General features: G+C 44.7%; 20 protein-coding genes across 30 annotated transcripts; 12 read left to right on the top strand and 8 right to left on the bottom strand.

The window, feature by feature from the left end:
- Positions 1-6,386: 6,386 nt before the first annotated feature.
- On the top strand, positions 6,387-14,330 carry il11a (interleukin 11a). Its single transcript, XM_085917884.1, has 5 exons — positions 6,387-6,558; positions 7,237-7,394; positions 11,811-11,906; positions 12,060-12,221; positions 12,979-14,330. The coding sequence occupies exons 1-5, from the start codon at positions 6,552-6,554 to the stop codon at positions 13,177-13,179; spliced, it is 624 nt and encodes a 207-aa protein (XP_085774010.1). The 5' UTR covers positions 6,387-6,551; the 3' UTR covers positions 13,180-14,330.
- Positions 14,331-14,776: 446 nt separating this feature from the next.
- Positions 14,777-21,328, top strand: znf628 (zinc finger protein 628). Its single transcript, XM_085917839.1, has 9 exons — positions 14,777-14,995; positions 15,445-15,989; positions 16,311-16,383; positions 16,518-17,450; positions 17,539-17,709; positions 17,826-18,150; positions 18,409-18,563; positions 18,634-18,876; positions 18,965-21,328. The coding sequence occupies exons 2-9, from the start codon at positions 15,592-15,594 to the stop codon at positions 20,735-20,737; spliced, it is 4,071 nt and encodes a 1,356-aa protein (XP_085773965.1). The 5' UTR covers positions 14,777-14,995; positions 15,445-15,591; the 3' UTR covers positions 20,738-21,328.
- Positions 21,329-21,484: 156 nt separating this feature from the next.
- On the top strand, positions 21,485-23,625 carry nat14 (N-acetyltransferase 14 (GCN5-related, putative)). Its single transcript, XM_085918854.1, has 4 exons — positions 21,485-21,639; positions 21,997-22,127; positions 22,265-22,570; positions 22,654-23,625. Exons 2-4 carry the CDS (start codon positions 22,047-22,049, stop codon positions 23,086-23,088), a joined length of 822 nt encoding a protein of 273 aa, XP_085774980.1. The 5' UTR covers positions 21,485-21,639; positions 21,997-22,046; the 3' UTR covers positions 23,089-23,625.
- Positions 23,626-26,468: 2,843 nt separating this feature from the next.
- On the top strand, positions 26,469-30,484 carry necap1 (NECAP endocytosis associated 1). The gene is made up of 7 exons (XM_085919156.1): positions 26,469-26,618; positions 27,274-27,374; positions 27,537-27,641; positions 27,838-27,919; positions 28,016-28,124; positions 28,228-28,375; positions 29,173-30,484. Exons 1-7 carry the CDS (start codon positions 26,518-26,520, stop codon positions 29,277-29,279), a joined length of 753 nt encoding a protein of 250 aa, XP_085775282.1. The 5' UTR covers positions 26,469-26,517; the 3' UTR covers positions 29,280-30,484.
- On the bottom strand, positions 30,317-33,266 carry mfap5 (microfibril associated protein 5). Of its 2 annotated transcripts, none has more exons than XM_085919157.1 (7): positions 33,145-33,266; positions 31,997-32,061; positions 31,827-31,859; positions 31,704-31,742; positions 31,151-31,238; positions 31,002-31,075; positions 30,317-30,933 (listed from the first exon to the last, which is right to left on the bottom strand). In XM_085919157.1, exons 2-7 carry the CDS (start codon positions 32,037-32,039, stop codon positions 30,821-30,823), a joined length of 390 nt encoding a protein of 129 aa, XP_085775283.1. In that variant the 5' UTR covers positions 32,040-32,061; positions 33,145-33,266; the 3' UTR covers positions 30,317-30,820. The 2 variants fall into 2 exon arrangements, with proteins under 2 accessions (XP_085775283.1, XP_085775284.1); XM_085919158.1 differs by lacking the exon at positions 33,145-33,266 and adding an exon at positions 32,644-33,137.
- A 2,696-nt stretch (positions 33,267-35,962) lies between these two features.
- sbk3 (SH3 domain binding kinase family, member 3) lies at positions 35,963-40,955 on the bottom strand. Its single transcript, XM_085918764.1, has 4 exons — positions 40,830-40,955; positions 39,074-39,224; positions 38,177-38,379; positions 35,963-37,771 (listed from the first exon to the last, which is right to left on the bottom strand). The coding sequence occupies exons 1-4, from the start codon at positions 40,833-40,835 to the stop codon at positions 37,016-37,018; spliced, it is 1,116 nt and encodes a 371-aa protein (XP_085774890.1). The 5' UTR covers positions 40,836-40,955; the 3' UTR covers positions 35,963-37,015.
- Positions 40,956-43,613: 2,658 nt separating this feature from the next.
- On the top strand, positions 43,614-52,229 carry epn1a (epsin 1a). 3 transcript variants are annotated; one of them, XM_085917827.1, is made up of 13 exons: positions 43,614-43,869; positions 45,452-45,607; positions 45,802-45,903; positions 46,178-46,336; positions 46,573-46,701; positions 46,939-47,059; positions 47,124-47,281; positions 47,424-47,495; positions 48,571-48,654; positions 48,884-49,172; positions 49,813-49,977; positions 50,147-50,389; positions 50,531-52,229. In XM_085917827.1, exons 3-13 carry the CDS (start codon positions 45,835-45,837, stop codon positions 50,971-50,973), a joined length of 1,932 nt encoding a protein of 643 aa, XP_085773953.1. In that variant the 5' UTR covers positions 43,614-43,869; positions 45,452-45,607; positions 45,802-45,834; the 3' UTR covers positions 50,974-52,229. The 3 variants fall into 3 exon arrangements, with proteins under 3 accessions (XP_085773953.1, XP_085773952.1, XP_085773954.1); XM_085917826.1 differs by having other exon boundaries at positions 43,614-43,896; XM_085917828.1 differs by lacking the exon at positions 47,424-47,495 and having other exon boundaries at positions 43,614-43,896.
- foxj2 (forkhead box J2) lies at positions 51,853-55,225 on the bottom strand. 2 transcript variants are annotated; one of them, XM_085917830.1, is made up of 9 exons: positions 54,560-55,225; positions 54,331-54,405; positions 54,159-54,251; positions 53,895-54,014; positions 53,425-53,758; positions 53,165-53,296; positions 52,975-53,073; positions 52,588-52,899; positions 51,853-52,437 (listed from the first exon to the last, which is right to left on the bottom strand). In XM_085917830.1, the coding sequence occupies exons 1-9, from the start codon at positions 54,863-54,865 to the stop codon at positions 52,331-52,333; spliced, it is 1,578 nt and encodes a 525-aa protein (XP_085773956.1). In that variant the 5' UTR covers positions 54,866-55,225; the 3' UTR covers positions 51,853-52,330. The 2 variants fall into 2 exon arrangements, with proteins under 2 accessions (XP_085773956.1, XP_085773955.1); XM_085917829.1 differs by having other exon boundaries at positions 51,855-52,437; positions 52,975-53,076.
- A 375-nt stretch (positions 55,226-55,600) lies between these two features.
- On the bottom strand, positions 55,601-57,133 carry isoc2 (isochorismatase domain containing 2). The gene is made up of 7 exons (XM_085917832.1): positions 57,015-57,133; positions 56,818-56,889; positions 56,528-56,652; positions 56,235-56,447; positions 56,091-56,161; positions 55,902-56,019; positions 55,601-55,769 (listed from the first exon to the last, which is right to left on the bottom strand). Coding segments are annotated over exons 2-7 (594 nt in total). The 5' UTR covers positions 56,819-56,889; positions 57,015-57,133; the 3' UTR covers positions 55,601-55,703.
- A 10-nt stretch (positions 57,134-57,143) lies between these two features.
- On the top strand, positions 57,144-58,678 carry atg12 (ATG12 autophagy related 12 homolog (S. cerevisiae)). The gene is made up of 4 exons (XM_085917833.1): positions 57,144-57,309; positions 57,818-57,954; positions 58,042-58,104; positions 58,383-58,678. The coding sequence occupies exons 1-4, from the start codon at positions 57,216-57,218 to the stop codon at positions 58,440-58,442; spliced, it is 354 nt and encodes a 117-aa protein (XP_085773959.1). The 5' UTR covers positions 57,144-57,215; the 3' UTR covers positions 58,443-58,678.
- Positions 58,679-59,928: 1,250 nt separating this feature from the next.
- On the top strand, positions 59,929-62,503 carry LOC147052404 (germ cell-specific gene 1-like protein). Its single transcript, XM_085917831.1, has 6 exons — positions 59,929-60,124; positions 61,089-61,271; positions 61,426-61,473; positions 61,548-61,700; positions 61,826-61,937; positions 62,039-62,503. The coding sequence occupies exons 1-6, from the start codon at positions 59,929-59,931 to the stop codon at positions 62,421-62,423; spliced, it is 1,077 nt and encodes a 358-aa protein (XP_085773957.1). The 3' UTR covers positions 62,424-62,503.
- Positions 62,504-63,437: 934 nt separating this feature from the next.
- On the bottom strand, positions 63,438-66,618 carry rcvrn2 (recoverin 2). The gene is made up of 3 exons (XM_085918187.1): positions 66,238-66,618; positions 64,967-65,078; positions 63,438-64,341 (listed from the first exon to the last, which is right to left on the bottom strand). The coding sequence occupies exons 1-3, from the start codon at positions 66,616-66,618 to the stop codon at positions 64,253-64,255; spliced, it is 582 nt and encodes a 193-aa protein (XP_085774313.1). The 3' UTR covers positions 63,438-64,252.
- A 1,960-nt stretch (positions 66,619-68,578) lies between these two features.
- On the top strand, positions 68,579-69,749 carry LOC147052402 (uncharacterized). Its single transcript, XM_085919087.1, has 2 exons — positions 68,579-68,715; positions 69,282-69,749. The coding sequence occupies exon 2, from the start codon at positions 69,326-69,328 to the stop codon at positions 69,737-69,739; it is 414 nt and encodes a 137-aa protein (XP_085775213.1). The 5' UTR covers positions 68,579-68,715; positions 69,282-69,325; the 3' UTR covers positions 69,740-69,749.
- Positions 69,750-70,304: 555 nt separating this feature from the next.
- On the top strand, positions 70,305-78,137 carry LOC147052401 (C-Jun-amino-terminal kinase-interacting protein 4). The gene is made up of 28 exons (XM_085918837.1): positions 70,305-70,451; positions 71,212-71,453; positions 71,532-71,726; positions 71,803-71,923; positions 72,347-72,417; positions 72,536-72,600; positions 72,760-72,826; positions 72,887-73,047; positions 73,133-73,365; positions 73,568-73,625; positions 73,706-73,858; positions 73,933-73,975; positions 74,483-74,610; positions 74,697-74,750; positions 74,870-74,995; positions 75,073-75,205; positions 75,267-75,353; positions 75,417-75,464; positions 75,532-75,673; positions 75,825-75,867; positions 76,018-76,098; positions 76,171-76,238; positions 76,305-76,453; positions 76,547-76,718; positions 76,804-76,917; positions 77,003-77,101; positions 77,237-77,323; positions 77,405-78,137. The coding sequence occupies exons 2-28, from the start codon at positions 71,325-71,327 to the stop codon at positions 77,521-77,523; spliced, it is 2,946 nt and encodes a 981-aa protein (XP_085774963.1). The 5' UTR covers positions 70,305-70,451; positions 71,212-71,324; the 3' UTR covers positions 77,524-78,137.
- Positions 78,055-79,375, bottom strand: tmem238a (transmembrane protein 238a). 3 transcript variants are annotated; one of them, XM_085918841.1, is made up of 3 exons: positions 79,135-79,375; positions 79,050-79,070; positions 78,055-78,623 (listed from the first exon to the last, which is right to left on the bottom strand). In XM_085918841.1, the coding sequence occupies exon 3, from the start codon at positions 78,619-78,621 to the stop codon at positions 78,292-78,294; it is 330 nt and encodes a 109-aa protein (XP_085774967.1). In that variant the 5' UTR covers positions 78,622-78,623; positions 79,050-79,070; positions 79,135-79,375; the 3' UTR covers positions 78,055-78,291. The 3 variants fall into 3 exon arrangements, with proteins under 3 accessions (XP_085774967.1, XP_085774966.1, XP_085774965.1); XM_085918840.1 differs by having other exon boundaries at positions 78,057-78,623; positions 79,021-79,070; positions 79,135-79,370; XM_085918839.1 differs by lacking the exon at positions 79,050-79,070 and having other exon boundaries at positions 78,081-78,623; positions 79,135-79,339.
- A 26-nt stretch (positions 79,376-79,401) lies between these two features.
- LOC147052399 (coiled-coil domain-containing protein 106-like) lies at positions 79,402-82,652 on the top strand. The gene is made up of 8 exons (XM_085918838.1): positions 79,402-79,656; positions 80,262-80,340; positions 80,425-80,526; positions 80,632-80,832; positions 80,990-81,046; positions 81,135-81,407; positions 81,474-81,641; positions 81,766-82,652. Exons 2-8 carry the CDS (start codon positions 80,271-80,273, stop codon positions 82,080-82,082), a joined length of 1,188 nt encoding a protein of 395 aa, XP_085774964.1. The 5' UTR covers positions 79,402-79,656; positions 80,262-80,270; the 3' UTR covers positions 82,083-82,652.
- A 226-nt stretch (positions 82,653-82,878) lies between these two features.
- On the top strand, positions 82,879-88,189 carry u2af2a (U2 small nuclear RNA auxiliary factor 2a). 4 transcript variants are annotated; one of them, XM_085918677.1, is made up of 12 exons: positions 82,879-83,451; positions 84,472-84,613; positions 85,383-85,418; positions 85,642-85,748; positions 85,819-85,970; positions 86,061-86,177; positions 86,252-86,390; positions 86,516-86,595; positions 87,298-87,420; positions 87,504-87,590; positions 87,689-87,937; positions 88,027-88,189. In XM_085918677.1, the coding sequence occupies exons 1-12, from the start codon at positions 83,403-83,405 to the stop codon at positions 88,159-88,161; spliced, it is 1,416 nt and encodes a 471-aa protein (XP_085774803.1). In that variant the 5' UTR covers positions 82,879-83,402; the 3' UTR covers positions 88,162-88,189. The 4 variants fall into 4 exon arrangements, with proteins under 4 accessions (XP_085774803.1, XP_085774802.1, XP_085774801.1 ...); XM_085918676.1 differs by having other exon boundaries at positions 86,498-86,595; XM_085918675.1 differs by having other exon boundaries at positions 86,252-86,408.
- Positions 88,190-92,462: 4,273 nt separating this feature from the next.
- Positions 92,463-96,062, top strand: cacng6b (calcium channel, voltage-dependent, gamma subunit 6b). The gene is made up of 4 exons (XM_085919066.1): positions 92,463-92,829; positions 94,377-94,451; positions 95,437-95,574; positions 95,636-96,062. The coding sequence occupies exons 1-4, from the start codon at positions 92,463-92,465 to the stop codon at positions 95,851-95,853; spliced, it is 798 nt and encodes a 265-aa protein (XP_085775192.1). The 3' UTR covers positions 95,854-96,062.
- A 2,822-nt stretch (positions 96,063-98,884) lies between these two features.
- cacng8b (calcium channel, voltage-dependent, gamma subunit 8b) lies at positions 98,885-104,918 on the bottom strand. The gene is made up of 5 exons (XM_085918215.1): positions 104,783-104,918; positions 103,775-103,999; positions 102,360-102,443; positions 101,677-101,817; positions 98,885-101,347 (listed from the first exon to the last, which is right to left on the bottom strand). Exons 2-5 carry the CDS (start codon positions 103,995-103,997, stop codon positions 100,554-100,556), a joined length of 1,242 nt encoding a protein of 413 aa, XP_085774341.1. The 5' UTR covers positions 103,998-103,999; positions 104,783-104,918; the 3' UTR covers positions 98,885-100,553.
- An 8,500-nt stretch (positions 104,919-113,418) lies between these two features.
- cacng7b (calcium channel, voltage-dependent, gamma subunit 7b) lies at positions 113,419-116,536 on the bottom strand. Of its 2 annotated transcripts, XM_085918843.1 has the most exons (6): positions 116,341-116,536; positions 116,076-116,162; positions 115,722-115,862; positions 114,562-114,707; positions 113,643-113,871; positions 113,419-113,477 (listed from the first exon to the last, which is right to left on the bottom strand). In XM_085918843.1, exons 1-6 carry the CDS (start codon positions 116,534-116,536, stop codon positions 113,419-113,421), a joined length of 858 nt encoding a protein of 285 aa, XP_085774969.1. The 2 variants fall into 2 exon arrangements, with proteins under 2 accessions (XP_085774969.1, XP_085774968.1); XM_085918842.1 differs by having other exon boundaries at positions 113,419-113,871.
- Positions 116,537-121,896: the final 5,360 nt, after the last annotated feature.

The following is a 121,896-nucleotide window of genomic DNA, read 5'->3' as shown; positions in this document are numbered from 1 at the left end:
CGCTTGCCAAAAAAACAACCCCGGGCATGTCACGTTAAAGACGGCACTGGGTTATAAATTACCGGCGTGAACGTAAGCATATTTGCGGCGTCCTGACTTGTATACGTCTGAGGAGACCCCTCGTGACAGGGGTCACGTTGATAACGACATTGAGGGACGTAGTAACAACGCAACCGTCACTTCTTCCTTTTGTTTTCCTTTTTCTCACACACACCCCGTGAGTCCAGCTTCCGTAGAAAAACATGGCAACCGGCCCATTGTGCGAGTGACGTAAGCCGTGCCGGTAAATGGCGCTCGGCTCCGATATGGCGCACGTGCCGCAAAGTACACGTATGGAGTAATTCACTTCAGTTGACCAAGCGTCGCCGGGGGCAACGTCTCTGCCGACTTGGGTATGCGCCTGTAAAGGTTTCATGACTCTTAGCTTAGCTCTTAGCTAACATATTGTAGCCATCTGATAAAATGATCCACAGTTTGATAACATCTGCTAGCTTGTTCTGTTTTCATCGATTCCACGACCGTGTTAGAAGAACCTGTGGGAGAGAGAGTGAGAGAGAGAGAGAGCACTTTAGAGAGAGGAAGAGTTGAGGGATGCAGCAGACAGACTGGACGCGCAGTGACAGGAAAGGAAAGAATGTTTAGGGCGACTGAGAACGGCGGCGGAGGAGGAAGCGGGAGCTCCGACACAAGGCCCGGCTGCTCTCGGGCCGATTAAAAGCAGGCTGAGACACCAGGCGGAAGATGGAAAGAGTGTTTGTTTTAGTAAAAAGTTCCCTTTTGCTTGGTTTCGCCCCCTTCGATCGACAAAACACCGCCACAGCATCTTTTTGTTTGGTCTCGTCAATGGGAAGTGAGGCAACAACACGTTCCACTTTAGCACAAGTCGGGCTGCGCGTAGCAAAACAGTAATGACGACGGGGCAGTCGTAAAAAAAAAAAAAAAAAAAAGGTTGCACAAACCAGACAGGTGACTCAAGTCTTTTGGGCCGAAGCTTGAGCGAGTCCAAAGTCATCGGCTGAAGCCTGTTTCCTGCGAAGCCCAACTGGAAGCTACGATGGGACACACCTGAAGAAAAACAAAAAAAAAAGGAAGCAGACTAGTAGGAATTGAGGAGCTGATGATTCATTGCAAAAATGAGACACGGGTAAAAATGACAAGAGAAAGTATTTTCACTGGAAAACAGAATGTAATTTCCTGAATCACCAAGGTCAGACAAGGTTTACAATTGATCATTTTTTTGAATTGATCATTTTTTAATTTAAATCTACTTTTCAAAATCAATGAAATTACAACCAGATGAAGGTTTTGTTGGCTAATGTTGGCATTTTTTGAGCATCATAGCTGCCTTGATTGGCGATATCATAACGAATCATATCAGGGGAAAGTTTAGCCTTTGGAAACCTGGTGATTCACTTTTGGACCGCCCTCGTAAAAACATAAGAATGAACTTTTCTTTCTCATCACAGAAAAAAATGCCACTTTTGTGGACACTCTCATGAGTCCAGTTACACTTTTGACAGCATTTGGATATGAAATTCTCCAATGTGGCTATATTTAGAAGACCCCCTGTGGCATTTGAAGACCAAAGTGTCCTTCAAAGTGTGAATGGATGCGAGTGGTGAACTTGTGAGTCACTCATCTTAGCAACTGTTTCTTGAGTGGCGTCGCTACACATTATGTCTGTCTGGGACTGGGGTGGGGGGGTACAAAAGCGAGAGTGGCATAGTTAGATGACTGGAGAAGGACGACCCTTATCACTGACAACAACAAAAGGCCACCGACGTCACTTTGCTGCCCTTTGAACGCACACCATATCCCCCCCCCCCTTTTTTTTTTACAAACTATTAACAGACTCACTTTCTCTCTGACGTAGGTACAACGGGGTATGAAGGGGTAGCGAGTTGGGCTTGGGTTACCATGGCGATTCCCCCGGACAGGATGCCTCGTCGGAATCACTCACGTGGGAGCGAGCCGGAGAGAATGAATGAGAGCCCGAATGACGACGGAGGGAGGGGGGGGGACAAGGTCGCGGGGAAACTTAAAAGTGTCCTGTTATGGGAGAGTAAATATTATTATTAAAAGGTTGGATGCTTTGGTTTTGCCTTTGAACGTAATCGCTGGGTTTGTTTACTCAAGACCCTGCTGGAATTCCCTGAGGAAATGAGCGTGGTACATAAAAAAAAAAAAAGAAAAGAAAATAATGAATTTATTACCATTTCTTCCGATGGCCGTTGCGTCACGGCCAACGTTTCCCCTGTTTACAAATGACGCTCTTGGGGATTCGGACCTGACCCTAAAAACCACACAAGTCGCTTTATCATCCACCTGGCTGGATGTGGAAATACTCAGAGCCATAAAAAAAAAGGATGGGGAAAACCAGCCATATCGCAATGGACACACAGTCACAGCGTGAAGAGTAACTCGCCATAAAATGTCATCACAATGTTTGGCCAGTGATGCGGTTGACGGCAAATGTAAAGGAAGAAAACGAGAACTTGGAAAAATGCTTACGTGACAACGAAAAGTAGAGCAACCGATCAGCTTAATACTAAATGCCAAAGACAGGCTAACAAACAGAAACACAAGTAGACCATATAACATTGTTTATCCTCAACAAAAACGAAGAGGAATTGAGGGAAACACTTCTTCGATATCATAACTAGCATGATCAACATTTTGTGCTGCCCTCCTTGCACTAAAGTGAACATCAACAGGAGCAAGATGGTCATAATGGTATAAATAGAGCATCTACAATACATTTGATGCTAGTATGTGGGTGGTTCTCAGAAAGTGTGGTCCAAAAGAAACTTGTTCAAAAGAAGGTCAAAATGGATTCTAGTCTGTAAATCAAAGCTTCCTGGATTGTGCGCTGACTAAATAAAGATAGGTCCACTCCATTGTGTACCTGTGCATCAACCACATAATTAAAAAAAATATTAATTATGCTTACATTTGAGGAGCTCGCTGAGCTTCTAGCAAATATATTTGACTTTACATGATGAAATGGTGATCAATGCAAAAAAAAATGCTTTCATCCCTAATGGCCCCCGTCCTAATTTGTCGCACTAAAGTAAGTTGCGAACAACAACACGAGCATGTTAGCCTAGTAGGAGAATACGGCCATAATCACGTTTAAATTGGCGTGTTAAAGAGGCTTCGGCAAACAGCGTCATGAATCAGGCAACTGTGCGGGCGCAAACCGCCAAAGGTGAGCGAAGAGTGGCGGGCATTGAAATGATGCGAAGCCTGCGTAATAATGTGTGAACGCACGGCCCGGCGGCGTACAGGAAGCCCAGTGTTGCGCGGCTGAGAGAAGCTTGTGTGAGTAAAGTTTGTCTGGCGGCGAGGCCGTGTCACAGGTTCCCCTTCCTCCCCGATGCCTTTGAGGTCGCTAAGTGTCTCACTCTGTTTCTCCTCCCGTGGCGCTTTAACGCACATCGGTGATGTCATGGGTAGCGCGTGAAGGCCACACACACGTAGATGCACAAACACACACAAACGCCGATGCCCGGCACGCTGCACAGGCACCGCATTTATACGGCCACATGCCCATAATTACAGTCCGCACGCCCATTTACACAAAAGCCTGGAGTCCCCCTTTTTCAGCAGGCGTGCGCCAGTGTGCTGTTGGAAACACTGCCAAATATATCCAACGAGGTTTTGAAATGGTGAAAAATTGTGGGCGTATCCGCTCGACACGCTGAGACCGCGACCCACTTGGCTGTCAAGTGTCAATCAAAAGTGACCCATTTAACCTCCGACATGTTTGAGTCGTGGCAACCAATGTTTGGCTGTCACTTTTTTGTAACGTGCACACACACACATGGACAACGATGAGGCGCTCTAAAGCGGCCACTTTAGCAGACGAGGCGGCATCCAAATAAAACTGTTAAAAAGGATTGCGTAAAATCATTAAGGTGATCAGTGACTAACATAAGTGGGTATCATTAGATCCTATTTGTTGGTGACCTTTGACCTAGAATCACATGTGCCTATAATGTCTTACTACACGTGCTGTGGCTGTGGGGCCATACAGCACAATTTCATAATAAAAGTGTTTGAAAAGTCTTGTATTGTCTAAAAGCCTTTAATTATCGCAACCATAAAGTCTTACGGGCATCTGTGTGTCTGAGTGTGTGTTGTTGATCCTGCGAACCACCCAGGAGACCCCCATCATGAGCGCAAAGCAGAGAGAGTGACTAACTTCACTCTTTCTTTTCTTCTCCACCCCAGCTGTGTCTTCAAACGGCCTTTTGATGTGGCAAATGAGAAATAAGGACCCCGTGTGTCAATATCATCTCCCCTGGCTTTTCTTCCAGGTCGCCCACCTGAGAAATGAGCTCGCCAGTGTTTTCGGTCTTTCGCTTGGTGACCGTGATTGCCGGCGGTGGCCGTTCCGCTCCCGCACAAAAATGTCCCGCTTGCCAAATATTACCTGACCGCATCACGAGTTTATGTTTCCTTCTTCCTTCTTAGTTTTCTCTCAGTTTCTTTCCTTGTGGGTGCTTTAACTTGAAAGTAGTGTATACACACTGATGCATGATCCCTCTGGCATGACTGGAAAGTCATTTTTGCCCTTTTGCAACAGTGGGTCACGCTTTACTGCACCTGACGGAATCTTTCCAGTCAGTCCTACTCAGCTCAATATGCAGTGTGCATGTGTGGCGTGTTTGAGGGGGGAAATGCATGAAACAGAACACGAGTAAAAAAAAAAAAAATCATCCCTCCATTTTTGGTGTTATTACCGTTGCTGGTGAGATTCACGAAATTAAAATCTATCGGTCGTAACATTTACATTAAGGAACATTTCTAAATGATTAAATGCAAAAGTGTTGCACCGTATGTAAAGTTAAATAATATACACCACAAATCAACTGCAGTGAAAAAGTTGCAGCCACTATGACAAAAAGTTTGAACATTTAATTCAGAAAATTCCGTCATGTACCACAGGAGGGCGCCTCAGCGCTCTTTGATAGTTATTGAATTATATATATATATATATATATACAGTAAAACTGTCTTAAAAGTGGCGGATATTTAGTTTTTAGAGTAATCGCTTAATTTTTGGAAAAACAAATTGTGTTATGACTGATCCTCAGAAAGGTTTCCCCTCAAGTGAGTGAGGGAGGGGCCACAATCAATTAATTAGCCACCCGTGTACTTTTTCAGTTTGCTTTGCCCATCTAAACATTTCCATTCATCCTTGGAACGATAGTGTGAGGAGGAATCTTGTTTGTGCCTCGACGAGTCGTGTGTGTTCGTTATATATGCATGTTGTCATGCTGTCTGTCCTTCGTGACCTCGCTGAGTGGGCACCCCACCCACAATATGCAAGCGTGCGCTCATGCCCCTGAAAAAAAAAAAAAAAAAATGCATGGATGTGCATGTGTTCTCACTGTTTCTATGCAACGAGTCTCGGAGGCCCCTTCTGGTCCAGTCCTGGACAACACTTCTCTCTCCTATCCGTCGCTCACTCCTCACTCTTTCCTTCACCCTGGGGAGGGAGGAAGGGAGGGAGAAAGAAAAAATGGGAGGTGGATAGTATGTGTGTGTGTGTGTGTGTGTGTGTGTTTGTGGTGGGTGGCGGGGCAGTGGAAATAACAGGCTGCTGTCTCAAGAGGGGCAGAAAAAGAGCCAGGGGTGAGAAAAAGAGGGAGAGAAAGGTGTTTGCAGGGCACGAGGGAGCTTTCATCTAAATATTTGTGGGGGGAAATAAAATGACCTCCAGGCATGTGCGAGTTATGAAAGGCACGCGAGCGATGAGCTGGGCTGATAACACGTAAAGACAATGGGCAAAGGAGGAAGCGATTTGGATTGGGAGATTGCCAGATATGAAGAGATGGGGACATGATTGGCGCGCTGATGCGGCCGCAGGAAGTAGCGCAAGATAGGAGACGGCAGGGATGGGAGGGGAGAAAGTGATAGAGGAAAGAAAACAAGAAAGAAAGAAAAAAAAACACAACGGAATCTTTAGAGAAAAAAAAAAGTTTTGCAAAGAGAGAGAGAGCGCGAGAGAGAGAGGGAGGAGAGTAGAGGGGCAAAAGGGAGGGGAGAGAAAAAGAGAGAGAGTGCGTGTGTCTGTGTGTGTGTGTTTTTATGAATGAAGTGAGTCACTGGCGATGTGTCATAGGCCCGACGTCTTTATAAAGGAAGTTTTAAACAAGCCTAAACACTTCACTTGCGCGCAAAAATTGGACTTACCACACATCGCATCCTTCTCTCTCTGCATTTCTCTCTTTTTCTCTACTCTGCCCAAGTGCCTCTCTACCTTCCAAAAACATCTCAAACTTTGCTCCAAACTTAGAAAAAACAAAAAGTTGGACGAGATTTTCTTTATTATCCCCCACAATTCACCTTGTCTCTAGCGCGCTCCATCAGAGGTGTAAGGACGCACTTTGCTCCTCATTTGGACTGAAAAGGCGCCAAAGGAGAAGCCGGAGCACGTGACACATCTTGCCGGAGCGCCCGTTGATTTATTGTTCTTTTTTTTTTTTTTTACCATTTATTTATTTGTCTACCTGCTGTTTCCATTCTTTTGGATTCGAACCAATATGAAATGTAAGTGAAAGTGTGAATGGATAGATGTGAATTGAAAAATAAATCCAATGTAGTTAGATTGGAATTTGAACAATAATGCATGAAAGTCAAAACTGTGGGCACAGTGTCCAAAAAATTGAACAGTTCATTTGGATATACAGAATTTCAGCGCATGTTTTAAAAGTCCTGTTTTAACTATCCTGAAACTGATTCTTGTTTGGAGGACGCGTATGTTATTTTGTCTTGCGGTTCACCTGTAATTATCAAGCCTCCAGTGTGGCTTCAGCACCACAGTGGTGCCCTCCTTTTTTTTTTTTTTTTTGAAATGCTTGTATTTGAACTTGAAAGGCAAAAAGAATGAATGAGCTTACTGTTTGCCGCGCCTGACTTGGCCCCCGGTCTATATAATTTATAGCGGCAACACACGCGCCTATCCAGTTGCAGGTGTGACAATCAGCTGCATTCATTGCGTAGCTTTATCCAGGCCAGGAGTGATGCTGATGTTAATGATTTGCTTGTGAAAACATGAATCTGTCACCGAGGCTCAACGCGGGGGCGCCCCCGTGCCAAGTCTGGAGCTATTGTTTATATTATGGTGCAATATCTTCCCCTGAAGTTGACAGCAACGGCCCCTGAGGTCATGATCACTAGTGCAGCTCTTGGTTAATTGCTTCCGTTTTTCTCGTCCTTCTTTTGCAGTGCTGCTCGACTCCTCGTCGTCTCTGCTCTTCTCACTGCTATTGGCCCAGCTGCCCGTCTTCACGTCCGCCTCCCCGGTGCCTCAGCGGCGGCCCAGTGAGATGGACAAGCTGTCCAACCAGACCAAAAATCTCATGAAGCTCACGCAAGAACTGCTGGTGAGTGCATGGAGGGAGGTCAAACTCAAGGCCAGTGGGCAAGCCATTAGCTGCTTGCTAAGCTTTGAAAAGTGCTAATTATGGGGCAATCATTACCAAGGAAAGCAACAGCTAGCTATACGTCTAATCCATAAAAAAAACGGTGTGGCTGTAAAACAACATACAAAGCATCATTTCCCATTGAAATGAATGGAAATGTAATCAATTTGTTCCCGCCTCCCAAAATGGGTGTCTTTTCTCAAATAAAATTTGCGCTACAGATAACATGCCAAAACAAAAAAAAATTTTGCACTTTGTCACATAGCTCTAATTTATATCTCGAGATAAAAAAAAGAAGCTGAGTGACGTCATGTATTGATAAATCGTTTTCGGTCTCGTGCTTGTGACAGCGCTTGCTAACTATTGCACCAGAACTTAATTAGCTAATAGCATTAATTAAAGCGCTAATGTTATCTACAGATTTACCCTGCTGCCTTTTTTGCATACTTTGTGAGCTCAGTCATTACGTAGGACTCTGGTCAGACTTAAGCTGCTTTACCCTACTGGCCAGAGTCTTAGACCAGAGCAAAGATTTGACTGAGTGATCTCACTCTCGGGTTTTTTTTTTTTTTCATCCAAACGGGCCCACGGAAAGCTGACTCAGCAACCTTATGTCACCCGACTCACGACAAGGGAATAAAGAAAAATAACATGACAAGAAGAGTCAAGCTAGTGGTTTAAAAAAAAAAAAAAAAATCCATGCCAAGACATTTCTCGCCTCCAGCTCAACCGAACATACCAATCATGAAACAGCAACAAACAATACTGTATGAGAAGTTTGCATGAAATCATGTTTGGGTTCTGCGGCAAGACTCTTAAAGTGTGATTGGAGAGGCGGAAGCTTGAATTTTTCCTACCGCTAAATCGTATTGTACAAACACGTCTGGCTGGAAAATCAGATGCCGACAATGTAGCCAAGACTTGTCTCCAGCTGGCGTTTTATAACAGGTGAAAATACATGCGGATCATATCTCGGCATCTTTGGTTTCGCACGGCTGAGCCACATTCTATTTTTGCATTATGCAAACCTTAAAACTCTTTGTGTTGAGGAGATAAAGCCAAAAATAGCCTCATACTCTCTCTAGTCTTGATCGCTTGGTGTGTAGAAGAAGTGTGTGTTGTGCGTGTGTGTGTTTTGAGGCTATCGCTGTCGCCATCGTCTAACCTGTGGTTCAGTTCCCCAAAACACACACGCACACATCAAGGAGCATTGGGGACAGTATTTGACAGTGTTCAGTAACATGGAAGATGTCTTTTTTTTCTTATTGTGTGGAATTTTTGCTAAAAAGAGGACGTCGTTCGGAAAGATAAATAGAATAGGAATCCGTGGAAAGTCCCAGCTTGAGCGGCAATGAAAGTGATGCTTTTAAAAGAGGAGCTAGAGCGTATACGTTTATATAAGTTTCTAGCGACAAAAACACCTAAACGTGGCCAAGTGTGTCCGTCCGGGGGTAAAGATACACGTGCGCATTTTTGCGGTTCCACGCTGCGTATTGAGGTTTTCTGTAAATAGTCACGGTTGTGTAGGTGTGGTGTAGAGTTGTTTGACTTTTGGTCGCCACAGCAAAGTGACTTGATAAAAATCGAGCAAGATTTATCACATTGCTGTATTTGCATTCAGGAAGACTAAGGGAGGCTGGATGCTAAGTTTTGTCGGGTGAGGTCATGAGCCGCAATGGAGGGAGCAAGAAAAGGGAGGATAAGCGGGTGAATTAAAAGGCTGAGAAAGATGGAGCGAAAAACCACCAGAGATGAAGAGATCGGGCAGCCAGAGTGGCGTGCGTGCATGTGTGTGTGCGTGTGTGTGTGTACCTGGCATGACCGATGGATGGAAGAAGACAAAAGCTGCAGAGACAAAACAGAAGACAACAAAATAAAAGCTCGTCTTTAGAGACACAATGCGGCGCATTCACGCCGAAAAGATATCAACACAAAAAACAAAAACACTGCGAAACGAGTACACGAAACATCAGGTCCAGACAACATGTTTCCACAAAACAGCTCTGAACGCTAATCATCTTAATGTTGTTGTGTTCCTCTCCGTGGAATGACGCATGGCGCATCGCTCATTTATGTTCATTAGCAGGCGTAATGGCTCTCGCTATGCTTTCTACTACCGTGTCACAATGACTTACAAGTGTCCCAAAGAAAACATTCGCAATTAGCCACGGCTGACGCCCAGAACAGACTCCAGCTAATGATCTCAACAGGCCACGCCCCCTCCAGCCTCAACACTCAATACTACACTTATTACATTTCTGAAAACCCAAAAAGATGGACGGTAGTTCGGGAAAATTTTATTGCTATGCGAGTAAAAACATTGCAGTCGCGCTATTTTGCTGGTTTTTATGTTGTTGTTAACGCTTGGTTCGATGAGGTGTAATTCAAATGCAGACCACTAGATGGCGGCACACTTATTTAGTCTGCGAAATTTGAAGATCATAACAGGAAGTACTGTATTCCTGCACCGCCTATATAAATTATTGAACGTAACATGCTGCAATACTTCTTTTTACGGCTAGTTTATTTTATAATGTATACATTTTGGACCATGTTTATTGGTTTATATTTTTTGTTGATAAGTGACATTTGCTAGTTTGGAAAAAAACATGCCTTGTTACAGTACATTGTTACGCTGTTTGTAGAACATTTTTATAATGGTTACCTGTTGCTTTTACTCTTTTTTACTCTAGTAACTGGATTTAAAAATGTAATTAGAGACTTCAAAAGAAAGAAGTGCTTTAAAAACATGCAGATAGAGTCTTTAAGTAGGGTATTACTTTGCCGCGGATTTCACTTACTGCAGGGGTGGTCTGTTACGTAACGCCCGCGATGAAGTGGGGGGGGATTACTATCAAATTACCACTGCTTTATTCACCTGCATGCATATTGTTTACCCCCCTCTGGCGGCCCGGATGGGAACTACAGCAGCGTGAGAGCAGACGTAGCTGGGCAGTGGGCAATACTGCGTCATCGCATCTTTTTATAGTGTCCTGGAGTTTCCCTTCAGCTGTGTGCTGTCGCTGCTCGCTGCCTTCTTGGTCACGACGTGCGTTGTTGAGTGCACAAAACATCCTGTGGGTTCAGGTCACTTATTCACATTGTTGACACGTAGGGAAATGTACTTGGGTCGAGATATAAAAAAAAAAAAATGTATGGTAAAAGTTGAAGTTCTCCTTTAACTGCTTAAGACCCCATAACATGAATTCAAAGATTTGTGTCTAAATGGGACTGAGACGACGTAGTACTGAATTGTGGATGTTGTGATACTTTCAGTATTTCGTTTTTTCTTTTTTTTTTTGCCTGTTAGCTTAAAGCTAGCTTGTGGTTAGCGCCGCTCATCCCCACCCAGCGGGATATATTCCTGCCACTGAAGGCTTTAAAAAGGAAGTGACATAACAAATTCTTTACAGCAATATTTTCTATGTGCCCCCACTCGCCTAAATACCGTACAGATGAATATTGTGTTTGTAGAATATAAATTAAGAAGCAAAATTAACTTGTTTTTATCCATCTCAGGGAGTGGCCATTTTGCCATTTGCAGCCGACTGAAAATGACGTCACAGTGCCTAAGGGCTTTTTTCTGGGTTAGGTCATGTGACATTCACGAGCGGGTATATATTCACAGCCTAATTAAACATTAAGGGATGCGTCATACGGGAAAGATGCTAAACAAAGTAGTTATCCATTTTGCAGGTCATAGGGAAGGTATTTGATTGACAATGGAGAGCTGGGTGATGTCAGGACATTCAGTCGCCACAGGATTTGAGAGCGGCGGCAACTGCTTGATTTTTTTTTTTTCTTTTGAAGACAGATTTTATCAACTTGGATCATTTTCAATCATTTAAATTTGGTGGGGTTATTAACAGCACTCTTTCTACGATGTGAAATTGAAGATCAGAGTAAACAAAAGTACAATATCTGTTTTGATAAATTGACACAAGCGGGGGGGGGGGCTGTTTTAATAACTTGCAACCCCCAAAAATACAGAATTAGCCAATGATACCTTTTTTTTAACATCACCAACCTATTCTGTCAACGTAAGGAGTAAAAATTATGTATCTGTTTTCAAATTAGTCAAGTTAAGTAGAAATATCTGAAAAATCTACTCAAGTACAGTAACCAAGTACTTGTTATTTCCCACCACTGACATTTGGGGAGGTTGAGTTCGAGTGAACTCGCAGCGACCCCGCTCGACCGCACGTCCCTCGGCGAGCGCTACTGTCTGAAAGCGCAGGAAACAAAGCGTCTGCCGGCTAACGCTGTCACAGCGCTAATACTTTCCTCATGCTGCCGTGACTTGTCTGAGGGATGAGCGAGCGCGAGTGTGCTGATGCAAGATAGTGACGAGCGGCTGTGTGTTGTTTTCTCCTTCAGAGGGAGCATGCCTTCGACTCTGACGTGGAGCCCCACAGGTTCAGGTCCCTGCCAGAAATGAGCAACAGATCAGCCAATGATCTCAACAACCTTGAGGTAATGCCCCCGATAATGTGTTTCTTCTGTGTGTGCGTGTTTCTGGGAGAAGAGCTTGGCCTGTTTTCTTCGTCTTCCTCGCGCAGTTACAGCACATCTTGCCACACCCATGCTCAGTCTCTCAACTTTTTTTTTTTTCTTCTTCTCCCTCAGCTGAAGCCCACACTCTCTCAGCTGCACGCTGACCTGAAGCTGTATGAGCACCACTTTGAGTGGCTCAACAGGGTGTCCAAGAAGCACCACCACCCGGCGCTGCCCAAGCTGGCCGAGGTGATCAAGGAGATGAAGTCGCTCATCAATCTTTTGCACCGTCAGGTGAGGAACTGAACTTCAACTTTACTTTGAGTGTGTTGAAGCAGTTAAAAGCCATGCATCCATTTTTTTTTCTTTCATAACGTGGGTGGGCGTAATGAGCCTATCCCAGCTGACTTATGGCCCTTTTCCGCTGCAAGGTCCCTCAGCTTGCTCTAGTTTTGAAACTTTTCCATTCCACAGAAGTCATCCCGAGAGAATAAACCCTGTCACAACTAGCAGAAAGCTGCAAGTAGCAGAAAGCTGCCCCGCCCCCCAAGTATTTAGCTTTGCCCATAGATGCCCCCCCCCGACAGAAAAAATGGCTCCAAAGCACTACATTTGTACTAGTCCAGCGTCTTTTCTTGTATAATACTGTAAAGGTTACTTGAAAACAACACGCTCAAGATGGCGCCAAAGCCTTTTCTAGTATCAAAGTAGTGCTTTGGTGCCAGTCGAGAATCTCCTGTACATGGTAGAACAAGCAACCTCCATTAGTTGCACTTTGTAATTTGACCATTTTTCATTTGATTGAACTCACCTCAAAACCCTGCCTCATATAAAAGTAGTGCTTTGGTGGCATCTTGTGGCATCTTTGGAGTTTTTCTGTGAACACAAGGAAATAGATTTGGGGAACACTCAAGTCCAGCCGTGAGTAAGAATCTGGTTCGAAATCAACATAAGGTGCCACAAGACGGCGGCAAAGCACTGCCGATAGCCAAAATGTAACACATTTCTAGAAGGTTGAGTAAACTAATCTATGGTTCATCTTTGCCAACAGATGCAGAGGGTGGATGCGCCGAAGCTGACCCCAGCCACCCCTTCCCTCCCACCGCACCTCCCTTACCAGTTTGACGTGCTCCAGTCCAGCCAGGAGCTCCTCCACCACTTCAAGCTTTTCTGCGATTGGGCATACAGAGCGTTCATTAGCCTCAAGCCAAAGATCTCAAAATCACAGCTCAATGAGAATTCATCCAAGTGAGAACGGGGGGAACGGGTTGTTGTCGGTGTGCAATGTTGTCAACGGCATCCCAAAAGTCCGCGATAACAACTAACGAACGGCATGTGCGGAGAATCCGATTTCTTTCCACCAGAGCCAAACGCGATGCGCTATAATGCCACGACAATAACAATCCCCCAGCGCAAGTAACTATGGTGATCATTATTTCCTGCTTTTTCCTAGTTTATGACCATGTTATTTATGTATTTATTTATTTATTGACTGTTAGTCATTTATTTAATGTTATTTATTTGAAGTTGTTGCGCGTCACCTGGCATCTTCATTTCTCTATTGACGTGCATTTATTTGACCACATACTTTGTGTTTTTTTTGTGTCTCACTGATCTCCGTAGCACTTCCTGAACGTCTGATAATTGTCTCTCTTTCTAATTACTTGGTATTTGTGCATTTATTCATTTGACTTTTCTCCAGTAAATGTGGCATACATCTGTGATTGTCACAATTTTGTCCACACAGTAGTGCCCTTAAAATAATAGCTTAAAAAAAAATCCTACGTGCCAGTTACATCACGTCAAAGCCAGATTGGAGGGCGAAGACAAGTGAATGCTTTTTAGTGCCAGAGTCAAAGTTTCTATTTTTGTAACGCCTGTTTCTCACACTTTGCATGAGGAAACATCTCTAATGTGGTAAGGTTGTTTGAGTGGGCCCTGTTGTTAAGCACTGATGGACCTGATTAGATTCTTTGCACAAACTTGTAGGATTAGCTTCTTGGATGAGTGAGGGGGCTGATTTTGAAACAATGCTTTGGGATTTTAAAAGATTTGTTTTAAGTTAAACTCTAAAAGTCTTAAAATACTATGTATTGTGACACTCTTAAAGGTGTACATAATTGTACATGAATGTAAATTGTTGTACAGTGCTATCTGTGTTATGATATTTTCTACAATATAATTTAGATTACCAATTTTCTCACTATCATTTTCGTTCCTTCCTTTTATAGTATTTGTTACAGTATTGGCTATTTATTTAAGTAATTTGGTGGAATTATTTATTTTTTGTGCTGCAAAGGAGCAAGTCTCCTCTCCTTATTTTTTTTTTATACTTTTATACAGTTTGTATTCTAGTACACTTAAATTACGATATGTTAAATTATTGTAACATCGAGATGCCTCTTCCAGACACTGATTGGCCTCAATGTGAAATATGTGCCTTGGTGAAATAAAAACTACAGAATGTGCAAATGGGATGTATGTATTATTCTTATTATTTTATTCTTATAATTAATTGTTATTTTATTTTCATGGCGCAAACGACTCGGGCTATGTTCGGGATGACTCCAGATCCACCAAACACTTTTTTTTCCCAATATTTATCAGCTCAACCAGCTTTAAATGGCACGCCCTGTAAAAGTTGGAAAACTATTTTCCTTTGACTTTGAACAATAATGCCCACAATATAAAATTCTCTAGAGCGTGACTGGAACGTGTGAATTATTTCTAACACGGCTTACGAATGAGCACTACATTTCCCAGAGAGCTTTGCGCCAAAGCCAAACGATTCAGACTCGACGTTTTAGTGACAGAAGAAAAAATGAACTTTTATTTCATTGTTTGCAAACTAGATCAATAGGTTTGCTCGCTATATTAAAACTAGGGAAAATACATGGGGAAGAAAAATTGAGCACAAATGCGCTTTTGTAGGAAGTAGCAAGCCAATTGGAAAAGCTCGTCAATTGTCTCAAACGGCCAATCGCTATGGTTGTTCTTGGAGGGCGGCTTCGGGTGGAGAACGTTAGTCTGTGCTGTTTATTGTTAAGGTTGTGTGGATTAGCACTGCGGTATGCATCTCATTCTCATTTTATCAAAAATATCGTTTACGAAGGACAAGATATGCGACGAGTTTCGCCCTCTTGCCGATCTTCATGCATGTAAATATCGAGCATTATATAGACGTGGCTCTGCTTAGACGAGAGTCAAATGCGGGCCAATAAGTAACGCTTACTGTTTTGTTGACACTGTAAAGAAAAAAAAAATTGTGAGTTTTGTGTTTATGTTTTGCTATCAGATCTCACTTTAGGGTCACGCGAGGACATTTTGTGTGATGCTAATTTGTGTTTGTGGCTAGCAAGCAATAATATGCTGGGAAATAACAGCGAGTAAATATAGTGGAGAGTTAAAACTCGCAAGGGAGAAATGAGGCGGACTAGGGGGGGGGGGGGGGGGCATTGTTATTTTACCACGTGTGAAGAGTTGACACCGGATTATTATATTTTTTTCCCCACGTTAGCTTTCTGTGGAGTTGGACTGGCAGCTGCTGCTTCCGGTGGTGGGACGGGATTCCAACTCTACAGCAACAACAAATAAGGATGGAGTGGATAATGTGTAAGACTATGTTCCAAAACTGATTTGCATCCAAGGAACACCCTCACCTGTTATGGCGAACTCTGTGGCCACTCTGGTGGTCCAAGCAGAACTCTTGGCTCCACAATCCTCCGCCTCCCTCTCTCCTTTCCCCTCCCTCCTCGGCTCAGGCGAGGAGGGTGAGGATGACCGGGAGAGAGATGACCTGGTGGAGGGCAACAAGGGCATGGTGGGCAGCGTGGAGGTGGTTCTGGACATGGAGACCTCGTCGGTGTCGACCCAGCAGGCCGAGCAGTCCGAACAGTCCGAGCAGTCCGAGCATCCCTTCCAGTGTCTGGATTGCGGCAAGAGTTTCAGGTGGTCGTCCCGGCTCACTCACCACCAGCGGAGCCACAACAATGAGAGACCTTACCGCTGCAACCTTTGTCCCAAGGCCTTTAAGGGCTCCTCCGCGTTACTCTATCATCAAAGGTACTCATATACTTGGCCTGATATATTTTTTAGTTTGGTCAGCACTCCTTTTTAGGCCTTCACCTCATGCCAAAAGTTAGGCCAAGAGGTTTCGGCCCACTCATGACCTTTATGGGAACAAGTCCAATTGAAAATGGATCCATGAGTGGTTTATCGCACTGCCAACTGATTGCCTTTGGTTGCACTCTAGTACAGCTCTCAGGACACATACTGTATTACACAAGGACGTGAAAATAGCACAGTGCATCAGTGCAAACAAAGTATGGGAAGGTGTGTGTGTGTGTGTGTCATGTTTTTTTTTTTTTTTCCCCGTTTGTTCAGGTCTCACTCAGGAGAGAAGCCTTACAAATGTCAAGATTGTGGCAAAGCCTTCAAGCGCTCCTCACTTCTCCAGGTGACGACCTTTACGTGAATGTTTGTTATGATGCTGGTGCTCGGAGACCAATTATTAATGTTTCACAAATATACGTGAAATTGTTTGGGGTCAAAAAAATATCTAACGTGGCTCAATTTGATCTCCACCTGAAGGTGCATCAGAGTGTCCACACAGGAGTGAGAACATTCTTGTGTCCGTATTGCCCCCTGACTTTTAAATGGAGTTCCCATTACCAGTACCACCTGCGCCAGCACACCGGCGAGTGCCCGTACCCGTGCGACACGTGCCCCAAGGCCTTCAAGAACTCCAGCAGTCTACGGCGACACAAGAACGTCCATCTGGGTCTCAAACCTTACACCTGCAACGTGTGCAACAAATCCTTCACTCAGTCCACCAACCTGAGGCAGCACATGAGGATCCACACGGGCGAGAGGCCCTACGTGTGCGGCGAGTGCGGACGCAGCTTCACGCACTCGTCTAACCTGGCGCTGCACAAGAACTCTCACTCCAGCCCGGCCGCGGGCGGCAAGGAAGGCAAGGGTGGGGAGGGCGGAGGGCGGGGCCGCGACATGGTGGAGGTGGTGGTGGTCAGCTCGCAGGAAGAAGCCACATCCATGTTGACGACTATGGTGGGCTACGTCAACCAGGAAGGGGGCGATGGAGTCGGGGTGAGAATGGAGGAAGTCTTCTTGTCCACTTCCACATCTGCCCAGGATGCAAACCTACTCCCCGAGCTCAGCTCGGTTCCGTCGGGGGAGAACGCGGCCGCATCCCGGGCCATCGGGACGGAGGTCCACCTGAGCACGGACACGGGCGCCAGCCTGCTGCTCTACACCTGCGGCAGCTGCAGTCACACTTTTGCTACACGGACCGACTTGGAGGAGCACCAGTCCATTCACGTGGCTTCGGGGGAACACGGCTCCGGTGGGGAAGCGGCACCGGCGGAGGTAGGGGACGGATTGGTCGGGACCGGTCACCTGCTTGCTGACTTTGAGGAGGTGGTTGAAACGACCGCAGCGGCTGAAGGTGCGCACACAGCAGAGGTACTCCTCGGACTTGCTGACCCAGCTGATGAAAGTAATTCAGTAAGTGATGGAAACCGAGCCAAAACCGTCATAAACTTGAAAATGTCCGAATTTTTACAGAATGTCTTTCTGTGGTTACTCCTTTTAGAGTGTGGGCGCCACCCAGGCCCAGTTTGATCTTCTGCAGAGCTTCAACAAGGTGATTCAGAGCCCCAAGGCTGTCGAGCCAGAAGCTCCAACCGCATGGGCAGGGCTGTCGTGTGGCTACTGCAATAAATCTTTCAAGACCAGCGGAGGCCTCAATCGACACGTGTCACTGGTGAGGATGTTCCTCAGAACGCGTCTGCTACTAACGACGCTCTGCAAGACGTTGTCTATTGACTACCAGCAGCCGTTTAATTCTCTTGAAATAACCCGCTTGCGTTCTCCATCCAGATGCACTCCCTCTCGTCCCAGTCCCGCTCCCAGTTCAGCTGCTCGGCCTGCGACCGCTCCTTCCCTCTGCTGTCCTCGCTTCTCACGCACCAGCACTCCCACACCCCCGAGCAACGTCTCCTGGCCGAGGCCGAAGCGGAGATCGTGTGCCCGCCTTCCCTTTCCTTGTCTCTTCCGCTGCCCTCCTCTCCTGACAAGCAGCAGGAGGAAACGAGGGACATTCAAGCCGGCGTCACAGCCGTCAGCAAGGAGCAGGAGGAACTGCCCGCCAAACTAGCGAAAAACTCCAAAAAGGCCAGCGGGTGCAAAAACACCAGCGCAGGAGGTAATACAAATAGAATTACACACAGACGATCCAATTGTGTCAAAAATGACGACCTAGGACGAAAAGACCTTAATCTTGAATATATTGTGTCATAATACTAACCCTGAAACACGTCCATCAAAAAATAGCAGCAACTCCAAATTGACATTCCAACTCGGACGTAGCGAATGTCAAAGCCGGCGAGTGTGTAGCGAGAATGAGTCAATGCGTTCCAGCACGGGTGGAAATTCCCACTTCGCTTTCTTTCCTTTGGTACAGAGCGGCCGTATCGCTGCTCAGAGTGCGGGAAAGCCTTCAAAGGTTCGTCGGGGCTCAAGTACCACATGAGGGATCACACCGGGGAGAGACCCTACCGCTGCACAGAGTGTGGAAAGAGTTTCAAGAGGTCCTCGCTGCTCTCCATCCACCAACGGGTGAGCAAACTCAAAAATATTTGGCTGAGTTTTTTTTTTTTTTTTATATGGTCCTCATCTTCTCGCCTAGGTGCACACAGGTGTGCGGGCGTTCCAGTGCCCCCACTGTGCTCTGACGTTCAAGTGGAGTTCGCACTATCAGTACCACCTGCGGCAGCACACGGGCGAGAGACCCTACGTATGCAAGGAGTGCGGCAAGTCCTTCAAGAACACCAGCTGCCTGCGAAGGCACAGCCAGATGCACTCGGGACTGCGGCCGCACGTCTGCAGCATTTGCTCCAAGTCCTTCTCGCAGACATCAAACCTTAAACAGGTCAGCGCCGCGTTCCCCTCGACCCAGTTTGATTCATTGTTCGGCTCTTCATTTCCCCCCCCCCCCCCTTTTGAACTCGTCTCCTCAGCATGAACGCACCCACTCGGGCGAGAGACCCTTCCGGTGCGGCCACTGCAACAAGTGCTTCACGCACTCCTCCAACCTCCAGCTGCACCTTCGCACGCATTCCTCGCAGAAGGACTTCAAATGCCCGTACTGCTCCAAAGAGTTCGTCATGCACTCGTACTTGCAGAGGCACATCCGGACGCACGGCGGCACCCTCCCGCTGCCGTCCGGCGAAGGTGCCGGTCGGGACGGCGTGTCGGTGAAGGCCAGCATGGGAGGGGTCACCACCACCACCACGCTCCTCAACCCCATCACCTTGGAATCGTCGGGAAACAACGGAAGCCTGATCGTGTCTCAGCCGGCTCTCAACATCCCTGTCAACACCTCGCAGAACTATTTCATGATTCAGACGGCCAGCGGCTTGCAGCTCATCCCTTTATCAGGTCCGGCCCCTCCGCCGGCCCCACCTCCGCCGCCCCCGCCGCCATCCCAGCCCCAAAATTTCTACCTGCTCCAGTGCCCCTCGACCAACGGCTCCCAACCGAGTTTCATTCTGGTGCCCACGGCCAACCGGCCTCCGGCAGCCCCGGAGCCCGCCGGCGTCCCCGTCTTTCAGACTCTGCAAGCATTCAACAACCAAACGCTTGCCCAGTTTGCAGCCGTATCGCTACAACACCAGCAGCCCCGCGTCATTCTCACCAACGATAATAAGAACACAAACACGCCCGTCGCCTCTCTCCCGCCTAACTCTTTACTCCGCAGGCCCATTTTAGGGAAGAGCAACCGGACAGCAAGGGGCAGAAGGGGCCGCAAACCAAAATCAGTTCTTCAGAAAATGGCCGAGACGCCGAGCGCAGATGCAACTGACGGTAACGCGGGCGGCGTGACCCAGCCCGACGGTGCCGCCGCCTATTCCAGCTCATCGCCGTCCATAGCATCAAACTGTGCACTTTCTCCGTCTTCCACCGCTGTCGCATCCACTTTGGGATCTCCACAAGGCAGCGTTTCAACATTACTTCCTTCAACCCCCAACAACAACAACGCCCAGACGGAACTGACCGAAATCAATTCGGCGAGGACCTTGACCGAGAATCAGTTTGTGTTCTGTTTCGACAACGAAGGCCGAGCGAAGGAGGGGCTGAGTGTTGACGAGGGAGGCGAGTCGTTTGTGTTGCAGTTTGAGGCAAATGCGCAAGGGGATGCTGACAAAGAGGGAGATAAAGGCGGGATGATGTCGCTTCTCCAGGAGTGGGGTGGGGAGAAGGTGGGCCAGAGTCAATCAGGAGAAGAGTGCGGCCAGGGGGGCTCTTTCGTCTTCCACTTTCACGCCGAGGAACCGGAGAGCGATCGGTCCCAAGCGGGCTTCAGCCAGGAGCACGAGAACGGCTTGGTGCCACTCCACAGTCAGGGTGTGGTGTTTGGAGTCGGCGATGAAGGCAAGATGGAGCAAGAAGCCGGGGAGGGTATGCAGATGATAGCCTTGATAGAACGGGAGGGCCCGATGATGGGAGAGGACGGCGCCGACTGCAGCGCAGCGGCTGGTACCGGGGGAATCTTCCAACTGGAAGGAGGGGATGAGATTGTCATCATTGAGGTGAGCACCAGTAACTTAATTGAGGAACGGATGGAGGCGGTCGTCGATGCGGACGTTTCGCAGAGCAGCGATGGGAAATCGGAGGGCGGAAATGAAGACGCGAAGGAAAAGTCTTCCAAAGAAAACTGTGCGGATGATACAGAAGGCGCTGCAGTCGGAGATGGACTTCTGCCTAAGAGATGCACCACTCTTACCAATTGAGATGCAAAGCTCGCATAATGTTGGGCCAATTCAGTTGAAATGTCAGAATCCACCTAAAATGCACTATAACCTTTTCAGGTGAACGTAGGAAAGGCAAGACCTGTTGTGAGCAGCAAGTTGTGCAAAAAGTACCAAAAAACCTGCAGAATTCATAAATTGAGAGAAGGTCAAAGTAAGTTAGGTTTTTTGTTTGTTTTGTTTTTAATAAATCATGACTGCACTCACATTTTAGGTTCATCCTGAAATTTCCCCTGAAAAACCCCAAGGGAGTAGTGTAGAAATAGTAACCGTGTAGGTGAACGAATGGACAGGTGCCTCACTTTACTAGCACTTTACTTTCAATCTCCTGGAACTGATAGCATGCAGTTAGGGCAGCAAAATGTGACGTCATGCCACAGTGCCACACGTTAGAAATGTTATACATTCAAATAGGCTGGGCATGAACGTATCTATTGTCCTTAATATATTAGTTGAAATGACACCATCAAAGCCACTCAATGTATTGTTGAGCTAAGTTTTTGTGAATATATATATATATATAAATTGTCAATTTGTTCACAATCTTCATAGTAGCTTATTAATAAACGTCTTCATGAATAAGATGGGTTTCTTTTATTTGTTTTAAATAAACCGCATCAAACTCAACGGGAGTTAGATTTTGCGTTGCGTTGCCATTCACGTAAAAATCCTCGCAGTGCGGAAAGTACGTACGCAAATGACGTAAGCTTCCATGTTGGAAATGCAACTGCTAAATTAAGACGCAGAAGTGTGTATCCAGAATAGCACAACTGAGAATAATTCACTCCGGTCATTCAAATAAACGAAGCAACACTCCACGGACTTGATAATATCAAAATACGCATTTTTCCTCCGAACATATTTTTGGGACGTGCGTGAAGAAGGTAAGTTGGACTGGCGGCAATTGGGGTTTTGAAAAGGGACCGTAAAATCACGTCGACTGCCGACTTCGCCTTAAATGGTCAGTCTTGATCGCAAAGCAAACAAGAAGCACACGATTTTATATTTCAGTAAGTAGAGTAAAAGATGGTTTATTAATTTGTACCGTAGTGGTCATGTCAGTAATAAATGTGCAGCATATCAATGTTGTGCAGGTGATGAGGTACATTGAACGCGTCTTCTCGAATGCTTTTCAATCGGCCGACTAAAGATGCTATCCACAGTGCATTCTGCATTGTAAACACGAAAAAATAATAATCTTGTGTGTCACTTTAACCTGAATGTTGTTTTTTTTATTGTAGGAGGGTGCTTTTTTTAGGGACTAGCGGATGTTGTCCAACTCCAAGTAACCATGGTGAGGTTGGACCTGGATCAAGTGGTGCTGAGGAGGATGAAGGAGGATGACGTTGACATAGTCAAATCTCTCATAAAGGTCTGTTTAAACGATAAATAAAATCAATCTTACTGACAATATTTTTTTGTCCTACAGCCCCGCTGAGATGTAAAATGTTAGAAAAGTGCTTAACATTGTGGCTGCTGTGTCAAAATGTTTATGTGAATTTATTGCAGGAGGGTTGCCAGGGCATGGAAAACCGTCTCATCCTGCACATCCTCACTCGTCCGCTCTGCCTTTTCATCCTGGCAGTGTTCTCATCCGCCCTGCGCTGCCTCATTCACTCCTTCATCCTGGCCCTGGCCATTCCTGTCTTCCTGCTCATTATCTACCTCAAAATCACCATCCCGCGCTCCACGGGGGTTCTAGGCTGCAGCCGCCCCTCCTGGGACTACGTGGGCAGCAGTTTCAGAGGGACGGACGATGAGATCCTGCAGAATCCTTACTCGAGGATCAGTGGCAAGAAAGTCACAACAAAGAAGGTTGGTTGAATAGGTGACCAAATGATTGTAACATTTACTACAGCAAATCTATAGTAGTGTTTTTTTCCTCCCATCTTTTTTAGCCAAGACGCAGAACTGGAGCCAATGAAAAAGACAAGGAAGCGTCAAAGGAGCCAATCACGCCGGAGAGGGAGCAAGCGGCGGGTCTGGTGTGGGTGGCAGAGAGCGAGGGCGAAATCTTAGGCTGCCTCTTCCGAGAGAGCGAGAAACGAGCCGGCGTCAGAAGGTTCTGTCGGCTGGTGACGGGCAGTTGGTACCGCAGGGAGGGCCTGGCGCGCAATTTTGTCCACAGCCTGGAGCACAAGGAGAGGGAAGCGGGGGCCTTCCGGGTCTACGCGCACGTGCCCTTCCCGTCCAAGGTGGGCGAGGTCTTTTTCAGGAAAATGGGTTACCTGCAGCTCGGGGAGGAGGCTGAAGACGAGGACGGACAGCTGGAGAATCCGGAGAGAGGCTTTCTGGGATTTCCACTCACCAAAGTCTTTTACAAAGACTTGTAACGCGCGAGTGACTCAAAGGGACGCAAACTGGACGTTTCATCTACAACTCACGGAAGGATATTGAAGTCAGCTAAGTATTATTTATACACATTTTATTTATTATCTCCCCCTAAGAATGTTATGCTGTCACACGTGCAAGTTTGTCTGTTGTCTCTCTTCCGTTCCATTTTTTTTTTGTCGTTTAAAATGTTTTTTTTTTAAATATTTGTTGCTTTTGCAATCAGATTAATGTGCAGGACATTTTCCTATGACAAAACAAAAGGCAGTTCATTTGACAGGTAAGTTTTACATTTTAATTCATAGAGACGCAAATGGCTGATAACACCTGTGAGCTTTCTCTAAATAACACAAGGGATATAAATAAAAAGAAAAATTCGTTTCCTCCCCAAATTTGCATGACGGCCACGTTATGAACACAAAAAAATTGAAACATTGTCTCCTGCATTCATTTTACTTTGTAAATCGCTATTGTTATTTATTTACAAACTCACTGATAAGAATCCTTTTCGCTCTGCCCTACAATTTTCGGAGTTCCCTCCTCGGCCCATGCCCGGCTCCTAAATCAAGTGGTTCCCTGACAGATGGATAAACAAACCGACCAGCGTTGACTCGCACGCTCTAGCTAAATACCGCACGACTAGACGAACCTCAGATGGTGTGAGTGAGCGTTGCATCAATCAGCCACCACTTTCCGACCGCAGCACCGACGGGATGTTTGTACCATGCTAATGTGAGGGAAAGCAGGTTTACCTCCCATACATACTCCTCAAACGCTCGTCCACGCATTTTTTTTTTTCTCACTTGTACACGGGTGAAACACTTACATACACCGGTAGCAGTACTATGCTAGCCATACACATTTTTTCTCCTGAAACCCTTCCATACACACAACTAGGAATGGGCAAGTACAAAGAACGGGCCAATACCTGCCTTTATTTCAAAGTATTAGGTTCTCATGAAAGATGCCGATACCAGGCACCGATACTGAAAACAAAAAATGAATAATAATTCGACATTAAGTCTTCCTAGCCAATAGTTGGCGCTACCCTGTGGTCGTTTGATTCACCAGTGAAACGTCATCAGCGTCAGCAAGACAAAAAAGTCCTTGTTTGGAATCATCCGTCATTGTGTTCATTGAAATTGTATGCATTGTATCATAATGGTATCAGTACTTGGTATCGGTGCATACTTAAAAGTGAATACCAGACATCCCAACTAGTGAGATGTAGCCCCTCATAATCTCACCTGATGTGAGCTCGAACACGCAGAACAACACACACCCTGCAAACTCGGTATCGTGCAAGCTGCACTTGGAAGCCGTCGTCCTTTAATTATCTTTAATGAAAAAGCTTCGACACCCGGTAACACCGCACAGTTGTTACAAAATGCTTGGTCAGACTTTTTTTTTTTTTGGGTGGGGGTGCGTCAAAGCTGTTGTTTGTACTTTTTCGGCCTCTTTTCTTCTCTATGCCAGAAAGCAAACACCTGTTAGCGGGGCCCCCGTGCCCGCCCGATCTGGGACTATTACTGTTGTCAGGAAACAGATGTGAGTTCACACACTGGAAAGAAAGTGTGTTTGTGACTGCGGTCATGTGTGTCTGCACGGTATGGCTGTGTGCGAGCGCACCGGGCCGGGCGTGGGCGTACTCGGAAAGTGTGACTCTGCATTTCTTACACTCGGGCCCTGGCGAGGGGTTAAATGCGCTGCTATGTCTGGCCGGGAGAATCTTCTGCATGCATCTACATACAAGAAGATGTGACAAAAGTACTCACACGCTATACTTGTGTAGAAATACAAATACTCCCATCAAAAAAAGACTTTTGAAAGTAGAAGTACTGATTCAACTACTATAAAAAGTCTACACCCCCCCCATTCAAATGCCATTTTCTCTGATAAATAAGAAGAAAAAAAACGTCACCATAACTACAACCTACACATACAACTCAATTTTTGAGGCAATGTAAAAATAAACATCTGAAAGTATGTGGTTGCAAAAGTGTGCACACCCTAAATGCCATGTGGCTGTGTTGACATTTATTTGTAAGATAAAATGACCTCGGTCGAGTGCGGTCAACTTGGGAAGTGGTTCCAAAGAGTTTAGTTTGGCATTCGATCAGCAGAAAGAACACGGGTCGGGCGCGTAAGATCAAACGAGCAGAGAAGTCGGGCTCGGTGCACTTGTCTAGTAATGCGGTATGAAGTGAGGCCGCACACATGAATCAGACTCGAATTAGGCCGCCGCACAATAATAGGATCAATTAGATAAATTTGTTCCAGATGATGCACAGCACGTCGTCTGTGTGAACGGCATGGCCATGCAGAGGGCCGCTAACATCACACACACAATTTAGCTCTGAAAAAACATCCACCCTGGGAAAGGGTGAATTCCCCTGACCGCAGAGCGCACGAGAGTGTGAGAGGAGTCGTGGGCTGGGCCCGAGCTAAAACAGACAGACGGAGCAGAGGGGAAAAGACCGACACTGATGAGAACGCGAGGAGCGACCGTGCCTCTGGGGCTGCGGCCGGAACGTCCGGTCTCGCAGACGTGCCGGGCGCGAGTTGACAGTTTGGGAAAACCCTGATGGCAAGGGCGAGGCAGTACATGCCAGTCCTCTGAGGTCTGGGCATGCTTATGGTTTCACCATACTGTGGTAGCGTGTGGCACTGGAGAAAAAAAACAACAACGACGTAATCAAAACTGCCAAGCATAACAGCCAACTAGATTTGAAGTCAGTTAAAAAAAAAAAAAAGATCCCATTACCTACACCATGTGTCCTCATTTGGGTCTCTAAATACTCAGGGCCTAGATTTCACAAAAATTGTGTTCTAAGTTCACAAGGTAAAGTAAAGAGGAAGAAGACATTTCCTCGAAATCCAGAGGTTAAGACATAAATAATGGCATTCAAATTGCTATATCAAATGATTCTTGTCACATCTATGGCACACCAACAATAAAAGCTGTCAAGCACAAGAATGTATTTTCTGATGCTGAAATTAATATTTAATTCAATTTAGGACAGAAATAAACAATTTGCTTTTCTTTGACTAATTTGTCATTTGTTGTATTCACTCTTATTTCAATCTGTGTTAAAATTGAAAAAAAAAGAAGGCATTTTTTGTAGCAGCATTGACACCATCCTTGTTTATTGATAATACCGTAATGTCTGTCTTAGGTGACACAGGAAATTATTCAGTTCAAGCAGAGTGCAAAAGTAGAAATAGCTTATCAATGAGAGCGTTAACAGCAAAAATCAAGCAACGTCTACATCATCATGTATTCCGCATATTATCACACAATAGTGCCTGAGAATAAATAAAGAAAACAAAATGCCGTTCTACTCGATATATTACGGTCACGCATTGACCGCACGGACTCACAATAACACCGACACCGGCGACGGCGCTCACCGACGGAATAACAAGGCAAGATGGCGACGGAGGGCCAGGTCGAATACGAATCTATCCTCTGTGTCAAACCAGAAGTCAACGTATACCGAATCCCACCGCGAGCATCCAACCGGGCCATCAGGTGAGGCCTGACTGCAGGGGCACGCACGGCGCCAGCGAGCTGTCAGTGGACGAGCCCGTTACCTGCTAGCCGACTCAATGTAGCGTCAAGCTACCGGTTAGCCTCCTTCTGCTTATTTTAATTTCTTTTAATTAATACTCCGTTTCTACAAATTTGTCAGAAATACACAATCATATTTGAGATAAATCTATTTGTACACGGGCCAATATTTGTGTCTTATTCAAGGACACTTGAAAGGGATTGATGCTCAAGTAGAGATATTGTCATTGAAGAGTGACACAATCTTATTTCATACATTTTCACTCACTCAAGCTTTATCGTAGTGGCCATAACCAAAACTGAGATTCCCAATCGCTCCATTAGCAGGCACCAGGCAGATGATGTAGTAATTCGGCTTTAGGTGTAGTGAGTCACGTTTTTTTTTCTATATATTACATTACGACCACCAATTTATAACTTAAATTCCTAATAGTCTGTTGTCTTTGATGGTACATTTATTTATCCAATCAGATTTGAGCTTTCTTATATTCAAATGTGAATCCAATATGCCCATCGGTTCAAAATCAGTAGTGTTGGCTGATGTAAAAAAACACAGCAAGCTTAAACGACACACGTCCATCCATTGCTGTCCACACATGACATTGTTCCGTCCCAGGGCGGCTGATTGGAAGCTGGACGCTCCCGACTGGTCGGGACGCATGCGAGTGGTGGCTCGGGGGAAAGTTGCCTATGTCAAACTGGAGGACAAAATATCCGGTGAGTGAGAAGCAGCTGTTTCTTGGGTATTGTCTGATGTTCTACGGCAGCCCAAACTTTTTTTTTTTATCTTCCTCCAAGGTGACCCGTCGCCAGCTGGCTCCATCTTTTATTGTGGCCTCATATTCTAAAAATTGATTTTCTTCTCTGTCCAATGTGCAGGGGAGCTTTTTGCCCAGGCACCCGTGGACGAGTACCCGGGCATCGCCGTGGAAACCGTTAGCGATTCGAGCCGCTACTTTGTGCTCCGCATCCAGGATGACAACGGTGTGTCATTAAATTCCTATTTAATTTCTATATCTGTTTTGCGTGTACATTTCAAGTGACAAATTATTTTACTTCCTAAACATTTACATTTGGAAATTACTTTCGATACCTACCTTGAGTTCAAGCGCTACCGAAAGATATTTCATTTTAAGACCTTTGTATTATTTATTTTTTTTTATCACATTTTTTGTTCCAGGCCGCAGTGCCTTCATCGGTATCGGGTTTGGAGACCGAGGGGATGCCTTTGACTTCAACGTTGCACTTCAAGACCACTTCAAGTATGCGGCCTTTCAAATTTCAATCATCATAGTTGATTAAAAAAAAAAATCTGTTTTATGAAACCATTTTCTATCTCTGTCCTTTTATTTCTGAAGGTGGGTAAAACAGGAAAATGAATTCAGCAAACAGGCGCAGGCTCCAGACTCCACCCCTAAACTTGACCTGGGCTTCAAAGAAGGACAAACCATCACGCTCAACATTGGGGTAACTTCATTTGAATAAATTGGGCTTATTTGGGCCCTACTCGTAATTCAGAATTCTGCGCAGTCCCACATATACTAACCCAAATGTTTTACCTCAATCCAAGCAATCCAAAAAAAAGGATAGGACTCGCCCGCAGAGTTCCGGCGGCCTCGGTCTCCTTCCTCCTCCCCCCGGAGGCAGGCTAGGCCCGCCTCCGTCCTCCCGATCTAATAATCATAACACGCAGCCATCTGTGGGAGGAAATGACACAGGTAGGTAATTGTACGCTTCCGTGGAAACGTTGGTAGAGGTCATACGGCCAATTAGCCCGTCTCTTGTATTTTTGTTTTTCTTTCATGTCAGGAGTATTTTGTGTACCATTGAGGTCACCAGGTGTCTTGCTTTTTAGTTAGCGTGTTCCTTTTTTTTTTTTACTTGCAATTTTTATTGCCACCGAGTCAGAGGAAAATGATTTATTTATTGAAAGAAGTCGTGAAATAGCATCAGCGGACCGGCGTCAAGCTGTTGCTAGTGGAAGCTTTACAAGCGTACTTTTGGGGATGGCAAACACACCGCAAGGTTTGAACACACTGGAATTTGTGATGAATTGGCTTTGTTACCTGATATTCAAAACCTCACCACCTGGTTTCATTTTTATTTTTATTGAACTAAATCACAACTAAGATGACCTGAAGGGAGTTTCCATAAGGAGCCTTTTCAGTTCCTTTGCATTAAAAGTGACCTGACAGAGTGGCCAGTCTAAACAAATTAAATTCAAATTGGAATAACTTTATTGGTCCTCTGTGGGGAGATTGATTCGAAGCAGCCCTGTATATAAAATGAAATCTGAGTTTTTGTTGGAAATATAAAAGAAAAACACATAGTTGAGATACAATAGAATATCTATATTTTCTTTTTTTGTCTCATCTGTTAACTCGTTCACTGCCATTGACGGCTATAGACGTCAAAGTTCCTTTTTTTTTTTTTTTTTCTCGGATGGCAGTGAACGTCTCAATGACCTGGCCCAGCTATTGGCAGCCGCTAGCTTTACCATATTCTTCTCCGCCAGGTTGCTTGCTGGATCTGGACTCCAGCAACTCCAATTTGGTGGCGCCATCCAATCCGCCTGTGACGGCCGGCTCCGACCTGTGGGGAGACTTTGACTCCCCAAAGTGAGCAGAGTCCCGCTTGGCTCTTCCTTCCCTCTTCTCTCTTCTTCTCTCTCTCAGTAACATTATGCAGCACTTTTGGCATCGTTGCTTTCCCCTTTGAGGGGGGTCCCTACTGCTCTCCCTGCCGAGCAGGGTAAACCCTCACTGAGCCCCCCCCCATCCACCCGCCACCTCGTGTACTGTACAAATGAATCAATATAAGTTCTAATGCTGTTAGTCTCAAACCTAACAATTTGTTTGCCCCCTCCTTTTTAACTGTGAACATTCTATAGAAATGTGATTAAGGAAATATAACAATGAATGCAGTTTCTGTACAGAGACTATTTATTTTCAATGTGTATAAGTTTGTCATCTATGTTGTAGCTTCTTATTTTTTTTTTTCCTATTTTTTGGGTTCAGTAATATGCACTTTGTGTGTTAGTACGTCTTAATTCAACACCGGCATTGTTCTATTACTCTGCTAGTTTACCACCATAACCTTGTACTTGAAAGAAACCTTCAGTGGGTTCCCCAAGCGGTGCTGCTGTATGGCGCCCCGCAGTGGACTCTAAGGGCACAACAGCAATACTAGCAGTGTAGACAGCATAGAGCAGCTGCTTTGTGAAAACTAGCGGCCGACGTAAATACGTTGAGAGGATGAAGATGGCAGCCAAGTTGGATGTGATTTAGTGGCTGTTGGGATGTCAGCTAAGCTCATTCACGACCTCTGTCTCGCTTAGTGATGTCATCATTCTCAGAGTGGGGGGGTTTGTCGTCGTCATCAGACAACCCGAAAAGTTGTGCCACCAACCTCATTTGAACTTTTTGATGTATGTCAAGTGTTTAATTTTGGACTGATGCATTATCGGGACCACGCTTTTTTTGTGAAATGCGTTTCTGGTTATTGTGATCTTGTCGTGTACATGCAGATAGATTTTGTCGATTCGTGGATGTCGCGATGGATGTTGGCCGGGCATCAACCCTAACAAAACGTTTTACCGTCTGTGATTTGTTATGTATGGAAATGAATATGCAAAGGTAAATATAAGACAGAAACAATGCAACTGTTGTGCATTTTATTTGTTGAACAAAAAAAAAATGTGCGAGGACACAAAACCATTAATTGACTACATGTAAGAAATCCTGGATTATCAGTGAGCACCTTGCAATGTCAAAACGACTTGTGCGATGACTGGACTTGATATAAAGCCTTGTGGAAAGCTGTTCAAGCATTTCTTCAATATTTAACTTTGTCGTATTTTTGTCTTGCTAGTGAGGACAAAAGATCATCCTCGTGCATGGAGCTTCCGTTGGGTATCCGGGAAATGGGCAAAAATACTCCCAACTGCTTTCCATAGTGCTTTTTCAAGGATCGTAAATCCTGCTAGACATGATCCATGAAATGTACGGTATTCACGGGCAATTGAAAGTTAAAACACATCAACAAATATATGAGTCAGCACACGTTGAGGAGACCCCCGTAGGTGTCAAGCGTGAAATTTATAGTGTTATGGGCTGTTTTGCTGACGACGACACCCGGGCGGGTGGCCGTATCCGAGAACCCCGTCAGGCCTTGTTTGCCCAAGTTTTGGGGTTGCCACGGCGATTGCGGCAGCGTTTCCTATTCGACGATCTCGTGATGCGCTTGGGCCACCCGGACAATTCTCTGCACAGCTCGACTGTCGGACAAAGTCCCAGACGGACTCGTGTTAGTGCACGGAGAGTCGGTTAACGGTAGCCGCCTCACCTTTGAGATTCTCCTCGTCTTTGCACACCGTCCTCGTGCAAATCTCATTGTTGATCACGTAGACGCGAGGGACGCTGAGACGCAAACAGAAAAAAAAAATAATAATTACTGAGCTGATCTTTGAAGTCAATTCGCCCACAGGTACACACCTGTAAATGCAGCGTCCCCCCAGGCATCTCTTCAGGGGCCGATGGACCGAATACATCCTGGTGCATAGATACATCTCCTCCCTGCAGTCTGCACACGCGTACGCAAACGTCACACTTGAGTTGAAAGCAGAGGACTTCATAAGAAAAAGTAGTACGGACGTCATGAAAAAGAAACTTCAAGAAAAAAAATAATGAATTAGTTTGTGTCACACATTCTCCAAGAGCGCACGTGCTGCTCAATCCGGTGTGCACGCTTTGGCCAGTAGGGGGCAGTATAAAATCGACATTCAAATAGTCTGGACTGGAGTCAGGGCTCGTCTCTTGGCTTCTCAGTACGGCAGTAATATTAGTTATTAATTGCAGAGGGAAAAACGATATTGTGATATTATTTTGCTAGGTGTGTCGAGTTATTGCAAGTGCTCTTTGCCTTAATTCGAAAACAACAGCAGGAATGTGGGCGTTAAAATCAGATGGCACTTTTTCTTTTCTGAATGTATTTATATTTTGTCACTTCCTACCATTGGATACAAAATAATGTGTCTGGCACACTTACTGGCTGGCAGGGGGGTCCCAACAGGTGCCTCTGTGGCCTCTGGAGTAAAAAAAAATCAAAAACAAAAAGATCAAGTCACATTGCAAAAATCAAATAAAGAGGAAACTTTTAAAGGAACATTACCGCTCTCCTGGGCTTGGACTACAGCTGCGAGTGCTTTGGAACACACAGAAAGGAAAAACAACATGAGGGAAGTCTTTTTTTTTTTCTTTTTTTTTTTTTTTAAAGCAACAAACACAAGGGCGACTGAGGATAATTAAAACAGATTTGTGTGTTCTGTTTGGCAGCGTTACCATGGAGACCGCAGAGGAGCAGGACCACTGAGAGGTTGCCCATTGCAAGAGGTGAGTTTGATAAACTAGGAAAGAAAAACATTTTCATATATTTGTGCTATTATATAAAAAGTCTACACACCCCTGTTTAAATGCCATCGTTTTGTGAAACCATATATAAAAAAAAAAAATAGAACGCCCGAACCTTTTCACTGATTTAATTATTTTAAGAATTTTTCAGAGAGGGGAAAGGAAAAATGACTGAGATAATGTAGTTGCATAAGTGTACACACCCTTTTATAACTGGTGATGTGGCTGTGTTGAGAATGAACTAATCACATTAAAATAGGCGTCAGGACACATCTGCCACCATTTAAAGTGCTTCTGGTTAACCCCAAATAAAGTTCAGCTGTTTTGCTAGGCTTTTCCAAGTTTTTTTTTTCTTTTCATGAAAGTTTTGAAACAGATTTTAATCAACCCACCCACCCACACACAACATTTTTGCCATCCTCTGATTGGTTGGTCTGAGCAAAGTTTGTTTACAGACAATTTTGATTAGTAAAACATATTTAAGGCAAATTGCACGTTAATACATTTAATCATCGGCTGGATGATGACTATAATATATTTTTATGCATTTTTGCAAAGAGTTGTTTTCTGTCGCTCACCAAACTGCATCTCATTCCTCTCGCAATGTGTCAGAGCAGCTTAGTCCAAGTTGTGAGTTCTCTCAAAGGAATGTGTTGGTTGGTTTTTTTTTTTTGTTTGTTTTTTTTCCCCGGGTGCCCAATATGAGCACCTCCACCCTTTCTTCTGTTACACTCTCACATTCTTTTATAGATTTTTCTTGATAGGACGAATCAACACTTTCCTATAAGTCACTTTCTAAAGATCACTTTAGACACAGCCTGTTGAGCATGTTGGTCTTATGCTTTGAATTTACACACATTCTTTTAGCATGTTTAGCACTTTTTTTTAACTCACTGAATCGGTATATTTTGTATCTTTCACAATCTGTACTTGTTTTCTCAGGATAATTAATAATAGTAATTTGATTGCAAGCATAGATATCACAATCAGTCTGAAACATCTACAATCTTTAACAATCTTCTACATATAGTTGCTATTTAGTGCCCTCAAAACTGAGAAAAAAAAAAGACAATACTCACAACTTTAGCTGTTGTCCGAACCTGCTTTTGTTTAACGACTTCTTTGTCCTCTTGTTGGTTTCTCCTCCTTCTCTTCTTCTCACTCCTCCTCGCCTTCTCCCTCCTCCCGCATCCTCCGTCCCTTCATTGTTTTCACCATTTCTCCCTGCCCCATTCCAATAAGCCTAATTAATAACACACTGCCTTTGTATTTGATTAATGCAATATTTTAATCATTCTTATTTCAGAAGATGTCTCAGTTTATCATCGGAACATTAGAAACACACGTTCATACAAAATGTAAAAAACATATTGAAATTTCAGGAAGTATTTCTTATTTTGTTAGCGCCGTGGGCTAGTGGTTAGCACATCTTTCTCAAAATTTGCAGATTCGGGTTTCAATTCAAGACAAGCAACCGTTCGCACTGTATTGATTCAAGCAAATATTGCTATAAAATTTTCTGAGAGTGCTATAAAGCTGTAGTGTCTAACTTAATATCTATTTAGATGGCATCTACAGTATATGGGACTCTTTTTGACACAACCAGCAGGGGGCGCCAAATTATCAATGATAGTGGCACTGAAAGTTTTATTACTGGACTTCAATAAGCCCACAATGCCGGAACTGGCTAAAGTACCCATGTTTAGTGGCCAACAAGTCTCTTAAATTGTGTTTACTAAATGCTATTACTGACCTAAAATGGCCACCCTGTCATTGTCCAGCTTGTCAGCAAGCTCACATAGTCACACTCACAATTCAGCAGACATAAAACATCTCGGATGACTTTCAAGAACGGGACATCCATCATTTCCCCCAGGCACATCGGGGTTACACAGAGTGCCTGATGGGTGGGGATGCTTGCTGGTGTGGTGGTGGGGGGGCAGTCTGAGGGGCCTAACAAGGTCGCCGGAGAGACTCTGATGACAGCTTGACAGATGGAGAGCAGAGCAAGCAAAAGACAAAATCCAACTGGGACGATCCGTTCTTTGCTCGTGTCGAACCGACAAGCCAGAAAATCAAACTAGAAAATGTTGCGAGACAAAAACAAGATGGCCGTTGTGAAAGCAAGGTTGGTCAGATGCAGTGATTGGTCGGTTTTACTTACTGATTCAATTTGGCATAAAAAAAAAACAACTGCGCTTTTGTTGGCAATCTGCAGCTAATAATGCCGCTCAAAGCTCCTCATCTTTTTTTCACAAATAAATGAGTTTAATTGCTGCAATATTTGCAAACAGAAAGTGAGCATCTTCCACTACCTCTGTTAAGGTGGTCAGGTGACGCACGAGACATGCCGGAACGTAAACACATGATAAACTCTCGGCTCGTTTATTACTCAGACACGGTTTGTAGCCGCATGCCAGCGCTGCAAGCACACGTTAATAACCCGCCTTATATTTCCCCCCCTGAACATGCTTCCCATTCTACGTCTCCCTTGAGTCCTGTGGAAAAATGTTTCACCATTGCTCCCCTCTGAGAGAACCCCAAATCCGTTAGAAAGTAAACAAAGCCAAATGATAGCAAAAGGTTGGATCGTAGAGAGAAATTTGAATATGTGATGGCATTCGTTACGGCGAGGCTGCATTTTAACAATTTGCAACTCTGTATTTACTTCCCCACCACAGCCATTAATCAGGTTATCGTTTCACGTCCATACTGAGAGAAGTGTACGGTACCAGCGCTCGTGGGCTTTTCTCATCCAATGAAGCCCCAAAGACAAAACGCAATTGTAAGTCAAACCTTAAAAAATGGTTTGTTGACCGCTATCCTGGCCAAATCAGCTGGAACATGCTCCAGCTCGTACCCTCAAGAGGACAAGCGCCAAAGAAAATGGCTGGAGGAATTTTCCAATTATATCGCAGCTCTGTGTTAAATATAAAACGGATATCGGAAAGAAAAACACAGCCGTCTGGTGGGCTTCAATCCTCCCGCAGACGATTTCGCAAGACAGCCAATGCACTTTCTATTTTTGTCAGCGAGGCGCTTATTGTCATACCCGATAGAAAAACAACTGACTGACTTTTTTGTCAAACGTTTCAAAATGTCTGCTTTAATGACAACACTGTATTGGAATCTATTTTTTTTTTTTGTGATCTGTGTTTTATCTGTATTATTGTTATCATATTGTCAAAGGTAAAGATACATTTTTTGTTTCAAAGCACCTGGCTGAAAACAAAGCAATCCCAAAAAAGCCGGTTCAAGGCTGACTGTGCATCAGCAGGCCTGTTCTGTGCAGATGGTAGCGGCAAGGTGATGTTATGCAGAGTGTGTAAATAGACAAGTGAGGGGGTCTATTTATAAAAGTGTGTTGAGTAACTCCTTAGCTGGGGTTAGCGCAGGCACTGCATGAGCTAGCTCATCAAAATCAAATACTCAATGGAAAAACTGGTTACTTGGAAATTTTAAATCATATCAATTTAAGTCACATCCTCTTTTTTTGTTGTTGGTTTTATTAGGGCTGCTAAAATTATGATGCTGTGTGAGTTTGTTCCAATTTCCTCAGACTAGGAAATCAACAAATCGTCAACGCGTGATTCGGGGTTCGGAACGGCCGTAAAACATGGGCCAACATTCTTTCGAGGGCACTGTAACTGGAGTGCGAGTGATTTTTTTGGGGGGATGAAGTGATTGTCCATCTTTGACAGATGTAGGACAAGCATAAAATATGGATCCCAGCATGGCACAATGGAATTTTTTTTCTTTATGTATATACTGTTGAATTATTTTCAATTACATCAATGATATAAAGGCACGTGAGAAAATATTGTACTTTTATCTTCATTTATGTGACTCCATACAAATTTTACAGGCCTTTTCATGAATGTTTATCATACTCTTTATTATCATTGTTGTTAACAAAACACATATTTATACACTGGAATCTATACAACAGCAGTTGATATCTACATATATACTTTATAACTGTGTAAAAATAAAAAAAATAAAAAACAACGGTAAATACAGAACCTAATATTTGCAATTCAATAACTTTTATACAGTCACTGGACATACCATTAAGTACACCGGTGATGGTTCTAGAGCATAGATGTCAAACTCAAGGCCTGGGGGCCAGTTACGGCCCCCCACATCATTTTATGTGGCCCGCGAAGACAATATTTGTATTGACTTTGTCATTACTAAAATTACAAATTGTCCTCAATTTTAAACAATAGTGACAATGCTAGCAATTTTTATTACCATTCGTCTTTTTAAAGTATTTAAACAACATTGACTAGTCTCTGATTTCAAAACTAGTTATTCATCAGGTTGTTTTGTAGCCTATACTGTATGTCTATAGATGAAGACTGTCATGATGGCCCTCCTAGGGAAACTATGACTATGATGCGGCCCATGATGAAAATGAGTTTGACACCCCTGAATCTAGAATCTAGAGCAGTGGTTCCCAAAGTGGGCGGTGGAAAGATCTGGGGGGACGGTGAGGAAGAAGGGGGCGGTAGGGGGGCGGCAGTCTGAAGTCGAAGTCAGAAGTTCGAACGTTTGTTTGACGGTTTGTACACAACACGTGCAGCAGGACGAGTCAGTGGACGACACATCAGGGTCCGGTTACCGCACGCCGCTCTGGCCCAGTCAGATCCGACAGCATAGACTACAAAAGCAAAAGCTCAGGTTTGTAATTTCAAGCTTGTAATGTTCAGAATTTTCTAATAAAAACCGCATTCTGGTGGTCAACATCATCTTGAGTTCAAGTCAACATGAAATTGGGGGGAGGGGGGGGGCGCTAGGAATTCACTGGGGAGCCAAGGGGGCGCCAGCCTGCAAAAGTTTGGGAACCACTGATCTAGAGCATTCTGAGTTCACCTTGAAATTTCACCCCAAGCCCAATAAGCTGAACTTTTTGCGACAAATAGAAAGAAAAGTCCCTCCTATGTCCCTTCATCTCTCCTTTCTTCCTTCCCTGACAATCTCTTCCACTCCTCCTCCCGCCTCCCTGACTTTCCTGGCCTCCCTCTCTGCCTCCTCGGCCCTCCTCCTCTCCTCCTCCTCTGTCTCCATGAGCCAGGGTCCTCCCAGGTAGCTCAGGATCTCCTCGGGGTTCCCTCGTTGCTCTGGGTCGGGGTGGAGCAATTGTCGGAAAAGCGCCATGACCAGCGAGCTGAGGCCGTGGAACTCTGATGGAGGCGGGTTGTTGCTGTGATTCTCCTTCATGACGGCGTAGACGTCGGTTTCCTTCTCATCCCTCTCGCCCGTGCCCTCACGCTCAAACCAAGCTTTGTATTTGGTGTAGCGCGGGTCGTCGCCGGTGCTCTCCTCCCAGGGGAAGCAGCCAGTCAGCAGGCAGTAGGTGAGGATCCCCAAGGCCCAGCTGTCAATGCAGGGCTCCACCGTAATCCAAAGAGCCTCCTTCTCCTCCTTCTCTGTGACATCACACTCCTTCTCCTCCTCCGTCTCCTTGGCGGGCTCCACCTCCGGGGTGCAGAAAGGCGACTGGTACCAGACGGCCCCGACGGAGTACCCGATGGCCCGGGTCAGGCCGAAGTCACCCAGTTTGACCCAGCGGCAGGAACTGTCACACAAGAAGATGTTCTCGGGCTTGATGTCCCGGTGGACGAAACCCAGGGAATGGAGGTGGGTCACGGCGCCGCTCAGCTGGGCCATCACTCTCTGGACACTCTCCTCATCCAGGCCGACCTGGATCACACACAAGAGAGCCAACATGAATTGGCTCACTGATTTTGAGCCTACCAGAACCATTGTGCTGCCATCTGTCAGAATTTGTTTTGGTCCCTCACACTTGTCACTCAGTGTGAAGACAATCGCAGCGAACAAGGCACACACGTACACACTCAGTGACGCTAATGGAAACCTCCCGCCTCACTTCGCACGCTATCCTGCTGCCGGCTGGGCCGTGAGAGCTGCGTGTTCTCGCTCTTATCTCTTGCTCTGCTTGTTACTGGCAGTGATAAGATGCCTGCTAACCATCACCCACATCTCTTTTTTTGCTGACACGGATAAAATATTCAAATTGTAGTGTTTTTAATCTTGTCCACTGGGTGCTTAGATTTGAGTCAAAACGTTACGCATCCGTCAACTGACCTCTGACACGATGACACTGTACAGGTCCCCGTAGAGGCCGGCCTGCTGGGCGAAGACGTAGTGTGAGGACGTTGAAAAAAAGATCCCCAATGCCCGAGTCAGCGAGGGGTGCGTGCAGTAGGAAAGAGACAAGTTGTACTCCCTCAGGAAGGACGCCAGACTGGTGGACTGACGAGGGAAGAACTTCAGAGCCATCGGCGTTCCTGTAAGTCAATAAAGTGTGAAGCATACGATGGCTTTTAAATCTCTTTGAGGAACTTATACAAAATCGTGCAGCGAATTACTCTGTCGATCTTGTTTAGGAGAACGCAACATGTGCATTTTGCTGGGCTGTCTTCCTATTTTCTAAAGGAGTACCTGAGGGATCTGTTTTAGGTCCACTTTCTCTCTACAGCAACAAATCTCTGTCCAAATGTGACAAATACCCGTTTCTATATTTATGCAAATGAAAATCATTTAGTCTTTGATGTTGTGCAGTTTTATTCAAATAAACTAAAACAGCGTTCTACTGTGTTGCTCATCCGTAACCCTGTGAACAAATTTAACTTTCCCTCTTGGGGGGGGGGGCGATTGTGTTACAAACACATTACCGCAATCCAATCTTGAAGAATAGCTCTTGATTAAAGCAGCGGCTGCGTAAAAGGCAAAATGGATGCCATCCAAAGAGTCATCCTTCATCACATTACTGCGACAGTTGGCCAACACAACACGACGTTTCATCACAAGCGTGAAACCCGAGCCAGGATTGGTTACATTAGCGATGCACTTTATTTTGCATGGAGTAATCTGTGTTACCTAACTAAGTTAGGGAGTGAGGGGGGGGGGGGGTGAATTTCACGCCATGGCAATTGAGACGTAATGAGCTTTCAAACTGTCATCACAAACGGACAGGCTGACCTTTCTTCCTGTGCACGGCCAGCATGACCTTGCCGTAGGAGCCTTCTCCCAGGAACTTGAGCACCTGAAAGTGGTCAGACACCTTGAGGCTGGAGATAGCTTGCGCCGACAGGAAGCAGCGCTCGTCGAGTTCCTTCGCGATTGCGGCCTCCTGCGTAAAAACCCGTGTGATCAATGTGAGAGGAAGGAAGGTTTGGAGAAGTTGTACAAATATATTTTCTGTCTTTTTATCTTCTGCGTTTCGACAGAAGGTGTCAGGACGCCTGTTCTCTCTCCTACGTCCTTTGGGCGGGATCAACGAGATGTCTTATCAGGACGATGGCGGCATCTGGAGCTGTCACTCAGTTCTTAATGCTCAACACTTTGTCTCCTCCAGTCACAGCTTGGATGATACGCTTTGAAGTAAGTCCCTTATCGCTTCCACCACGGTAAATTCGGAAGGGGTGCGAACATTTGTGACGCACGGCAGTCAAAAACATGTCTTGACTTTTGACATTTTGTGTGTCCGCATTGAAGTTCACGCTGTCACGCCATGCAAAGACTTTTGGGAGGTTTGCATAAATTTCCTGCTTGGATGGGAAAATGTCAGCGAGTGGGAGCGAGAGGGACTCTTGGCACGGAGATGAAGATGACGGCCCTATTTTAAACTGAGCATTTGACCTCTTTGACGATGTCTTGATGTTGAGAGCATGGATTAAGCATCAGGGATTCAAATGTCCCCCCAAAATCTCTAGACAGTCACGTATCTACGGATGACCCGGCAGTTTGTAATATTGCGTTACCGACAATGTCAAACCATGCTGATTAAAGGCGACGTGAAATGAAATCTCTTCTTGGATGGCTTTCCAATGTAGTGGAGGCTGGAAATCGTTCCAGGGTGTACCGCGCAACTTGCTCACCCCACTATGGAAAATGGCTGCCAGGCTAATTTTCCAGCATTTTAAGAATAGTGAATGGAGAAATCCAGATCTGCAATTGCAAAATTGTGATTCCTTTCATTCTATTTCATTTTAATTTTATTCTATTTCATTTTAATATGTTGTATTGTTGCAATTCAAAAGATTGTGAATGAAAAGAATCAAATGCTATTTTATTTCACGTCTAATATTTGTAGCTTTATTGGCAGTCGCCGACCATTTTCACATTTTCAAAGCTTTTTTTAAACTAATGATAAGATAGGTCAAAAGCTGTGCATAACATATATTCAATATTATTATTTTATATGTAGCCTCCAGTGAAAGAAGTCATGCATGGTCATGTGTTTATTTTGTAAAAATTCAAATTGTATTTTTCTAAAATATATTTAATATAATAAATTAATTTATCATGATTCTCTATAGATTAAAATTGTATTATGCTAAAATATTTAATATAATAAATACATTTATCATGACTTTATCATGGGTTTGTAGAGGTTAAAAATGTATTTTGCAAAAATATATTGTTTAATAAATGAACTTATTATAACTTATATTTAAAACGGCACAGCTTTAATATATAGAATAACAATCATGTAACTTTTTACTCTCTTGTTTTGAACGATAACAACATTGCTTTCCTTTTATTGACATTTTCTGTACTATATACGATAATTTCCTTTTTTGTGTCATACATCATGCATTTGCTCATCTTCACATTCATATTCAAGGGGAAGACAAATTGAAAGTAGGCATAAAACAAATGGACACAAAAACACATAAAAAAAAAACTTTGCAGGCTCCAAACTAAAATGACTAAATTGAAGACGAGCACTCACTGTCATGCTTGTGCGATGGCGAAGTTCACTTCTCTTGTCACTGTTGTGGCTGCAGCTCCTCGTGCTCGGATGCAGCAGGTGCGACTCTGCTCTGTGCTTGCTCGACCCAAGTGGACCTGCAACTGATCGGCGTCCTGGCAAAGTAGACAATGACCGCCTCTCCCCTGGGAACGCACTTACAAAAACACTCCCTCCCTTTTCCTACTCTGTGTCCCAAGTCTGTCCGCAGCTTGCTGGCAAGTGGGCCCGAACGGGCGGCGAGGTATTTCAAACCTCTTTTTCACCCACTCCGCCTCCTCACTCCCTCCTGTCTTCGACAATTGATGCCGCCCTGTTTCCAATCTGTCATTCACCTTTGCCCTCCCTACGTCCGACTCTTTCCATGTCTCGCCCCCTCTCGTTTACCATCCGAGAGGGTGACTTCTCTCCGTCGTGTCGGATTCCTGATTTAATCAAGAGCTATGCTGGAATGATCGCAATAGGCCAACAAGCTGTAGCCTTGATCCCGGGACTCTCAGCGGGATTACAGGGTACAGTTAAGCGAGCCCCTGCCGGATTTATTGTCCGAGATCGCTTACTCTTCATTCCATGTCTATCAATGCATGGGCACTAATAAAGGAATAGACGTGCACGAAATATGTCAGGCCCGCCCCTGGCCGACTCGCATTAATGCATTCGGCTGTTTGAAGACTTCCAAAAACGGCTTCGATCGTGTACATGACACTCAGCTCAGCTTTCATCCTATGCTCTGTTGACGTACACAACATTTCTCCATAATGGGGAGTCATCATATGATGCGTTAAGAGACAATATGCATGGAGTGACTATATGACTTGTTTTTAATGAAGGAAATAGCAATAAAATAAACACTGGACATGGAACTAGTTTTTGAAAGGCCCGCCATGATACCGTTTTGAATCAACGTCTGCAAGAGAATCAATTCCAGACAATTGTCATAGTTGTTTACAATAATTACAAATAAAATATATTATTATTATTATTATTATTATTATTATTATTATATTATATTATATTATATTATATTATATTATATTATATTATATTATTAATTCCTATATCAACTAGAATATGTATCAGAGCATATTGTGGGATGTCAGCAGAGTTGAAATGGGGCCCGACAGTAAAACCCAAAAGGTATTAGCATCTCGGTGCCAGCTGTTCTTCCCACTTAGCACCATCTGCAGGTCAGGCCTCTTTTTCTCCGGCTCCCTTCGCTTCAACACCCTCCTCCTCTTTCTGTCGACGCCCTTAAATTTCCCCCCTGGTAGTAAATACTAACGGACTATTATTGCTACCGCCAGCGTTACATAACACAAACACGGGCTGCTATCACAACGGCTGAGCCGTACTCAGGTTACTGACCCCCGAGCCCTGCTGTGTTTGGGGCCCCTGGTGGATGCCGCGCACAAGAAAGTTTGCAGTCACTCCATAGGGGTTGGTCGGCCCCTGCTGTGGCAACGTCGATCCACTCCATCATTCATAATACAGCCTTCGACACAAGGTCGACGCCATTCACACATATGTACAGTACATAATGCACACAATCACTCTTTTAAAAGTTAGCGGGCCGCTAGGCTACTAGCATCAGATCCATCATATATATCTTGTTTTTGATCAAAACTTGGACTTACTTCACCTTTGACCTATTTTGAACATAACTAAAATGAGTTTACTGCAAAAAAACCCCTTTAAGACCTTTTAAACCTAGATAAGGTTGGGAGTTACTGATTCAAATGCCAACAAGAAGATTTCATTATTTTTTATTCCCCCCATTTGATTGTTTGGATGAAATGATGTGTGTGGAGTAACAAAGTTTGGCGGTGTGACATAACCAGCCGCCACACCACCTGTCACAATGGCCTTTGTGACAATGATAATCGCCTGCATTTTAAGGTTTATCTCCACGAGATTAATATTTCCACAGCATTGTCACTAGCGTGCTATCATTTCGCAGGGGTCACGCCGCTGCGTTTTCTCCTGCCGCCGAGACCTGAGGGGATAAGAGAGACACATGCGGGATAAAAGAAGAACATGAGAACACGCATGTCTGCAAGGGCAGCTGTTCCTGTGTTGTTCTGATCCATGGGGCTTACGTGGTATTTATGGGTCCACAAAAGACTGTGGGCGTACAGTTTGTCCAAGGATGCCTCTGTGTGGCTGGCGCACGATACGACCACAGCCCCGCCATGCTAAGTCAGCATCCCTGATGGGCCCCACTGCATGACCAAGACAGTAACATCGTAGATGGGTGGGTGGATGGATGGATGGATGGATGGATGGATGGATGGATGGATGGATGGATGGATGGATGGATGGATGGATGGATGGAAGGATGGATGGATGGATGATAGATAGATAGATAGATAGATAGATAGATAGATAGATAGATAGATAGATAGATAGATAGATAGATAGATAGATAGATAGATAGATAGATAGATAGATAGATAGATAGATAGATAGATAGATAGATAGATAGATAGATAGATAGATAGATAGATAGATAGATAGATAGATAGATAGATAGATAGATAGATAGATAGATAGATAGATGGGTACACAATGGATGGAAGTTGTTTTCATCGAGTAAATGAGTTTTATCAAGCTATCTTGTCATTCGTCTATTTTATTGACGTTTTTGTAACGGATTCAAAGTGACACGGCACAGTACTTGCCGACTTTGCTGTGCGTGCGTGCGCGCGCGCGCGCGCGTGAGGAAAACAAAGGTGGCGAGGGGGTGCGGTCTGGTCGTAGTCACTTAGCGGAAGCGGAAACTCGGCCATCTCCTCCTTGCTGCTACGTGCAGGCTAACCCGGGGTCAGTCCCCTCCCCACGCTCCAATTCGAATCTTCCTCCTCGCGCCGTCTCGTCACCAATGTGGCCCACGTTTTGGTTTTTCGTGTGACCGCGTCACACTCGGCCGCACTCCTCATGCCGGACATGCCCGCGCCGTTTCGCAGTCCTATTGGCCAACTAGCATCGGCTAGCTTGCTAGCTAGCTAATCTCTCCTAGCTGCAAGTGAGTGATACCTTTGACCACTCACCGGTAGGTAACATAACACTCATTTTGACGCCCGATGTGGTTAATGGTTAACACGGGGGCAGAATCGCATGCTTAGATAGGAGTCTTAGCTTGTTGGTGGATAGCTAAGCCGTCGTGTGGTTAAATTCTACTTTAGCCACACAAGTGAAAGCTTGGGGGCAAAGTGCTTCTTTAGCTCAGGTACAAGCGCACGGGACGGCGCTTAGCATTGCATAGCACGAGCATATGTCAAATGAAGTATGTTATTTTTAGCTCATTAACCGCTCATCCGGGTGCTTCGTAAAACATTGGAATGTTTTCTAAGCATTCTATTTCAGAATGTTTGAAGGAAGTGTCCGTTTTTGTAAAGCTAAGTTAGCACAGCAAGTGCTAAGTTGGTAGGCGTGTCAGGCAAGCTGCTTTGCCGGGTGGAGACTTTTCTAATGTCAATTTGATGCTCGTTAATCAGAACACCGCGTTGGACTTGCACTAAACGATGACAGTAATGGTTCTCTATTCCACGGTGACCTTTGTGTTCACTCGTCATGACGTCACCTGTGTGTTGCTACCAGCTGTTGATCTGAAGGGTTGGTAAATTCACTTCAAACGACTCAATTTTATTTCTAAAAACCCTAACTTAAAAGATATTTTACGACAATGAGCAAGTCACCAACCACATTCGTCATACATTGTATTATATATGTAGAAAACAAAAACCTGAAACACACATTTCCCCAAAATGATATTCTGTCAAATGCTGAGTCCGGTTAGATCGTCCACTTTGACCTGAATAAACCATACTAAGAGTTTGGATTGTTAGATGATGGGGTCCAAAGTAATTTTTAGGGGTCTATTTAATAGTACTATTTCATCCATAGGGTACCTGAATCATCATTTTCTTTTTAAGAATCGCAAAGAGACTTTTTGGATGCACTGACTGTATATGTTCAGAGGGAAGGCCAAGCTTCAAAAGTTATGTCTACGCCCTTACTCACTGGCTTGTTTGAACTTTGAAACTCAGCAGTGGCTAATTTCCCAGTTTGTTATGCAAACAATTTGATCTGTCGGTAGGTGCGTTGCTTCGATATCCTTTTTAAATATGTTTGGTCTGACTTTGTCGATGCACACAGTAAGTGATTATTTAAAGAAGTAGTCTGAATAAACATGCGGTTGTTTCAGTATTTTAAAGATCAGGCTGTGCTAAGACGCTCCCCATAATAATATCCTTGCTGGGTTACTTTGAAGGCAGAGTGAAGTACTTGAAGTAGGCAACATGTCCAGTTTTGTGGACAAAAAAACAGAACCAACCGTTTCTAATCGTGAAATCTAGATCAGTAAGTCTGTCTGCTCACCCAAGCAGATAAAATCCATTCTCTGTGCCCATGAGTTGTTTGTTAATTTCCTATCATGTGATTTTTTTTTCCCACTGAATATCTGCTCTGTCCTCGTTTTATCACGGGCGCTTCGGAATCTGCTGCTCTGCTTGTGCGTGTGCTCGCGTGTGGGTGACTTAGCAGACAGTCAACAGCAAGTGAGCATGTCATTTAGCTGCTTTTGTTTGTCTTCTCTCACTCCACAGTTCTCATCTCCCGCCGGCTGTGATTTTTTTGCTATCCGATGTTGCCCCGGAAAGAAAAAGGACACGGCCGGCTGTGAATGAGCGGCGCCCCAGACTCAAAGTCCAGCAAGCGTAGCAAGAGGAAAAGCCCGATTCTGCATTATTCTTGAGTAACAGGTGTGCGAGACACTGACATATGCTCCCTTTATTGCTACAAGAGCTAATGCAAGGTTTCCACAAACTCTTTTGACAGATCAAATTGAGAAATTGTGAGGTTTTGTCTCATTTTGCCATAGCATTGACAACCCTAACCCTTGATGACCTAAATATCCGTGTGAAAACATCTCAATTCCCAACCAACTCCCCTTCAGATCCCTACGTGGCTCGACGGCCCGCCGGTTGCCATGTCGACCTCATCGCTACGGCGACAAGTGAAGAACATTGTCCACAACTATTCCGAGGCTGAAATCAAGGTTATATGTTGCGCCTTATATGGCAGCTACTTGCACTGCCTTTTTTTTTTTGTCTCTGTCAAAACACCCACATCCCCTTTTGTGGGCACATTTTCTGCTAGCTCATGTTTGCCATCTTCTGTCGCACTGATCGCAAAATGTTTCTTGCTAATCGTGTTCCTTTTTTTTTTTTTTTTTCTCTCTCTTTGCTTTCATTATATACCTGCATAGTCGAGCATAATCACGTTAAGATGTCACAAATTGTTACTTGATTGTTATTCTGTCCCTCGTTTAGGTTCGGGAAGCGACGTCAAATGACCCATGGGGTCCCAGCAGCTCTCTGATGTCCGAGATCGCCGATCTGACGTACAGTGTCGTGGCCTTCTCGGAAATCATGAGCATGGTGTGGAAGCGCCTCAACGACCACGGCAAGAACTGGAGGCACGTGTACAAGGTGCGCATGACTGACTTGCAGACTTGAACCTTGTTTGTGGGAGGATGCGGATTTTATTTTAAATTATGTATTTGATTTCATAACATTAGTTTTATTTTATTTTTATGGCCCCTAGATGTTTACGTAACTGTCCCTAATTGGCTGCAGTTTGTAATCACACACAAATGCATTTGGAATGGCAGTAGTTTTATTTTTTTTTATGTTTCGTGTTATATTATCGTGTTCATATGTGCCAGGCCATGACTCTTATGGAATATCTGATCAAGACGGGTTCCGAGCGGGTCGCCCAGCAGTGCCGAGAGAACATTTACGCAGTGCAGACCCTGAAGGATTTCCAGTACATCGACAGGGATGGCAAAGATCAGGTATGCAAACATACCGAGGTGTTTGGTTGCTGAAATGCAAAATGATTCGTTCCAAAAGTTCCGCCCAAAGCGTGCCCGAGTCCAAAGCGTTGGAGCGCACAAAGCCGGCTATAAAATAACACTTTATGGGACACTTTATAACATCTTTACAATTGCTTACACTAACTCAGCATTGCGATGCAAGTGATTTATTTTCTTTACAGCGGTACTTTGAGGTCTTTGTCGTGAATTTTGCAGGGCGTGAATGTGCGCGAGAAAGCCAAACAGCTGGTGATCCTGCTGAAAGATGAAGAGCGACTAAGAGAGGAGAGGATCCACGCCCTCAAAACCAAAGAGAAGATGGCACAGACCTCCAGCGGTGAGACTCTTTTGTTTGGTGACCTCCGCCAGCACACTCAGCGTCTCTCCACGTTGCCTTCCAGCTTCTTCGGCGCCGTCGGCACCCAACCTGGGGGGCAGCCTGTCGGTGGGCTCCCACTCGGGCGGGGCAGACCCCGAGCAGGCGTGGCCGCAGAGCTCCGGAGAGGAGGACCTCCAGCTCCAGCTGGCTTTGGCCATGAGTAAAGAAGAAGCTGAGCAGGTAACGCAAAGCAGTCGAGTGGGCGAAAAGAAACACGTTTTTGTCGAAGTCTGCGGTTTCACACTATGCCGGCAAGCGTATGCGATGAAGATTCACTCGCGTGTAGCTTTGCTCTCATGATGTAACCCCTGACCTCCCCCAGACTAGCAAGGACCCTCTGGAGGACGCCGAGATGCACTATGCAATGACACTCAGCAAAGAGATGCTTCAAGAGGTTAGGGCCAGTCGGCAGGCACGGCCGGCCCGGCACGCCCACCGGCCTTCCGCTATCTTGACTTTCTCTCCTCTGGAATTCACAGCGTTGTCCAATCAAAATGACAAATGGATTGCTTATATTTGGCACGCTTCCTTTCCATACTAAAGTCAAAGGAATTGTTAGCGGTGCTTTTACACCTGTAGTTTGCTTTTTGTGATCCGTCTTAGTTTTGTCCATTTCCTCCCTGGTTCGGTTTCCTTTGACACAATTAAATAAATAAATAGCAATAAGTCTCATAAAATGTTTAAACTGAAGAGCCCGTGTCCACCCTCGACAACGATCGTTCATTTGCCGGTGTTTGAATCGAAACGATTCAAAGGGCATTACTGTCCTGACTCAACACTCGACCAAACAAACCACACCAAAGGAGGAAATGGCCTAGATTATAATTTGAAAAGGAACAAGCACGAGAAAATGTGTAATTTATATCAAATCAAATATCTTATCATGTATCTTATTATTTCAACCTAATCAATCCCGTTTGTGGAATTTGCATGCCAAATATGTTCGATTTAACCCCGAATGGTGGCGTGTGCAAATATTGATTCTTCTTTCCTCGTGCACTGAACTTTGGGCTGGAATTGAAATCCCTCCTACTGACATCTCACTTGTGTTCTTCTCCTGGGTTTCTTTCCAAGCGCTTAACATCACACACAGTCAAGTGTTTGTTTCTCAGCTCTTCGATAAAATGTCATTCAGTAGGCCAGTCTTTTTTTGTTTGGTTAGCTCCGGTGTCTGTTTCCTCTTAAACAGAACACAGCCCCCCCGTGGCAAAGTCCAGTTCACGTAAGACTTGAAACTGGCAGTCAGTTGGGTCAGCATGTCCTACTTGGTCTTTCAAACAGATTGTCATGATCTTAAAAAAAGAATCTGATATGTCCAGATACATTTTTTATTCATTCCAATCCTATTGCCAACCTCATTGTGCATCAAACTTTGCTCATGTCACTGTGTTTGTTTGTGTGTGTGTGTGTGTGTTGTGTTGTGTGTGTGTGTGTGTGTGTGTGTGTGTGTGTGTGTGTGTGACTGGCAGGAAGAGCGACTTCGTAGAGGCGACGACTTGCGACTGCAGATGGCCATCGAGGAAAGCAAGAGGGAGAAAGCCAAGCCAGAAGAGGTGTGTGTGTGTTTGTGTGTGCGTGCGTGTGCGTGCGTGTGTGTGTGTGTGTGTGTGTGTGTGTGTGTGTGTGTGTGTGTGTGTGTGTGTGTGTGTGTGTGTGTGTGTGTGTGTGTGTGTGTGTGGACTCTGTGGGCTCTGCATTTGCCAAATGTAAATGAAGCTTTGTAAAATTCCTGCCAAGTGGTAACATAACAGATGACATTGCTGAATGTTCTGTGGTGGACAGAACTCTCTCATGGAGCTGAGCGCCGTGGACCCCTGGGGGGCGCCTCCAACTGCCGCTCCCGCTCCCACCGTGGGCTCGGCCGGCCCCTCCCCTCCGCCAAACCTTCCCATCGCCACTTCCGGCCCATGGGGCGCCACCGCCACAGACCCGTGGGGGGTCGCCTCACCCGCTTCCCCGACCGGCTCCGACCCCTGGGTCGGAGGGCCGCCGCCAACTATAGCCCCTCCTCCAGACCCCTGGGGAGAGACATCCAACAGCGTTCACAACGCGGACCCCTGGGCAAGCTCAGGTAGGTAACGATAAAAGCTCGCCCCGCCCGTGTTTTTGCCACGCAGTGTCCATGTTGTTACCCTTTTTCCATTTCTTGTCATTCACTCACATGCTTTCTTCTTCATGTGGAGGAAAGCATGCTTGTGAAATTCATCCTCCCTGTGTGTCGAAAGCAGGATTCAAATCGTTTTCTTCCGGTTTGGGTTTGACTGGTCGTTTCCCAAACAGAGTGCTCTCATGTTTGCATGGGTGATGCCGCAAAAATGAGAGTAAACAAAATGGCTAGCCACCAGCGTCACATCAGAGTCTCTGTTTAGGAAACAAACTTCCTGCTTCATCCTGATTGTGGATTTGTAGCAGGGCTGGGCGATTGATCTTAAAATTAGCTAAATTAAAAAAAATATGTCTTTAATTTTTTGGGGTGAATTTGCTTATAGCAAACTAAATTCACAATGAAAATTTGGGCTCTCACAAACCAATCTTTTTAGAATCAATTGTCATATCGATTATTCCAATCAATCACTCTGGTATTAATATGAACACTATTTTCATATATCTTTTTTCGGGATTGTTGAATTGCCCAGCCCTAATTTGTACCTGTAAGGTGTTGTTAACCCTCCCCTTCCACTCCTGCATCCACCACCCCTTCCCCCCTGTAGCCGTGACACCCCCAAGTGTCGACCCCTGGGGCCCCTCAGTGCCACCCAGCACTTCCTCCTCAGGGGGGCCGGTAGACCCCTGGGCGAAGGACGTGCCTGTCCCTGCCTCTGACCCAATCACCTCCGACATCTGGAGTGACTCCGCCAAACACACTAACGGCACAGGTACATTCACGTCCATGAGTCACTTGCGGGAATGACTGTACACACACACACACACACACACACACACACTGTACTATTGTCTTTGTCCAACATTTCATCCCCTTCAAGTAGACGTGGTTAGACTTCCTGTGTTTGTCCAGTGGCCAACTTTGCACTCTTCATTTCTCAGAAGAGCCCGAGCGACGAGGGTCCTCAGCGACGGGCTGCAACAGCACCGGCTCGCCCGAACCTTTTGACCTCACGTCCCTCGGCTCTTCCCTTCCCGTGCGCAAGACTCCCGAGTCCTTCCTCGGACCCAACGCAGCTCTGGTTGATCTGGACTCGCTGGTGTCGTCCAAACCCAAGCCCAAACAGCCGCCGCCTCCTTCCATCTCCTCGTCGTCGGCGCACAACCCCTTCCTCCAGAACACAGGTGAATTCATTCCTGATAGGTCGATGGATTGTGTCCATAATGTATACACACAGAGCTTTCTGGTTCCGGGATTCCGCAGACATTTAAAATCGTGTCAAGGTGCCTCCTATTTATCACAGTGTGGCCCCTTTTTCCCCTCAGGCTCCTCCCCGGTACCCGGCATGGCCGTGACCCCGGGCAGCACCATCTCCAGCCGCGGCGTCTCCCCGATCCCGGCCTCGTCCAACCCTTTCGGCGTAGCGCCGCCCATGAGCTCCATCTCTCCTCAGCCCTCGTCGCTGGGCCTTAGTGGTCTTCGCGCCAGCCCCGTGCCTCCCAACCCCTTGCTGGGCATGCAGGCCCCCGCCATGGGCCTCATGGGTGCCCCGGGCATGGGCCTAGGTGTGATGCAGGCCGGCCCCATGGGCTACGGCGGGCTGTCCCCGATGGCGCCGCCCGCTTCCGGCATGATAGGCCCAGGAGGGGTCGCGCCCCCTCAGCTGATTTTGGGCGGGCCCGGCAGAGCAGGAGAAATGATGGGCGCGGGGGGTGCGGTGGGGGGCGCCGGGACAACGGGAGCCAGCACCAATCCGTTTCTTCTTTGAGGACGTGTCGGCGCTCGCTCGCTGGAACCTCCTCCGTCGTAACCTGCTGCTCCCTTTTTATTCAACACGCGCAAATTTCCACTCGGCTATACCGAAAAGAAAATCACAGGTCTGTCCAAAAAGCATTTCACCGAGGACTCGTTTATTTCACCACGTTTATTTCAAGAAGGGTTATTATGGGGGTCCGGGGGAAAAGAGAGATCTATTTATTTAGTCGTCTTTATGATCCGTGTGAAGCTCATCTCTAACATTTGCGCGTCGAGAGAGAGAAAAAAAAAAAAAAGGCCGCCAAGGACAAATAACAAAACAAAGGGTGAAAGAAACTCTGCCTCCTCTTCCTCGACAAACTGAATCTCTGAGAGGAAAAACGCGCATGAAGAATTTTTTTTTTTTTTTTTTCCAACTGCTCATGGACTGAAAAGAAAAACACACATTTCAGGTACAATGTGGGTCAAATCATTTCAATTAATTTAAACCTAATTTATTTCATCCACTTTTTTGGGGAACAATCAAGGAAAATCAAATGTGATCATGCCATATATAAATAAATCCAATGCTTATTTTCCTTATTTCCTAATTGCTGTGGAAACTCAATCGGTTGACTGATCCGAGACCCGCTTGTGGAAAAAAATGTTGCGAGGGTGCCGGATGAAGAACCTCTTGTGCAAGTCTGAAATATTTCCAATACCTTTGTGTGTACGTTTTAAGCCACCCTTGTTTTCGTTTCATGTTCTGTCTTCTTTAAGTGAGTCGCTCTCAGGTCCTAATTTGCATCCATTTGTTTTGTTTTGAAAGACTAACCTGTATTACTACTTTGCATTGTCGGAATTTCAAATGAGTTGTTGTTCTTATTGAACATCGTCGATTTCATTTCATTTTTTTGATTGTTTGCAACATTTCAATCCCGTTCTTAGGTGTTTTTTTGTGTTCAAAGACAGACATTGACAAAACTAATGAGTGGAGGAGATGGACAGAGACTTGACAACATGCTCCATGCTGTTCTTTTAATTTACACATTTTATATCGACAAGGAAAAAAAAAAAAATCTTATACTGGGTGAATTTGCCTGTGAACGTTCACATTTGACAAGTTAAAAGAAAGCTATTAATGAAATTTAACAAAAGCCAACAGGAAGCAGGCGTCATGGCTGGTTTCATGCTTGTGCTGTACTTTCACGTCTTTATCCTATTTGCAATTTTTACTGCTGCAGAGTACAATAATGTGACAAGAATAAATGTATATTTTATTTTCCTTGATCCATTTGATTTTTAAATCCAACGCAAAAACACCAATCTGCAAAACGCATGCAGCAAGAAGCGCATCAAAAATATTGCACTGTATCTTTTGCTCACTAATGTCAGGCAAGTAGGGAATCCCAGTCAAAGTCATCCTGGATCTCCTCGCTGTTGCTGCTCTTAAAAGACGGACGAGGTCGAGGTGCCGTCGCTTGAGGCTGCGCGCCACCTAAGACGCACAAACACGTCCAAAAAGTCAAATCCACTCAACAGCACAAGCTCAACTCTGATCGTCAAGGAGGAAGCGGGTTGCCACAAATCATCAAGATGTTCTGCTATGCAGAGAAAAGTTCCACAAGACGACATAACCATCTCTTACCAGCTGTGCTTGCAGGTCGATGAAGGTTATGGCCCTGCGTGTGAAGAGGCCTGCGGAGCAACGGCGAACCGTTGGCGGGGCCGTAGTGGAAAGACGACGGATGGGCAGTGAAATGCGGCGGCAGCGGGGTGTAGGAGCAAGGCTGAGGCAACCAGGGGTGATGCGAGCCCAGAGGCAACGGGGTGTGACTCCCCGAGGTCAGCATGTTTTTTTGGGCAAAGAAGCGATTGAGGGAGTCGCACAGAGATGTGAAAAGCGCTGGGTCCAAAGCCCAGTCGCACAACTCCGCTTGGCGCATGCTCTCCAGCAGGTCTGACCACACAAAGTAAGAAAAATTTTAACTTGGATCGTCTCGTGTTGTTTGGGGGGGTGGCTCGATATTCTCACCTGGGTGACTGGAGAGGTCGATATTGGCCCAGTCCAGGTTGCTGGCGATACGGAAGCTCTCTTTCAGAGAGTCCGTGCTTGTGAACCAGTCTGCTGGTACTGCTAGAGAAAACACCAAGCGGCAATTTAAGTCCTCCAAAGACTTGTGGAATTTAGTGGCTGGTGGATTTTGATATATTTGTAGACTCACTGTGCTGCGAATGGCGCACTGTGTCACTGGGTGGGGCAGGTGGTGGTGCAAGGTGAGGTGACATGGGCTGGAGAGTCGGAGTGTGAAGCGGGGTGATGTCGTTGCTCGGTAGAGACACAGTGGTAGAATCGGCTGGTGAAAAAAAAAAAATTTGGTCATCTGAATGGGAATTTTTATTGTCATTTTGTGTTTTTTTTTTAACCTATGGAGACAGGATCATGTAAATGCATTGTGATATCACACCGGGTGTCAATGCTTACCTTGCGAGCCTCCTCTCTCCCTCATACTCTTGATGAGTGACTTAAAAGACGCATACAAGTCGGGTAAGTTCATCTCGTCGAAGGTGAATCGCAGCGGGGGGTCGGCCGTGGGGTGTCCCGACCCGGCTGACGAGGGGGTGGTCACGGGTAGAGGAAAAGGGGAAGAAAAAGTGGGACCCGAAGCAGTGGGTTGAGAAGAGGGAGCAGATTCCGGTCCTAAGTGGGCACGGAATGTCTGACAGGCGCTAGCAGCGGAAAGTGGCGCGATAGGGGGAGTCGGACCAGGTCTGGGGGGAGCGTTGATCGGGGTGGCGGCAGATGGTGTGTAAGGTTGCTGCAAAAACACGTCGTCTTAGTGTGAATTTGGTTGTGACTTTCATAATGTCATAACAATGTGATCGTCGTGGAATTAACTAGTTTTGACGTCTATAATCGTCAATGAGTGGATGAAGGCTCAGGATGTTTGTTACCTTGCATGGGGGAGGAGAGAGGGAAGCGGGGCGGAGCGGCTGCTGCAGGGATTTTTCAATTGCTATGCCTTTGTGGCTAGCTGGATGAAGAGAGGGGCCTCTTTCTAGTTCTTCTGGAGCCTGTAAAGTAAAAAATGGCAAGAGTTGATAAAAGTAGCTCTCATCACAACTGATAAACTCAAAATGTGTCACCGAATGATTCAATTAAATGTAACAAGCGTTTGTTTTTTTTTAATAGACTGATTTTGACTAATCAACACTCACATCAAGCCTTTTCTGTTCCTCATCCGGAAAAGGGCGTTTGGACGCCCTGGCTTGATTGGACACCGCTGGTCCATCCATTGTCCAATAGGAGCCCTGGAAAAGTCGAAGCAACAAAACATTTGCTTGGGACAAAGTTGGGTGAGATCCGGTGGTGAGCTTTTCAACTATTCACCTTGCCAGGGTCGTTGTGTGGACGGGGAACTTTCCTGAAGCATTTATTGAGGGACAGATTGTGTCGAATGGAGTTCTGTGAAGGAGAACATGACGTGACGGGGAGAGCAAATATTATTCAAATGAATTCAAGACAGTGTCTCCTTATTCTTGGTTTATAAATAAAGTTACAAAGCCTGAAAAGAATTTATCGACACGTCAATTGGAAGCTGCCTGGCTGGCTGGCTTACCTTCCATCCGCGGCCCGTGTGATTGTAGTAAGGGAAGGCGTCACTGATCCAGGTGTAGATGTCATTCAGGCTCAGCTTCCTCTCCGGCGCGGCCGTGATGGCCATGGCGATGAGGGTGGCGTAGCTGTGGGGGGGTTTGCCTTTGGGGTTGGCCGGAGAGGGGTCGTGCGCGGAAGCCAGCGCATCTTCTCTGTCCCTCCTCCTCTCCCTCTCTCCTCCGCGTTCGCGACCCGAACGCAGGCTGCTGATTCCCAGTTGCGGTAGCCAGTCGATGCTGGTGAGACTGGAGTCCAGGTTGGAGGACATGTTGGGAATCTACGGACGAATCAGCGGGGTTCCTTTATGAGGCAGATTGTGGACTTTTGAGTTGCATACTTTCACTTCAGCAAAAAAAAAAGGAGGATCCTATCGCAATAGACTTCACGCAGCCTTCTTGTGGCCACTCGAGGGCCGAGGCCTTGAAAAAAACCATTTCATGCTGCCAGTGGTGCATAAAATCAAAAGCACTAACCGCACACTCTCCCACCAGCTCACCTTCAGATCTTCCCCCTACAGCATCGTAATCCCCTCCAAAGCTCCAGTCGGGGAAAAAAAAAAAACTTTCGTGAAACTTTGTTCAGAACGAGACCTATCGGGTGAGCTTCCTTTTTTCTTCCCCTCCCTTTTTCTGCCTGTGCATGAATGACGTCACCTGCCCCGCCCTCCTAGGTGACATCATCGCTTTTGGATACCTCCTCTTGCAAGCTTACGAGCCAACAAACAAGAGGGAGCATGTCAAATCTGACTGCTTTTTAGTAAGGGAAGTCGTTATGTCATATCATTGGTATCCAGTTAAAAGTCTTTGAAACATCTAGCACATATGTTGTTTTCCTCATCGTATATTAGTCGAAATAAAAAAGTTACTAGTAGACGCGGTCGTCCAACTAGTGAGGACAAAGAGCACACTCGTATGAAAAAAAAAAAAAAAAAATCAATGAACGACTCAAATATCTTTCCATGCTACTGCTATTTACAAACACTCAGACAAACAGACATATCCGATTAATAATGCAACATCCTTTTATTGAAGGACTCCGCATGTAGATTACTTTGGAAATCTGTCTTGTTGGCAAATGCATCTGACTGGATGTTCTTTTGTTTCTTCTTAGAGCGCACTGAAATAGGCGAGGAGGCCAGTGTCTGGAGACGGCTGCATCATAAGCTGCTGGATCTGGTGGGTGACAGAAAATCAGGAATTAGATAGAACTAGCTTAGCTACCCTCTGTCATTTTCTCCATCCATTCTCATTTGCTTTTGCAGGGTGTCCCTAATGTTGTGACTAGTAAAGCACATTATAAAGGACCTCCTTAAAGTTAGGGTGCTTGGCGCCTTGGACCAGCTGCAGCAAGACGGCCTCGGTAGTGGTGAGGAAGGCGCCGCTCTGCTTCAGGCGGGACAGAGCGAATAAGCGGTCCGTCTGGCTGCACGAAAAAGAAAACGGAAACGCATTGAGCTGTGGAAACATGCAGGACGGCGCCGCGTCAACGGCTACCTCCGCGACGAGACGGCGTCCGACACGATGTGGACTTCAGTTCCCTTTTCCAGTAGATCAAATGCCGTACACTGCGAAAAGAGCAAAGGTGAATCAGACAGAGCTTTTGAGTGATTTCCTGAAGGGGTTGCAAATGTTTTTTACCGCAATACAAGCGTGCGCCTCGATGCCACACAGGATAGCCTGCTTGGGGTTCCCCAGAGCCTGCATCTCCTTCTGCACCTCCTCTATCATCATGGTGAAGGACGTTTTGGCGTGAGCCGTCAGGCCCTCCGCTCCCAGCTCCGGCACCGTCGGGCCCAAACCTTTCGGATACTGCTCAGTCAGGATAGCAGGGATCCCCAGAATCCGGCTGGCCTATCAGAATAGAGGGAATTTTAGATTGAAGAGGAAGTTTTTTTTTTTAATTATTTTAACTCCAAGGCGAAAGTTGCAACCTGGAGCAATCTGGCGGCATTGCTGACAATGTTGGTGAATTGGAAGATGTTGGGTCGGAACTTCTCTTGCATGTCGCACAGGAGAAGCACCGTATCTTTGGTGGAGAGCCTGCCGATGCTTGCCACTGTCAACATTACATTATTTACATGCATGTTAGCTGTGTGGAAGGTTGAGCCAGTCATGTTTTGGCTCTGTGGCATGCTCTCGGATTCACGCGAGACAATTAAGGTAGAATGACTACAATCGAAGTAATAACAAGGCTTGCCTCTGCAAGACCAAGGTGACTTACTGTTGATGATTGACTGTGAAGCGCACTGTTAAAAGTTCCAACTCTCAAACTGTCCTCATGTGACACCACCACCTGAGTTAAAAGAGAAAGCGTACGGATGCTAATAAGAAAGTATCCAAGTATTCATACAGAAAACATAATTAATCAGTGGGGTTTTTCAGTGAACAAAATAAACAGTGAGATCAACAATAACAAACCTGAGCAAACACACAGCTCGAAGGCACAAGTGCAGGCTGCAGAGTGCTTTACGTTTGTTTAAACCACGCCTGGAGCATAACGACCAATAGAATCAGGTGTCTTGGTGATTGACGTCCCTGTTAACCAATGGTAGATGGAAGCGGAAGACGAATCACCTCAGGTCGGGTGGGTGGTCATTAAAAGTATCGTCGTCACTAAAGATGTCAGACAATGCGGATTCACCAACAGAGACCCCGAAAGAGGAGCTACACTTACCTCCCGAAGACTCGACGACTAACGAAGAGAAAAAAAAGAGTAAGAACGTGCATTTTATGCACTTTTACTCATTTAACGTATCATAACGACTATCAAAACCGGGGTAAACAACCTTTTCCGGATTTGTGACGTAATGATCGACTGACCAATCGGGTCGTTGCTTTTTAGAAATCTGCCCAATGAGTGTATCGGTTGTTTACGCGTGTTTTCAGTTGCGGAAGCAGCTAATGCAAACATTTATATGTATAAATACTGAGTTACCTACATTTAATATTATCTTCATATAAATACAATGGTTTGGTCATAAGGTTACGTGTAGTGATTACACGTTTGGCAAAAGGAGTAGGTTAATCTGGATGTCAAAAGTATTGCCTTCAGCTGTCAAATCCACATGAGATTGTAAATGAAAACCAGTATAATGCAATTTAATTTATGAGGTGGCATGTATAAGAAAAAGTACTGTAACAAAGCATTTGTACGTTGCTGCGTTCAACTGCCCCAAATATTGATCAGAAAAAAAAAAGACTCATCTTTCCTCATTGTGTAGTTGATGTCCTGCTGAAGGCAGTTGGGGATACCCCCATTATGAAAACCAAGAAATGGGCCGTGGACAGGAGCAGGACGGTGCAGTCGCTTTCTCAGTTTATCGCTCGCTTTCTCAAGATGGATGCCAATGAACAACTTGTGAGTGACCACTCAAATTCCCATGCAGAAAAAGTTTCTTCATTGTAGCCACATCATTAGAACTCTGACACAAGTATTTCTTCCCAGTTCATCTACGTTAACCAGTCGTTTGCGCCCTCACCGGACCAAGAAGTGGGGATCCTCTTTGATGTAAGTAGCTCAAGAAAAACACTTTCATAACCATCGTTACTTGACTAGATCCACCAGAACTACAGTCATATTTGTGTGAGTTAAAGAACGCCGAGTACTCTTTCCTAAACTAGCTCTCTGTTCAGTCAATTGCCACACTTCTGAAAGAGAGAAAGTACCAAAATGCAGGGATTTCAAGTAAATTAAACGTTAGCAGCATTGGCCAGCAGAGGGCGCCAGATGAGTCGAATTCATCGCGACTATGTTGAGATCTAAATGTGTTTCTCTTTCTCTTTCAGTGTTTTGGAAGTGACAGCAAACTGGTTCTGCATTATTGTAAATCTCAAGCCTGGGGTTGATTTCAATTTTGGCTCTGATTTGTCCATTTTAAAAGATTATATGAGTTTATCAACATTATTTTCTACAATTAAAACAATTGAAAGCAGACTTAACTATTTATGTACAGCAATGTCACTAAAATGCCTGAAATGTGTTCGAAATTGTTGGTAAAAATGCATAAAATGGCTCTTTTAACATCAGAGCTAACACATTTATTATGTTTCATGTACATATTGTAAATAAACGGTCAACAATATCTAATTTATTTGTGTTTTTGTTTTTATAAAACCAAACATTTACATTTTAAACAGAAAATGGAGCGAAAAGGTTTACCATTCAAGTGGTTTACCATTTAATCCACTGTCAATGTTTTTAGTGATAAAAGTGGTCACAATGGTGCGCCAGTACACTAGTGGGTAGATTTAGAGGGATTCCATGAATCCAATTGAGTTTGAGCAACCGATTCCCAAGAAAGAAGACCGACTGTGCCTATTTACTATTGGCCGGGAGGATTAACAGGAGGGGGTGGCGGCCTCACTGGTGGAGAGTCACTGATGCTCAGCCAGGACGAGGGAACGCTGGCCATAATGCGCAAAAAAGTGCCGTGGCTTCTCAAGAAATCTGTTAAAGATGGAAAAAAATATATATTTTTGACTTGAAGCCCATGGATTGAACAAAGATGAGCGAGGACTGCGAGGCTACTCCACTGCCAGCGGTGAACACTGGATGACGTTTTAAAATTTGATGCAACTCATACGCCGGATAACCACTTTGGTAAGTAACTGATTTTATAAAGTCAGGTTTGCCTAATTTTTGAAGATTGACGACGAGAATTAAAATTGGAAATACTGTTGCTATGGTTTTCATCCTGCCTGGAAGATTCAGAAACGAGGAACATGTCACAACTTTTCATAAAGTCTTAAAATGACATCTCAAACGACATTTGTTGTGTTTCAAACTACACCTATCGCACCAACAGATTACAGATTGATGGGGATTACGGACAGAAATGATGATGAACGTTTTAGTCATAACTTCATCATCTCTTGCTTTTTTTTTGGTCTCCTTTCTTGGCCTGGTAGAGCGGCGGCGGTCATAATGAGAAGCGGGCCAGGGAGTCTCAAACAGGAGGTGTGGAGGAAGTACGTGGTACGGCCCAGTTAGGTAACAATAAAAATCGGGTAAATTTTCCAGGCAAGCCCTCCTCCAGCAATTCTCTCCTTACGTGAACCGTGAAAATCTCCTCTTGTGCATTTTTACCTCCATCTGTTTGCCCGCACATGCATCAACTTGATCGCATCTTCCTCTCCCGCCTCTCCTTTTAATCACTCGAGCGGTTACGTCACGCTCGTCTTTGCCGCACGGCTGGCTGCTCATCACCTCCCGACCCCGCCTCGACACCGGAGGCGTCCGCCCTGCCCCGTGGCCGCTGCGCCACATTCATCCGCCCTTCCCCGTGGCCAACGCGCCGCATTCATCCGCCGCCCTGCCCCGGTGCCTTCGGTCATGCCGGAGCGCATGTCGCGCCGCTCCCGCTCCCTGCTCTCCCTGACCTTGACCTCGCTGGCCCTGGCGCTCTCCATCCTGGCCCTGTGCACCTCCTACTGGTGCGAGGGGACCCACAAGGTGGTCAAGCCTCTCTGCCTGTCACCCGTCAAGATGAAGAACTGCGGGCAGAACAATAGCGAGCCTTACACCACAGGTACGTGATTTTCATACTTGATGCGAATTCTCACGTTTTGAAACTGTGTCACTCTCTGCGGTACCAATCCACGTGGATGAGTGTCGGGCTTCTCGAAAACCTATTGTCCTTTGTGTGATTTATTTTTTTAATCTCGTTTTACCCATAGCTCACTTTTAATTATGGATGACTTTAATCTGTGGACACGCCTCAGAGGGAGGCGGTTTTCTTCATCTGCTTTTTATTTCCTAACCATATATGCTTAATTCACAACGGGATTACGCGCATAAAGGAATCAACTAGGATCACAATGTGTACACCTAAAACAATGTACAGGATGTACTTCGGGCAATGTACAGTGTTGGCTTAAAGTTATTGGAACATCTCTAGACGTGATTTATGGACCTAATGGGATTGCATTTAGGTTAGGACAGGACAGGGTAGAAAGAAGTTTATCCCAGATGGAAATTTGTTTTGGACGCTGCTAAATTGCTGCACCTACAAATATTAGGTATATATATATATATATATATATATATATATATATATATATATATATATATATATATATATATATATATATATATATATATATATATTTGTAAAGGTTACATACTGTGATTTTTATTAACAATAGTTTGAAACAAAAACAAACCCATGAAACAACCCTAGACAAAAATGATGTTATTCCTCGAAACAGAATGAAAATAATTTTACCATATAGCCAATTAGCATCGAAAGTGTCTTCAAGATAATCCGTTTTATTTATGTGAGGTTGCTGACAAGATTTGTATGACCCGAGCAAGTGAAGCTTGTCTCAGGAGATTAGAAAGAAAATTCTAGACAAGCATGTTAATGCTAAAGTTAAAAATGATCTTTCTGTGTCTACAGCGATGCCGCATTTGCTTCCAGTAGTCGGCCATAATGTCCAACGCTGTCGTGTGTATGTGTGTAAGCGTCGCCCTACTTGTGTGCCGTCCCACAGAGAGCCCGACCCAAAACCCTTTCAACCGCACACTGTCTCCAGCCAGACGTGAGGAGTTGGCCAAGATCCGCCAGAGGCAGCTGGCCAACGCTGTTCACTACATTTGGGAGACGGGCGAGGACAAGTTCGCCTTCAGATATTTTCACACCGGCTTTTGGGAGAGCTGCGAGAAACACAGTGATGGTGAGCAGAGGTGGCAGCGAAAGAAATGCTGACGCGGCAACTTGTAACGACACACAAGCAATTGAAATCACTTTTGTTATGAATCAAATCTTCCAAAAATGGATACATTACTGTGACAGGGTTTCATTTTTAGAACTAAACTATTTCTTGGCAGGGGAGAAATGCCGAAGCTTCATCGAGTTGACTCCAGGGGAGACGCAAGGTAAGGTTGATGTGACTCCCTGAGCGACACTCCTTAAAGTCTTCACTCAACCTTCTTTGCTGCCGTTTCCACAGGTGTGCTTTGGTTGTCGGTCATCTCCGAGTTCACGTACATTGGCCTGCTGGGGATGGGCTTCTTGCTCATGTGGCTGGAGGTCTTGTGCTCGCACAAGGAGATGCACTCACTGAAAATCAGTGCCTATGCTGCAATGTGCACTGTACTCTCAGGTGAGAAGAAAAAATATATATATATATTATTATTATTTTTTATTTTTTTTGCATGACCTGGACAAAGTTCCTGAGTCGCAATGGCACCATCTTCTTCTTTTCATACTGTTCCATCCCCACTGCAGGTCTTCTAGGGATGGTGGCCCACATGATGTACACCACCGTGTTCCAGATGACGGTCATTGTGGGCCCCAAAGACTGGAGGCCTCAGTCGTGGGACTACGGCTGGTCTTTTGCGTAGGTTGCTAACAAATGTAGCTTAAGTTGTATCAGGCCTAGCTATTTTTGTTTTGTTTTTGCAGACTGACGCTTTATGTTTGCAAATGTCCTGCTTGTAGTCTTGCCTGGGTGTCCTTCAGCTGCTGCATGGGCGCCGCCGTGGTCACGCTCAACTCCTACACCAAGACCATCATCGAGCTTCGCCGCAAGCAGAGGCTTCGTCTGGAGGAGGCCAGAGCGGCTGCCCGGGCCCCCTGCTACGAGGAAGTGGTCTCTGGCGGCGGCGGCGGCGGTCCGGGGGGCTTCTACTCGGTCAGCGGCCTGCTGCAGTGTCCCGACGGCATGATCGACGTGGCGTGGGCCCCCAATGGCAGCGTGGTGGGCAACGGGGATGTACCCACGCTGGTTTTAGTGGGAGGCTGCGGTCCGGATGGCTGTGAGGACTGCGAGAGGGAGATGGATGAGATGGATGGGCCCGTGGACAGAGTGGACTCCCCTTGCTGAAAGCTGGGAGACTCACGGACAAGGTGAAGGAAACGTTTGTTGAACTCTGCACATCAAGTCTGACCATATGGAACAGAGGCCAAAACGACTTGCAGGGACAGATGATCTCTGGGGGGGGGGGGGGGGTCCTCAGTGCCTCACAGGAGGAAGTCGTGTTACATATTCAACAAACACTTGCACAACCGAGTGACAGCCAATAAGAGACTATTGTAAATTGATAATAAACCTCTCAAGGAAATGGATTGTACAATAAACTCGCCGGTCAGAATTAGACATTTGTTGCAGTCTTGCAAAAAAAAAAAAGTCAAGATTACATTTTGAATGCCGGGATAAGAAACCCGTTTGCAGACAAACCTGAGCACCAGATGAACATATACAGTAGATAGATGGGCCGAGAGAGAAAGATTATAGAGATTTTCAAAAGTCTGCTCTCTGATGTTGAACAGAAGATTATGTGTAAAGCAGTAATCCACAGTTGGACGCAAAGACGGGCAAGGAGAGATGGGAACGGGAGGTTTGCTGAGGGGGGGGGGGGGGGGTCACAAGGAAAGTTGGAAAGAGGCGCTGGCACGCACACTCACAAAACAAAGCTTGGTGACAATACATGTGGAGAATGAACACAACACTTCCCGTCAGGAAAGCTCAAATTGTCTTACTGTCCCATTAAATGGAGCCAAATTCATTATAATGACTTTAGGTTACACATTTGGGATAATCCAGGATTTGCCGTCTGGGGATAAATACAATTGAAAAGCGTCATCAACAATTTTATCATTCACCACCAGCACTGCTATCAGGTACTTCGACTGTAAACTACGATATTTTTTTCAAACGTACGCACGCACATTCCTTCATCTGTCATTCGAACCGTTTCTCCTCACAAATATAATATGGTGAACAGTTAAAAACGTGTTATGCTTTTTAAAAATGGTCGTCCACGTTTACATGAGAATAAATCGTACATTCAAGCCGACATGTATGCGAAAACCTTTAATGTCATTCACCATACCGGAAGTTACATCAGAAGTATTACAACTACATACATTCCAATAGCTGTCAAAAAAAAAACAATCAGCTATGACGATTGCGCAATCGTCCAGAGTATGGCTTGTTTGCTTATTTTGATCACAGTCCCCAGATGTACAGTAAACAGACATTTTCACATAATCTTAGTTTTGGCTGAATAAATAAGACTTTAAAACGCTAAACAGTCATTACTCGCTATATTAATTAGTTTCTATGTTGACTACCTAAAATAATAAAACCACGACTTTACGTAATATTTTATGTTAAAACTATTTGAGTTGAACACGCAAATATACATGTTCATGGCTGATTAATTTGATTTTTTTTTCAATTTTGTGAAACAGGTTGACAACAAAATACATGTTTGGAGTTTAAACTTAGTTAACACAAAAAAAAAATCATGTTTAGTCCGGCCAATTAAATGGAAAACTCATTCAAATATGAATTTAAGCAATATATGTTGAGTTTGTATGCATTTCTGTTTCTTTTTTTGACCGAAAAAAAAAAATCGAAATTCATATATATGAAATGTCCCCATTTAAACTCAGTTCTATTACTCTAGAAATTACTATTGAGTTTCTTCAAAATTCTGACAAAAAAGGAGCAAATTATTTTTCAAAATGCTTCAGAGAAGTGTTCTGTGTGTTCTTTTTCTAAAATAACACAACCTCATAAATTTTTTCTGACAATTAATCAATGCCACTTGACAAACAATAAAACAAAATTACATTTGATATCGATTCCTGTCAAAAGGGTAACGCAAAATATTTACACATTTCAATTTTTCATTTTTTTGTGCCACTTCAATGTTTGAGCGGTTCGTAGTGGATGAGCCGCATTGCATTTTCATTTTCAATTACTCCCTTGATGAACTCTCCTTCGGCCAGTCGCTCTGTCAGGTGGGAAAACAAAGAAATGACAAAAAATTTGAGTCACAAGTCAAATGACTTAGGTGAGAAATTCCCTCAGCTCTTTCATGCATGCAAAACCAAGGAGTCAGCTGAGGTACGAACAAAGCTCGCATGCAAGCCGTTACGTGCATATTGGAGCCCACAGGTGGATTTATATAATTATTTTTGTTTTGTGCCCAACATCTGATTGTCAAATTTAATCTCCACGCATGTGTGCGAACAGCTGCTGAGGAAAGGTAGCAAGCAGATGTTAGCCCTCTTTCCAATTTTAAATCAGGCTCAGTTTTTTTTTTTTCCTTCCAAAAGTACTAAGAACTTGAATAGTACTACAAATGCTTGTGGGAGACCTTCAGTAAAAGTATGACTACCAGATTGAAATAAGAAAAGAAAATAAAAAAATCTTCAATAGTACTTTTATCACAAAACACTGTGACCAAAGACTTTTCTTTTCTGACATAGATGATCATTTCCCAATATGTCAAACTGCTGCAGTATATCATTTTGGCCTAAGTATCGGTGGTTGGTATCGGTTCGGTACCGCTATTCGTTATCAGTAGATAGGTGCGCCAATTCAACTGACATGGTAGAAACATGCTTAGCTCTTACCATTGTCTTTCTTCTCAAAGTAGGACCACAGCTTGTCGGCTCGCTTCTCTGGCGTGTTCTCGTCTTCCGGTAGCCTACTCTGGTCTTCTTTGGGGATCAGTTTGAAGATGGCCTAAGAGTGAATAGCAGCATAGAAAATCATCTCCTTTCAAAATCTTCATTTTTTTTGTGGCAGTCACGACAAAGAAACACAATTGTAAATATCTACTTGTGCGCTGTTACATGGCAGTTGGATATCACAAAATGCTGAGGGCCACTCGGGTCCCAGGCGCTGTCAAGGCAAGAGGCCCTTTTAAGTGTGTGTATGTGTCTGTCCCACTTAGAGAGGAGGAAGCACTCATCTGCCACATTTAAGACACCTAGATTAACATGGATTAGAGCCAAGACTCAGGCCGACCGCCAAACGGCGAGATCTCCGCTTACTTTCAGTACTATCGCCTCCATCTTGGCCCCTCTAAAGTGCGTCCTCTGAACGTCTAGCAAAGTATTGCACCTCTGTGTCCACAGTTAGCAGCACATAGCATGTATCCGGCATATTACTCGCTGCTTCTCAGGCCAGTCGGTGGGACTCAAATCTCGTTACCGTGCCAACTGGATGTCCTAAACCCTCACATATTATGCATGACCAACTTTAAAGATATAATAAATATTGACACGTGATCTTGATTTTGAGGAGAAAACAGAGACACTCCTTGCCGGATTAAACAACAACAGACGGTGTATGGAGAGCATAACGCAGATTAGACCAGTGGGACGAACGTTATACGTGCAGGCCGAGAGCTAAAGATTAGAGATTAGGGGGACTCTGGGGCTCAGGTGGGCTGACAATTAGCGCTTGAAAGCTGCACACAGGGATCACCACCTTGGAAGAAATAAGGGGCTTGGAAGGAAGACAAAATGGCCGACGGTCTTGCCGAGGTGGCAAATAGTACTCCGAGGTTAGGGTTGGGATTCGGTGAGTGCACTGTAAAAATAGAAGCATTTCTACTCAAGGGAAAAACAAAACATGGAGATCTCAAATCATCTTTCCCCATTGAAATGGATGGAAACACTGTTAATCTGTTCCAGCCACACCATTATTCAAACAGGTTTCCCCCCCTCCTATTTGTAAGACCTCAACATCTCAACCACTTGCTATGTCGTTCTTACATTGTGTACAGATCAATATGTGACAATCAAATTCGATATTTTCATCCACCCAACTAAAATCCAAGATCTGTGCTGTCATAATGAAAATTTTCTTGGTGTTTACCAGATGGCATTCATCTCACCTGGCAGATTTCCGTCACTTCGGTCTTGTTGATGTATCCATTCTTGTCCACGTCGAAAAGCGAGAAGGCCCACTCCAGCTTCCTGGTGGTCTTCCCGGTGGAGGTCATGTGCAGGGCGATGATGTACTCCTTGAAGTCCAGCGTGCCGTCATCATTGGTGTCGAAGGAGCGGAACACGTGGCGAGCGTAGCTCTTGGCATCGCTGTCCGGGAAGAAGCGGGCATAGATCTGCTCAAACTCCTCGGGCGTGATGCGTCCCGTCGGGCACTGCTTCTGGAAGTTCTCGTACCACTGGCTGATCTCGTGCTCTGTGAACTTGGTGCTCAGCTTCAGGTCCTCCAGGATTTCCTTGGACAAGGCGCTACTCGTGCTATTGCCCATGGTTGGATTTGGCCAGTGTCTTAGAATAGAGCCTGTTCCTGATCGCAGGCTGTCACGTAAAGATCCAACACCGTGATCCCTGTAGCAGATCAAAATAGAGTTTAGATAGTGAATGACGCCTGAAAATGTCTAAAATACAAGAAGGAGAAGGGAGACCTCACCTTTGGGTGTGCACGTCGAGCGTCTCTGCGGCGTAAGAGATAAGTTGGAGGTAAGTAGGGCAGGGGGGAAAATATCTCCTAATGTGGGTCCAGGATAATTCTGTTAATGCGGGACTTAAGGTGGCTGAGCTTTTGACCGAAATGCACTTCTTTGATGGTGCTGCTAGAAGGCACTACAAAGTTATGATTGTGACCTTTTCACCCATCCGTTGACCTATTGTGACAATTTGAAGACCATGCATTGAATTTAAGCGACACTACCAAAAATAATTCCAATTGGAGGTGCAACTCTCTTCAGATGAACCACCCACTATCAGTTCAGGGCAAAGTTTACCAGTCTAACCTTTCATTGACTTTCCTGGCTCTGTTTGCCTTATCAAACACTGACGCGTTTTATCTCCGGCCGTTTTATTCTCAAACTCAACTTTTTGTCTCCACTCACCACAATGGGCACAAATGTCAATTTGATATCAATTAAATGTTCTCATTAATCAAGGCATTTGTTAAACATTTTAAAGTTAAATTCCATGCACTTGCTGGTTTGCTTGCAGGATTGAATTGGCGCCATAAATATGCTCTGTGAGTCCATCTATTGGATTATCCAAGTTCTGTCCTGCCCCACCCAATCCAGCGCTTAGCCTATTAGCATCATCGCCACCATCCCAAGACTGTCATGGCCAATAGAATTAGCCCCTCGCTAAGAGGAATAACAAAACACCCTGACGTTTTACCTCTGACCCAGACTGGACAAAGTTAGATTTGGTCTTGTGAAATAATGTCGTACAATTGCAATGCTTTGATATGTGGGGCTAATTGACTAATTGTGTCAGGTGACAGGTAACTAAGAAAGGTTTAATACAATTGTTGGCTACTGAAGGAACCTTTCATGTAATTAAAATGTCATCTTGAAGGTAGTGTGATTTGAACCAGCAAACCATTTTCGAGTATTAGCGCGACCAGCGTGTTGACACAATCATGTACATTTTAGCAAGACTATGCTATCATACAACTGCATTTTGTTTGGGATTAGTACAAAGATTAATTCAATTCTTAACCATGTGTTGTCACATCACAAAACATTTATCGCTCTTCAATTTGTATGAAAAAGCATTATTACCCAGTATTCAACGTTTAAGTTTATTTTTCCCCCTTTTCTTGTCAATTTGTGTTCAAAACTGTTGGTAGCACTAGCCGCTAGCTGAAGCTAACAACAGTTTTCTTAATTTTGTAGCATTTCTTTTGGATCAACTGCAACCAGTACCGTATCTGAATGTTAAGATTTAAATGAAACTAAATTATCTATTAAATACATTTTAAATTCAGATGTCAAATCTTATTCAAGTCAAGTCAAGTTTATTTGTATAGCCCTAAATCACAAGCAAATATCGATTCTGAACACCTCCAGATGATGTAGTATATGGCACTACACTGGCACTTTGCCATTATTGATGCGTTTAAAGATTGGAACCTTGTCAGAGTCCTTGCGGTATCCAACCAAGGCTGAACATTTGAGGCCAAAGCTAACCAAGAGCGCATATTTGCAGAAAAATGACGTAAGAAACGGCCAAATAGTTAAGGGAGCCGAAACAATGCCTTGGTGGGACACCGCTTCAGAGTTGTGACGGAGCTCGGTGCAGAGGAAGGGAGTTGCTCCAAGATAAATATCACTTGATGGCTCATAATGACGCTTAATGACAGACGACCGTTTCCTCGTGGATGCGAGGAAAGACGGGAACAAACAAAAAAACATGCCGACAACAATCTCGGCGAGAATGGCCACCATCTTGTGAGGCCTCCGCTTGTGACGCATTTGATAAGGTGACGGCGTCGAGGCCCCCCGAGCTCAGTTCTGCACACATCGTCCTGGGAGAGAGACGCAGTCACTTTCAGGCCTATCTGGGAATATTTATTCCCGTGGGACATTTTGCCCGCTAAGGTAAGAAGGACTTTGCTGCTCTTGTTTCTTGGAATCGGTTCAGCAGACGCCATAAAAATTATGTTATTGTAGATTGAACGAAAATGAGAACATCGTTTTATAGATGGTCAATTAATGGAATCTCTTTAGCAAGGGCGTAGCAAGAACAGTTCATATATTAATAGGCTGTTTGATCTGCACCTGGCTGATTAGATTATGAATTATGTAAAAATGTAAAATTCTCTTTCTGGTTTGCTTTAAGATGCTTACGTAAGTTACTTTTTATACAGTACACTGTTTATATTTATTTTTCGCATAAATTAATTGTCTTAAAAAGCAATCATTTAAAATGTAAAATACTGACATCTATGGCAACAATGTCAAACAATGTCACACCAAAACAAGCAAGTTGGTTGCTCCAAAATTATTTGCTGAGCTGTATTTATTCTAAATTGGGGGACAATTACCCCTATAAACTCATATTTCTTCAGTGTGAAATGCAGGAAAGACAATATTGACAACAAATATATTTTCTTGAAGTGCCCAGATTAAAATTTTAACTTCACCCAACTATTTTTTTAATACAGTACAGGAAGACCAAACGTGAAGCATCACCATTGTGGTCCTCGCCATGGAAACCCTGGATGCTTCCAATCTATCAGCTTCAGCTGTCACCTATGACCCTAAATCCGAGGCTGTGACATTGCCGGGTGGCGTGGTCTCCGTGGCGGGTATCACCGTGGTAACTGGTGGCGTGGAGCTGTCCTGCGGCTCCTGCATGCTGGCCTTTGGCTTTTGGGGCACGCTCATCGGCTTCAGCTGCATCGGCGTGGGCACGTGGGACCAGCTGAACCAGTTGAGCGGGGAAACCTCTCACTTACTCGCGCTTGGACTGGTGATCCTGGCCCTCAGTTTTGCTGTGGTTGGCAGCGTGGTGGCGTTCTACATCCTGACTAAGAAAAGGAGGGTGGGGAGGCGGAGCATGAGGCAGGAAGGCAAAGAGGTGCTTGTGGAGGAGAATGTAGTTAAACGGGTAACAGTGTAATTGACATTTGGAAGAGATTTGGATTGGATTTGTTTAATTAAAAGCAAACCTGTTTCGCTGACTCGCCTCCTGACATTCAAACGTGCAAATCCTTGTGCATGTCAACACTTTTGTCTATATTGATAACTGCAGACATGGTAGGCAGTTGTAGGCCTCACCTGCATTTAGAGAAACTCATCTCAACTTTAGAGAGCACTTTAAAACAAACACCAAGATGCCAGTGTATTTATTTATTTATTTATTTATTTATTTATTTATTTATTTATTTATTTATTTATTTATTTATTTATTTATAACAAGCGTGATGCCTGCATCAGCTAAAACGTTCAAACTGAGTTTAAACTAGTTGAGTGCTTATTTCTTCAGGTATGTGAAGTATTTAGCGGGCGGTGAATACGACCCGAATCACATGACACACAACGTGATCACGTGTTACCTTTCAAGTTTCAGGAACTTTTTTCTCTCCCATGAAAAACCCAGGGCTTGCAAGCCCCGCCTTATGTTCCTCCCTATTGGTTACAAAATAAATACTGTAACCTGATTGGTAAAAGGTTAAAACGAGACACGCGTCAAACTAAACCCCGCCCCCTTTTTCTAAACTGTGTACGGTGCAATTGACACTTACCCACTACCACAAACTAAAGACTGGGCAAAAGTGTACGGTTTTGTCGGGAAGAAGTGATATAAAACACCCGGGAGTTGAATGTTCAAGGTGAGTTTGTCGAACAACAACGCGACGGCCCGGCTTTGCCTTCTCAGGTGTCTCCTGTCACTCAAGTTATTAATTTATACAGCGTGTTTTTCAAAAGTGGCACCTTTAGCTTTTGGTAGCTAGCCTCCTCCAAGGTACATTCTCCTTAAATGCTGACGTTTCTAAATACTGTGCAGTAAATCCTATAGCCAGCGTCTTTATTTTATCGTCTACACATGAGCAGGAGAGACTGTTAAACACGCTCGTACTGTATCATCCCTCACAACTTAAGTTGATTGTAATATTTGACAGAACACGAGTTTCTCATAAGCTTTAAATGCTGACTAGGCTCAGATAAGATGCTGTCAGTCACCTGCAAGTTTATCTAAATCTCTGGAATTTCTCGCCGCACTCATTAAATAATGCCATTGTTCAAATATTGTAGTTTTGCATGGTGATAACAGGTTCTATACGCATATTTGAAACCAACAGCTAGTTATTTACTTAATCTTTTTCAAGCCATTACAATTTTAAATGTTATCCGCTCCGGGCACTGTCCTTTGTTTTTGTTTGGTGTGAAACACCAAGTTAGTCATGCATTGTGAATCACAACCGAGGTTTCAGCATCAATTATGTCTCATAATAAGAAAAGGGCATGTCCAATCATGAATGATATTCTCTATGTCGACTTAAGTGTTAGCTCCAATAGATTCCAACGCTTATCTGCACTGAATAAACCTGCCGAAATGATTCTTGTTTTCCCGTTTTTCCTTTGTTACAGTCCCCGACGATCCCGCCCTTGTCGAGCGCAAGCGGAACATGACGTTGCGGAGGATGGGTAGCGCTGGAGTTTGCGCAACTTGTTGCGCGGTGTCGTAAAATCTCTCACAGTTGATGCCGAGGCGGTGCGACGCTACCGAGCCGATGGAGTACAGCGAGAGAGTGCTGTGCGGGACAGGGGAACTTGAGCTGGATCCCAACATTGTCAGCGAGGAGGCCGGAAAGCTGTATTCCGAACTACAGGTGACCGTCCCCATCGTTTTCTTTTTTTTTACTCCCCCGTGAACAGAGTTCAAACTGTGGCTCGGCTTTATTATGCAGACGGTTATCGAGACCCATGGTGAGGGTGTGGTGGAGTCCCTGGTACCAATATTTGTGTGGGTACTGGAGGGGCTGGCCAGCTGCAAAGCCCAGCTGAGAGAACGGGAGGACGAGGCCGAGCGGGAGAGAGCAGAGCGACAGGACCTGCTGGAGCGCTACCAGGCCGAGAAGGCTCAGAGGAAAGAAAGTCAGGAGGTGCGCCTGACGTCGGCTCGCGTGATTTTTCATGGCTGAGCTTTGAGATCAATATTGTGGTCCTGCTTCCTCTCAGAGGTATTTGGAGCTAGATGACCAAATAGAGCAGGAAAGGCGAGCCATGCGAGGGAGGGAAAAGGAGCGGGAAAGTCGAGAGAGACGCCTCGAAAAGAAAGCCAGGGAGCAAGCGGACCAGTGTGAGTGTTTTCATACAGTGGTGCTTTCATTTAGGATTTGCTTTCAATTTCATTTTTTGACACACAGGTGTCAAACTCGAGGCCCGGGGGCCAGTTACGGCCCGCCACGTCATTTTATGTGGCCCGCTAAGACAAATGCACTACATGTGTCAATACTAAAATTACAAATTGTAATGACTAATTATGATGAATTAATTGTAATTAGTAGGAATTAAAATTAAAAATTGCTAGCAATTGTTATTACTATTCATCTTTTTATTTTTTTCTTACTATTTTTTACTCGTCTGTGATTTCAAAACTCGTTATTCATCAATTTGTTGTGTAACCTATAGCTACTGTGACAGGAAATTATGACCATGATGCGGCCCGCGACACAAATGAGTTTGACACCCCTCCCTTAAGCCATTTTTGTTGTTGTCACAGTGGTTGCCTTAGAGGAGCAGAAGTCGGCCCTGGGGAGAGAGCTCAGCACGCTCAGGCTCACACACAATAAAGTCAGATATCTTCCAAATTGTTGTTAAAATCCACTGTCCATTTTAAGATGATTATTTGCATTTTTTTGTTTTTTGTTTGTCATCTCACCCTTCACGCTTTGGCCGTTCTCTCGTTTAGTTGGCTCACTCATATCGGGAACTGCTGGAAAAGAGGAAGGAGTCTGAAAGAGATTCACCCTTCAGGTTGTGCTAAATTGATTTTATTTCTATGTTTAGAAACAGCATGTGTTGAGATACATTTGTAATGATGACACTATTCAATTTCAAGGTAATGTGTGTGTCACGGAATTTCACAATAAGCGGGAATGCACAAGCTAATGTTTTTTTTCTTGACTTGTACAGGAATCACACAAATCCCAAAAATGCTAAATTCCCGTCCAACCAAATCTTATCGGACTCCATCACTCAGGTAAATTGACTCAACGTCTGTACTTTTTTCATTCAACTAATGTTTGTGTTCTGCTCACAGAGCCCACACTCCAACTCTGGTACTTTATGTTTGGAAGACACAGAAGCCAAAGAAGAGAAGATGATCGATGTCATTAAGTCCGCCTCGGATCAGTTTGTTAATGACATCATAACCTCCACTCCTGAGCTGAGACACTTTCACGGCTCCTTGGGCAATGCGAGGTAGTTCACCTGAACGCTCGTGATACTATTTGCTAGCCGCAGTATGGATAAACCACATGGGCTTCCGTCTGTTTGACGTTGTCAGAGTCTCGTCAAGAGCCACCACGGAGACCAGCCTGGAGGATGAGCTCAAGGAGGGCAGGGTGGATGAAGAAACAGAAGGAGAGAAGGAAGAGAAATCCAGGGAGGAGGAAGAGGAGGATCTGGACGAAGACAGCGTGGAGTGGGAACTTCGCAACACAGACTCTGTTTTTTCGGAGCTGTCGGAGCTAAGTCAGGATTTGGTTGAGAGTGTTGACCAAGGGGCCAGCATCAGAGGTAAGAACAAAAACTCATATCCTTAAATTTTACAAACTATTTTTTTTTTCTTATTCTTTCAATTAATGGCCTGAGAATTATTTAAACCCGATAAGGCACATGTGAGATGCAGGATCACTCGGGGTCTCCATCCTCTATTTTAGTGTCTTTGACTTTGAATGTGCGTGGCTTGAAGCATCCAATTCAACTCTTTCTCATCTAGAAAGTGCTGACCAGTTCGAGGAGATTCTTTCCCAGTACGAGGAATTGAAACACACCCAGTGAGTCCCGTGTCGGATTTAATCGGAAGCCTCTTGCTCACAGGACTGTGAGTTTTATTTTCCTTTTCCCTTGCTTTCAGCGAGATGGTGGACACGGCCCGCAAGGCTCTGATCTCGCGGGTGATTGAGCTGACGGACGACCGCTCTGCTCTCAAACTGGAAAGGGCGTCTCTGCAGGAAACGGTGGTCCGAGTCGAAGGCCGCTTAAAGGATAAAGAGGAGGAAATTAAAAGGTCGGTGTCGACTTGATTTGGTGGTTTCAAGTCATATTTTATGTTGTACTCGTGTTGATTTATTTTTTTCTTAGACTTCAAGAAAAACTGGAGAAATATCAGTCATTGGATCCTGATGTAAGTACTGATTGTATCTTTCCAATTTACTGCTGACTGAAAAATTAAAACGTCCTCTCATGTGAGCGCCTTGTCCACCAGGAAGGATATAATAAAGACATAATATGTGTAAATTTGATAATAAAACACATAAGACTGTCACAAACGAACTGCAATATTCGCAGTTCTTTGTAGAGGATAAAGGATATGTACCCGTGAATTTTTGTCTTATGATCACGGGATATGTATGGCTAGTTTTGTTAGCTTGTTTATTGCGTTTTACATTGTGTGTTAGCATTAAGCTAGCAGTTTTTGATATGGTTTTATTAAATACAATTACGGATGATTGACAGCTTGTATCTCTAAAAAACTCTTGAATTGTTTAATTTGTAAGTAAGTCTTTTGACTCAACTTGATTAGCGTTTGTATGAAGGTGGAATTTTCTCTCATTAGATTCAATGCTATGGCTTGCCGTTATTTGTATATCTTGCCCACTCGCTGTTTAACAGTGTCAATCTTTCCATCCAGGCCTCATCGGCCGCATCCACGCGGCACTTCTCTCGCTCGGAAATGGCTCGTGTGGTCATGGAAAAGAACCAGTACAAACAGCGACTGTTTGAACTGCAGGAGGCAATGAGGCAAAGCCAGACAATCAGGTACAAAGTGTGTCCTACTGTTCGCTTATGGCTGACTTTACAATTTTGACACCACATGACTTCGTTTCCTTTTTCCTCCCGTGTAGGGCAACAAAAGAAGAAAGGCTCTCAGAGGAGAGAAGGTCAAGTGTTTGGGCAAAGTAAGTTTTGGTTGGGGGCGATTGGGACAAAATGGACGCCTAGTAACTACCCATAAATTGATCAACTTGTGATCACGAGCAATCTAATCTTATTGTTACCCATCGTCTTTCTTTTGAAGGTTCAATCGCTTTTTTGGCCTGAGCAAACAGCCCCTGATCCTACCTCGTGCAACCTTCTCGTCAGTAACTCGGCCTCTTCTGCCGCCGCCTCAACAGCGACAGCAAGTCGCTCAAAGTCAGGCCGAGTAAGCGACTCTTTGCGGCCACGTCTTGTTTCTTATTTTTTTTATTCATCTTGGCTCTCATTTGACTTTCTCCCCAGATTATCCGCCGCTGCGGTGCCATCACCTCGCGCCAGGAGACGGGAACTCTACAGAGAGATTCGCTCACACATTTGGGGAATGCTGGGCAAACGGCAGCTGCACGGCTGGAGTGTGCCTCTGGCTAACACTCAGGTAATGCGAAGGTCGCCCTGACATGTTCTTTGGTTGGTGTCAGCAATCCTTTTGGCTGTAGGAATCTCAGGAACCAGTCCAGGAGCCCAAAGACGTGCCGGTCCTGACGCAACTCCGACTACTGGACCAAAGAGATTGCACTGCAAAGGTGGAGGCACCTTCATTTAGATCTCATGAGCAAAGCATTTTCAAACCTGCTGCTTTTTTTCAGCTGAACTGCGCGGTGGCCGTCCCACCTGAGATTTCAGGAGAGGCGACGGTAAGTTCCTCCCGCTCGTCCCTTCTGCCAGTCAACCTTAAGTAACATCTGTTCCAAACGTGGCCAGTGTTCCGTGTGGGTAGTTTCTGGCCCTCCCTCCAACAGTGGCATCACAGTGATTGACCCTGCCCGATCCAACGCTGTCCTGGATCAGTTCAGCCTCCCCCCCACAGCTCCCGCCCTCTGCATCTGTGCCGTGCCCCCCGTCGGTCAGTGCCCACACCCCTCGCAAACATTCCCCAAACTTTGTTTAGTCTCGTCCCACCCTCGCCTGCGGTTTCACTGGAAACTGATTAGCGCCACTCGGCTGGATTTTTTCCCCCCCCCCCCTCTCACACGTTCCTGTTTTTGTTATGTCAGGGGACTCTCCAGGAACGGTGTGGATTGGAACGCAGGAAGGAAGGTAAATGTATGCTGAACAAGCAGCTTTCTGTGTCCACCCTCGCCTTTTGTACAATGTCATAATTAATTATTTTACCGTCCAAAAATTGTCCAAATGAGGATGCAACCAAAACTGGTTGAAGAGTTCAAATGTGATCTTTTCTTTCTCCAGTATAGTGATACATCCAGCCTCTGTAGACAGGGGGCGCTGTCTGCACTCAGTTTCCCTCTCTGAAAGCGTTCATTCACTCAAGTGAGTGCACGTTTTTAAATGAATCTTATCTTGACATGGGAATGAGATCTTCTCAACACTCTACGTCGACAGATACTCCCAAGGTCAAGTCATAGCTGGCTTAGGTGACGGAACTTTGGCTTTCTTCTCCAGTAGTTCAGGTAACAGCAGACTGAATACGTTTCCGTCATACTTGATGTATTCGAATGATGTTCTGTGATTTGAAGGTGGTTGGAACTTGCAGTCACATTCATCAATGCCACTGGGCTCCAACCCCGTGCAGCCCATTCGTTGCTGCCTTGCCAAAGGGGGGCGCTTGTGGGTTGGATATTGGAACAAAGTCCACATGGTTGACATAAACAGGAGGAAGGTGGAGGTAATCCAGCCGAGAGAGAGAGACACAGAATCACTTTCATGCCGGTCTGATGATGAGTCTCTTTTTTTTTTTTTTTTTTTTTTGCCTCGTCAGCACGTCTTCCCCGTCTCGGAGCGCAGCGAGCAGCAGGTTCGCTTCCTGTGTGACGGAGGAAACGGCGTTTGGACCTCCTGCAGACTAGACTCTGTCCTCAGGCTCTTTGAGTGGTCGACCGGGCAGCCGCTGCAGGAAGTGGATTTTGCTGCTTTGGTTACCAAATCATTGGGTCGGCACATCATCGATTTGAAACGCGCTATATTTATGAATGAAGTCTTGTTTATTAATAATTGGCTCTCAATGTGTGTGCGCAGGCCCAGTTTTCCTCAACCTCTCGCCTCTTCAGATCTCCTCTCTGGCTGTCATCTCCGGCCGACTGTGGGTCGGCACGGCGGGCGGCGCAATCTTTTCCATCCCTTTGTCTATAAGTAAGCGTTATACACCTCTTTGTACTTTTGAAGGCAGACTCTTTTTTTTTTTTTTTTTTTTAATTAGCAAGTTTGTTTTCCACAGCGTCCAAAGCCGTTTCCATCCCATACTGCTCTGTTGCGACGGCCCAGCTGTGTTACCACGGACACCGACAAGCTGTCCGCTTCATCATTGGCGCATCAGGTCATTCATTAGCTTAAAAATGTTGCGGAATTCTTATGCAGTCTTGTTGCAAAAACATTTAAAAAAATGTTAAATCTAATTAGCAAATGATGTATGAAATTATGATCTGATTTAAATCCCCACATTTTTGGTCAGGTTGCTTGATGTCGAGCACCGGCAACAACATGGCAAGCTCTCAGCTTATCCTCAGCGGAGGTGAGGGCTACATCAACTTCCGGATTGGTGAGTCAAAGGCCTGCAAATGTCACTTTTCTGACTTTTTTTTTGTTTTCCCCTCACTGATTTATTTTCTCACGCCTGCAGGAGACGACGAGAGCGACGGCTCAGTAGAGTTGTCCCAAGCGACACCACAACGATCTGAACGGAGTCACATGATCATTTGGCAGAATTGCAGCCCACCCGTGCCCAACTCTGCCCTCTGACATGTCCTGGAAGTCACAGCTTTTGTCAAATCTTTTCCACTACGTTAAATCCCAAAAATTGCCTCCTGGTGCCTTTGCCGCTGCCGGCTTTTTATGCAAATATCTCTCTATTCTGTTCTTTGTTCTTCTCCCTGTTACCACCTGAGACTAATGCTTTCAATTTCGCTCAGATAATCTCAAATGCACACACATGCTAGTTTGTTGCATTTTAAGTTTGTGTTTCAAACATTTTGCGTATGAATGCGCCATTGTGATGGTAAGATTTTTCCATCATCTTGTGTGTACTGTATATACTTTATTGTTTACTACAAACTGGAACCAGAGCATCATGCTTCTAAATGTTCCTTTTTCTTTCAATGTGGGGCTTAAAGTTCATTGTTCATTAGGTATACTCTACTTACATATACCTCCACATTTAAAATTGGCCTCTATGAAATATAAGATCCTATGTACGTATTTATTGCTCTAATCATGTTTTTCTTTGAATCATTTGATTGTTTTACTGTTTTAATATCTTCTCCTAAGCTACGGCGTGTCATTTTATGCAGTATTTAAATGCAATTGTGCACATGGAACAAATGAGTTGCAATCTTGTACATTAAAAAAGTGATTTATTTCATAGCTTTTGGTTTGTTTAACTAAAATGAGGGCCACATGGAGTATTCTACAACATGGGTAAATATTCAGAGTCTGTATATTGAAACAGAATGCAACGCCTTGCTTTTCAATTGCTGTTTGTCCTTGTACACAGCGGCAGTGAGTGCGTGTCTATGTGGGACTGCTGCGAGTCCTGGGGAGCCTTATCCTCCTGCTCAGGGATCGCGCCAGGCGGTCCACAGCGCCGCCCATGGCGCCCCCCAGCTCCTTCCTGGAGGTCAGACCCTCGATGTTGCCACTGTACCACAAGACCCAGCCCGCCAAAGACAGCAGCACCAACAGGGCTCCAGAGTAGACCAGAAAATCCCCAAAGTCTCTTCCCTGGATCTCCAGCGGCGCAAAGACACCCAGCAGCAAGGAGGTCACACCTAGCAGGTCCATCAGCACTGCAAACACCAGGGCCAGCTTGCAGTGGGATAGACCGTCATACTTTGGGGCCATTGCTAAACACATGTACATTGATTGAGAATTCATTATTCGATGGAAATTGAATTGCAAAATATATATATATATATATATATATATATATATATATATATATATATATATATATATATATCACACAACCAACACACAAACAAAAAGCACTATTAATGGACAAGAATACAATTGTGTTAAATGTTACATTCATTCAGTATTTGGCTATTTTGTGTGTGTGGTGCTGCTCTTGTATTTGTACGTTTTGGATCGTTTTTGTAAATATAATTGCAGTGCGAAAGAAACTGCAAGTAAAAGGTGCAGCCAACTAAAATTCTAAAACTTAAAATTTTAAACTGAGCAGCAGGCGGAATAATGTGTGCAAACATAGACTAGGTGTTAAAACGGTCAAAAGTGCCACACCTGTCCCGTGAGCTTCAGGTGAGACTAACCTTCAGATCACGAGCACTGTTCTAAAGAAATCGAGAAATAATTGTGAAAAAACAAACGCACAAATGATCATCTTAAAAGTCTTACCTTAAAGGTATCCAGATTTGTATGTTGACGAGTTCTATTCTCAAATAGTTGTTGACACTCCCCGGCAGGAAGAACTCCAGTAAAGATCGAAACCTGACACCTCGTCACTTGTTCTACCTGTCCTGAACGTTTTTTTTTTTTTTTTTTTACTCACTAGCGCCAACGCAGGTGAATTTGAAACACAATCATTTCTGCACCCGCTAACTGCAACTAGTGAGGCAAAACGGCGCAGTCCTGTTCTTTGACTCGTTGAGATCAACACAGGCAAAATCGCTTTCTCAAGTAAACATAGTTTTATTGCATATTATGCATGTCGTGGCAATTTTAAATGCATAGATTATTTCGAAAGCCGCGCCACATTCGCTTTGTACTCGATTGTAACCGGAAATTACGTCAACCCGCATGTATAGTGTTATTGTTAGCTTGTTAGCTAGCAGAGTGGTTCGCGAGATGGCGACATGACAGAGTAATAACAACGTCTTATTACATGTCTATCATAAGGTTATTACCAGCCTTTATCCGGTACGTACTGTAACCATATTGACACTTTTGCAATCGAAATAATGAAATTTATGGTCCGAAAGACAGAATGAAACACCCGGAATTGAAGAAAAACGATTTTTGCGTATATTATTTTCCCGTTGCTCGCCTTTATGACAGGCTTGTAATGAGCTCGTTCGCAAAAGGCCGACTAGAAAATAACAATAATTATAATTATATATTTGTTTCATGTGTTATTTAATGGAAGAATAAATGGAATGACAGAAATATCATCTTGCGTGAACATAATTTGCAGAGATGTTAATCAGACACCAATTAGGTACACCTCCCTATAATGGCATCTAATACGAAGCATCAGAGCGCTCTTTAAAAATGTGTTTTTTTTTTATCAAGGTTATGTTTATGACTGTAATTATTGTTTTCAGTGGTTTACAACTGTGCAATTAAATACTTGTTGCTAATTATTTGACCTGCTCACGTGGATAAATAAAGTACTCAAAACAGTCGCCATTATAATACTGTGAAACTACACAACACTCCAAGATACAAATTACAGTTGTTACACATTTTTCCAAAGGAATCTTTAATCGTTCGTCCTCTAATTAAATATTATTCCACTTTTCTAGATATTACCAATGGAGAATGGAAACAGGTCTGATGCTGCATCCACGTCCAAGAATCACTCAGGCTCTCTACACCTACAAAGTGAGATAATTATGTTCAGAAGATTATACGCACTTTTGAAATAAAATTATCATTATTCATTACTGTTCTTTTCCCCCTGTTAAGTTCTAAAAAATGAAGACAGTTATGAAGTAGCCATGCCACTAGAGGAAAGCAACTTTGAGCAACCAGCGGGATTTTTCAATCAAAGTGATCAACATTTTGAAGGTGAATGTTGATTTGCAATTTGGATTCATTCCTTCTTTTAAAATTCTCTCAAGGACGACTGACTTCCCTATAGCAAAGTTATCTTCACTGTTCAATTCTTTGTAGAATCGGCGCCATCTGCTGGCCTGTCTAACGTCAACAGCTCCTTCATGGTGATTACTAACCTGCGGACACAACTGCAGATTTCTGTCGAGAAAAACTCCTGGCTTCAGAAAAGAATTGAGGACCTGGAAGAGGAGCGGGATTTTCTGCGCTGCCAGCTGGATTGTTTCATTTCGTCCACAAAGAGCCTGCGGCAAGATCAGGGTCAGTACAATGACGCCACGAAGAGCATTCTGGTGACAGACTAGGAAATAGTAGTGTTCTCAGAATTGTTTTCATGATGATGAATACAATTAAAACAATAGTTCCTCCTCATAATGATAAAACCTTACCGTTCAGCCACCCAAATTGTGTTTTGCAGGTTATGAGTCCAGACGATTCACTTGGAAGGGAAGAAGAGAGGATGAACATCCCGCTGGTTAGTATGAGACGTTTTCTATGGAATGCCACCATTATCAAGGATATTGCAATAAATTTAGCTCTTTACTGGCATCTTCTTCTCATAGAGCAACAGAAAAGGGACTCGGCGCATTTGCCGTCTCGCCAATTTATCCAACGGAGGCCCGCCGCTGCTCCACCTGCGGCTTCTTGTAAAAACCACATCTCCAATCCAATCAGCAATCAGATGGCCTCCGTGAATGCTCGGTACAGTTCGACGCAATCCGCAGCCCTCTTGCAAGGCCTCGGCGCTGGCTGTGCGTCGACCAGTGGTAGCGGCGCCAACCGTGCCGTAGGGCTTCTGATGAATGACTTGAGTGGCCAACGAAACTTGGGTACAGGTAATGCGAATCGGACAAGCTAAATCACTAGCTGTGGTCTTTTTGTCATTTTCGTTCGTTCATCAGATTCGCTTCCACTCTTGGGAGAATCGGATGAATACTTGGAGCATGACGACTTCTTAGAAGAGGAGGAAATGATATCAGGAGAAGATGCCATGCAAAATCCCATCAACAGCAACAAACAACAATTCAAGAGGAGGCGGATATTCCGAGGCCTTCGAGAAAGGCAAAGGGGTACGGAAAGACAAGAGCGCTTCATATAGTTTAGAAATTAAACGTGTTATTATTATTATAATACCATCATTGTCCAAATACCTTTGACTGGTGTAACTTACGCTCTTTATGTTCTGTACTTCAGTAAAAGATCCTGCTGGAGTGCTTTTCCGGTATAAGAAGATCCTCCTCACATACCAACGTCTAAAAAACATGTCCAAGGCATTTCAAATCCACGGTGTGGACCGCAACACAGTGGCCTCCACCACACCCATCGCCGAGCTGCTGCTGGTGGCTCCCGAGAAAGTGGCGGTGGTCGGAGAGTTTGATCCATCCAAAGAGAAGCTGTTGGATTACGCTCGCCGCTGCTATACGACGTTGGACGAAGAGACACAGAGCAGGGTGCAAGTCCTGAAGAAGAACAACCTGCTGCTGCCTATTTCCTACAGGTTCAGACACTGACACGAGAACCTGGTCCACGGCAAGAGGGCTAGATGAAAGGAAGTCCGCGGGCATAGAGAAGGATTTTATTCTCTTAGAATGCCAAAAACTAAACATTGTATGCTTCCACCACTGATATAGATTTTTTATCTATATGTGTAATACTTATGTGGAAATCCTGTTCTGTGAGTTCCATGGTATCCACGTGATGCAAAAATAATCACTTTGCTGTATTATTGTAATGTTTGGATGCAATCCACAAAAATATGTTGAACATTTTTTGAATATGCACTTAAATTTTTGTACAGCCACTTTGTAATTGTCGGCAATGAGTAGGTATTATTCATTATTACTGTGTTTTGTGTCTACTTTTTTTTTGTCAATCATATTCATTGTTTCTACCTTACTTTGTGTTTTGTGTCTTTGAATTGTGTAACTTTGTATTACAATTTGGTACAAATGCAATCGTTACATGAAAGTTAAATACAATTGAACTGTATTTGGATAATAATTATTTTCAATCCCACAGGAGAGGGCCCGTGTACCGCACACCTATTGCCATTACTAACGGGCTGGGCTGGTTAAAGTGTATTCGCCCTTGTTTACTTATTTGTTTTTATTATATTATTTTAATAAGTACATTATTTCAATAAAAACAGTAGGGCGACGTTCAAATTAACCGAATTCACAGCAAATAAATAACATTTGCCATAAATATAAAAACATAGAAAATAGTTACTTTGTTAGTCATTTAGTTCGAATTTAAAATAAAATTTCAAAGAAACAAAAACATGAGCTGACGGCCATTTTCCGGAAAGCCGTTCATGAGCTTCCGGTGTTGAGGAGGACCAGGGAGACGGAGGGAGAAAGAAAAGCGGGCATATAGCCTTCTTCGTACTCTTCACCGACCGCTGAATCTTACAAGAAGTGGGCGTTAGTAATTGGAAGCCGGACGACTGCTCTTTTGGGGCGGCCATTTCACCATCGAAGTTTGTGTTTGTCGTGCAGTTTGATAGTCCCCATTCATTCCGTTGTCTGTGCTAGCACGCTAAGCTAAGCTATCTTAGTGTCTGCTGCGCCGGGCCTATTTTTTTTTTCCTCCTGCTGGACTTTGCAACTAGCTCGCATTGCTAACCCACGTTTCCCCACCCCCGATGACTCCCCCATCGATTTACAAATAAAGCCAACTCATCTCTTTTTTTGCTAATCGGTATATAGTCAATTTATAGTGGATTACTAGTTGTAGCTAATTCCTCGTGCAAGATTTTTAGGGGGAGGGTTTCAAGGTGCACTTTTTTGAGCGAATAACGCAGACGCGCAAAGACGCCGAAGCTTGCAGAGATGTCGGACTTCGACGAATTTGAACGCCAACTGTCTGAAAACAAGCAAGGTAAGCGTCGCACACGATTAGAGGTGCCTCATGAAAATGTGTGCCGACGCCGTTGAGTTCTCTTGCCGCCATCACGCTAGGCTACTCAGGCCCGGTCTATTTACTGGAACGCTAAGGGCATCGCAGTCTGAGTCGTTAGCTACAGGCTCAAAATGGGACCGCTTGCTACTGTGTTGATGGATCCACTTTTGTCAGAATTATATATTTTTAATTTAGTAAATTTGAATGAATCATATTAACAGCGAATGTGCTCCGTATTTTCTACTGACCCTGTAGTCGCTGAGTCGAGTACTTCATTATATGTACATTTAGTTTTGTTTAAAGTACTTTTTCGACTAACTACTTTCTACAGAAGAACGTAAACCAAAATGCTAACAAATACAATTCCAAGTGTAAGTTTAATTGTAGAAACTACGTTAGTGCTCGATTTCCACGAGCTGTCAGATGTCATTTCGGAATGAACAAATGCCACTTGGCGATATTCGTCAATATGAAGACGTCGACCATGTATTTTTTTTTCTCACGATATTTATCCAAGTTTAAAAAGAACAGATGAATATCAACATGCGAGAAATAAGAGACCACCTCTACAACATTCCTAGGAGATCTCATTGTCTCATCGCTCCTGGCCAGGAGGCACCTCATGTTGGCAACCATTGGTGGTACATTATCAACAATAATAGTACAATAATAGTTTTGATAACCAGGCACAATAAAAAGGAACAAAATACATCAAGCGTTAGCTTAGGCCATCATGGCATGTCCTCGTAGCTTTGCCAACAAGGCCATCGACTGTCTTCGACTCTTATGCGTTAACCTTGATAATGATCCTTGGTTGCTTGTTGCTGTTCCTGTTTTTTTTTTCCGGCCACTTCCCAAAATCTTACAAACTCTCAAGAGTGGTTGACTTATTTAACCTTGCTGTATTTACATTGTCAACTGAAAAGTATATATTTTTTAACTTTAATGCACGTCCATCACATTTATCTGCATAAATCCTCCATCTTTTCTGTGGTCCAGCTGAGCGGGACAAGGAGAACCGGCATCACCGCCGCTCCGGCTCCCGTAGCCGCAGCCGAGACAGGAAGAGGAGAAGCAGAGACGGGGAGAGGCGTAGCCGAGATCGCCGTGCCGACAGTAAGGATCGCAGACACAGACGCAGGTGGGTACCACTTCTCTTCATCCACAACCGGACTGGCAAACTGGGAACATCTGTTGGACCCGATGATCGCCAGGCACACCGTGTTTGCTATAATTTGACATTTTTCTCATATTGATTTTTTACATTCATAGCCAAACTTCATCATTCCTTCTTTAAACCTCGTCTGTTTTGGCCTCTTTGGCTCGCCCCTTTTTCTGGGGAATAAGCGATTTTATACCACAGGACAGTTGCATTTCTGTGGTATTAAGATCTCTCTGAGCTTATGCGTGTCCATTGAAATTTGGGGATTTTTGCATCTTCATAAATGAGGCCTATTTTTAGCACCGGCAAATTCACATCTGCACATTCTTTCCATCCATCTCAGGAGCTTTATTAGGACCGTCCGTCTTTGTGACTCAATCTACGGGGAATAAATTACACCGAAGCTAAAACGATAGCTTTAGATGTTCAAATGTTAACCACGGCTGCAGAAAACCAATTTTTCCCAATAGTCAAATTAGGTCCACCCTGATTTCTGCATAATTTGAATGATAACGTAACACCGAAAAAGAAAATACAAGTACATTACCAGGGAGACATTGTCCTGCACATCAGATCTTTTCACATGCACCAAAGTATGCAGGCACTTTTGATTTAGTGACAGGACGAATGTTCCCAATCAAAAGTGCGCCAAGAAATCCTCCCAGTCGAGTCGGGCGTGAGTCCATAGAATTTTAAAAGTGTAAATGTTAGAGAATCATTGTGTGAAATCCCTCCAATGTCATTTCAGCTCGCCACAGAGCTACCCACAGGACAAAACTGCAAGGTAATACAGCAAATTGAACACAAAGCTGCTTTGTTGTGCCACCATATCATGTCCTGCGTTGGGAACTACAAACAAACTGACTTGCGTGCAAGTCGCCATCGATTCCCCCCCCCCCCCCCCTGTTTTGTTTGACACGAACAACTCCAGATTGTGATGCGTTCTTCTTGATTTGACCATTTTCACCTCGTACCCTAACTCCAAATGTCTCGTGTGTTTCCCACAGCCGTTCTCCGCACCGCGAAAAGAAGAAGATCAAGGTGAAAAAGTACTGGGACGTCCCACCGCCCGGCTTTGAAAACATCAGCCCCATGCAGTACAAAGCCATGCAAGGTAGTGCCATCGCGAATGACTTCTTGACCTAGCAAAATATCCAGCGGACTCATTGGATTTGTGTCCACAGCTGCTGGCCAGATTCCGGCCACGGCCCTCTTGCCCACCATGACTCCGGACGGCCTTGCCGTCACTCCCACCCCCGTGCCCGTCGTGGGAAGCCAAATGACCCGACAGGCTCGCAGGCTCTACGTGGGGAACATCCCCTTTGGGATCACTGAGGTGCCACATACGTTTAAACCTGTGTGCGCCGTTTAACATCATTCCGCATTTGTGATTTTTTTTTTCTCCCCCTTTTCTGTTTGTTCCTAGGAGTCAATGATGGACTTTTTTAACGCTCAGATGCGTTTGGGTGGCCTTACTCAGGCCCCTGGAAACCCTGTGCTCGCTGTGCAGATTAACCAAGATAAGAATTTTGCCTTCCTTGAGGTGGGTTTTTGCGCCGGTGAGCTTCCACGCGTCTTTAAAAGCAAACATTGAATAACGTACATTTTCTTGTCCAGTTCCGCTCAGTGGATGAGACAACACAGGCGATGGCTTTTGATGGGATCATCTTTCAAGGCCAAAGCCTTAAAATTCGCCGTCCACACGATTACCAGCCGCTGCCGGGCATGAGCGAGAACCCCAGTGTCTATGTGCCTGGTACACAGACAATTAATGGTTTTTACTATTACTACTCCTGTTGGCATCATTCATTCTCCATTTGAGTAAATATGTATGGGAGCTTGCACTGTTTGCTTTCCTCAAAGGTCTTGTTGTCAACACAGGAGTGGTGTCCACAGTGGTGCCTGACTCGGCCCACAAGCTCTTCATCGGCGGGCTGCCCAACTACCTGAATGATGACCAGGTTAGTGGTTGGACTGTAAACCGGCTGACCTCTGTGGAAATCTGTGGCTGCATTTATTGGAGATCCAGCTTGAGGTCTCAGTATTTCATGCTCTTTGTCCTCATTAAAAGACAATTGAGGATGAATGTGAAATACTCGGCGGCCATTCATTCAAATTGGATTTTGCACAAAACAAGGCCTGAAGTGCCAGTCCAAAAGCAACAAATATTCAAACTCCACTGGTAGGCTGCCGGTTAGCAGTTTAACACCAAGCCACTGTAGGTTGTCACAGCTCTCAAGGAGGGTCTGCACGGGCACTCTCGGACCCCCTTGAGAGCCAAGAGCCGAGTTTATGTCCGGCTTGTCAGTGACTCCAAGTCGCGAACACCATTGGTGTTATGTGAATTGCATGTATCTATTTGTGGAGGACGAGGATGAGTTGTATCTTACAATGAACGAAATGAGCAGGAATGCCCAAGTTGCTTCATGTTCCAATTAAGTTGTTCTCAATTTGAAAAGTTTGAAGTTTACTATCGTTTACTTTTTTTTTTTTTTTTTTATAACATGAAGCGCGAAGGCAACACAAATGTCTGGCTCAATGTTTCATGCGCCTCAGTGAGATAGAGGCTTTAAAAAGTATTAAATGAGATCTGCTGGGACCTCCAGAAATCCTGTAGACTCACTCGTGGTTGCTTCTGTGAAATGTACATTTGTGCTCTTCAGGTAAAGGAGCTGTTGACGTCCTTTGGCCCTCTGAAGGCCTTCAACCTGGTGAAGGACAGCGCAACAGGGCTGTCCAAAGGATATGCCTTCTGTGAATATGTCGACGTCAACCTCAATGACCAGGTAATGAAAAAAAGCGCAACACGAGATGACGGACGGCACGCATCGCGGCGACGGAGCCGTTTCAAGGCTTCCCTTCATTGCAGGCCATTGCCGGGCTTAACGGCATGCAGCTGGGAGACAAGAAGCTCCTGGTGCAGCGAGCCAGTGTGGGATCCAAGAACGCCACTTTGGTATGTGCCAGTGTAAATACATCCAGTAAATGGAAAAAAAAAAATTGTGTCGCATGTCATAACCGTTTTTTTTTTTTTTGTGTGCGTGTCTTTTACAGACCAGCATAAACCAGACCCCCGTCACGCTGCAGGTGCCGGGCATGAACAGCACCGTGACCCAAATGGGCGGCCTGCCCACCGAGGTGCTGTGCCTGATGAACATGGTGGCGCCCGAGGATCTGGTGGACGATGAAGAGTACGAGGAGATTGTGGAAGATGTCCGAGACGAGTGCAGCAAGTACGGTCAAGTCAAGAGCATCGAGATCCCGCGGCCCGTCGACGGCCTGGAAGTGCCCGGCACCGGCAAGGTGAGACCCCGCACCTCGGAACAAAGACAAAACAATCAGATTGTCAAATGAGACTTGCATTCCAATGTTTTTTGTCGTGTGCCTCGCAGATCTTTGTGGAATTCATGTCGGTGTTCGACTCCCAGAAAGCCATGCAGGGTCTGACAGGAAGGAAATTTGCCAACAGAGTAGTGGTGACCAAGTACTGCGACCCTGATGCGTATCACCGCCGAGACTTCTGGTAGAGGAGGCAAGACGGGGGGAAAAAATAATGTGGGGGGGGGGGGGGGGGGGTAGTTTGGCTGGGGAGGTTTGAGCTCCCACTGACCAGATAAGCCAATTGAGTGAACTTTTTTGTTTTTTTTGTTTTGTCAGTGGAGATCACCACGTGTGATGTGAGATCTCAGAGGAAGTCAAGTAGGCTTGTTCTGGTTGTGGGAAGTTCGGGGTGGGGGGGGGGGGGGGGGGTTCTAAAACTTTTTGAGAAAATGTGTGTTATGATAGGTCCAGGGTGGGGGTCAACTGTTTTTATACTTTGTGAGCCGGAGATGTCATTTTTTTGCCGAGAGGGGAGGGGGGCGTAAAATGTTTGTATTTAAAATGGAAGGAACTTGTCAAAGGTGCACCGAGGGCAAATCCAAAAAGACCGAAATGAAAAGAATGAGGGCATTTCTGTTGGGCCGCCTCGTACTTATTATTATTATTATTCACTAGCTGTAACGTCCAATTGAGTTTTGCCGCCATTAGAAAGACTAGAAAAGACGCCATTGTTTTTTTTGTTTTTCTTTTGTTTTGTTTTTTTTTCCCTTCTCTTTTCCGTCAGACTACTGCCCCGCGCCCCCCTCAGGACGATTGCTCGAGAATGTGTCGTGTGAATGTCAATGTTGCTGTTCCCAAACTATGTGTAGCTTTTGCTGGCTCCGGCTTGTAACATCACATTGTACTACTCAGCCTGTAGAATAACACCGACTACAGTAAAGGATGTTTTCCATCCAATCTTTTCTAGCCATCCTCTTCTTTCAACAGCTTTTTGTCCAGGCAACACTCAAAAAACATATTTATCGGGGATTTTGCTTACCAAAAGCCTTAACAGAATGATTCCGTGACAATTGGACGAGGAAACAAATCCGGCCGGCCCTTCATTTAGTCCGATCCATTTCCAAAGGCGTTAATCTCCTGTACTTTGCCTCGCATTGCCAATTCTTGTCCCTTGTTAACATCCAAATCTGAACTGTAACTTGTGCTTGGACCCGGTGATGAAATTTTTTTTTTTTTTGTTTCATTTGTGTGCATCGTCTCACCTCTCTGACAAGACCAAATAAACACATGAATTATACCTACACGTCGTCCTGTACTGGAAACGCTAACTGACACAACTCCGGCGGCTAAGGTACAAGAATTAATTATTTTTAGGCCCATTTTCTAGAAAAAAGTTACTAGTAGATGCTTTATTCGTTAAGCTGCAATATTAACAATTATACCAAATTAAGCAAGTAGGGGGGAAAAAAGATCAGCTTTTGATGGGCCTGAAGGGAGACGATTCAATAGTTGCCTGTTTTTATTTTATGGCAAGTAAAATAAATCAAAATAATATCGTTCAGTTAATCTGCAGCGGTAGTTTCGTTTACCAAAATGTAGAATATTTTTCCAGCTATTAAGAAAATAAGCGTCCTGACCAATCTGTATGGAGCACTAAATTATGACAATTACCCATCATGTCCACAAGGCGGCGCTGCCTCACCCTTGCATGTGGTATGTCATGTCAGAAACCGCAATATTTTCAGCTTAAAAAAACGACTCCTCAAAATATATCAGTGACACATTACATAAAAAAATTATGTTTGAGTTCAAGATTTGAAGAATCAAATTTAATATTACGTCTTAATTGTCCGTGAGAGTGGGCATCAACAATCCGTTGCACTTTTGATGGCTTCCAATTAGACGGTTGAGCTGCATAATAAGACGAGCGAAGTAAAAAAAAAAAAAAAAAAGTTGACAGCCACCCCCGGCCGACTGTCCCCCCCCCCCCTCTCACTTCATATCATTAACAGGTGCCTGTCCAAAATAGACGCACGGCCGCTGTGTGACAGAAACAGACATGTTTTCAATCTCACTGGCACAGCTCGCGTTCTGTATTCCACCGTGTATGTATGTGTGGCCGTGTACGGGTAATGTTAGTAAGTAGTAAGCTTAGGTTTTGCACAGTGACCACAGACGCACATAGACGGATCATTCCTAAAGAGTGTTAGCCAACCGGGCTGAAGCCCCCTCCCCTGTTGCACCCACTTTCCGTTACTGTTATGTACCCCCCCCCCCCTCCTTCCGTCGCTCTCTTTCTCTTTCACTAACTCTCTCGTTCTCTTAATTTTCAAGAGTCTTCTCCTGAACTCAGCACCAAACTTACAGGTCAGAATTCTTTTCCTCCCCCCTCGCACTTGTTGCTTTTCTTACTTATGCATAGAGTTGCAAAAGTGATTCAAAGTTGGAAAATTAACCATTTGGGATTAAAGGGAAAGTTTGGCTGTTAATCGAGAATTAAAAATTGTATTTGAATCCAGTTTAAAAACTGTTTCCCCCACCCTTCATACTTATTTTTCAAAACATTTGTAAAATAAATTTCTCAAAACTATTGCATTGTATGTTCTTTTGGTGATTTTAATACTTTAATTTTAGAAATGTTTTTGATTATTTTGTTTGTAAATGCCTTTAAATGTCATATTTTTCATTTTGTCAGGTCGTATTTTCAACTACTGTGTAAAATGCGCTATATACTGTAAATAAAGCTGCCCTGCTTTGCCCTTACCTTAAAATTGGACCAATTTATTATCTTGCACCAATGTGGGCTGATGACAAAACACAATGTTTATGACTCACTATAATGTTATAGCTCTTTGATTGGATCTCATAATTCCTCTGTAGGGTGTATCTTAATTAATCCAAGGATATCAAAATCATTTTTGTCACGGGCCATATTGTAGTCATAGTTTCCTTCGGAGGGCTATTATGACTGTCAACCCAAATAAATGAATGCTTCATATTATACACAGTATAAGCTACAAAACAATAGCTGTTCTTCAAATATTTTAAAAAGAAGATTTTTTTAAAGTGAAGCCAATTTGCAATTTTAGTAATGACTTGAATTGATGCACAATTTGTCTTCACGGGCCACATAAGATGATGTGGCGGGCCCTATCTGGCCCCCAGGCCTCACGTTTGACACCTGTGTATTAGTCCATCTTGCATAACAAGATGACTGATGTTTCTCATGCGTTGGCTCTTGGAATGTGAATCTTCTATCGATGTTACAACCTAAATGTAGTGTCATTGCCGTTCTTTTGAATGAACAGCCCAAGCCAGCGTTAAAAGCAAACAGGTGGCTGATGTAGTCCGGTGCTGATATAAATCCTTTGGGACCACTAGTCCACTGTGTGACCTGTCAAAGCCCCCCCCCCCCCTGGCTGGGTCAATTAGGGAGGCCCACTTTGGTTCAGGCTTGAATTATCGCCTGACTTGCACGGCGAGTGGGTCAGCTGCCACCTTGTTGAAACGGTGCTCCTGAGGACCCCTGCTTATATTCGGTGGGGAGCGGAAAATGCTTGAGACGCCTAAATCACACGCGGCACACACACACACACACACACACACACACACACACACACACACACACACACACACACACACACACACACACACACACACACACACACACACACACACACACACACACCTGATTGCCAGTATATCTCATGCCATGTGATGCAGGGCGTGGGGTATTTGTGGCACCACGTTATCCCCCTCAGATCAGAAGGGATCCACATCCAATCCATGACCCTGAGGGGACAACTCGTGTCTGAGATTTGTGATGGGACAATAAAAGATGGGCGGTCCACTGTGGCACTCACCTTGACCCCCCCACATCAAACTACTCTACTAGATCCGTGTATATAAAATGTTTCTTTGGTTTTCTAGTTTAGCATGATAAAGCGTTTTTGGTGGTGGAGCATCCTCAAAGCCAAAAGTTGTTTAGTGTAAAAGCTTTATCATGCTCTGAAGCATCCGATCATGTAATCTTTCCTAGTGGTGTTTCCCAGGGATCCATTCTTGTCCCTCTGCTCTTTAACTTCAGATCATTTTAAGGCATGTTATTAAATTTGTGATGAACTTAGGACCTTGAATATAAATAACACCTGTGGTTTTTGCTGTCTGCTTTAATAATAATAATAATAATAATAATAATACATTTTATTTGTATGGCGCCTTTCACGGCACTCAAGGTCGCCGAACACACATAAAATCGACACAATTAAAAGAAAAGAAAATTATTTTATTTTATCTTTATTGTTGCTTTTCTTTTTCAGAGAACTGCAAGAAAGGAAACAGGGATGGAGCTTCGTTTATAGCCTTTTTTATTTTATTTTATTTTAACCTCTATCCTAGTGGTAGCTTTATTTATTTATTTATTTATTTATTTATTTAATTTAAAAGCTTCATCATTGCATCAATACTAAGTACTCCCAAGTGTTCCACCTCAAACCCACGTGGTCAAATGTGGAACAACTTCTTCGTGCCCCAGGACGAGGAGGGCCGCATGGGGGCGGCGGGCGGTGGCCAAGGCGGCGGCGGACTGGCTGCCCTGAAGGGCGGACGAGCCCAGAGGCGAACCCAAAAGATGAGCGACAGCCAGGACGGCAAGATCAAGCTGGTCTTCCTGGTGTGCGCGGTGGGCGTGACGCTCACCGTGCTGGGTGTGGTCACAGAATTTTGGGTGGAGCTGGCGCAGCCCAAAAACTTTGCCGGCAACCAGACGTGCCAGATGGCGCACTACGGCCTGTGGAAGGCCTGTGTGCACACCCTGTGGGTGGCTGACGTGGACCCCGAGAGGGCCAGCTGCGGTCCGGCTGAACTACCGGGAGGTGAGGCCTGCCACTGTCATTCATTTAGAAAGCGGATTGGCACTTGGGTTGTTGCCATGTTGAGCAAAAGTCACCTGCTTACTGTGTCAAAGTGTGAAACCCAAGTTTGATGGTTGCCATAGCGACCAAAGCATAATGTCATTGGCTTCCCCACTTGTTTCAAAAGATACACTTTGTCAGTTGTGAGATGAGAATGAACAAAATGACTACAGTTCAAAGTGTGCAAAATTTGTATTTACATGCAAAACTTTGTCATTTGCTCAACTCTGCTGTTACATATGGTTGCTTCAAAGAACACCAAGGAAACTTAAGCATCATGATGTCCTTAAAAAAAAATGCTATGCTAATGCTAATCTTTTAGAGCCCTCGAATAAATTCTAAGCCAAGCAACCAATTCAGCTCGGTCCATTCCACAACCTGCTCGTGTGCCTCAAATGCAAACTTGTCTTGGAAATGCAACACGCGGGGGTGCGAACATGATGCCGCATGCCGCACATAGCGTATATGCACACCATGTGCATCTAGGTCGGCCCTCCATACATGCTAATTCGATCATTAAAGAGGAACAACCAATGAGAGGAGGGCGAAGGCGAGCATTATGTAATAATATCCGACACGTATGATGCAGCTGAAAACGCTTCCGTCACAGTTTTGCTTGTGTTGACGGCGCAATCCGTCCACTTTCCATATGTGACAGCGTGGTGATGTGTGACGGCAGCCGCTCTGTTTGCGACAATATATCTCACACGCCCTCGTGCGACCGGCAGATGGCCGCCAGCCCCGCCATGTTTGTTTGGCCCCCCCCAAAAAAGCAACTGTTTTCTTGCCCATCTTACAATCACGGCTCGCCGTTTGTGTACAAGCACGCGCAGCCCGGGTGCGAGTTGTCACTATGTGCCCGGGAAACCCAGTGGAATCTGTCCACTTCACAGTTTTTGTCTAAATATAGTGAAAGGCCAATGAGGGGGAGAAGGACAGCGAGGGACCAAGGGAGAACAGCTCTAATGCAGTATTAAGCAACCTCCCGTGTCGCCCCCTCCGCCCACTCTCACTCTACCATCCCTCCCTCCCTCCCTCGACCTCCTCCTCTTCCATCTGTGGCTTCCTTCTTCAGTTTTCACCTCCCCTCCATCTGTGCTCCCACCTCGCTCCTCCTAATCTTCCTCTTCAGATCCTTTTCCAACCTCCTTGTCCCTGTTTTGGATGCTTATTAAGACCCAAAGATCACAACGGCTCTCTTGAACTAAAATAGAAAATAAATCAAGGCGTTCATGTTTTTTTTTTTTTTTTAACTCCTCGCAATCAAAAGAAATACTTAAGTGATTTACACATATTTGTAAAATCTACTGAAGTACAGTAAAGACATAATTGTCCCTCGTACCACTGCTGGCAGAACCATATGTGCAGTGTGTGTGTGTGTGTGTGTGTGTGTGTGTGTGTGTGTGTGTGTGTGTGTGTGTATTCCAACTCAACACTTGAATATAAATAGAAATGATGCCTGCAAGGACAATAGTGTCTGTTGTACTAAAGTTTCCTCCTGTCTCCAGAATCCAACTGCACCTATTTCAAATTCTTCACCTCGGGGGAAAACGCCGTCGTGTTCAAGAAGACGACAAGCAAGAGTAAGAAGCTTGGAAAAAGAAAAAATGAGATCCACAATCCTTGTTGTATTTGTCATTTTTCTGTGCTTCAACTATGAGTCGGTGGGATGCCAATATGCAATTAATGGTGACATGGATGGCTTGCACATGTTGGCGCAGGATTTGTATGTTGCATCTGTCCGTGTTCACCTGCCAATAAAATTTCTTTCAAGTTGAGCCAAATCAGCACATGGTTCACTTGCCAGCATGCTGTCACGTTGGCTCATCCAGCCAGTTAATTGTCCCAAACTAATACAAACCCCAAAATAGCCCTAAGGTTTTACATTAGGGATTCAAACTAGTAAAAAATGACCACGTATAGTAAGGGTTTTACCACTGACTGTCAACCCTTGACCTCTGACCCCTGAACCATGATCCTAACTTTTGACACCTGACCCTTGACTCCTAATATAGTAAGGCTTCTCTTAGTAAAGAAATGACCATGTATAGTAAAACTTTTACCATTAGAAATCAACCCTTGACCTCTGAACCTTGACTTTCAAACCTGACCCTTGACCCCTATATATTATGCCATTTTTTTAGAACAAAATGACTGTCAATCCTTGATCTCTGAACCCTAAATCTTGACCCTGATTTTTGACACCTGACCCTTGACCCCTAATATCGTAAGGCTTTTTTGGTAAAAAATGACCATGGCTTTTACCATTGACGATCAACACTGGACCTCTGAATCCTTAACCTTGACTCTGACCTTTGATACCTGGCCCTTTATCCTGACCCTCGACACCTAATATAGTAAGGCTATTTTTTTGTGTGAATAAATGACAATGTGTAGTTAGGCTTTTACCATTGAACATTGACCCTGGACCTCTAACCTTTGACACTTGACCCTTCACCATAAGGATTTTTTTGGGGGTCAAAAATTATCATGCATAGTAAAGCTTTAAAAAAAACAAAAAAAATGATTAACCCTAACCCCTAACAACTCTTGTTGTTTGTGTCCTAGACTTGAACCTGGCGGCTGCCATTTCTGCTCTTCTCAGTCTGACCATGATGGTGACGGGCTCCATCTGCATCATCATGACGCTCAGCAAAGGCGTGGCATTCTTCCTCAAGCCAGCCTCTTTCTGCTTCATACTCTCAGGTCGGACCTCGCCTCTATACGGCCATAAGAAACAATCATGTTAACGCTGGCACATGTGCAGGTGTCCTGGTCCTGGTCTCGGTCCTGATGTTTCACCAGTCCGTGCTGGCCTTGCTGTCCAGCGACCACTCCGTCCCGCTGCACCACCAGCTGTCCTGGTCGGCGGCCTGTGCCGGCTCGGCAGGCGCTGTCCTCATTTTCGGAGGCGTCCTTTTCCTCATCCTTTCGCTTCCCGTTACTTCGTGGCAAAAGTGCTTGCCGCACAACAGCGCCACCTAGCAGGCGGCTATTTATATCAAAGCATTGTTTTTTTTCTCCACAGATTTTTCAACAATAGCTTAGCATTTTATAGTTATAACTCATTGTATTTATATCCACCTTCCAGGTATGCAATCATATTTTTTAAAGTGTTTTGAAAAAGAGGCTGTCATGTTTTTTGGGGGATGTTATAGCAAAAAAATGTAAGACTTTGTACACCTGACAACTGTATAGACTCACTTTGTAAGCTTCACAATGTACATAACATTTTGCTTTTATCTTTTATGAATGTTGTGTTTTGCAGCGTTTAAAAATATACACAAGATTCCCTTCACTCTTTTACTTTCAACAATTTCTCATAATTTGTTCCATAAAAATATACTGATCTCTGTCCATTCTTTTCATTTTGTAGCATCTCTTTGGGCTGCACTGCTTGCACTACACATTTGGATTTGTCCAATCAGATTTCACGCTCAGTTTGACGTCACTATGATTTTATCCTGTGATTGGTTGGTCAGACTGAAACTTGTTTTGATTTTATAGTTTTCTTTGTTGTTTTTTTTACACAATAAATAGGATAAATATTAGCAATTTGAGCCGACGAAAAAGGTTATATCACAATCCAATACTTCATCTGGCTGTCACGAGGAAACAATTTATTTATTTTCCCTCCAATTCAAGTCACAAGTGACCTTTATGTAGTGATGTGCATTCCAGTTCTTTCAAGTGAACTGAATCTTTAGAATCAGTTCACTCAAAAGATTCGTTCAAACGAATTGTTCAAAAAAATCGTCCCCCCCCACTGATCCTTTTTTTTTTTTTTTTAAATAAATCAAATAATCAGAAATCATAGTCAAAGCTTCACGGAAAGTGACCCCCACTTTCTGATTGGCTGTTTGATCTTTGACATCACACGGACACTCCATTAGGTACACCGCCATTTTCAGTTCCTAATAACAGGCCACATCATTAGGGAAAAAGCTTAAGTGAACGTGAAAAGTGCCACACCCGCCCTCACCCCCACTTTCTGATTGGCTGTTTGATCAGTGACGTCATTCGGACACTCCATTAGGTACACCGCCATTTTCAGGTGTTCCTAATAACAGGCCACATCATTAGGGAAAAAGTTTAAGTGAACGTGAAAAGTGCCACACCCGCCCTCACCCCCACTTTCTGATTGGCTGTTTGATTGGTGACGTCATTCGACACTCCATTAGGTACACCGCCATTTTCAGGTGTACCTCATCACAGGCCACTTCATTAGGGAAAACTCATGGTCAAAGTTTAAATGAAAGTGAAAAGTGCCACACCCGCCCTCACCCCCACTTTCTGATTGGCTATTTGATCGGTGACGTCACTCGGACACTCCATTAGGTACTCCGCCATTTTCAGGTGTACCTATTCACAGGCCACTTCATTAGGGAAAACTCATGGTCAAAATTTAAATGAAAGTGAAAAGTGCCACCCCCGCCCTCACCCCCACTCTGATTGGCTGTTAGATCGGTGACGTCATTCGGACACTATTAGGTACACCGCCATTTTCAGGCGTACCTAATCAGAGGCCACTTCATTAGCTTAAGTGAAAGTGAAAGTGCCACACCCGCCCTCACCCCCACTTTCTGATTGGCTGTTTGATCTGTGAGGTCACTCGGACATTCTATTAGGTACACCGCCATTTCAGGTTCGTTCGCGAAGATTCACGAGTGAGTGACAGACAGCGTTGCTGCTATGCCAGCCGACACACGTTATGCCGACATTGATGTTTTAATTTAGTATTTGTTGGATTGTAATTGATGGTGTTATTATATCGAATGTGTTTGTTTTTGAATAAAAGGTTGAAAAAAAATCCCTTGTGCCGATATTTGTTATTTTCGGGGACACCAACTCATATAACAACGTAAAACACATACGTATTGTCATAAAGCAGTTAACCAAAGGTCTGATTTCTAATTGGCGAATATAAAAACAAAGAATAAAACACCAGACAAGTTTTAACATAAATATTTATTAAAATAATAATAATAAATAATAATAATAATAAAAGTTCAATTCAAACCAGCAATCTAATGTGAAATTGCAGTAGATATTTAGGCATATATATCCATACAAGTTATTTAAAAACTACTATAAGTGTTGTAAAATAAATATTACCCAAAGAGAAGCTCTAATCTCCCCGTTTTTTTGCATAACGGCGCATCCCTTCATGCAATAAAGTTAGCCGTTAGCTTGCATAAAAGAAGTGGTGTTTCAGTGAGTAGTTCTTTCTTTCCTTGGCAAATCGTAAATCGTTCTTTTGAACGAATTGTTCACTTACGAACCATCACTACCTTTATCCCCCTTCGTTACCGCCCCCCCTCACACCATCGCTATACTTAGTTCCTTGATGCTGAAGTTTGGAAACCTTATCCGTGAATTTCAACTATGCGTGCCGCGCAGTTTACTCTTCCACCCCGGACCTCAATGCGCTCGTACCTTCCACAATTCTCGTCCAATGCATCCGTCCAAACATACCGGAGACCTCCCACCGGAATAATTACTGTCACAAGCCGCATCGGTCATTGCATCATCAGCACGCACTCGTGTTAAGCATCTCCGTTGGGGAGAAACGTAATCAACATGACACCCAATCTCGGTTGCAGCTTGTTTTGGGAAAACAGATTCAAACACAGACATTGTCGCATCACACCTGACTCCTGTGAAACAAAGTCAACAAGTCGGAAAAGTTTCAAATCGCAAGGGACGCTGGGGGGAATTCCAAGTCTCCTCGCACCTGCTCCAAGGCAGAGAAGTCACTGCTAAGTAAAGAAAAACACGCCGGCCGTGTTAAGGGCGCGACAGCCGTTTAAAACTTGCATGAAGCGTAATCACACACTGATGCATAAAAAAAAGTTTGCAAAAATCCCTTTACGGTAGAACAGCATCAGAGGCCTATTTGAAAACATAAATTACCTATAGTATAGGGGGGGAGTTTGAATTTTGTAATAAAGTCTAGTATTTTATGTTTTTGTGGCAAAACAAGACAGAAGTCAGCATTAATCCAGCAGTATTTTTTTTTATAAATTTCGTGCAATACAGTGTTTGAGTTTATCACACATTTAGATAAACCATAATCAGTTGTCTCTATATATCTACATTTGATTTATATTGCCCACATAAATGCTCTCTGTGCGCACGTTTGTCACTTTTTTTTTCCCGAGAATGTCACCGAAGAAATTCAGAAAGTCTGGAAGCGTCTCCTTTGTTTTTCCGATTTTTTTTTTTTTTTTTAGTTCAGTGGTTGTCACAAGAGTCCGATTTTCAAGAAGGGAAAAAAAGAAGACGAGTGTGTCAGGCCGCTTACATTCTCATCACCTTCGTTCAAGAGAAGAGGAGCAAGGAAGCACAGTGAAAAGAATCTTTGGGGAGGTTCCCATCAATGCTCAGGAAAGGGGGCGGGTCAAAAGGTTCATGAGGGCGGGGCTAATGAGGTAAACCACCAAGTAAGAGTCAGAGTAACAAAAGCTCTTTTTTTTTTTAAGAGGATTTACAAATATATGTATGCATAAATTACAATGTACATTTTCTCCAAACCCACATTTACATGATGCTTGGGTTTTTTTTTGTTATTGAAAATGAAATGTGTCACTTTTCGACTCATAGAAAAGAGATTATTAAATTTTTTTCCTTCCCTTTTTCCATTTGCTTCTGTACATATTTTTTATTTTCTCTCGTTTGAACGCGAGGTTGTCGTTAATGCCCAAAGAACAAACATCTTCAACACGACTAGCGCTACAAGTACTGCTAACACGAATTCCGATGGAAAGAAGACGTACGGAGGCCAAAACCGAGTCGTTATTGTTGCATCTCTTTTGTATCGCTATTATTGGAAGACAATTTACAGTATTCACATTTGGAAAATAAAAATAAAATAAGAATAAAAGTCTTAACTAGTGGCCGGTAAGTTAAAAGAAGTCATTCTCTCCACCAAAGATTTCATGCACACACACACGCTTGACATGGAGGCACGCAGTTCGCCCCTTCCATCTTGGAAGAAAAAAAAAAACTAATCACAGTTAAAGTCAGCAACATGGAAACGTTGGCTTTGGACAACGCAGCGAGCTTGGAACCACTAGGGATGGCAATTCCAAAAACATTTCCGTCATCGATGACAGCAATGATCTGACAGGAGTTTGTTTTGCTTTTTTCGGGATAATTCTTTTGTCAAAAATAAATCAATCAAATAAAATTCGTTCCACAAAGTTGAATTTTGTAGCACTTTTAGCACGCTGTTCCAGAAAGGCCAAACGAGTTGCATGTCGTAGCGTACGCAAGGTAGCCTACGCAAAGCATAAATTCATATTGGGAGGCCAAAAGTATAACTATTAAAAAAAAACAAAAAACGAGACAATCCCGAATCGACACAAATGGATTGTTCTGCCCATCCTCAGAAGCAACGCAAAGAATAATCACAACAACAATCGACGCCAACGCAGGTCTGCTAAATTAGCGCTAATATTGCACATTGCATTTTTGTAGTAGCCCGAGGTTAGTTTGCATGTTGATTGTTAACAAAATAAATCATTTCTAGAACGTGTAGATATCAAAATAGTTTTGTTGTGAGAGTTCATTGTTGTTGTTATCGCTCGCTTATGATCATACTCATCTTTTGACGTATCGGCTGTGCTGGACGACCGCTACTTCCTGCCCCCCCCCAACCTTAACCTTAATCCTAACCCCTTTTTTTACACCGGTGTGGTCTTCCGATTGAGGGTGTTGGAGTTGCTCTCTCTGTCTCCCTTCAGCCTGTCCAGAGTACCCATTCCTCGTTCCCTGTCCACCGTGGACGAAGTGAAGGGGGGCGGTCCGGAGCCCACCGAGTTGGGCATTGGCACGTTGGAGTTGGAGGAGTTGGAAGGGTTGTGGGACTTGAGCGAGGGCAGCGTGCCACTCATCATGCCGCCCCCGCCGCCGTCCTTGGGGAAGCAGTTGTGAAGCTGGTAGAGTGTGGCGCGGTCCACTGTGCCGTACATGGGCGCCAAGCCGCCCAGTTTGGGGTCGCGGGACAGCGTGTAGAGTGAGATGTCGCCTCCGGCCAGCGCCGTGTGAGAACGCGAGTGCGGGTTGGGCAGCGTAGACACGGAGATGGGACCCTGGGAGAGCAGCGCCGACGGGGGCAGGCCGAAGTTCTTCCCCACACCGACGCCCACCGGCGAAGGGTCTCGGGAGCGAGAGGGGTCGGTGGAGCGCGACGAGGAGCGGGAGCGACGGCGGAAGCGGTAGCTGGGGAGTCGCAGCATGGCGTGCGTGGTGCTCTTGAAGATGTCGGTGCGTGAGCGGCAGCGCAGTTCCTTGTTCTTCTCGATGTAAATGTTGACCGCCAGCACGCCCACCATCTCGGCCATGATGAAGGAAAGCCCGCCGAAGTAAAAGGACCAACCGTACGAGTACTGCCACTTCTTGTCCTCGTCCTTCTTGGGGGAGATGTCGCCCAGCGCCGCCGAGATGTACACGATCACGCCGATGATGTTGCTCAGACCTGTAAAGCGCAACCGAACCATCATGCATTGGTTACTGTGCAATTGAGAATTAAAAACCAAATCTTAAAGGTAGTGATGCATAAACGAAGCTTCAAATTTGCTTCATTTGTATTTTTTGACTCCTCTAGATGGCACAAAGTGCTTTCAGCCCAACTTGAACAGAGAGCCATCTCGAGCTATCAAAAAATATACAACTGGTTCAGGAAGCATATTTTGAAGCTTCATTTTCCCCATCACTACCAAGGGGAGGTGCCAATGTGGGAAACATCGCTAAACACTCCCAAAATATGCTTCTAGTCTGCGTATATACTCATAGTCATCATGTTACCTGCAGCCACAAAGAGAATTCCCGCTCCCAGGATGATGTTGCGTTTGCTCCGATAGAAACGGCTAGCAGCAATGCACACGCCTCCTAATAGCAGCAAGATGGCGCTGAGGATGGGGAAGATGTTGGAAGCCCTCACCACGCCTGCAAAGCCGCACATAAACTGCTTAGCAACACACACACAAAAAAACAACCAACAGCTATGTGGCTTGCTTAGCTTTTCAATCTGCTAGCTTAACGCTAATGCTAAAGCAATGTGAACTGATGGACGGATGGACTACGATGGCTTCCTCACATTGAACCCAAGAACATGCACCTTGCTTTCCTTTTCCTCATCCATTTTATTTTCTCAGTATTATCACTCGCAACAACAAAAGAATTAATCATGAGAGTTGAGTTTAGCTGTACGCTAAATGCGTGTGTACACCGAGTACACACAAACACACACATCTAAGACAAGTAGGCCACAGGAGAGAAAATGCCAGCAAAATGCCAACAAGATGCCTGTGCAACATTGTAAACAAGCTTGTGCGTACACGTGCGGCGTATCGCAAAGCACAAACGCATCCCTGCGGGGCGTTTAGCCTCAACTAGGCCGCCCCAGCATCTCCCCTGACTTTTAGTCCACATTGTCACGTGTTGATTCCTTCATTGCGCCAAGAGACAAATCCAGCCGTTTGACTTACGTAGGACGTACTCGGCCCCGTCATGGTCAAAGTCCGCGTCCTCTGGGAAGTGGTTGATCTGAGAACACACTCCTCGCTTCACTCCTGAGATGTGAAAAAGAAAGAAAGTGATGAGCACACACAAGCAGGAAAACAAGAAGTCATAAAGCCAACTGCGACAAAAGGCAGAACAGCGGGCGTCCTCCCGAGAGCCCGATGGACTGACATCAGCGTCAGCGTCTCCTCAGCATACAGATGGAATGTTAGTAAGGCAGGCGTGGGCATGGCGTGGCGTGGGTGTGGCGTGTTAGTAAATACATACAAGCACGTACGCACGATGGTAACACGCTCGCTGATGGATTGTGACATAAGATGGAGTGGTGGGATGAAGACACACAGACGGAGGAGGGACAGATGGACAGACGCGGGACGAGCGGCCGTCTCCCTTTGTCTGTGGCTCGGCAATGTCGCTCTGTGAAAAAGCAGACGGAGGCGCACGTCAGTGGCGTCGCACGATTGACCAAGCGCAGTTGGATTTACAACCGGCACGCCGACTAATTTTTGCTGTCATTGACTTATATAGACATCAAAATTCAATTTGAACTGGGCTGCCAGTGAACAAGTTTTAAAGTGACTTAAAAAATGGCCTGCCATTTTGTTTCCATGTCCCACCTTCAGTAAAGATGCAGAGGACACGAGGAGCGAGCGACATTCGGATATTCCAGAGTGAGCGCAACTGTCATGTATGGGGGGGTGCAATGGAGTCTTGCGGATCTTATCTCTAATTGGCTGCTTGGTTTGGAGAGAGGGGGAGAGTGGGGGGGATTAAGCCACTTCAGTTCATTTCGCTATAGAAAAGCTCTAATCTGTCTCACGAGTAGATAACGGTAACGAGGTAAGCCGTGACATCATCGCAGCAAACGCAGAGGCACCTACCGAAAAAAAAAAAAAAAACCCTGCGAGGAGCATTCAAGCATATCCAAACCGTCTGAATCAGAATTTGAGAGATTCACGATTTCCGACCAGACTGAAAAAGTATGCCACGGAGTACAAGTTTGAAAGCAACTTGAGTGTGTCCATGACTGTTGACGGCATCCCTGCCTACAATGTTGAGCGTTGCCATCGCAGCCCACGACGAGTGCAGACAACCATCTGGTCCCCTTGTCGGGACTGGAGGCGGAACACAAGCTTTTGTTTGGCCACTCCAGTTAAACGATGGCAGCCAGCGCCGGCACCATGATGAATGGATTATTTGTAGGCGGGGCCGGGCTTGATTTGCTATGGTGTAATTAGGGCTTCGATTGTTTGGAATCTTTTCTCGTCACGGCGGCGCGGTCGAGGAGCTTCACGCGTGCTTGGCCCATTCTGATCATCATTAGCGCTATCACAACACTGCGTTGCGCCACAAACAGACTTCTGACGCATCTTGGCCGTACCTTCCAGGCAGCATATCCTCCAGAGTCCCGAGTGGGTGAGAGCCCCGGGGTCCTTCTTGTCCTTGTTATGAGGGTCGTCCTGCGTGACGTTGGCTGTACTGTTGCAGATGAGGGCGCGGGAGTACAGCCAGTAGTCCGTCCCTATGGCCACCGTCATCAGGCCGAAGGCGGCGAACGCCCCCACGGTGGTGAGGAGGATCTGGATCCCCTTCTCACACACCATGCCTTGGAAAACACAAGCAGAGCGTTCTCGGATTTAAAGAGCCACCGTGGACGTGTGGTGATTGCCGTGGATACCGTGAATCAAAAAAAATTACCGTAATCTTACAACACGCTACATTTTCGGTGGTTCCTGTGGTCAAATCATGGCACGTGAGAATTTATATAACCTGAGTGAGCCGCAGTTGATTGAAAAACGCAGCAGTCTTGCAGGTGAGATGATGAGGGGGGAGGGAACGGGGTGAGGTGGGGGTGCAGAGGTGGCACAAAATGATGATGTGTCCTTGGGAGGAGAGCCGGGTGACTCTGCTGACTCGGCTTAACAAGGCAGAAGTGAAGCGAAACATTTGGGCCGGCTCACACCCTGCCCCGTCTACTCCATATTCATAACCCAGCTCCCCTTAGAACTTGGAAGGCAAGACTGGAGAGGAATTCATAAACACATACACACGCAGCAGATCCATCGTCGAGTCCCGTTAAGGCAATAAAAATGCGCTTTCGACCATTTAAATAATTAAAATCCTCACTCTTCCATCTTCCTCTGTGTAACGTACGCGCACTCGGGCACTCAACAATAAGGCACTCTAGGGTGGCTACTAAATTTCGGAATTCACTTTACGGTCTTCAAAAAAAAAATCAAGTCAATCAAAACGGTTTGTAAAGGCAGAATTCCCATCTGGCTCTTGTATGGGATGTTTGGAGATAGCAGGTGTGCCTCGTGTTCTGCCACACGCATCCCTCAAAAAAAAAAAAAGTTCCAATCTAAGAAGAGGCAAAAACTGGACTTACCTGACGGCGAGTTTCTATCCTTCGACTCAATTTTGAAATCTTTCCTTTCCTCGTCAGTGAAGAACGTGCTGCCCCTTCAATCCGGACAGCATCCATCGACTGTTCTCAGCCGCTCCCCGCTCGTTTTCTCTCTCTCTCTCTTTCTCACTCTCTCTCTCTGTCTCTCTCCCTTTCTCTCTTTCACGTTGACTCGCTCTTTGACGCTGTCTTTCTCGCGGGAGCCCCCTGTGCCAGCGGAGGCTGAGTCTTGGACGCCGGTCGCGCTCTCCTTCGATCGCTCCTCCGCTAGCAGGAAGCCGCCACCAAAGGGCCCATCATCGCTGCTCAGCTGCTGTGAACAAAAAAAAAAAAGAATGGATCGTTTCAATATGCAGATGAAATCAGTCAGGGCCTCGTTTCCGATGAAAACGCGCCCACGTCATTTCCTCGTCAATTAGAATTGATCGTCGTGTCAAATTCATCGTAGCATTTGCTGCCTATTTGACACTTTGGCGTGAATAATTAATCAAAAATAAATGAATTGACCTTCTGCCATAAATCGTTTTGCTATTGCAGCTCATTCACTTTCTCACGAAGGGCTTGATTGACTAAGATTTAGAATAGAGGGCGTTAAATTGCGTGCTAACTCACTCCAAGTGATTGGGCTGTTGGCAAGGAGCTTTAAAAAAAAAAAAAAGCCCGCAAAATAAGCACTGAATAAGAGACGAGCGCTAAGTGTTGAAATCTTCCAACACAGTGTGTCATATTTTTTTTTTTTTTAAATCCCCCTCCTTTATTTAAAAGATGAATTTGGTCACCATGAAAGAGGCAAACATGACACCTTGTGACTGGCACATAAAAATGAGAATATTGTTCCAATATGATCAAGTGTCAAGGCCGTTTTTATTGAATCATTTTCCGCATCTTTTGTCTTGGTGCAAAAAGCAAGCGTGGCGTCTCACATGGACTGACACGATGCCAACATTGGAGGCTAAAAAGCGGAATGACTCGAGCGCGACTTGTGCTGCATCTCATCGTGTGAATAGAGTAGCAACGGGGAGGGGGGGGGGGATAGTCCGACCTGACAATGTTACCATGGCAACATTGAATTCCAAAGTCTAGATCAGCATAGAGCTTGAGAAAGGGGGGGAAGGGGGGGTCAAACGAGTGAGAGCAAAAATGGTGAAAAAAAAAACAGGGATGGATGTGTGACATTTGAAGTCATAATAGCGAGTGTGAGTTCATTCCCTATCAATATGTGTGTGTGCGTGTGCGTGTGTGTGTGTGTGTGTGTGTGTGTGTGTGTGTGTGTGTGTGTGTGTGTGTGTGTGTGTGTGACGACTGCGACACAGATGCTCCCGAGCAGCGCATGTGCACTGGATAAAACACGCGACGAGAAGCATCCTGCAGTGTGTTTTTTTTTTCTCTCTCTCTGTGAACCCCCAAAGAAAATGCAAGCATTGGAGACAGTGATGCACAATGAGCAGATATGAAACCAAATTAATATTTGATGACGCAATATGGCACCGTGAGCAAAATAGGTTACATGTGAGCCCCCCACCGCTCCCCCCCTCCCCCTCCTGCCCAGCATCGGATATGCGACGAAAGACTGTCTGTTTCCTACTCGCTGTCGTTGGGAACTGTTGAATCTCATCCGCCAGACGTCCTCCTCGTACTCGTATTATGTAAACCGTCAAGCCATACTGCTGCAGTGTGTCTTAGTTATACATTGCAGCAAACGTCGTGTGTGTATGTGTGTGTGTGCGTATGTGCGTAGGACTGTGACATTCCAACCCTATCAGCATAAAGTCGCTCCCTTAGGTGACTACACATGTCGCTATCTCCCAAAAAGCCATGCATGTGACCTTTCCAATGACCTTACGTATTCCCCTAAGCAAAAGTCCCCTGTGTGGAAGATCCTAATTGCCATTTAATTATCAGCGTTTCCCATTTCCTTCCAATAATTAACCGAGAGTGGCGCCCCGAGTGAGAGCAGGAGAGCGTGAAAGGACGAGAGGGCGAAATTAAAAAAAAAAAATTATCAGAAGAAAATGCGATATAGGTGCACCACAAAAAAAAAAAAGCCAAAGAAAAAGCGAGTTAGCCTCCCTCCACACTGCAGTCCTTTTGGGCCAATCAGCTTTGAAGAAGCCACGTTTGTTATCTACACTGTCCTAAGTTTGTTTACAGCTTTGGGCAGAATATAAAGAAAGCTCTAGGCCAGACGGAGTCCAATTAGCTTCAGTTCTGAAAAAGGCCAAGAGCGCTACGCTCTTGAAAGGCCAACAGGGACATCATCAAGAAGTGCACAGCTCAGGAGAACCTTCAGCAGTAATCAGACCCACCTGTCCCACTCATCGACAGAACGGCGTGCTTAGCTTTGACAATCCAAACGAACGCTACGGTGCAACAATCCATCCCGTTTGAATTCTGTAGCATCTGCAGCATTAGCCGTCCATTGTGTGCATCAACAAACCGAGCGGCTGCGTGTTTAATTCAGAATAAAATGTTAGCAGGTTAATACTCATAGAGATACGCAACATCGGGCAATCCAACACAAGCCAACTGAGGAGAATACCTGGACGAGACACGAGCTGCTAAGGCAAACCCAACAAGTGTGACATAACGTGAAGAAAATGATCATGACATAAACAAATACTAAAAGCGTCAAGCACAATGGGAAGTGTAAACTATAAAGTACAAACAAAATATGAGTTTGTAAAAAAAAAAAATACAATGACAAAACGTACAGTTCATTGCATTTTGAGTTTCTCAAGGATTGGACCTCATTCAATGAGGCGGCTGTCACTCAAACTGCACCAGGTGAGTCCGCAATCTCTCGTGAGCAAAAAAACACGGAGCAAAAAGGCACAAGGCGTTCTTGGGCGAGCTGCTTTTTAAAAATAGTGTCATGTGAATTTTTCATAGCTGAAGATAATGTTCCTAAAGAGGCGCTGTGGAAGCTCACTCGAGGGATGGGAGGATTACAGGTTCAAGTCCCGCAATAAATGCAAGTATGGAAATTGGCTCTGGCTGATGAGAGGCAAAATGCATGTGTGTGTTGTCTGATAAAAACGTTTTCATGACACGGGTGCGCAAATATCTACCGGTGGGGTCACACCAACTCAGGTAGATCAGCACCGGCGTGAGCAAACACACACAAACACAAAGTCGGAAAGCAGCAGCACTGTCAAATGTGATGACAATTGAATGGTAAAATAGGTCATTTTTAAAAGGCGCTCGGGTGTCTACCTCCGCCCGCATGTGACCTCGTCCCCGCTTGTCTTGCCCGAGGAGATGGTGACACTAACACCTTGGTCTAAGAGGCTCCCAAAATAGTTCCTTTTGGATGACCGGACACTCATATGCATAAATATGCACGTGGGAAGCGCATTCATGCTAAAAAGCTCTCGAAGATGAGATCGCTGTTAGGCTTTCGTAGACATGAATGTGCTTTGAGGGATAACAGAAGAGATTTTTTTTTTAGAGTCGAAATGTTCACTGTTAAAATCCTTTTTTAGTCATTAATATTTGTCATGAGACGGTGACATGCAACTTGAGCTAAAATGAAAAGAAGCTTTTCAGTCACACATTTTCAAATAAGAGTCACATATCTAAATAAAGTAAATAAATAAATAGAGTATATAAATGAAGTAATAGTACAAATAATCAACTTCCTGAGATGCTAGCTTGTCATTTTTAGCTTTGGCTGTTAGCATCTGTCATTAAGTGCAGGACTTTCATTCATCTGAAATGGTTCATTAAAAAGAAAGTGGCAAAAAATGGAAGTCTGATACTATATGGCAAGAAAAATAGCTATTTTTAAAATGTTTTTGGCATCTGCAAGTAAACTTAAATGTACATAAAATCAGCATCAGTGCATTTCTTATGCAAATGAGCCACTGCTAACTGTGCCCCCTTTTCCTCTGCCGACACGACCATATGACGTGTGCGTCCATGTTTACGTTCCATGAAAGCCGCACGACTTCAAAGCTCCGCCTAGTCTCATTTTGTTTCTCTGCGTCAGTCCATAAGAATCATTCTCATTTGATTTCAAGCTCAGGTTTCACTTGTAACATAGGACAGTGTGCATTTCCCTAGCCACCATTTGTGGAAAAATACGCTAAAGTTGGCGCATCATGCATCCAGAAGGTGGGGTCACACGATTTGAATCACAGCAGGTGCTGATGGACGCCATCATGGTTTCATTTATCCTGCTCCACTACATTAATGAGAGTATACAGACAACATATAGCCGCAGCTTCTGTTTTTTTTCCTCTCTCCCTGAATGCTGCAGTGCACACCTTCCTCTCTGCACGTGCTTTCATGAAAACTACATGATGAATCGGTGCAAACGGCGGAGACTTTTTTTTTTTTTCTTATTGGACAAACATGCCTCAGATGAACATCATGTGGGTCATCGTCAACATGACGCCCTGCGGGGGAGGGGTTGGGGTGTGTGCGCGTGCGCGTGTGTGTTAGGGGGGGGGGTCTATGTGCACATATAGCCGCGTGCCAAGATAGTGTATAGTGATGCAGACTGCGGTGCATTCATTAACAGATCAGCCACACACACACGCGCATCATCGCCCAGCCTGCACAGGCTACTCGTGTGTGTATGTGTGTGTGTGTGTGTGTGTGTGTGTGTGTGTGTGTGTGTGTGTGTGTGTGTGTGTGTGTGTGTGTGTGTGTGTGGATGCGGGGGGCAAAATGGACGCCTGGCAGCCCACACAAATCACATTGAGACCTCTACAAATTGTCGATTGTGGCACAGATGCAAAATGTTAAAGACATTAGTTCACATGGATGTAAGCAGGGAGGGAGGAAGGTAGACGACGGGGAAAGGAGGGAGGGGCGGGGGGGGGGGGGCGATAGGGCTACCAATGAGCTATTATGAGGACGTCATTTACATAATAGACGCTGCTAATTATAGTCCCAGCGCTATAGTAAATAGTCCCCAAATGATGTCATCGGGCATGTTTTTCCTACTCTGGCCACGACGGGCTAAGTTGGAGCGAGCGCGTCAACGTGCAAGTGGAAGAGCTGCAGAGCAATCGGCAATCGAAAGCAAATCATACGCAAACACGCATAAATGGAAAATTTACAAAAACACACGTTGCCATCGGAATGGCTGAAAAGCTTGCAGGAGGGATGAAGGCTTACCTGCAGGATGCTGCGGGATGTCAGCGCTCCTCTCGGCGCGTACGTCGCACACCACAAGAGGATGGGAGGAGATGATGATGATGATGATGGTGATGATGATGATGATGGCGGTGGTGGTACATGGGGAGGGGTCATAGAGGGGGGCGTGGATACCGATCAGATGCAACTGGGTCATAAAACAAAAGGTGCAAGGTCAGATCATTAGGAAGTCCATTCAAATATCATTTGAGAGCAAGCAGACAGATGAGGGGAGGGAAAAAGGTGTGTGTGTGTGTGTGTGTGTGTGTGGGGGGGGTGTCAAGCTACACGTCATTGACTGAGCACGGATGCTGCATGTCATAGAAACGGACTCCAAATATTTTTGTAGCAGAATCCAAATTGCTGCCCGTCGTTTTCAATGCATCAGTGGTTCGATGAATTTCTCCCACCAAGAAAGAAACAAATCTAAAAAAAAAAATATCCTAATCAACAGAAGAAAATATTTTTTTCAAACAAAACTTCTAAAACAAACACAATTTTTTTAAATAAATAAAACAAAAAAGAGAAAAAAAATCCTCTTAATAGCAATACAAATGCATGGATGTCTAGTTGCTGACTTGCATGAGCAGCTGTCTTCCTTTCCGCGGGTGCGTGACAGTCAATACTGATATATCAGAACAGGCCAACTTTATCGGTCATGGCTATCGTAAGCATTCACTTAATGACTTCAGTGCTGTTGGTGGTGGAAGCTGAATTATGTCACCCCTGTGAGCTTCAAAAAAAAAAAAAAAAAAAAAGATAATGCAGCCACTTGCTGAGCTGCTGCAGGACACACACACACACGCACACACAAACACGCACATGGACGCACAAAACAGTTAGGTTGCACAAAACCCAGCAGACAATGACCTTCAATAGCTTTAAAATGCGTGAACACACACACACATAACAACACACACACACACTGGAAGCCACAGTGAGCTAATTCGGAGTGACAGCTCTTTCATGCAGTAATGGCGATGGTGAAAAGAGAGCTCCACTCAGCACACTGCACAAACACACACACACACACACAAATACAAGTAAAAAAAGGAGGCAAGTCACAATCCCATGCAAAAGAAAAGGGTACACTAATACGTAAAAAAAAGGAGTCAAGTCACAAAATAGCTTATTTGTTTGTCTTTCACACAAAACATGCAACAGTGGTGGGGAATGTTTCAAATTGAAACAGAATTGAAATGTTTGAAAACAAAGCAGTCAAAGTTAAATACAACTGGACTGTTCTAAAATGGACTAAAGTCAATATGAACTTTTTTCCTCCGTACAAGATTTGAAATATTTTCCAACCAAATTATGTAAATGCTGAAAACGTTTTCTGTGATATTCTACAAAGTTTTTTTCCAAAACGCTGACATAGCAAACTTAAGTCCAGTTTTCGAGTGACGGCCACACATGCCAACACGTGCTGACAAAAAGAAGGCACACACGCAACATCTGATCAATTTCGGCCCGAGGCTGCGTTCTTGTCACGGCCGCAGTGCGCACATTGTCACATTGTCTGACTGTCTGATACAACAGCGCCAAAAATGCCTCGCAGTGAAATCGATATCAAAAGTCTACCCACCCGTTTTTTATGACCTGAAAAGTAAAAAAAAATATCCTAACTTCTTTTTGAGAGCAAAAGTAAAGAAGAAACGAGTGAATTAATGTGGTTGCATAAGTGTGCACACCCTCTCAGAATGCTTGTGTTTTCAAATGATTGTTTTTGAAATGTTTGGATTTTTTTCAGAAGAATTTCAGAAGGCACACCAAGATTAAAGATTTATTGATGTTCAGCTGCAGAAGGTGTCACCACTCCCCTTTTCACTCATGTAACATTGGCATTGTACAGCATCAGGTAGGCCATAAGAGCATTTTTTTACGTTGAGAAGACAATGCAGAAGCAAGCACAGCTACAGTTTTTTTTTTATAGAATGTCTGGAAAGGAAAGTAGCAGGGAAAAATACAGGATTTTAAGAGGCACTGAATGGTGAGCACATGTTTTGAGACCTTAAAAATGAAAATGGATTTGTACAGGAGGTAAGATGTCAGATCAAATCCACAAGCAGAATGATGACAGTGGAGTTTTGAGCGGGAAGAGATGAGAGCTGAATTTGGTCGAGTGTGTAACCGCATGCATGAAAAAATCCGGAACACTTAGCTGAAAGTTTTCTTGATAATGATAGCTGTCCGTTTATAAATATTTTTTTCCTCCATATTACGACACATCTGTTGTCTTTCAATCACATCACAGTGATAATAAAAGCAACTCGTTTCAGAGAAACTATCAAACTTTTGTAAACAAACAAACAAACAAACAAACAAACAAACAAACAAACAAACAAACAAACAATAACACAAAACTGAAAATTCAATTCAATTCTACCAGGAACACTAAAAAACAATTTATGGTTCTCAGTCTTCTCAGAGTTTTCCACTTTGACATAAAATAAAAGAACAGGTTCCAGCTGTGCATATCGTAAAGTTCTCTTCTTGGTGAGTTCTAAAGGAGGTGTTTTGTTCTTTTTGCTACATGCTTTATGAATATGATGATAATGATGATTGAGAAGGCGTCTACCCTGTGTTTCCATTTGTGCTGATGACTGGCAGAGCGAGTGGCGCTTCCATTTCTCCTCTCACCAGAATCAGAATCAAGCAAGATTGACTCAAAACAATGCAAAATGGAATTAGCAGAAAATGTTGATGAATTCAATGAAAAGCTCTTGAAATGGGCCATGAAAGAATATCTGCAATATTGGCTTGCAGCAGTGTGTTGCTAGCGACAAAGCAAGGTCAGGTGCAATGCACCAAGTTGCCAGTAGAGGGGGTAAACCATCAGTATCAGCATTTGGCGTTTCATCCTTCAACTTATGCGCAGTAGCACACTTGACTGAGGTGTAAAATGTCTGGGGGAAAGACGCCACATGATTTCTAAAGCATTGAGAGCATGTTGATGACGTCATCGCCAGCCTATTGCAGAAGGCAAAAGCATCAGTCCACCTTTGTCTTTTTCTTGTGTCCCGTTCTGATCTATAGATTATGAATTCCAATGTGCAAGTCTATGTACAAGAACTTCAATAAATATACAAAACATAAAATCGATGATATTTAGAACGGTAATCCGCTAGCATTCAACATTCACGCATGATGTCCACCGTCTACCGACTTGTTGACTAACTGGCAAAATAATGCTACACGCCGCAACGGAAGTGTGACTGATAATTAAATCACATTCCAATTTTGTAGAAAGGTACGCACGGCGTCCACGAATCGCTACATATAAAAGTTTGTGCGTCCGTGATCGTCCAGAATATAATTCCCCACGCTAATAACATGCTCAACTTTTCCCTTCTCCTGATAATTTGGACGCTTTGTACAAAAGTTGAGTCATCTTGTTCTTACGTCCTTGCGTCGCACTTCTTTTCATCCAGGCTGGACGTTTGCTCTAAATGACAAAAAGGAGTCTATGCCTTTTCCTAACAGGGGGAGGCGCTCATGTGCATGTGCGTGTGGTAGTGAGGGGGGGGCACAGGCGGGGGCGGCATACCCATGGACAGGGCCTGACCTTGGGGATGCGGTGAATGCGACCTGGGCAGGCTGTGTGTGGGGTACCCGACAGAGGGCGGGGGATTTGGGTAGCTCCCCCCGGAAGAGGACCCGGATGCAGGCGGGTTGCCGTGACACCCCTTTCCCTGGCTTTTGGGCGGGGGTGGCGGCGGCTGGTTGAGCTGGATGGAGATGTCGCTGGAGGCCTCCGACGTGCTGCGGCCTCGCTTGGGCGGCGGCCAGGACGACTCCGGGTGGAGGAACTGGCCGCTGTAGTCGCTGCTGTCGGACAAGCGGGGGCGGTAGAGCGCCGGGTGGGGGCGGTACATCTCTTCCTCGGCGTAGCGCTTCATGAACAGGTAGACGGACAGCACACCTGCGCCCTAAGCACCCGGAAGCAGACGTTAATGTACACAGGAGGCGGGTGGAATTTTAATGCTCTTCTTTATGTGGGCAGAAAACAAAAGTGCCACTGAAACATTACTATTGCGTCATATTTTATTGATTCGGATACTTTGAATGTGCCCGGGCTGTAAATCCTCCAATTACAGTGTTGGTTTGCCCCCTAGTGGGTTAGTTGATACATTGCAGCTTTAAACATTCAAACCGTTCATACCTTAACTAAAAAAGGTATCATTTTTTAATCAGCCCCTATTTTGACTCTTGTACGTTATGCTGGTGTTCCTAATGTTGTGGCTTGTTGTTGCACATTAAAACAAAACAGCTCTCCAAATGTAATTGCCAACAAGCACTCATCTGCTTTGTGCATGTTTTATGACTTTGTGACAGAAGACGGTGGTTGATGCAGCAAATGTGATTGAAAAGGAAAGCAAGTGAGCAGCGGGAGTTGAGAAGGACGACACCACTAAACTGCACTGCACACTGCAGCAAAACAGTGATGCGGATAAAGGGAGGAGTGGAGGGAGGGACGGAAATCGCAGGACGCAAGAACAAAGAAGGCACATGAAACTGCACCAAGCGCATACAATGGACAAAGATACCGATACCAAGTACTGATACCACAAGTCTTTTTGACAAAATGATGATATTTCTATCAATCTTGTGAGACTGACCTCTTTGAGCAGGAAGGAGGAGGCGGCAAAGGCGAAGGACCATCCGTAGTGATAGTTGAAGAACTGCTCAGGTTCTCTGGGCCGGTTCATCACCTCATCATTGATGCTAGAGATGTAGAGCACCAGACCCACCACCAGGCTCAGGCCTGCACGTGGGAACCACAACAACAACCCCAGATAGTAAGACACAAAGATGAGACCTGTTTGAAAAGTGACTTTGGTTTTCATAAGCAAGTGACGAGAGGCTGGGGGCATCTCATGCAACATTCAATGTGTTCTTCCAGGAGAGGCGACGTATGTCCGATGTCGACTATTCAATATTCATAGAAAGATGCATACTGTCATCGTGAGTAATCTCAGGCTGCATTGCAATATTTAAAGACTTTGCAGATCCCTCTTAGTTTTTACATATAGTTTAACTTTTTAGCTGGAAAATGAGCAACACACACAAACAAATGTGTTATTGCAGCCATTTTTAGATAAACTTAAAATGCATTCCAATTTGAAAGGGGAAAAATTGGACTTCCATAATCTGAGCAAAGGGCAGCATGGAGATCAGAAAATAGAAGTGCTCCAAGAATGGAGCTTTGTGGAACACCGCGAGTGATCATTGTTCGCTGATGAGAGAAGTTAAAAAAAAAATCAATTGAATTAAAAAAAAACTTGATTTGCAAATGAGCCATGATATGACATAACAACGATGATTGCCCCCACTCATCCTTTTTATCAGCGAGGCCTGAGATGCAGTTTGATGTAACTGTGAGCACCGCAGTGCCGCAACACATCAAGTGGAGCTCAAGAGCTGCAATCTGCCACCATTCGGTGCACTGCCAACAGGAAGCAAGTGAGCCCGTGACCGCCACCTGCCGTTCAAGCGGTTGAACTACAATAATGCAGAAAAATCACATGACTCAACTGTACTGTATTGGGAACAAGTAGGTAAGGAGTAAGTAACGTCATTGTCACTGTGGATTTCTTTGTTTGTGTGCATAATTACAATCAGGATTTTTTTTGTCACAATCATTCCAAAAAATCCCAAGCTAAAATTTTGAATTTTATTGCCTTAAACTCAAACCAAGTGAGGACTTGTGACCCTGCAAATACTTTGGCAAACAAATCGATTGATAATGTTGAAGGGCAGGGATGGATGTGAACGGTACCTGAGAGGATGAAGAAGATTCCTGAGACAAAAGCCAGGATGGTGCGCTGAGGCTGGATGTGTCCGATGTTGCTGATGACAAAGGCGGTGAAGACGAAGAGCAGCGACACCATCGGGAAAGGCGTCGCTGTGCGCACCATCTCTGTGGAGGTACCAAAGCATGAATGTGCTTTCATTCGATATTTTGGATGTCCAACTTAAGATCGTAGTAGCTAATAGTGAAAAACAACAACGTTGAATTGAATTCCTCGAGAGGACGTCTGTTCTAAGAGCAGTACTTGCAATCCGCCAGCAGGAGGCCTTACAACTTCAAATGTACAATGTTTTTTTTTTTTTTTTTTTTTACTGTACTCACTAAGAATGTTTGCAGTGTTTTCAGTGGTGATCTCAATCTCAGGTTCAGTGAAGTACTCTGATGCAACACATCTCCCGTTTTCAGCTCCTAAAAGTACATAGACATTTTTTTTTATTAGTCATAAAATAAGAAAACACCTAGTGTTCATCTTCTGGGGCAAACAGAACTTTTTTTTAAACTGAATTTAAAGATGGGGGTGTAGACTTTTTATATTTATATGTCCATTTTTGGTGGCGTGCAATGGACTTCAACGTGCCATCCCTACCGGCCACGAAGCAGACCCTCCAGAGGCCCGAATGCAGAGCCATCTTGACCTCCATGCTCTGGTTGTGCTGCAGGATGACGCCCTCCACCATGATGAGCCAGTAGTCGGTGGACACGGCCACCCCTACCAGCAGCAGCCCGCAGGCCCCGAACACTGTGGACAGGATGGTCAACGCACGGCTGCTGCACGAGCTCATCTGGAGGGCACAGAGAGGAAACTCGTGGATGCGTGCGCATTTATTTAGAGCGGGTCACGTAAGGGAAGTTGTTAGGATCGGTGGGGGTGGAGGCGAGGGTGGAGGGGGGTTAAAGAAGGCACACTTGGATGCACACGGCCCGCGGCCATCCTCCTGTCTCGCCTTGTTACAGCTAAAGATGAACTCATCACACATCCTCCTCAACCAATCCTGTTAAAGGTTAGCGTCAAGCCAACACATGATGACTTCATATTAAAGGAAATCAAAAGGAAATCAGAAATGAGTGCACACAAATTGTTGAGAGCCTGCTGTCCGTTTCCATTTGCGAGTGCAGGCTGGATGTGCAACGGGGCAGCGTCTGCTTCATGTCAGTTCTTACTCCTTTACTTTGATTGAGTTGATTGCGTCATCGCGTGAGCTGAGAGATGCTCCAGCTGACTAAACAAAAGGCGAATTTGGAAGATATTATTGTGCGTTTTGGAAGGAGGCTGGTAGGCATTTATTTGATTGTGGTTCCAAATTGGAGCCATGTGGAAGCAACATCGACGAGTTGTTTAAAAAAAACTAAGATTTTCTCAGCAACAGAAATGTTGAGTTTTTTTTTTTTTTACGGTGTATACAACTATCGAGAGTCTTATTCAGGATGTCAAATAAAAAGTACATTCATTGTAAGGTTGATTCAGAGCGCAAACAAAAGGGTCTCGTTCATAAATTGAAATGTTTTTTTTAAATATATATTTTTTTATCAACGTTTGAAATAAAATGTACATTAATGTCCCAAGGCTCTTCAACCTAATCTCCTTGTCAGGTGTCAACTCTCAAAACGTGACAATGTGACCTCGTGCGAATTTAACAGATCGTTTTTCCAGCAAGATGAGCCTGCGTGAGGTCCATGTGCATGAACATCACCTGCAGCGACACACTGCAAAAATAGCAGCAACACTCCGCAAACATGCGGGGGATGGAATATTTTTTCTCTCCCCCAAAAATTTAGCTCACCATAATTACCAATGTATAAATGGCTGTCGTGATTCTAATCACAATTTTTTTATTCTTATTTGATTTGTCTGCTTATTATTAATAATAATAATTTTTATTTTGGGATGAAATCTTACTAAAACCTCATGGGAGAAATGTGCACGTTAGCTATTTACCTCGGTGCGTGCTATCGGCAGTTTGACGTTGTTACGCTAGCTGTGCTAGCTTGCAAACAGGATCCTCGCGTCGTTCTTACACACGCCGATGACGAGTAATTAATCTGCTGCTGATGTTGCCGAGCTGCGCAAACATTCCAACACAAGATGCCTTTAATCTTCCCATCTGTGTACGCGGGACTGGCTCTTGTTTGCGAGCATGGCGGCCGTCTGTTGTTTTCTCGTGGCGAACAGAAACGACACTCAAGTTCTTGATCAATCTAGAGAGGAATAGTAAATTATTTTCAAGGGGGTGCCGTGCATGAGAGGCTCGTAGAGAGATGGCAAAACCATCAAAGTTCTCATTTGCGCAAATAGCAACTTCTCGAGGACGGAGGGACGTGACGGCGGAACAACGAGAGGCGGGCAGTAAAGTGATATCGCCTTTCCTAATAAAAAACAAACAAACAACAACAACAATCAAGATGTCACAAATGCGTCCCATCGATTGTTGCCATCACTGGTGTGAGACACCACTCACAACAACAGAGACAAAAATATTGACATCACTTGCTAGCACGCTAGTGAGCAGTCCAGATTGAGAGTGGATGGAAATAAAACCACTTCCCCTGTTGGACATGTGTTAAGAAGGCCTTCTGAGACAAGGCCCCAGTTCTCTCTGGCCTAGAAAGAAATGAGACGCTTGAATTGGATAGATTAGAGCCACATGGGGGAGGGGGGGAGATGTTTCAATCTCTGTAATGTGTCACAATCTTCAGGCTGACATCACTTCGTAGTCTCACCGGTAAAGACAGAAAGAGGCCATGATGCATAAAAATGGAAGAGGTGAAGTGGCAGCTGGAGCAGAATTCACGACTTGGACACTGTAGTTAATAGTCCATGCCATACAAACCATCTAAAAATGGTTATAAAATAATATAGTTTAACTGTTCCTGCACACAGGCGGCTCACAGTTAGGAAGGATGCGGGTACGATTCCACCTCCAGCCCTCCCTGTGTACTTTGCATGTTCTGCCCGTGCCTGTGTGGGTTTTCTCCGGGCACTCCGGTTTCCTCCCACATCCTAAAAACATGCTTGATTGAGGACTCCAAATTGCCCATAGGTGTGAGTGAGGATAGTTGTTTGTATCTGTGTGCCCTGCGATTGGCTGGCAACTAGCTCAGAGTGCCCCTTGCCTACTGACCGATGACAGCTGGGATAGGCTCCAGCACCTTGGCGACCCCCGTGGGGACAAAGCAGTAATGAAAATGGATGGATGGATGTTCCTGCACAACTTCGCATCATGGCTATGATTCAAACAGAATGTTTGAATTTTAGATTTTTTTTTTGTATAGTTGTTTAAGTCACATCTGTGACTTTTGTTGAGCAATCTACATTTATTTTAAAGTCCATGTGCCTTTTGATTATAATGTTATGAATGATCGACGAGCTCTGTTTCAAAATGGCCGCCCTGTGGCGACGACGCTTCTGATTGGCTCAGAGCACACATAAATGATTTAAGTCTTTATATACATCTAGGGACCTCAACTACCTTGACTTTACGAAAGATAAAGGCCTAAAAAGTAAAACAGAGCTCATAATAAGTTTCAAAATAGTTTCAAAATGTGGACTTTTGTATTTAGTTACTACTAATAGATTTTTGCACATAACAAGCACACAATCTGATTGCTTGACCGCTGGAGCAACTGTTTAACAAAAGAGTAATCATAATAATGATTATAATAATAATAATAGAAAAGAGTGACTTTAATTCCTGCCTTAAAACACGTGAGCAAAATCATTTTTGTCAATAGATCACAATCATATCAGAGCTTTTAATTGGCCCCAAGCTGAGCTAGAGAAGAGTAATTGGTTTGGTATGTTTGTTTTATAGGCGCATCGGTCCCCGTTGCATTCTCTCGTTATTATGCTCCTGTTTGTTGCTCACTCGCTCTTATTAATAGCGCCGTCATTTGTTTGGGACTAATGGGAGATCGTAGCATTTGCCAAGCATCCAATCAGATGAAATCGTGTTTTATTTCCTTGCCCTTGTATGTTGTGATGCACCAAGCAGCATTACAGTCATACCGCTTCTTTCTATTGTATTTTCAATTAGCATTGAGGGGAATCACCTTTTCTAGTTACATCTATTCCATGATATATATTTTTCTCACGCTTAATTTGTTTTTCGTTTTTAAATGGGGAAATATTTCAGATAAAAGTAAATGGACTTTAAGGTTGTTCTCAATGAAATGGAATAACAGCGCCAACGGTTTTTCATAATTGGGCTCGTACCGTTGCTTGGGGCAAGTAGGGACTGTTACGATATACCGTGATGTCATGTCTTCATGTCAATTTTCAGCTAATTTCACGGAGAAATTCTGAGGGAAAGGTGGAATCTGAAATTGGCAGTGAAACTCCACACGCCATGCAAAAGTGCACGATTGCATATGCGCCGCCTTTAATGGCAGTACCGACGTGCGCATGAGGACGGTTCCAAGTCCGCCCCCCCCCCCCCCCGCCCCCCAGCACCAAGACGCACTCTCAAGCGGAGTTTGGAGATCCTCAACGCAGCGTGCGTACACGTGAGTGTATCGGCACACACGGAGAAAACATGCTTACTCTCGTTTATGGTGCGCACGTTAACACAACATGGGCGCCACGCTGCATCACACGCGCACGCACGCACGCACGCACGCACGCACACACGCACTTTGTTTTGAAAACGACAATAAATCAGAATGGAAATGGCGTCATCATGGGTTATTACTGCCAAGACACACACTCACGCACACAATATGGTCATTGGAGAATTACTCACCCTGCCACCAGAGTCGTGCGTACACGTCAGCTGCCAAGAGAGCACACGCGCGCGCACACGCACGCACGCACGCACCTGGGAGGCTTGGTAGGGTTTTGGTGCTCTTCTTCGTCCTCACTCCCTCCGTACGTTCATCTCCAGCCCAGGTTCATATCCACCAGCCTTGCCTGGATCCACCCGGAGCGGCCACTGCGGAGTGGATGTGCTTCTGCCCGCCACTTCGGCTTCAAAAAGTGTGTGCGTGTACGCATGTGTGTATGCGTGTCAGAAAGAGAGAACGAGCGAGAGGGGAGGGAGAGAGAGAGAGAGAGGGAGGGAGAGAGACGGGGAAAGAGCGAGGGAGAGTGAGAGAGGCAAAGAGGGTGCATGTGTGTCCTTCAATGATTGCTTTCACCAAATAGAGAAGTTGTGCACAGCTTCTATCTTGCATGTGAGTCTAAAGATGTTCAAGTGTGTGTGATGGGGATGTGTGTTTGTGTTTGTGTGTGTGTGTGTGTGTGTGTGTGTGTGTGTGTGTGAGTGTGTGTGTGTGTGTGTGTGTGTGTGTGTGCGATGAGAGCTGGTGCCAACCTCCACGTGACACAAAGACAACGTGAAACTAAGTGGCCGCATATGAGCTAATTTGATTGTGTCTCATTCAAACAACGTCAGTGGAATGTGGATTGTCAATGACCTCAATTTTCTCTTTATCTTTCGTTCTTTGCGTCTTTAGGAATGCCGAATTTGGTCATTCTAAATGATTTTTATGATTCTCTATGAAAATGTAAGAGGAAACAAAACAACACGCAATAACAATGTCAGTTGTAGTACCAATACTAACCTGTGGGGGGCAATATAGGAACAGAGAGCAACCAGACTGCAGAGAAAAATGAAGTTGTAGTGTCCACATATTAGCGTTATTGTTTTTTTTTAGAGCTCTATTATTCCCTGAAAGGTTAGGAAGGAGGGAAGCGTGAGAGAAACGCCAGATGAAAAGATGGAAGAGAATAAGGACAAAGAAAAGACTTTCATCAGGATGGGTGAGGGGGGTCGAGCATGGCTTCCTTGACTCTTTTTTCCTTAATCACTCACTTGCTTGTCTTGACTTCCTGTTTGTCATCCAATCATGCTCTGTCACCCCATTTCTTTTTCTTTTCTGTCTTCTCACCTTTCTTACAGTGTCCTTCCTTTCCACCTATCGATCTGGTAATTCTCCCTCTCAGTCTCTCTCCTCTCTTTCGTTCCTTCTTTCCTAGCATCCTCGACCCTTTTAGAGTTCCCCAGAGTTTCCGGTCTATATTTAGACTGCCCATCTCATTTTTAGCAACATCTCTGGCGCCCTCCGACCTTAGGGTACCAGTGTCACAATTGTCACAAGCAGGAAGAGGAAGGGACGGACGGGGTAGGGTGGCAAGACCGAGAGGAGG

This window comes from Syngnathus leptorhynchus, chromosome 8, assembly GCF_054491065.1.
Source record: "Syngnathus leptorhynchus isolate UIUO chromosome 8, UIUO_Slep, whole genome shotgun sequence".
Classification (NCBI taxonomy): domain Eukaryota; kingdom Metazoa; phylum Chordata; class Actinopteri; order Syngnathiformes; family Syngnathidae; genus Syngnathus; species Syngnathus leptorhynchus.
This window is presented reverse-complemented; position numbering and strand designations above follow the sequence as displayed.

Coding starts and splice junctions, on each gene's coding strand:
- LOC147052401 (XM_085918837.1), top strand. CDS start 71,325: ATGCCGAGGCGGTGCGACGCTACCGAGCCGATGGAGTACAGCGAGAGA. Junction 75,674..75,824: donor CTGTGCCGTGCCCCCCGTCG/GTCAGTGCCCAC, acceptor TTGTTATGTCAG/GGGACTCTCCAGGAACGGTG. Junction 76,239..76,304: donor TTTCTTCTCCAGTAGTTCAG/GTAACAGCAGAC, acceptor TGTGATTTGAAG/GTGGTTGGAACTTGCAGTCA.
- cacng7b (XM_085918842.1), bottom strand. CDS start 116,536: ATGAGCTCGTGCAGCAGCCGTGCGTTGACCATCCTGTCCACAGTGTTC. Junction 115,863..116,075: donor AAACACTGCAAACATTCTTA/GTGAGTACAGTA, acceptor GTACCTCCACAG/AGATGGTGCGCACAGCGACG. Junction 113,872..114,561: donor CCTCCTTCCTGCTCAAAGAG/GTCAGTCTCACA, acceptor CCGGGTGCTTAG/GGCGCAGGTGTGCTGTCCGT.
- znf628 (XM_085917839.1), top strand. CDS start 15,592: ATGGCGAACTCTGTGGCCACTCTGGTGGTCCAAGCAGAACTCTTGGCT. Junction 17,451..17,538: donor CAGCTGATGAAAGTAATTCA/GTAAGTGATGGA, acceptor TACTCCTTTTAG/AGTGTGGGCGCCACCCAGGC. Junction 18,564..18,633: donor TGCTCTCCATCCACCAACGG/GTGAGCAAACTC, acceptor CTTCTCGCCTAG/GTGCACACAGGTGTGCGGGC.
- mfap5 (XM_085919157.1), bottom strand. CDS start 32,039: ATGGGCAACCTCTCAGTGGTCCTGCTCCTCTGCGGTCTCCATG. Junction 31,860..31,996: donor GCTCCTCTGCGGTCTCCATG/GTAACGCTGCCA, acceptor TGTGTTCCAAAG/CACTCGCAGCTGTAGTCCAA. Junction 31,743..31,826: donor AGTCCAAGCCCAGGAGAGCG/GTAATGTTCCTT, acceptor TTTTTACTCCAG/AGGCCACAGAGGCACCTGTT.
- atg12 (XM_085917833.1), top strand. CDS start 57,216: ATGTCAGACAATGCGGATTCACCAACAGAGACCCCGAAAGAGGAGCTA. Junction 57,955..58,041: donor TGGATGCCAATGAACAACTT/GTGAGTGACCAC, acceptor ATTTCTTCCCAG/TTCATCTACGTTAACCAGTC. Junction 58,105..58,382: donor AAGTGGGGATCCTCTTTGAT/GTAAGTAGCTCA, acceptor TTTCTCTTTCAG/TGTTTTGGAAGTGACAGCAA.
- LOC147052402 (XM_085919087.1), top strand. CDS start 69,326: ATGGAAACCCTGGATGCTTCCAATCTATCAGCTTCAGCTGTCACCTAT.
- foxj2 (XM_085917829.1), bottom strand. CDS start 54,865: ATGTCCTCCAACCTGGACTCCAGTCTCACCAGCATCGACTGGCTACCG. Junction 53,759..53,894: donor TCTCTCCTCCCCCATGCAAG/GTAACAAACATC, acceptor GTGTTTTTGCAG/CAACCTTACACACCATCTGC. Junction 53,077..53,164: donor AGTGCGCCATTCGCAGCACA/GTGAGTCTACAA, acceptor TGTTTTCTCTAG/CAGTACCAGCAGACTGGTTC.
- LOC147052404 (XM_085917831.1), top strand. CDS start 59,929: ATGCCGGAGCGCATGTCGCGCCGCTCCCGCTCCCTGCTCTCCCTGACC. Junction 60,125..61,088: donor TAGCGAGCCTTACACCACAG/GTACGTGATTTT, acceptor GCCGTCCCACAG/AGAGCCCGACCCAAAACCCT. Junction 61,474..61,547: donor GACTCCAGGGGAGACGCAAG/GTAAGGTTGATG, acceptor CCGTTTCCACAG/GTGTGCTTTGGTTGTCGGTC.
- il11a (XM_085917884.1), top strand. Junction 7,395..11,810: donor AGCTCACGCAAGAACTGCTG/GTGAGTGCATGG, acceptor TTTCTCCTTCAG/AGGGAGCATGCCTTCGACTC. Junction 12,222..12,978: donor TCAATCTTTTGCACCGTCAG/GTGAGGAACTGA, acceptor CTTTGCCAACAG/ATGCAGAGGGTGGATGCGCC.
- LOC147052399 (XM_085918838.1), top strand. CDS start 80,271: ATGGAGAATGGAAACAGGTCTGATGCTGCATCCACGTCCAAGAATCAC. Junction 80,833..80,989: donor GAGCCTGCGGCAAGATCAGG/GTCAGTACAATG, acceptor TGTGTTTTGCAG/GTTATGAGTCCAGACGATTC. Junction 81,642..81,765: donor CCTTCGAGAAAGGCAAAGGG/GTACGGAAAGAC, acceptor TCTGTACTTCAG/TAAAAGATCCTGCTGGAGTG.
- rcvrn2 (XM_085918187.1), bottom strand. CDS start 66,618: ATGGGCAATAGCACGAGTAGCGCCTTGTCCAAGGAAATCCTGGAGGAC. Junction 65,079..66,237: donor AAGTGACGGAAATCTGCCAG/GTGAGATGAATG, acceptor ATTCACTCTTAG/GCCATCTTCAAACTGATCCC. Junction 64,342..64,966: donor CTTTGAGAAGAAAGACAATG/GTAAGAGCTAAG, acceptor CCCACCTGACAG/AGCGACTGGCCGAAGGAGAG.
- epn1a (XM_085917827.1), top strand. CDS start 45,835: ATGTCGACCTCATCGCTACGGCGACAAGTGAAGAACATTGTCCACAAC. Junction 47,496..48,570: donor GCAAAGAGATGCTTCAAGAG/GTTAGGGCCAGT, acceptor TGTGACTGGCAG/GAAGAGCGACTTCGTAGAGG. Junction 49,978..50,146: donor CAAACACACTAACGGCACAG/GTACATTCACGT, acceptor TTCATTTCTCAG/AAGAGCCCGAGCGACGAGGG.
- sbk3 (XM_085918764.1), bottom strand. Junction 38,380..39,073: donor GGCCGTGCACAGGAAGAAAG/GTCAGCCTGTCC, acceptor ATTGACTTACAG/GAACGCCGATGGCTCTGAAG. Junction 37,772..38,176: donor ACAGTGTCATCGTGTCAGAG/GTCAGTTGACGG, acceptor TGTGTGATCCAG/GTCGGCCTGGATGAGGAGAG.
- cacng6b (XM_085919066.1), top strand. CDS start 92,463: ATGTGGAACAACTTCTTCGTGCCCCAGGACGAGGAGGGCCGCATGGGG. Junction 92,830..94,376: donor TCCGGCTGAACTACCGGGAG/GTGAGGCCTGCC, acceptor TCCTGTCTCCAG/AATCCAACTGCACCTATTTC. Junction 95,575..95,635: donor TTTCTGCTTCATACTCTCAG/GTCGGACCTCGC, acceptor GCACATGTGCAG/GTGTCCTGGTCCTGGTCTCG.
- u2af2a (XM_085918674.1), top strand. CDS start 83,403: ATGTCGGACTTCGACGAATTTGAACGCCAACTGTCTGAAAACAAGCAA. Junction 85,419..85,641: donor CCACAGGACAAAACTGCAAG/GTAATACAGCAA, acceptor TGTTTCCCACAG/CCGTTCTCCGCACCGCGAAA. Junction 87,591..87,688: donor GATCCAAGAACGCCACTTTG/GTATGTGCCAGT, acceptor TGTCTTTTACAG/ACCAGCATAAACCAGACCCC.
- tmem238a (XM_085918841.1), bottom strand. CDS start 78,621: ATGGCCCCAAAGTATGACGGTCTATCCCACTGCAAGCTGGCCCTGGTG.
- isoc2 (XM_085917832.1), bottom strand. Junction 56,162..56,234: donor AGGCGCACGCTTGTATTGCG/GTAAAAAACATT, acceptor CTCTTTTCGCAG/TGTACGGCATTTGATCTACT. Junction 56,020..56,090: donor GACGCCGTCTCGTCGCGGAG/GTAGCCGTTGAC, acceptor TTTTTCGTGCAG/CCAGACGGACCGCTTATTCG.
- necap1 (XM_085919156.1), top strand. CDS start 26,518: ATGGCGACGGAGGGCCAGGTCGAATACGAATCTATCCTCTGTGTCAAA. Junction 27,920..28,015: donor GCACTTCAAGACCACTTCAA/GTATGCGGCCTT, acceptor TTATTTCTGAAG/GTGGGTAAAACAGGAAAATG. Junction 28,125..28,227: donor CCATCACGCTCAACATTGGG/GTAACTTCATTT, acceptor CCTCAATCCAAG/CAATCCAAAAAAAAGGATAG.
- nat14 (XM_085918854.1), top strand. CDS start 22,047: ATGGTGAGGTTGGACCTGGATCAAGTGGTGCTGAGGAGGATGAAGGAG. Junction 22,128..22,264: donor TAGTCAAATCTCTCATAAAG/GTCTGTTTAAAC, acceptor AATTTATTGCAG/GAGGGTTGCCAGGGCATGGA. Junction 22,571..22,653: donor AGAAAGTCACAACAAAGAAG/GTTGGTTGAATA, acceptor CATCTTTTTTAG/CCAAGACGCAGAACTGGAGC.
- cacng8b (XM_085918215.1), bottom strand. CDS start 103,997: ATGGTGTGTGAGAAGGGGATCCAGATCCTCCTCACCACCGTGGGGGCG. Junction 101,818..102,359: donor CGGGGCCGAGTACGTCCTAC/GTAAGTCAAACG, acceptor GCGGCTTTGCAG/GCGTGGTGAGGGCTTCCAAC. Junction 101,348..101,676: donor AATTCTCTTTGTGGCTGCAG/GTAACATGATGA, acceptor TGCGCTTTACAG/GTCTGAGCAACATCATCGGC.